This window comes from Haliotis asinina, chromosome 4 (genome assembly GCF_037392515.1).
Source record: "Haliotis asinina isolate JCU_RB_2024 chromosome 4, JCU_Hal_asi_v2, whole genome shotgun sequence".
NCBI lineage: Eukaryota > Metazoa > Mollusca > Gastropoda > Lepetellida > Haliotidae > Haliotis > Haliotis asinina.
Genome location: NC_090283.1, coordinates 39,954,855 through 40,090,956, shown reverse-complemented (window position 1 = coordinate 40,090,956; position 136,102 = coordinate 39,954,855). Strand labels below are relative to the sequence as shown.

At 39.9% G+C, this 136,102-nt stretch overlaps 8 protein-coding genes and 1 pseudogene across 8 annotated transcripts; 5 read left to right on the top strand and 4 right to left on the bottom strand.

The window, feature by feature from the left end:
* The first annotated feature begins 1,881 nt into the window (after positions 1 to 1,881).
* On the top strand, positions 1,882 to 6,552 carry LOC137281565 (uncharacterized). The gene is made up of 5 exons (XM_067812876.1): positions 1,882 to 2,014; positions 3,978 to 4,165; positions 4,726 to 4,857; positions 6,028 to 6,093; positions 6,442 to 6,552. Exons 2-5 carry the CDS (start codon positions 4,021 to 4,023, stop codon positions 6,504 to 6,506), a joined length of 408 nt encoding a protein of 135 aa, XP_067668977.1. The 5' UTR covers positions 1,882 to 2,014; positions 3,978 to 4,020; the 3' UTR covers positions 6,507 to 6,552.
* An 18,770-nt stretch (positions 6,553 to 25,322) lies between these two features.
* Positions 25,323 to 36,440, bottom strand: LOC137282075 (NXPE family member 3-like). The gene is made up of 6 exons (XM_067813818.1): positions 36,391 to 36,440; positions 35,640 to 35,778; positions 29,921 to 30,009; positions 28,142 to 28,843; positions 26,712 to 26,761; positions 25,323 to 26,122 (listed from the first exon to the last, which is right to left on the bottom strand). The coding sequence occupies exons 1-6, from the start codon at positions 36,438 to 36,440 to the stop codon at positions 25,323 to 25,325; spliced, it is 1,830 nt and encodes a 609-aa protein (XP_067669919.1).
* A 1,127-nt stretch (positions 36,441 to 37,567) lies between these two features.
* LOC137282484 (uncharacterized) lies at positions 37,568 to 49,888 on the bottom strand. The gene is made up of 6 exons (XM_067814239.1): positions 49,867 to 49,888; positions 43,369 to 44,408; positions 43,111 to 43,169; positions 42,327 to 42,375; positions 41,566 to 41,625; positions 37,568 to 38,281 (listed from the first exon to the last, which is right to left on the bottom strand). The coding sequence occupies exons 2-6, from the start codon at positions 44,405 to 44,407 to the stop codon at positions 37,599 to 37,601; spliced, it is 1,890 nt and encodes a 629-aa protein (XP_067670340.1). The 5' UTR covers position 44,408; positions 49,867 to 49,888; the 3' UTR covers positions 37,568 to 37,598.
* A 7,156-nt stretch (positions 49,889 to 57,044) lies between these two features.
* Positions 57,045 to 66,430, top strand: LOC137282483 (monocarboxylate transporter 12-like). Its single transcript, XM_067814238.1, has 6 exons — positions 57,045 to 57,096; positions 59,509 to 59,803; positions 60,425 to 60,568; positions 61,020 to 61,166; positions 61,398 to 62,483; positions 63,956 to 66,430. Exons 2-6 carry the CDS (start codon positions 59,530 to 59,532, stop codon positions 64,123 to 64,125), a joined length of 1,821 nt encoding a protein of 606 aa, XP_067670339.1. The 5' UTR covers positions 57,045 to 57,096; positions 59,509 to 59,529; the 3' UTR covers positions 64,126 to 66,430.
* Positions 66,431 to 68,567: 2,137 nt separating this feature from the next.
* Positions 68,568 to 74,239, top strand: LOC137282074 (monocarboxylate transporter 12-like). The gene is made up of 5 exons (XM_067813817.1): positions 68,568 to 68,769; positions 70,639 to 70,782; positions 71,002 to 71,148; positions 72,348 to 73,343; positions 74,067 to 74,239. Exons 1-5 carry the CDS (start codon positions 68,568 to 68,570, stop codon positions 74,237 to 74,239), a joined length of 1,662 nt encoding a protein of 553 aa, XP_067669918.1.
* A 5,693-nt stretch (positions 74,240 to 79,932) lies between these two features.
* On the top strand, positions 79,933 to 86,100 carry LOC137282482 (monocarboxylate transporter 5-like; annotated as a pseudogene).
* A 2,462-nt stretch (positions 86,101 to 88,562) lies between these two features.
* Positions 88,563 to 92,727, top strand: LOC137282481 (monocarboxylate transporter 5-like). The gene is made up of 5 exons (XM_067814237.1): positions 88,563 to 88,851; positions 89,482 to 89,625; positions 90,471 to 90,617; positions 90,976 to 92,109; positions 92,540 to 92,727. The coding sequence occupies exons 1-5, from the start codon at positions 88,563 to 88,565 to the stop codon at positions 92,725 to 92,727; spliced, it is 1,902 nt and encodes a 633-aa protein (XP_067670338.1).
* Positions 92,728 to 103,476: 10,749 nt separating this feature from the next.
* On the bottom strand, positions 103,477 to 128,491 carry LOC137282073 (uncharacterized). The gene is made up of 12 exons (XM_067813816.1): positions 128,283 to 128,491; positions 125,824 to 126,263; positions 125,198 to 125,341; positions 124,077 to 124,223; positions 121,729 to 122,060; positions 120,934 to 121,077; positions 109,915 to 109,972; positions 108,645 to 108,965; positions 106,524 to 106,667; positions 105,760 to 105,906; positions 104,143 to 105,249; positions 103,477 to 103,654 (listed from the first exon to the last, which is right to left on the bottom strand). The coding sequence occupies exons 2-12, from the start codon at positions 126,224 to 126,226 to the stop codon at positions 103,497 to 103,499; spliced, it is 3,105 nt and encodes a 1,034-aa protein (XP_067669917.1). The 5' UTR covers positions 126,227 to 126,263; positions 128,283 to 128,491; the 3' UTR covers positions 103,477 to 103,496.
* Positions 128,231 to 133,521, bottom strand: LOC137282480 (monocarboxylate transporter 5-like). Its single transcript, XM_067814236.1, has 5 exons — positions 133,238 to 133,521; positions 132,437 to 132,580; positions 131,514 to 131,660; positions 129,987 to 131,108; positions 128,231 to 129,447 (listed from the first exon to the last, which is right to left on the bottom strand). Exons 1-5 carry the CDS (start codon positions 133,362 to 133,364, stop codon positions 129,275 to 129,277), a joined length of 1,713 nt encoding a protein of 570 aa, XP_067670337.1. The 5' UTR covers positions 133,365 to 133,521; the 3' UTR covers positions 128,231 to 129,274.
* Between the last annotated feature and the right edge of the window lie 2,581 nt (positions 133,522 to 136,102).

The following is a 136,102-nucleotide window of genomic DNA, read 5'->3' as shown; positions in this document are numbered from 1 at the left end:
GAAATCCACACCGTGCCAACATTTAGCGCTGCACAGACTGCCCAGTTGTAAACTAGGAGTATAAAGTAACACTTTTTTCAATAACAGCTTCGCTTCAATGGTGCCCGGAACCTGAAGTTTCGTGTGAGTGCGTGAGTGAGTGAGTCTGGGTCTGATACAGCTGTCGGTAAACTGTGTGAGTCTTCAGAGAGAAGTAATGCAGGTACTAAAGGCGGCAGCTCCAACGGACGGTAAAATTTCCACGGCTGACCTCTCCTGCGGGTATTACGCATACTGCGTGCATACCTCGGACAAACCCACAACTACCGGATTGTGGCAGGCCAAAGGGATGCAGCTCTATGCAGCAACGAGCGACGTCTGCGACGACTCGGTGGCGAAGTATCTTCAGCATACTGGTTTGTTTGTGTGAATACATCCGCGAAGATCCGGGGTAGAATGGACCTTCAGTGACCCATGCTATTTGTAAAAGGCGATTAGGCTCGCTGACTTGGCAGACTCATGTCATCGGTTCCCAAATTCGTAGACAGATGCTCATGCTGTTGATCACTGGGTTGTCTGGTCCAGACTCGACTATTTACAGACCGTCGCCATATAGCTGCAATATTGATGAGTGTGGCACTAAACTCATTCTCTCACTCACTGTTTGTTTGAATGATATTCCGACAGACAACTTCTTTGCTGCAACACACGTGGCATAGTCTACAACTGACTAGAAAGACTGACTCTATACAACTCCAGGTTTGCTGCAACACACGTGGCATAGTCTACACCTGACTAGTAAGACTGACTCTATACAACTCCAGGTTTGCTGCAACACACGTGGCATTGTCTACACCTGACTAGTAAGACTGACTATATACAACTCCAGGTTTGCTGCAACACACGTGGCATAGTCTACACCTGACTAGTAAGACTGACTCTATACAACTCCAGGTTTGCTGCAACACACGTGGCATAGTCTACATCTCGCTAGTGAAAGTGACCATGTACCAGTCAATAGAAATACACCCGTGCACATGGACTGGAGCCATTTGAGTGAGTGAGTGAGTGAGTGAGTTCAATTTTAGCAACATTTCTGCAATATCAAGGCGGGGGCCCGGAAAATGAGCTTCACACATTGCAATTATGTCGGGATTCTAACCCGGGATTTCCTCGTGACGAGCGAAAGTGTTAACCACCAGAATACCCCAGTGCCCCTGGACCCCGACCCAAATTTCATGATGATGAAGCGGTATTAGAGATGACATACACAAAGTGGTATTATACCATGCTCATTAATACGTACTTTACACAAGAAACCATTGTCCTCAGGTTCGCTAATACCGATGATGCCAGTCACAGGATTACATCTTGACTGGTCTGGATTCGATAACTATCAAACCACCTTCATATGGCTGGATTGTTGTTCAGTTTGGCGTAAAATTAAGGTCACTCAATCACTATTGTTGGACGTTACATAACAAACAATAAGTCACCCATTCACACACCCTCACTCATTCACTGCTAGACCTCAGTTACCAACACCTCTGAGGCTCCTGAGGCTCGGCAGGGTAGCATTGTGGTCAAAGCCTTTGACCGTCACTCCAAAGACCCCCGTTAGATTCCCGATGTATGTGAAGCCCATTTCTGGCGTCCCCCGTCATATTTTGCTAAAAGGCGGGGTATAACTAACTCACTCACTCGTAGTCCCTGAACCACATTATTTCTCCACTGCCTAAGCCTCTCTGCAATGCTATAACCCACAGTGAAGCCAGTCTCAATTTCCATAGCGTCTGAATTTCACATCAGGTTCACGTGTATAATGTAGAATCGATCGCCCTTATCTGTTTGGTACATCAAGAACATATTGACGGGTAGGTACCTGTTTACAACGTATGTTACAAGGATATGTCACCTGTCAGTGATCTCAGTCTGCTCACTCAGCAATAACTGTGTATAAATAGGGCCTACCAGGACAGCTACATCACCGCTGCTGCAATCCACAGGAGACAGAATTTCAGTTACAACTCTACAGGTAAGTCCGTCTTGTTGATACCTCGGTTCCGTTCTTCTTCACAATGTACTGACAATACACATGTGCCAGGTACTGGCTAGACTACTGTTTAGTCTCTGAATATATAGAATCTGGATTGGAACAAACTAAAAAGGAGTCCCAGGCAGATGGGAGATTCTGACCAGAACCTGAGGACGTCTCCACTTGCCCAATGTATGGCTTCAGCATTGCAGGGCGGACTGGGAGGACGGGGTGGGAAATAATTCGGTTGGAGATTTAACAGAATTATATTTTATGGATCCTTTGGGCATCCCAGATAGCCATGTATTCCCGAGTTTGGCTCCCCGATCACCCTCTTTAACTCTCTAACAGTGACAGTGCTCCATGTATGCTCGTTCTTTTTCCTGAAGAGATAAACATCACGAGTCGGCATCGTGCACTGCGATAGAGCTGGAATACTGTGGACTCACTCACTCACTCACTCACTCACTCACTCACTCACATTTGCACATGATCGCAGCAAGGATATCTGTCAATCAGCCAATCATATTACTTTACTTGCGTTTGATCTTTCTCAAACGCGTATATTCATTTGTGGGGTTCTTATGCAGTTTCCAGAATCTCATGTGCGCTTGGTCACTGACATGAGTCCGTTTATGCCATCACAACTGACTGCAATAGTTTGTGAGTAGTAATCTGTGGTTGGGTAAATACAACAAGATTAGATCAATAGAAACGTTGCTGAGAGTCACGTGAAATGCTTGCAGGGTTTAAAATGTGTTGGCTATTTTCTAAACACTTACCGTTTCTGTTTTCAAAGTTTTAAAGATGTTTTCAAAACCAGTGATATGATAAATTTAGTTGAGAGGAATAGGTAGCTCCTCTGTGTATATAGCAGTATTCAGTCTATGTCTTTACCGGGACGTACGTCTCGCCTTGGCTGGTAGTTCATTTATAGATGTTTAAGATACTGTCATTAATGTTTACAAACAGAATCATATGAGTAAATGTAGATTTAAAGTATATTTCACACTTGTAGTGTTATCACAAGGTTATCATCTTGCATATCTACGGAGTTGATTGTCAAGTGCACAGTCACAATGAGTCAGGACACTGAAACTTGTCATGTGTTCAACTTCTTTAGTTAGACGAAGTTCGGGGTGAAATCTTGTACCGCACTAGTCGAGCACTTTCAGTTCCATGTCACAAAGTCTGCTCACCTGTAAACAAAACAAAGCATGTAGGGATCGTCTCAAAAGTTAAACCACGAAGAAAACAGAAGTTCGATAACTTTGACAAGGAAGTCATTCGTCGAAGAGTTTTCAGGCTCAACGACCACAAGGAACCACCAGCGTGTCGTAGAATCAAGACAGAAATAGACAAGTGCATCATTATCATTCTTCTTCTTCTTCAGATGTTGTTAAAACACAAAGTGGGAGGGGGTGGGGAATGGCCCCACACTGGCGTAAAAATATTCTGTTCTCACTATGAGATCGGTTAATGTTCAAATCGGGTGGCTAAGAATGTGAAGGTGACACCTGAACATTGTTTTGCTGGTCAAAGTCCTGTACAAACACATGCAAAGTGAGGACGAGAATTGTCATGCTTCAAAGATCAACCGTTGACTTAGATGAAGGTAACATCGTTACGTTGAACCGGTTCTCTTTCACAAGGTCCCATAGCCAATTTCGCTCTGGGTGGAGATTCGGTGCAATCCAGGATTTGGATTGTTGTTGATGATGCGGCCGTGGTGTTTGTACGAAGATGTCTCAACTGGATGTAGCGACCCTGAGCGGCGGTAGCAACATTAGGTTGACTTGAGTGTAACGTTACACTTTTGTTCAACGTTTCTTTTTTCAAACGTTATGTCGTCGGCAACCACACCCCTACATGTTGGGATTCTGCATGGATTGGTTTGTGTCAAACATTTTCCTAAAGTTCAAAATATTTCTTATGTATAGTTATTTTTTTTTGTTTCTTGAAGAGTATATTACGTCGGTAACGTCAACACCTTTTGCAACATCATCATGCGTCTGCTGCTAGTGTTCCTACTCCTGGGACTGATCCTGCTGCCAGACGCCGAGGGGTGGGGGCGTCGACGGTGGATTAGACGGGCATGGAGAATTGCCAGAAGAGTGTACAGAGTGTACAAAGTATACAAGCACATACGAGGTAAAACTGTAATGCCAGGCAGGGATGGATATCATGGCCTCCTTAGAAGAAGATTGACGTTTGTGTGCGCGCGTGTGTGTGTAGGGGGATGCTGTGGTGTGTGTGTGTGCGTGTGTGTGTAATGTGTGTGCCTGTGTGTGTGCATGTGTGCGCGTGTGTGTGCATGTGTGTGTGTGTCTGTGTGTGGTGTGTGGGGGAGGGGCGTAGTTTGTAGTGTGGTGCAGTATGTATGGTATAGTCAAGCATGAACCCTGCAGCAGCGAGGTTAATGTTTTTGGTGACTCACTACTGTCGTATTCATACCCACTTCCCCACCCCTATACTCATTGCCGCCACCCCTCCTGCTTTCTGAAACGAACTTCTAAGTTATTTTACGAGCATTTTGAAAGATTAACAGTGGTCCGGTTTTGTCTCCGTAAGGTTTGAGTCTTACTTTTGTGTTTTGTTAGCTGTCGCACATCGTTTTTCCAAACGAGTCTACTAGAATTTCCGAATATCCTTCTGGTGTACCAGGTGGGAAATTGCTGTAATACTGCTAAACAGTTCTCTGTTCGTTGAAGGTCACTACTTATACGGACGTGATGCCAACGACCTTGACATCAATAAGGATGGCATAATTGACCAATCGGAGGCCGAGAAAGTTTTTGATGCGCGCGCAGTGAAGGACTTTCTTCCTCTTGTGGATGAAGACGGTAAGTTTTCGGCTTGTTTTTATTGTCAGACACGAATGTTACTTGTCTGATCGACATGCTCATAACACATTTAGCCCGGACTTGACTGGCCATGATGCTAGTAACATATCTACCCGGGATGTGACCCTGGACGTAACTGGGCACCCTGCTAGTATCACATCTACTCTGGACGTCACTGGTCACCCTGCTGGTAACACATATTCTATGGACTTGACTGAGCATGTGCACCTTGCTAGTAACACATCAACTCAGGACGTGACTGCTAGTAACACATCTACCCTGGACGTGACTACTCACCCTGCTGGCAACACATCTACCCTGGAAGTGACTGGTCAGCATGCTAGTAACACATCTACCCTGGACGTGACTGGTCACCCTGCTGGCAACACATCTACTCCGAACGTGACTGGTCACCCTACTAGTAACACATCTACCCTGGACGTGACTGGTCACCGTGCTGGCAACATATCTATCCTGGACGTTACTGGTCACCGTGCTGGCAACACATGTACCCTGGACGTGACTGGTCACCCTGCTGGCAACACATGTACCCTGGACGTTACTGGTCACCCAGCTGGCAACACATCTACCCTGGACGTGACTGGTCACCCTGCTAGTAACCCATCTTCCCTGGACGTTACTGGTCACCTTGTTGGCAACACATCGACTCAGGACGTGACTGGTCACCCTGCTAGTAACACATCTCCCCTGGACGTGACTGGGCATGCGCACCCTCTTGATAACACATCTACCCTGAACGTCACTTAGCACCCTGTTGGTAACACATCTACCCTGGACGTCAATGGGCACCTTGTTAATAACACATCTGCCCTGGGCGTGACTGGAAACGCTTGTTATTGACCACAAATTGTGTAACACGTCTGTTTGCCACGCTTATACGTGTCCTCAGTCTACATCAAATGAACGGTCAGTTACAGAACGGTCCCTCTAGACTGGGACTGCAGGGGTTCTCCTGTGTAATGCAACCTGCAAACTTGTAGTATTTTATTGCATTATTGTTAAGTAATCTATTATTCCATTATTGTATTCTGTTATTCTACTGTATTAATACATTTTGTTCATCGTATTATTATATTTGATTGTAGTATTTCATTGTATTATTGTGTCCTAATCTTATATTGAAATCTTGTAATGTTGTAATATTGGCAGGCAATTCTGAAGTGAGCGTCGATGAGTTCACCAGGACCATGCGAGACCTGATGACTATAGATGCAGGTAGCCCAGCTATAAGCATATCAGAGTTGATATTCCAGTGAATGTTCCTTTAACACCACAGTCAATATTGATCCTAAAAAAAGTCAAGTTTTGGCCAGACAAACCAGTAATTGAAATCACTGAGCAAAGCGGATACACGCTATCAAGGATAATCAAGGATAACATGGTTAAGGATAACAGGCACTGTGACCAACGAAACCTCCCTGCAAACTTACTCACTCGAAATACGTATGAATGTCTCCTTTGTTATGTATTGGGTGTTATGTACCTATCCACTCTCCGCTGTCAGATCAATGTCTCCTTTGTTATGTATTGGGTGTTATGCACCTATCCACTCTCTGCTGTCAGATCCGGATCTGAGACGTGCTGCTGAAGAGGACGAAGACGTTGACGACTTCTACTCCAACGAGTAGTGACGTCACTTCACACTTACCTGAGCAAATAAACGCAGTAACTGTCCGCAATGTCATGTGATTACTTCGTTCGGACACCGGTTTGTGTCCCTTGCCCATTTCAGAATCCTCTGAGGTAAGGATGGCGCAACTACCATACTCTTCCTTCAGGACGTCACATGTACTTGGCATCCTCATCACTTCCGGTCTACATGAAGTTGTAATTAACTCACTCATTCACTCTCTCGCCCATCTACCCACCAGTTCACCCGCTAACTCACCCATCCTCTCACCTTCTGGAAAGAGTTCACACTCTCGTCACAATGTCGCTCTGCTTATTAGAGATTTTAACCGGTTTCAATGGTGACGAGGGCGACTTGTTGAAAACATACTCCAACGTAATAATAGCCAATTGTTCACCTTATATTTTCAGATGTATATTTCTAAATACGAACTGCAAATTGGATAGGTTTTGAAACATGTACATGTCGGAAAGCGCACGTAAAATCATGAAAGCATGCCAACGAACTCGTCGGTGAAAACAGAAAACATGAGAACCGTCATGTACACAAATACGAAATTGTACGAAATTTGTAAAAGTAGCCAACTTCGTCCTTCATGTGTATTGCCGGTGAAAGAAAACAGAAAAGTAGCTGTTCTCGCATGAAGAAGTTCTGGTGTTCATGCGTCAACATGAAATCCTTCCAAAGGGGTGCGGGTAGCGGGATAACAGTTGGTCACGAATGACGTCACACAGAGCCGATCGTGTCGTGTACACTGATTGGGTTGATTGTACAGTCACAACTAGAGGGTCACTTGTCGAATCTGTGTATGATCCATAAACAAGGTTCCCGTCTTGGACCGTATACAACCATTCCAGTCCCCTGGCTACGTAAATTACATAATCTAGTCTAAACGGCGTTGTGTCGGTAGCATTGGATATTTGACAACATTAAAGTTTACATAAATTGTGAAACTGGAGTCTGAGAGTACCGCAACTAGGTCATCTTGACCTGGTCAAACCAACTAGCTTAACTACGTGTGTTTCCTCACCGGAAGTTATAGGTTTAAATTCAGTGATCCCTGGGTTCTCGCGACGTAACGAATGGTTCCGAGATGTAACGAGATCCGACTGTCCTTGGGTTCTTACCTGCAACAGAGGGTTGATTAACGAGCAATTCTGGTGCCGAGAATCTGTGTTGGCCTGTGTTTTTGTCACGGAGCAGCAACATGAATCACATTCTTTGGAAACAGAGGAACACCAGCCCACTGCATCTTATGCAATCTCTTTAATATCTGCTGAAGATGCATCCATGGCGTCGTTCCATGGTGCAGCCTCCGAAACCAATAGTACCAGCACTTTGGCATCATGGAATTGCCAACATTCATGCCATAGTTTGCTGTGCTGTTATCTTGGAAAGATACTATTTAAGTAGCCTCGAAACGATATCCATTACTGCTATTCTTACAAAGCATCCATTGAAGGTCTAAAATTCAGCATATCATTTTGATGTGTCGTACTTATGAATACATTGTTTAACCTCATTTAGTGCTCAACGTATGTTGACTGGCAGCAGTTTGAGCAGCACACAATCGGTGACTGACATCACGAGCACATATCAATGCAGGATAAGTTGACATAGAACATCAAGGTCAAAGAACCTGACCTCCGATCCCGTTAGTCACTTCTGCCAAACATTCAAGACAAGTTTCGAACTCTCACCATATTCCATTTCGCTCTTTTCGAAAGTTAGACCTGAAACCATTTTGGTTCAAAGACCATTTGGTATGTGTACGAAGGACATTTTCACCCACTGTAAATCTCCCACCTACTGCAAGTCGTCATGGATGACGGGGCGAGGTGTGGGAGTTCGGATAGGTTAATTCACTATAAATGTCCAATAATCCTCCCACGTGGTTGAAGGAATCTCTGCCCCAGGCATGCCGTGTCAGGATCTGACAAGGACTAACCAGCTCGTGGTTTCTGGGGCACAGTCCAAGGGCTGACCATTGTTTACTGTTGATTGCATTGTAATCACGGACACAAGTGTACATTCCATACACCTCACTAAGTAGTCAGCAGGATGGGCATAGCGGTTACACGTTGTTTTGTTAGTAGTGCAGTGGTATAACGAGAGTGGACACTGGAACAGCCATCACACGATGTTCCTGGCTAAATGAAACCAGAACTTTGTCATTGTGAGCGGACGTGTACATGATCTGTAATCAGAGAGGAACACCCTCTGTGAAAGTCACCAAGTTTATGTCACTTGTAAAATACCTCACCAAGTGAATATGTCACCTGCAATTACTTTAACAAGTGAATATGTCACCTACAATCAGCTCACCAGGTGAATACATCACCTGTAATTATCATACCAAGTGGGTATATCACCTGTGATTACCTCACTAAGTGAATACGCCACCTGTAAAATACTTCACCAAGTGAATACGGCACCTATAAAATGCATCACCAAGTGAATGCGTCCCTGTAAAATACCTCACCATGTGAATGCGTCACCTGTAATTACCTTACCATGTGAATGCGTCAACTGTAATTACCTCACCAAGTTTCATCCATATATGTCACGTGTATGTACGTGCCAGGAAACCAAATGTACATAAGTCAACTACAAAATTCCGCTGGAATTCTTCAGCATTTAGTTAAACGTCCCAAACATCCAGATTTATTCTCACATTGAGTGGACAAGTGTTTGTATGACAAATCACTATGTTTATATATAAGTCAGTATCTACCTGTTGACACCTGTGAGATGCTGCATGATAGACGTTTTTCTTGCTGTAGTCCTTGTCGCATGTCAGCTTTGAAAGGGCAGGCACGTTGCGCCGAGTTTATGTTTCTATTTCAGACTGTTTATGTCTTCTTCCACATAACGCGTGTCTACTTGTGAGTTCCACAGGGTCTCTTGATACGCACAGCTTGTGAAGCGTCTTTATGCATCATACAGAGAAGTGCACGGTCATGGCAAAAACATGCCGGACCACAAGGCATTGCCCAGTGGATAAACAGAGACGTTCACACCGGCAACCCAGAACATTTGCCAGTATCATTCTTGAACAACAAGCTGTAGACCATCACTGCGCCACCGGCTCCAGGTGCCGTAACCTTATATATAATGACCACTCAAACTGGCTGCTAACGCTCAAACACAAATGCATGACATATTTCGGGATGTGAAAAATTGTATACACGGGTAAAATAGATCCAAGTTTATTTCTGAGTCTGGAGATGCTTGTTGTTGACCCGACAGAAGGCTATTAGGGCATGCTGTCGTGTTAAACACAGGTGCCGAGTGGACAAGTTTTGGAATAACCACAAGGCACAAGGGAGATAGCTGTGCTAAACTGTGTATGACACGGGTATTTAAATAACACACAAACTTAAATAAAACTGTAAGTAGGAAGCCTAGGATATAAACTTGAAAACAAACTAGCGCCAAACTTTCTGGATATATGTTTAGTGGTCTGCATATTAAAGTCCATATAGATTTAAAGAACTGACTCCCAGATTCATGTTATGAATATGATGATTGAATACATATTCATGACTTTGTGACTGGTTAAAGAACAGATCTAGAATAGTGATGCTGAGACACACGTGGGTCCTCGCTTCACCTGGATCAAGCGCATGTGTCAGGTTAGAACTAGTCTTTATTGTGAACTGAATGAAGAACAAAGTCGAGACACAGTTTGTAAACAAGATTATGCTCGATTACGTGCCAGGATTCTCGTCCATATTTAAAAGAAACTACCTAGGTAAGTAAGTTAGTGAGTGAGTATTGTTTCACGCCACTTTTAGCAATAGTCTAACAATATCACGACGGGAAGCACCAGAAATGGACTTCACATATTGTACCCATGTGGGAAATCGAACCCTGGTCTCCGGCGTGAGGAATGAACGTTTTAACCATTAAGATACCCGAAGGTACCCTACCTGAATGACAACTTGATAACACAACGATGTGAATTACACAATGTCATGATAATCAAAGCCACACGGAAGGGCCGAGGGGGTCCAGGTCCTGGTAGTAGACACGCGTTCCGGCTGGACACAGGCACATTGGGCCTCGCTTATGGTCAAATAGGCATACAAAGATCAACATATGTACTTTCTTTTATGGCAGCGGTGCCACTGAATTGAGCAGCCGGTCATTGAATCGTTCTGCATGGTCAAACGCCGAGACAGAACCAACCCAGTCAGTGTTGGCTAGGGACAAAGGGGTGTCACACACCTGTTACTGTAACAACCTAGGATGGATCGGCGTCATAGTCACTGGCGCCAATGGGAATACCTGTAGACTTGTCTTAGCTTAACGCTGAAATACGGGCAATCTATCTTACCTTTTCACATGAAGTGAAAAAGTTGCTGAGTCAAACTGAAACAATCAACCATAGTTTTTCATCACTGGTGCTATTTCTTGTTTTTGTTCCCGATTGGCCTTTTCCAATCACGTACCGCTTGTCGTTTTTTTCTATTACTTGCCGTTGTTTCTGTTAATCCGCTGTTTATCACAACATACCATGTATACAAAGCATCTCACTATTTGGTTGTATTCACTTTTTGCTTGATAATGATAACAATATAAGAATCTACATCGAAACGTCGCTCAATTTAATAATCAAGAAGTTGTAATCCATAAAGCTGTATGTTTCATTTTCAGTCACACTTTACCTCCCTGTTCATTTTGTCACACTTTTATGTTCGATTGGTAATGTCTTATGCTAGCGATTTTATATAAAATTTAATTTACAACGTTTACATTTTTATAGAAAATAAACAGTTTTCGTACAATACACTTGACATGGGTAGTGTTGACATCCTATTTTTGAAAACCAGTACCCTTACCTTTCTTCGACCCAAGCAATACATATCTCAACGTTTCATCAATTTAATCAGAACTAATGGTTTTCTAGTCTTAAGTAATCTTGCACACAGCTGGGCCTAATAAAGCGTACATATGAATTTAGCCGTGTATCTCCTAGTGTCTACAGAGATAGCGTTCATGTTGTAAATACTGACTCAGGTAAGCGTTCGATCAGATTAACATCATGACGTCTGTAGACTTTCTGTACAATATCCCATTTTGTCTTTGTGGATAAAGAAAGTCAAGCAGAGACAATGGTTCTTTTTCTTCCAATGACATTTTAAGAAATAATGAAAGTGATGATTTAGTTGATCCAACCTGAATCTGCAGCAGGTGTCTCTGTATCCGTAGTTGCCAGGGTTGTCATTTCACACATTAAACGTTTTGGCTCCAAGGTAAGGACATCAGACAATGTCGAGTTCCACACATGAAGTACGTTTATATGACCGGACGGCTCCTCTTTTGTGACATGTAAAGAAAAGTCAAAAACAGTACTCATATTTCCAAATAACAAATATCTCAAACCACATGACCCGAAGTAGTTAAAATACGTCTCAGAAAAAAAAAGTTTTAAACTAGTGATGACCATGCTTTTTCATAAACTTTGGTATGTGAAACAAAACTATGGATTCACAATACACACAATTGCATTTCACACACAAATGAGCGTAGAGTGTAATATTACATATGCTACAAAGCTAAGTCTATTTAGTGAAAGTGATTTTCATTATAATTTCAATATTTAAGTTTAGGATGATTAATATCATAAAATGTATGCTCATCCGTCACTTTGCAATTAAATTGTTCATCAACACTTGCCTCATACAGTCTTGTTGCAGCAGTAGCGAGTGGTTTGTTTTATTACCGCCTAAACCATCTTCTCTGCAAAGGATCTTGACATCTCCCCTCATCCGAGTTGAAAACACTGCAGCGGTTCAGACGTTCTTATGCTTAGTGAGTGAGTGAGTGAGTTGAGTTTTCTGTCGCACCCAGCAATATTGTAGCTATATGGCAGTGGTCTGCAAATAATCGAGCCTGGACCAGACAATCCAGTGATCAACAGAAGGAACATAAATCTGCGCAATTGGGAAGCAATGACACGTGTTTATCAAGTCAGCGAGCCTGACCGCCCGAACCCCTTTAGTCGTTTCTTACGACAAGCATAGTCGCCTTTTCGGGCAAGTATGGGGTTCTGAAGGCTTAATCTAGCCCGGACCTTCACGGGACTCTTATGCTTAGCTGATCTGGGAACAGAAATGTGAAGTTCCTTACCGATGTCATTACTGACCACTGGTACGCCAAAACTAAACTCAAAGTCACCATCATCAGTTCAACGTTGTTTTCCACATTTACTACACAAGACTGTGTGACAAATATGTCATTTTCTTCCTCTCTCTTCCTGTTTCTCGCAGTAGTCTGCATTTGACTAACGATTAGTAGCGCGAGCGCACACATTTGGCCGATATTATGGCCACTTCCAGAAGATGTCGTTATGCATAAAAATTGGTATGTGAATAGCCGCGTTTGTGCGATACTTTCTCAGTGTTTAAGTTTCATAGGTATGCCATTGTCCATTTCATAGAAAATAATTTTCATGATTTATGACCGATTTGGATAAATCTGTCGTCATTTCCTTCGATTGATATAATAGATATAACACAAACCCGTCGTTTTGGTTGAAAATGTAAGCAAACAATGTAACCCTTTTCAGACTTACCGGGATGTGTTGGGACAGAACAGGACATATCTACTTGGAGGTTCGGCCTCCTTGTGGCACATGCCACTTCCGTTCATGCGCGAGCGTTCATATCGTAATTGAGTTTGATATGTTGCAGATTGCTTTGAGGTGGATCTCGCACATTTCATGACACTCTTCGTTATATTGAGAAAAACGTTCCAGCATGTTCGTACGGAGAATTAACAATAACGAAACTTCAGGACAGAACACCCCCTATCTGGTTCCGCCTGTGTGTTTTAAATAGCTACGTTTGGGTGCTGGCGATTATGCGCTGAACTTCTAAGGCATGACTTGTCCATACGTATGTTTGCATTTCTTTTTCATTTACTCACAAACTATCATCAGAAACAAAACATATGTTAACAGGGCTACAGCAAGCTTTTGAGACAATGGCTTATGGATAGATACTAGATAGATATATCGATCATCTTTATTTATGAAGATTGTTACGTGCTACAACTCAAACTGAATATACAATGAATCATTAAACAGTCAATTGTTCAAGTATTCTAGACGAACAGACAGTGATAAGGTAAGCCACAAAATACATAACCTTCTTCCCTTTTGTCATATGTAATTAAAGTTAGCTCTATCTAAGATGTGTAAAGAAAAAAAACTAAACATTTACTAAAACGCGACACGCGACACGTGACAATGCGACATATTGAAATGTCACATCGTCGCGTTGTTGCATTGTCCCTTTGTCGCCCTTTTTGATTACCGGTGCGCATGCGTAGAAAGTCAATTGTAATACGCACGCGCAGGAAAAGTTAAACTCTATTTCCCACTTCAATGGTCCTTTTGCTACTTCCAATGGTTTTTAAAATGAAGCAGTGCTCGAAATGGCAGTTGGACTGCTTTTCTTGAACTTAATGCAAATCTTCATTGTTGGTTTGAAAATTATTTTATATATACATGTATTTAGCCAATGAAGTGTGCTTTAGCAGCAAGACAATTATTTGCGCAGCTTTTCATTGTAATCATGGCACACGGTTGACTTGTCATTCAATTTGCTGTGCAGATTAATGTCTCTTAGTGACACCAGAAAACTATTATCATAACTTCGAATCCCAGCACCAAACACAATAATCGCTTTGGACATTTCGCCGATATCAAGATGACAGGTAGTGAGAAACTGAAATAGTGTTAAAATTCAAGCCACATCGGCAGAAACATGAGGTGATGTCCTCTAATAGGTCACTTTGTTCGATAATGTGGCCCCTGACACAGTTTCATGGTACAGTCCTGTCCCACGCTGATGAATTTGCCTGAGATCTGCCTCTGTTCAGCCATCAGTGGATGGATACCAAGTAGAATGAGATATCACTCAACCACCCGACACCTCAAAGACAGTTTAGGTCGGCTTTGAACGTCATAATTGAAAAACGCCATACAGATTGTTTGTTATCATTTTGATATATTACCCAAAGAAATAAACACATAGACGAGAAATATGTTGCGATAATTTTCAAACATGTATAATAGACTTTATTGCATGAAATTGTACATGAGTAATGAGTGCATGAACTTAGAAGAGGGTATATACGTCTAGATAGCGAAGACGTTGAGTGTGATGATGACGACGTAGCACGACCCTGACGTGGGGTTTGGTTTTCTGGCTTTCAAACGAATCTCTTTCAGCCTGTTTCGTACACTTTGACCTGAAATCCTGTGAAGCCCAGGTGTCCTGGCTGTTGTGCTCTCCCCCGTGGGAGTACGATCACGCGACTGTAGTACACGGATGTACCGATCTTGAGCTGCAATGGTAACTCGAGATCTGCCTGCACGGGGCAGGTGATTTCTTACATCTGTTTGGCTGCAACGAGCTGCAAGTCATTATATTTTACTCAGACTAACATTCAGAAACCTGGCAACACAAGATTACGTGTCGAATCAAGACGTGACGTAGTGATTTGACCTTGAAACGCCTTCAAAATGAATGCCACATTTCGGAAAGTTATCTTCATTTTGATTGCCAGTCAGTAAATTGTGTAAAATCATGTTACCAACACTTCTGTTACATATTTTCACGATTGAGTGAACACAACAGGTAATTACTAGTGTTGTAAAAATACAAAGGACCTATGCGTTTCTTTTGGAAGGATGGTTTATAGGAACGATGAAATCGCATGGTAGTGCTGAGTACCCTTGAAGTGCCAGCAACCAACTCTCCCTCCCTCCCCCTACTTTGCGACGCTCTACTCCATTCCACACCACACCTCTCCTCTCCCCTCCTCCTCCTTCACTCCACCGGCGCTCCGTTCTACTCCACTCCACCCTAGCCCGTTCCTCTCCTCTTCGCTCCACACCACTCCTCACTCCTCACTCCTCCGTCGCTCCGTTTGGGAAGCTTCGCAAATTAGCAAGGTGTTTCAATATAACAATGTGTTGTCATGTCTGTTTTTAGTTCTATTTGAATCCTGTCTTATTAACCTTGCACATGGGATGATTCACAATACATCTCATACTTTTCTCATATGGATACTAGCTCCAGCGATACTTATGTACTTGTATCATTTCAAACATGCACCTACTTAATCATAATATTCTTCAGCAAAATAGACAGTTTGAATAGGCCATCAACCACGCACTCATAACCCACACACTACATTCTGACGAAATGTCGCGTTGTCGCATTGTCATGTGTTTCGTTTTATTAGTTACGGCGGTGTAGTGTGTGGGGAAAGTATGAGATGTATTGTGAATCATCCCATGTGCAAGGTTAATAAGACAGGATTCAAATAGAACTAAAAACAGACATGACAACACATTGTACGAAACACATGACAATGCGACAACGCGACATTCTGACGAAATGTCGCTTTGTAGCAATGTTGCGCGTCGCACTTTGTTAAAACATTGACCACAGTATGGATTATTTCGTATTGACTAAAACGCGACACACTAAAATGTCGCGTTGTGGCATTGTGGCGTGTCGCACTTTGGAGGAACAGAGACAATGTTCTTTGTCAAATAATTCTGGTTTCACACACATACCAGCTCGATTTTGGCAAGATAACACTCAACCATTGAGTTACCCCGCAAGGCATAGGCCTCAAAACCTATCTTGGTGAATCATGATTAAAGCCAAACTGACTAGTATTACTGTTGTCTTAGGAACTGCAGACTTCACGTGATAGCGATATCCGAGGTTATTTAACACTTTAGTGTTTAGGATTTTGATTAAACGAAGAATGCTTTAAAGCGGCGCTATTGGCTTAGCCGACTGCTTGAGACAGCCAGTTTTAGAATGCGTTTACCGGAAATATAATATAAAGAGACAGGCATGATGGAAAGTCACTTCCTCAATGTGTTAATCTTTGACACAGGTTTCCATGGATACTGTGAGATCGCATGTTACGACCGTCATTTCGTCTACCCGTGAATATCCGGATATAGATTTGTCTTCAGCAACCCATACTTGATAAATTCGACTGACTGGATCTAGTCATCAGGCACGCTGATATGGCTGATGCATGTCTTCATATCCCCAGTTGCATAAATCGAGGAACATGATGTCAGTCACCAGATTGTCCGGATCGATCATGTACATATGAAGGTCGTATAGCAGCGTCAGCAGTAGCGTTAAACAACTCAGACAGTGGAAAACAAACAAAAGTCCTTGTTTGCTTTGAATTTTTTAAAAACAGTCTCGACATATCCTGTTTTCGTCATCCTTAATTATGGATATCCCAATATGAAAACAACTCTGGAAATATTCAAACCGATGTCATGACGTCGACCCGAACTAGTAAAGAACCCAAGACGCACCAACGGTCCTCGTTCTCACAAAAGACTGGTTGACAGTAGGAGGAACAGACCAGGACAAAACCGCACGATGGTAGTCGTGAAGATCCGGGTTATAATTGGTCCTTAGTAATCTATGCTAATCGTGAGAGGCGACTAACGGGATCGTGTGGCCAGACTCCCTGACCCAATTCCAACTGCGTATGTTGATGCACATGCTGTTGATCACTGGTTACTCTGGGTTATTCACATAGCAACGTCATATATCTGCAATGCTGTTGTATGTGGCGTTAAACAACAGGCAGGCAACCAAACAAACAAACGATGTTTTAGTCCGTTAGCATTACGTACGTGTCAAGATGGCCCACTCTACAAGCACCATGGTTACCTTATCCATCGTGTGTCTGTGTGTAAATACACACACGGTCTTATCGGCCTTGAGAATGTTTCCGCTATCATCTAGTCCATGTAGCATGTTTTCTTAAATCGATGACCTGGTGTGATAAATATAGTCTTACCCTCAAACACTCCCGACAAAAAGGCCATTTTGATGTCTATTCACCAGTAATTAAAAACACAATTGCTTCTCAAGCAGTGTGACTCGTTCTAAACGAAACTATTACCAAGACTTCTAAATTCGAAATGAATTAAGTAAACCAGTTCATGATTAGCATTTATTTTATTTGATTTGATTATGTGTAGCGACCTCCCGCTATCAAAACTGACGAGCAAAAGAAAGTGCACAGGTGTAATTGTTGCTGCAATCCCAAACATAGTACAATTATTGAAGAACACCAACTGCATAAAAACACAACCACCATATGTTTAGGTTTTTCGGTCAAAATGCAACCAAAAACATTTTTGCAGGAAGTTTCGCAAAATTGTGATTATTGTTCCATGCATGAGCAATTTTTGTACAGAGGGTATAAAACATGTTTCTCGTGAAGACTGAACAATCATGTGACAAAAATCTCACGAGAAAATTCCACGGCGCCACGAGAATGAACCACAGGAATGTCACAAATGGGCACTTCCAAAAGCCATATTGCAAGGACATGGGGTTGCACAAGACAAACCATAATTGGGCTGTTTAACCATGTCAGTATGACAGGCCAGACATGTGAACGACCTAGAAGTGGGGGATAGACTCACAACAACCCACGAGGGCCGCTATCCCTGTCTTATTCACCTACGCAATCGGACGCTGACGGTGACGTCATCAGCTGCAACATCAAGAACAACATTCTAAACAACAAAGTCCACGTAAAATGAAATCAGCTGTTGCCGCTTGACCTAAAGGTCAAGGTCGCGTAAGAATACAGTGATACGGCATCATGGACGTACACTCTCTGTATAATGCTACTAAGAAAAGAGCGCTACATATTGACTAGCTACTCTTGCACGAAGACCAAAAATACAAACACAGTTTGAATTGAAATTTAATCTTTGTCAACTTAAGTAAGTGTAAGAAGTGTATAACTTGAAACATTGTTAATGGAAAAGTTATTCGTCGTCAGAAGAGTGAGAGGAGAGCGAGCAACACGGCGACGGTTTGTAACGTCCAATTATATTGGACCCCCAATTATATTGGACCTCTGGAGATAGTGTGAACAATATAGCTAGACAAGGCTTTGCTTGTGTATGTGTACGACATGCATTGGGATGTAAGATTTACTAGTATTTCGGACCAACTGCCGATGACGGACCGATTGAAGATGCTCGACGCGAGCATGGAAACATGGCAGGCTGATTTCCGGTCGAAGACAACAGATTTTCCACTTCCCCGGTATTGTGCAGGAGAAAGGTGTGAGTAATTGTTCACACTCTGTACATTTTTATGTCCAGACACTTGCATGATTTGCGTTGGAGCTACGTTATTGTCTTGGAACTTCTGAAACAAATGTTTGCGGGCACTGTGATTAGTTAGCCGTTTGTCGCCAGTGACGTGTGCTCCACATGTCGTAATCGATCCGAATTCATTTTTACCTTTTCTTGAAATCTCATATCAATAAACACGGTGTGTGAAAAATTGTTTGTTTGTAACGTTTTGTATTTGATAGCATTTCATTGGTTTGTTCTTGTAGTAGCGAGACTGAACATTCGTAGTAAATTTGTAGTAAACAGTTGTGAATGGAAAAAGTAGTTCCACATTCCAATGGGGTCATGGAGGTCATGGTCGGATAACTGACCAATAAAATTCGTTTTAGGGTTTATTACACGTGTGCAACATATGATTTTTATGTACTCGGTTATGTTTCACTGTATGGATAATAAAAGACATTACGATGTGGATTTGCTTTATCTTAGTGTAATATTACACATTTAATATTCTGTACCATAACAAATGTAAAATATGTATGCTATCACACTATCAGGTTCTGTCATATGGCAAATTTATGTATAATGTCTAGAACATTACACAGTTTTGGGTTGTACGATTGTGAAAAATGGGTATAATAAATACTACACATTCTGGATTTTATTATATAGTATGACAATGTATATTATTAAACACATGATACATAGAAGATACTAAACGGCCATCCCTATAATAATATTTTTGTTAAACGAGTCAGTGATTTGCTATCAAACGATCAAAAGTGAACTGGATGCCAAATTCTTTCACGGGTTTAACAAAAGGTATTCCACGGAAGTGAGTTTAGAATTCTGTTTCTTACTCTCCAACATAAATTGATAGAAACTGCCTACAGTGTAGTTTCTCTCAGCTATCCGCCAGTCACCATGGTGACAGAGGTATTAGAATTTTGACGTCATATCTGTAAACCATTATGACGTCACCCATCTTGCTGTAGTAAACTAGTGTAATACTCACGTTTAAATACTCCGCTGCAGTATCTTCAACATGCGAGTAATAATTTGTAATATAACACACATAAAATATGAATGCCGTCATACATTCAGGATTTTGGTTTGTGAAATATGCAAGATGTGAATGTGTGTGTATATATATAGTGCGTCCGAGTGCTTTAACGTTATAATAGTTCTAGGCGAAAGTGTGCTTTATTACACTATAGATGGTGGTAGAGCGAACTGTATTTCGTTTCCAAGATGCCATATTCAATAACTTCTAAGCCTAATTTCGATTAACCTATGGCAGAAAACAAACTACGGTGTCTGTGACCTAAATTAAGAATCCTCGCACAGGGCTAACTGACGCGCTGTTCTTTTGACGTGTCAGTCCCCTACGTTAAGACAAAGTTTGCTAGAAAAAACAAATGATGAACAGTTTGATGATGGTTTATGTTCGGGTTAAATATCTTCTCTAGATCATTTTAATTACATCCGTGATTCTATTGAACCATACAAGGCAATATGGCCGCCTCATTTCTACTACCAACGAAATGTTAGATCAGTACATTCAGAGGAAGCTGACAAGTCAAGCGACCTTCGGCGATTGCATCATGGGAATGTAAACATTGCCAACATTACCGTGTCTCTGTAAGATTTTGAGTCGAACTATGAGACATTTTATCCGTCGGAAAACATAAACGTAATGTTTCCACAGTGATGTTGTCTGTGTGGTGCAGCTGCAAACCAAGAAACGGGATACGACGAAGCAGTTTACTGTGGGATGCTGTACGAGGCAATGGCAACTGACATCCATGACGTCGGTTACATTGTGACGTAATGCAAAAAAGTTAGATTACGAGGGGGTAGACTGGAATGGCGCGGCGACGTCAACACATTGTGACGTAATGCAAAAAGTGCAGATTATCGTCTGAGAAAGTATTGTCGGCGCCTTTGATCTTTCGCCGAAGCATCTTAGAATATATATATATATATATGTGTGTGTGTGTGTGTGTGTGTGTGTGTGTGTGTGTGTGTATTCAATAGTTTGTAATACAACAAATGTTAAATATACATACTATCAAACGTTCAGGTATTTGTCATATCACACATACAAAGAGTTTCAAATATTACTCATTCTGTATTTGTATAATATAAATTAAATTGGTATAATATTATATCTTCTGGATTTGTTATGTGACACGTGTGATACAAAACACTCAATATTTTGCTGCACAACATATGGGCAGAGTTGTTAGCAACAGATAGCTTATAACTGAAAACAGCTTAGCATCTGTGCAATAGCATTCTCTCCTCCCCTGTTTAATGAAATTAACTCGACCAACGGCTTTTGCCATTTGACTTCCCGAGCCATTCACATATAAGAGTAGCTCACTTCAAGCTGAGCAACCTGTACAATAGGTATGATATTGCACATTCATTGCTTTGTTTCATGAAATGCGTAAGACACGCTTTATGAGGTGAGGTGACGTGAGATGAGGTGAGCTGAAATAGATTTTAACCTGTTACTAAAGAATATTTCGTTATATGACACATTTAACACATACGTTACTTTACACATTCTTGGTTTTACTATATGGCATGTGTGTACACAACTATTACACATTCAGCGCACATATAACCAGTGGGGTAAACAACAGATGTGAACTGGATGGCAAAATATAGGCTGGGAGAAATGCAACACTCACCTGCCATTGTCAGAATACTGTAGCGTGCAATTCTTGTCAAGTACTGCTGGACCATGTCTTGTATAGGGTGAACTTTTGTTACTGTACATACAGTGAGGTAGTAGTATTATTTCCAGTCATACAAAGGATACATAACCCAATGTACACTTTGTCTGATAGTTATAACATTTCAGACAACCGCAATGGAAGGAAGAAACGTAATGAGTGAATGACTGACTGAACTTATGCCGCTTTTGGCAATATTCAGCAATGTCACGACAGGGGACATTAGAAATGGGCTGCAAACATTGTGTCCATGTGGGGAATCGAACTCGAAACGGGTTTTCAGTGAGACGAGCAAATGTTTCAACCACAAGGTTTTCCCGCCGCACTGAGAAAAATATAACTTATTAAGGGGAGACAACTGTAATATATGCTACTGCTGTGGACACATTGTTGGGATGGTTGGGATGGTAACCTGTCGATCCTTAGTTTGGTCAGTGATTGTATTTTTCATAGCGACACGGAAACTTGTATCAAATTACTTGATAACAATATTCGTTATTGTTTGGTACAAACCCACGTTTTCTAATTCTGACTGGTGTGTGTTTGTGCAAGATTTAGAGGTTAGGTATGTAGCAATAACACACAATTTACCAACCAGTGATCATGTAACGTACTGTAGAGTGAGTGAGTGAGTTAATATTTAACGTCACATCGGCAATATCTCAGCCTTATCGTGACGAGAACGTTTAATACTGAAGTGAAATATATCGATACTATAAAATCCTGTCAACGAGGGACAGTAAAACAACTAGAATATCACAAGTATGATTAAAACTAGTGTGGAAAGTTAAAAATAATATCACTATTCGGACAATACAACACAAAATCAGGCTATAGATTGCCAACAACCGAAGGTAGATCACCATACGAGGGACCATGGGGACTTACAGTACCTTTGCTACCTGCATGGACCCTAGTTGGATTTACATCATCCCCTCAGCTGTTAGCAATTTAGACACATCTAGCCAAAAATTAAAAATACACATATACTACGATTACAAACAGTGGAAGTCTAAACTTACAGGAAATGTTTTGGGACTTACGTACCCTCTCATGAGGACAATAATTTTACTGTACTTCAACCCCCTTTGAGGGTACAGCCACTAACAATTCAAGTTACTAATCTAAACTACCATGAATTAAAATGCAGCTATCTACAGAACATAATAATCAAAATTCAAAGATGAAATCAATTTCTTTTAAGAATCCAAGAAGTAAATGAGAACTTACGGTGTTAAAAAGACCCTTAATTGTTTTTACATTGAAATGTTTATCCCTTATGATGGAGAATTCAACACAGTCAAGCAGGATATGCTTGACCGTGGTTCTCTCATCACAAGGGATCCTCACCTTTCAATAGGTATGAATGTGTATATCTAGTATGACCAATACGACATCGCCGCATGATTACCTCTTCCAACCCAAGTGGCTATAACCAATATAAGGTTGTAATTTATTTATATCCACTTGGGTGTCCCACTTCTTCTGCATCAGATCACGGATGTAAGTTCTAATGCTAGCTTTATAATCACTGTATGGAATAAGAAGTGGAGTCACGGATTTGTTGAGTGCTGCCTTAGCAGCAAGGTCAGCCAGTGTGTTACCAGAGATCCCTACATGGCTGGGTAACCAACAGAAGACGATGTCGTATTGGCCAGTTGCAAGATCATTATACAATTCAATAATTTCTATTAAAAGTGGATGTTTGCAAGAAATATTTTTGATAGCCTGAAGGCAAGAAAGAGAATCGGAGTAGACTATATATTGTTTACGTTTAGGGTGTCTTTGAATATATTTGAGAGCTGTTAATATGGCGTTAGCTTCTGCTGTAAAAATAGAACTATTATCTGGTAATCTAGAAGATATTGTTCTGGATCCAATGACAGTAGCACAAGCAACTGCGCCACCGTCCTTGGATCCATCTGTGAATAAGGGTTTGTAATTGCTATATTTATGTTTTAATTGATGATATTCTTGTTTATATTGTAATGCACTTGTTTCTGATTTTTTAAATGATGTTAATGTTAGGTCAACTTGTGGCCTAACCAATTGCCAAGGAGGAGAAGAAAGAAGACGGGAAGGAGCTATGTTTTCCAGCTAAATGCTGGCAGCAGAAATAAGTGGTTTTATTCTTAAACCAAGAGGCGGAACAAGAGAAGATTTCTTATTGTATAAATCCTCATACAGGGGATTGAAAACACAGTTATGTGCAGGGTTTGACTCACTTGAATATAGTTTTGTTACATACTGTAAAGCTAATTTTATACGTCGCTGATCAAGAGATGGTTCATCAGCCTCGACATACAGGCTGTCAACAGGTGAAGTTCTAAAGGAGCCAAGACAAAGTCTTAGACCTTGATGATGGACTGAATCTAATAGTTTTAAGTTGCTTTTGCAGGCTCCACCATAGACAATGGAGCCATAGTCAAGTTTTGAACGCACGAGAGATCGATATAGATGGAGAAGGGTAGCTTGATCCCCTCCCCATTTAGAATTTGAAACCACTTTCAACAAGTCAAGTGCTTTCAGGCATTTAGTTTTAAGTGATTTAATATGTGGTAAAAACGCTAAATGTGAATCAAAGATTAGACCCAAGAACTCTGCTACCTTCACAACTTTAATGGGCGTCCCATCTAGAGACAGTTCAGGGTCTTTATGTGGTTTGTATTTTCGACAAAAATGTATGCAGTTAGTTTTCGATTTAGAAAATTTAAAGCCGTTTTCAAGACACCATTTATTAATCTTGTTTAAACACAACTGCAATTGCCGTTCAATGGTATGCATATTTTTACCACGACAAGAAATATTAAAATCATCCACAAATAATGATCCATCAATTGAATCGTTTACAACTTTAGATAAACTGTTGATCTTGATGCTAAAAAGAGTGACAGACAAAATACTGCCTTGTGGAACACCCTGATCCTGATTGTAATGATCAGACAGGGTAGAACCCACACGGACCTGGAATTGTCTGTTATTTAAAAACTTTGCTATAAATTCAGGCAAACGACCTCGCAAACCGAAGTCATGTAAATCTCGTAAAATGCCATATTTCCAAGTTGTGTCATATGCTTTTTCAAGATCAAAAAAGATAGACACAGCGTGTTGTTTGTTTATTAGTGCGTTTTTTACAAATGATTCCAAACGCACTAAGTGATCGACAGTACTTCTGTTTTTTCCGGAAACCACATTGTATATCAGTTATAAGGTTATTTGTTTCCAAGTACCAAACAAGTCGATTATTTATCATGCGTTCCATGGTCTTGCAAACACAGCTAGTTAACGAAATCGGACGATAATTAGATGGATCCGTATGATCACGTCCAGGTTTAGGTATTGGTACTACATGGCGTCATGCCATGAAGAAGGAAATTTACCTGAAGTCCAAATATGATCAAATATTGATAAGAGCGTCTCTAAACAGGATTCTGGTAAGTGCTTCAGGAGTTGATAATGTATGTTATCAGCTCCTGTAGCAGTGTCATGAGCTTGATCAAGAGCAGTATGGAGTTCATGAATAGAAAAGGTTTCATTATAATCTTCCCCATTATCAGAATTGAAATTAATAGTTTTCTTTTCTTGTTGTTTTTGATATTGCTGGAATTTTGGTACATAGTTAGAAGAGGAAGAGTGTTTAGCAAGTGTTTCACCCAGTTTGTTAGCAATATCTGATTTATCAGTAAGCAATTGATCTCCATGTTTAAGATGATGGATAGTGGATTTAGTACCTTTACCTTTAATTTTCTGGACCATGTTCCAACGTACTGTAGAGAACATAGTCACATTAGGTATCTGTCAGAGAAATACTACCATTCAACGATTACTCCTGAAATGAAATCAGATGGTGATTTGGCCGAGGACGACATGGATAACTGGCCATTCTGTCTGTGATATAAGTTCTTTATTCGACACACAGATAACCAAGAAATGTGTGAATCATCATACTCACAACGTGTTCATCTGGATGAACATTAGCATTCTCAACAGCAATTGTCATGTCCCATACATCGAGATAAAACACACGATCATACAAAGCAACAAACTCCTGTTTGATGATGCTTTCGTATATAGGTCCCCACAGCCCCCCTAGAGTATGATTGCTTATGGGATGTATGTAATTGTGGGGTCCTTTGATAGCTAGTTTGATATTAGGAGATCGTGTCAATAGTTTCTGTATTGAAATCCGCGTACGTTTCAGTTGATCCCTAAATATGTGCACAGGGAACAGGTTAAAATGAGCGTATAGATTGATTAAGATGATGTCACTTGACCCCGAAGGTATTTCATCTAAGCGGACAAATACAGGTCTAATTGCTGTCCTATTGGCATTGAAATACGACATAGGAAGTCCATGGGGAATCCAAGCAACTGTATAGTTATGTCTTTCCTCGTAGGCCTCCATGTAGTAATATCGTTTGTGTGAGGTTAATTTCTGTCCAAGAAACCAGGGTCCTGTTCTCATCTTAAGATTCAGTGTTTTGTACAAGACTGTGAAAAACTGTCTGACAGTAGAGTCGCCAAACACCCTCAATGACCTGTTGGTCAAGCATTGATGATAGTCATTTGTTGATAAAATGTTAAAACATTTTCGTTGTCTCCATGTTGAGTTGCAGAAGAAGCCAATGGGCGATGGTGTTACCCAGCTGTCACGAAATCGCTTCTTTCCACATGGAGATATTGAAAACACTGCCGCAGCTTTCACTGAAATATTGAAAGAAAGTATTAATAATCCATTGTATTTTCAAACAAGACAGGAATGTCAATGTTCCGATAACTCCATCTTTATGGAGGATGGTAGGGGTATAGATTAGGAGTTGATTTGCAAAGCCATCTCACATGTCATCAACAAAATATCATGGATATGGCAAAAGAACTGGAGTGATTGGGGTTACATGAGGTTGAATTAAGGTTCGGGTTCGGGTTGAGATTAGTTGAGGTGAAGTGAGGTTTGGGTTGGTGAGTCAAAAGATGTTTGATTTTGTAGTTGGGAGTCCAGTGAAGCTTCGCCTTTGACACTGCTGTTTACGCTTCTTTCGAGAAGCCGACAGCCACACACTTCGAGCTCCCTATGCTACTTTTTCTTTGACTGCGTTGATTTGAATATTCTAGTATTTTACAACACTTTTAATTTAAATCAACTCCAGGTTGCCTTTGCTCCTTGCAGTCGATATATGAATTATTTGTTCTATATCATGTAGCATATTGTGTATGTCAGTTATATGTTTTTTCAGACGTGTTTTGGGTCAGTGTGAGTCTGTGAGTCTGTGTTTCTGTAAAATACAGTTCTTACCAGAAGAAACACGTATATGGATCCAGTCCTGCAATTTCTCAAAGGCACATCTGGAATGATGAACCAATGTATATCATGAATTAATTTGCCAACAAGACATAAAATGGTGGTGGTTTTTAATTCAAACAGAACATGAGATACAGGTCGAAAGATTTAGAGAGTGCATATAGCTCAAATGATCAATCAAAAACCAACTATCCAAAACCCCTTACGATCACAATGTCCATTTAGGAAATCGAAGTCTGGCGTCCTATGAGTGAACGCTTTTAACATCTGGCATCCTATGAGTGAACGCTGTTAACATAAGGCTTTGATACAGTTTCACAAAGTGATCAAAGATTAGTACTAATCCTTGATCTTAGTAACGTAAATGGAAGTGTCGTCACATGTTAAGTTTTTCAAGGGGGGGTGGGGGGGTGGGGTTGTTTATTTTTTCATAGGCACGTCAAGTCAAAGTGGTCATCCTTGGACCAGTTGTGAAAGGCACTCATTTGTGCTACGTAGTGCTGTGGATTTTTGACAAGAATAAATTTGGATTCGAATCGAGGATATAATCCCAAATCTGGCATTCGCCATGGCCAGCTGACGTATATAATCCACTGTCAACAACTCATATCACTAATTCGGACTAACTGGTCAGTGTGATAATGAGATTATATTAATTAATCCTGTGTGAAAATGAAATACATTTAGCTAAGCGTTAATTAATCCATTGCTACATACCTGTTTAACTATCTGTTACGCCTAATGGGATTTGCTCATCTAATGATTAAAAACACAATATGTGTTTGTCTTTGGGAACTTTTGGAAACAGGAAATGGATTGAACACATGTTGATTAGACAACTTGGAGGCAAGGAAATGTTTTGTGTTTTGTATTTTAATCGCATTCCTTTTGTACGTTGGTCACACATAAGTGATACGATGGCAGAGAAACGTTAAATTTTGGGGTTGAACTCTCTGATCAATGAAATACCCATTAATCTGACCCTGAACTCAAGGTGATTCAAGTCGTGTAATATCATGTTTCTTGTTCTAATCACTAATCACATGACTTGCTAGCCATGTTTGTTTTATTTGCTTGTGTCTCTCGTGAAAAGGCATCATTGATCGATTGAGGTAATGCATTTAATAAGCCTACTTGAATCCAAATAGTAATTTATTACCAAAGTGGTCTCTGTCCCCATGCCCCTGCTCGAAGTTACATCTAAGATCCACAAGGAGTCATCATCCTGACAATCCAATCCAAACGACATAAGATTCATAGATAATGAAATGAAACTAAATGTCACAGGTTTTAAGTTTGGGGAATTGCACATCTCCAAAAGACATTGTGCTCTCTGGAAATGGAACACAAAATCTAGTTTCTATTCCCATTGCAAAAATTAACATTTTCAAAGCATGAATAAGCTATCCAACACAATTACTTACGATCTATACCAGCTTGTATCAGCTTCCGTGGGCACTGGCTTAAAATGAACAGTATTAACTCTACTCCAATGGTGACACTCAAATCCGTGTTTTTCAGGTTTGGTACAATAAAACGGAACACCCCAATTTTCAGCAGTCAGATTGCAAAGGGTCTCTTTTTTCAAAAACCGTTCATCCAAGTACCCCTCAGTAGTCTCTGTGATGTTTTGTGCATCAAACAAGCAATAAACATGCTTTCCAAAAAATCCGGTTCTGAATGTCTTGTATATAAAAGTCATTCTTTCTCTGGATGACAATATTGCTACATATATCACAGCTTGCCCAGTCCACATGGTGCGCAGAACACCCGTATATGTCCCATTGTCATGGTCAATAACATATCCGGCGGAAGAAGCTTTTCTCCTTCTGTCTTTCATCCACACAACCAGCATATCTCCCCCTCGGGTTTTTGGTTTGCTTTTACGATCCTTTAACACGATCCTGATATTTACGGTTTCATTAAGTCCGTAGACATGCGATTTCTCAATCAGGAATAACTTTGAGAACTTTCCTGAAGCATGACGATTTGAATCTTGATAGTTGGCATCATTCAGAATTTCCGTTTCTGTCTTCACAGGTTTTAGGGTGAGTTCATGTGCAGCTTTATGTTTCCGGTTCTGGTGACCTTTTCCGTGCTGTACATGTCCTGGAGCAATCTGAAACCTATCGGTACGGAAATTGAAGTCGGTGTTCAATGGTGAATATTTAAATGTTAGTATCATCTGTTCCTTATTTAACAGTCATATTTTAGAATGAAGACCGACGCTCATCCATATAGGGATCAGAGAGGCAGAGTACCAATACGATTGTCTATACTGTGCTTTGACAACTTAGATGACAATACAACTCAGGAACTGCAGGAATTTTTTCTCCCATCGGTTCTTTTCTTCATCTATTTGACTGGCTTTTTCCTAGGTTGATGAATAATAATCACCAAAAGAAAGGTGACAGAAACAGTTCAAATCTGCCTACAAAAGCCTTCAATAAACAGAGATCAAAGATAACTAATTCCATACGCTTACAACGAACTGATTAAGACAACAGAACAGTGCACTCCAGCCATCATCACTAATTAATCTCATCTGCTATGTTTATCTTGTCCGGCCTCCTGAACATTGCCTTCCCCGTACATCCTCCTGTTGTTACTGTATTAATACCTATTCCATTGTTGGGAGTATGGGTGTGTTATCAACAGGTGTAAATAAACTTAACTCCATCATTTTAAACTGAGGAGGTACTTTGGGGTGATGTGTTGTTATTCCAGTTCGTTTAAGTAGATGGTAAATCTGTTTCTGTCGAAAGTGTACCATTCAGAAAATTGCTCTCACAAAACAAGTACCATATTTCCTCCAATAAACAGGTAAGCGCTGACAGTTAAGCAGCGATTTAAGGAAAACGTCCTGGGCTCTGTTAAGCGCCGGTTACGTCTTTTATAAATGTGTTCGTAATTGATCACAAAATAGATTCGTCCAAAAATGGTCCCTTTAGTCACAATTTCTCATCCTCCACATGACACGAGTTGACGGATATTATGTAAGCGTCGAAGCTGCAATCATGGTATTTATTGTCTGTATACATGAATCGGATCCAGAACTAGGCGAAGGTTTACAGACAATCATTTGCTGTGGCAATAAGCGTTTGGTCTTCAATAAGCAGCGGGTTTTCAATGAGCGACAGTTCCAGAAGTTCAACGAACAAAATAAGCGCACGAGATGCTACTAGAGGAAATCAGGTACTTACTTCTCAACGCCATTCCACGATAAATACAGCAACCCTGCAGCTAGTAAGAAAACCGCGAGAATCATCACTTTTTTAAATTTGAAATTCATCTGAAACAAACAGAAAAAATCATTTCAATTTTTTCTGCTACTGTATGAGTAGGCTAAATGCATGAATGAACGTAATCGATCAATGATGCCTTACCACGAGAGACACAAGCAAATAAAATAAACCTGGCTAGCAAGACATATGATTACTGTTTATTTGAGGTTTGTGCATTGGTATCGTAACATTTACCTTTGTAAGGACTTGTTTGTGTTATTCGATTCACCCGCATAGGTTCACGTGAAAGTTTTAAAAGCGGACAAACAACACTTCAGGAAATTGAAAATGCTTGGGTAAATGTTTTTCAAACGAATGTGTAAGAGAAATATCATGGTTTGGGTTGCACGCATGTATCACAACAAACAGTTCTGCAACCAGTTATAATCAGTCATGTTGTACCAATACATGCCACAGGCTCAGTTAGGAATTAAATTGAACGTAGCTAATCACAACTTGCGACAAACCATACTTAACATCCTGTTACCCGATAACGGGATAACGAGTTGTAATCAGTAAAATAGAACAGAGTATTTCTTCAGTCGGTGATCAGTCAAGGAAATGTTGCAATAATTTTTTCAGCTCAGGTATGTTGTACATAAATGCATACCCAGAAAAGATCTCATAACAATAATCTTATACATACACGTTTTGATGGGACATTAGCATGTCAAATAACAGAATTTGTAAGCATAAGATACAATCTTTCTTCTTTTAACCCAACTTCATGTAAGAATCGTTCTCAATAATTTCACCCTAATTATCATATATGTGTGGTATTTAATATATATAATATAGTTGATGTTTGGCATTAAATCGATTATTTATAACGGTTAAAAATCAGCATATTAGTGATGTTAAGTGCGTCTGCTGTGTGTATACATGAGTGCGACATAGGCACAACTAACCACAAGTCCGTTAATGCTTCTTAGTCACTTACATATTCAATTACGACTAACAAACCATGACAATGTTTATGGAAATCATATTGCCACTTTCTGTTCTTAAATAATACATCTCAGTCATGTCATTATGTGACGCAACAGAGTTGCACAAAATAACTTACAGCATAGTAAAATGTAGAATCCCTTAAGTCAATGATCACAACATTTGTTGTGAGGGCATGTGTGTTGATATCACTGACCTCTTTTTATGGTTGAAACATCATTGCCCAATACTGGAATTCTTTTTGCGATTGTCCAAGACATATAATGGGTTCTTAATACAGATTTTGGAAGGTTGACATTGCGATTATCCAGAACATATACATGTACTAGGTTTTAATTAGGCTTTTAGAAGGTTGACATATACATGTACTAGGTTTTAATTAGGCTGTTAGAAGGTTGACATAAACGAGCTATTGTCACTAATACTAACTTACTGGGCAAGTCTAAATTAGATTTTGCAGAATGCACACGTAACCGTGACAGGATGATAATGGGCGTAAATTACATCAGATTTCTTATAGTTTGTTTTTACAGCTACACAGAGGTCATTAAGCAATTTACTGGTGCATTAAGCAATAGTGATAGAAAATCATTGGTGCTGCGTAAAAAGGCAGTTGCTTGCTACTCACAGTTGATGAGGTGACTTCATATTTTAAACTATGCAAAACACGATATTTCCAGCCCATTCTTTGTTCTTAACCCCGTACTCTAATCATCAAACGTCAAATTTGAGAGATTTTTCAGGTATCCGACCACTATGAATCTCAGCGGTAACTAAAATAATCAGGAACATAAATTCTCTAATAAATTGGAAAAAAGGCGGATGAACATTTCCATATATCTAGGAACTGAGAAGAGGGCCAAGAAATGTTAAGCATATTGCAAAGTGGACAATTGTTGAACTAAACATTTTAGGGCACGATTACTAAGATAATCTACTTTAGTGACATCAAGCGACAGTAGAATATCCCTTACTTCAATGTCACGGTTAACCCATGCAAAGGCTGCTTCGTGAATAGAGCCCCTGATCACCGACTTCGGATATGATTACAGCTGTAAAAGAATGTGAAAATCACGAGTGAACCAACCGTTCTGGTCTTCTGGTTTGTACACTGGTCAAGTCTGGTGTGTCCACGTGGCGAGACAAGAAAACTAGCTCCCATCCAGCTCTCCCTGGTGTCCGACAACCTTCAACTGAGTGCATCGGCTACCCTGAGACGATATGCTGTCAAACGCGGGCATTCGAGTGCGACGGGAGAGGTCAGCCCTTTGTTAGCTGCCCTATGTCAGAGGTGCTTACTATGCCGCCGTCACGTTGGTTAGTCAATGAATAGCTAGTAGTCTAAAATGAAGACAGAGTGAATATGTTATTCTGAAGGTTGAGTCTCAACTACCCTCCACCGTAGAGATATGACACAGGATAAAGGATGAGTTGTGTTCACGGATGGGTGAGTATACTGCTGAATGTGAAATATGGCCCTGGTGACAATCATTAGTCTTGTCCATGTGATCGGTGTTCGTGGACTGTGGTCATTGACTTTGTATTTTACAAGATGTAATGATCACTTTTCCCATCATTCTGGGTGGAACGGGACCGTGATGAAACCACTTAACCACCGGGTGTCCCCGAACAGCAAATTGTGCAGAACAGTGGCATAGAAATTTGACGAGTATGACAGAAGTAACCCAAACATTTTCAAGATAATTGTCTAGATAACTTCTCAAAAAAGAGGAATTTGTGGCAGGAAACATGACAGATTCCCATTCCTAGAGACCGCACACTCAAGCAATTGATCAAGAGTTGTCTGCCACGGTTGTTGTAATTTGTCTTGGCCTTGATCTTTTCGTTTACTAGATTTATCTTCATCCTCAGACTATGAATCCGAGCTGAAGTCTACAAAAAGTACTTTATCTACTCACCCAAAATTGCCGAGAAATCGACATCGGATTCGTCCCAATACAAATTATGTGACATTGTGTTAATTTGTTGGTAGCTGCATAATGACCGCTTTAATATCAGCAATGCCACTATAGGTGCGACATGCAAATACACATAACATTTAGTGCCTTGAAAACTTCTGACAGTTCGTTATCGGGACATTTTGGTAAGTAAGGAATGCATTCCGCATGCGCAAGATGGTCAAAGGTTAACCTTGCGAGTGGCGGCTTGGGCATTCAAGCACTAAGAATGAACATAGCCAGCTTATGTGACGCACATCGACTAAGGCTTCCAATACCGTGAATATGTGTCTTTGATACAATAAAACATACATGTATTTATACATGTATACTATGTTTGTCAGTCATTTATCCTAATGATGAAATGGGAACATATATTAATGCTGCTCGGAACAAAAATTATGGACTCTTCCACACCCAGATGATCCAATCCCGAGGACATCATCCAGGGATATACTTCCTGAAAGATGATTTGTTGATACTTTAACGATGAGTTAAGAAATTGTATTCAACAGCCAGCAGTATTTTGCAAACGTCTGGTATCTTGACCCTGTTGTTATGAGGACATCATACTCGTACTCGTAGACGTCGGTGTCTTGGATTCAAATGTTGATACTAGTGACGTTGAGTACTGTTACCACTTTTGTTAAGTTATATCCAGATGTTGTACTGTGCAAACGAGTGCTTAAAATCAAGGGTGTGGTACAGCTTTAGCTGTGTGTATGAAAGCATCATCAAGCAAGAGTTTACCAATCAAATCTCTATTTCCAATACTGTCAGGCCTCGGACCCGTGACTACAAAATCATATTAAACATTTTTCTATCTTCATGTTTGGCACACGGCAGTTGATGTTGAGAAAACAGATGTTCAAACCAAATTGGTCAATATGAAGTATGTACCTATTTGCAGACTTGAATTTCATTAGTACCACGAGATTGTGATAAAGACAAGGCAATCATACTAATACCGCTGTATAACTGTTCCAAATATATTATGATCGAAAAATAAATGGCAAGTTTTGCGAAGTCAAAGGATTTGAATTTATGTTCTAAAACAAGAAAACAAATTGAGTACTTTTATTGCAATGTGTGAAAGATAGAGCTGTTTATTCCTCATCGCACACTTATGTTATCATGACGTATTTACAAGCGCACGTTCAAGCAATTCTGTACTATTATTTCGATGTGTAAGAGATGTGGGTAATTTTGTTTTGAGGCTCGGTTCAAAAATTTTATAACTGTTACTCACGAGCACCTCTTAAAAATATCCAAAGTATTAAATCAGTGTGTTTTTAATAACGATGGGCTGTCTAGTCCAGAACGGCGTTATCGTAAGTATCGTTTTATGCCTCATCCAGGAATTCACTTATATCTCCATGGTATTGGGACCATATAGGTGTGAAACGATTACGACCTCTATTTCTTCATATCACAGTTGGGGTCTTAAATGCATCAGTTTTAGCATACTTTGTCATATAATTCTGGGGTTGACAACATGTGGAAAACTACATGTTCTGCTGCACTAATACACCGTGTTTGCAAATATATTTGTTGACAGAAAATCGACCGATAACCATTTTGAGCTTAACTGGGTGCATTCCTATTTTAGAAAAAAATGTGTGTTAATTTCAGGGTCAAGGGATGAAAATGTTTATGTTCAATGCAAGTACAAATATCGTATTGACGGTGATATCGAAGATACCCTATCAAGCCATCGATTTCCCTAAGAATAATTTTTAATGGATGTATTAATGTGTTTTTAGAAAGACGTAAACACATAATTGTCGTTTGTTTCAATACTGCATGTCCACACGGAGGTTATCTTTACGACTGGGTAATTCAAGTACGTGAAAACAAGTTTATGAGGGAAATATCCGTTCCCGCGTGGCCTCAAGTCCTCAAAGAGTTACCCCACTTACACCACTTCATACAGCTGCTCTCTGCACAATGTATATCCTTCCTAAAAGAAATGTGTTTATATTGTTTTAAGTGACAAACTCAAAACGCTATGATGTTTGATATTTAAACACACATTCACAAAATATGACATTTTATAAGGTTGACTGTATTCTGCACACATTGTATGTTAAGAGCTAGCTTAGAATACTTGTTACGGATTCTTGGAGATGAATGTATATGTCCAAGTAGAAGGTTTTTGCACTCGGTCCTATAGGTAATTGGTCTTCCGTACGTTTTCTTGTGTTATAAGGCAACTAACAGTATCAGGTGGTAGATCCGCTGACTTGGTTAGCACATGCATTCGTATCCTAGTTGTGGAGATCAGTGCTCATGCTGGTTCTGACTGGATTGTCTGGTCCATACTGGATTATTTGCAGACCGTCACCACTTAGCTGGAATATTGTTGCGTGCGGAGTGAAAGAACAAACCCAACAACCAACCTACATGAGAGGAGAAGTATGAAAACAGGTTCCGCCACAGCTTCCAACACAGAGTTGACCCGTGAAGATCTGGGATAGAATAGGCCTTCAACAACCCATGATTGCCATAAAGAGTGACTATGCTTGTCGTATCAAGCGACTAACGGGATCGAGTGGTCAGTCTAGCTGACTTGGTTGATAGATCATCGGTTCTCAATTGCGCATATCGATGCTCATGCTGCTGATCACTGCATTGTCTGGCCAAGATTCAATTATTTGCAGACCCCTGTCATATAGCTGGAATATTGCTGAGTCGGCGTAAAACTAAACTCACTCACTCCAGCACGTACTTACTTCCCTTTGACCACAGAGCTTGTTCCGTTGTGAAATATCCCCTAGAAATATCAGTGCAACATTCCAAAACAACTTCTGCACCAGCTTCTTAGCTAGGATAGGAAAATGTTCCTTAAAGGCGAGCGTAGCATATGTGTACCTGTACAGTAGACACATATTTACATGTTCAGACATGCAACATACACGTTCAGACAGTTCCAGATGATCTGAGCGTTCCTACAATTAGCCATTTGAAAGAAACCTCTATAACTTCCCGTGTAGTGTCAACAGAAGTCCCTGTTTTCACCAAGTTGAAACCACATGAGACTTGCATCACTTTGGTTTCTCTGCCGACGCACAATAAGAAAGCAGTGATGCGATGTTATATCAAACTTTGTCATGATCACATCACTAATAACAGTGATGATATTAATGAATTGCACGTGATTCCATGTTGAGGGTTTCCATAAACTTCACAGGCTACATTCAGAAGCCGACTGTTCCTGGACTTACTGACCATAGGTATTGTTATATGTTTTAGGTTTGTTTTTACAAACAATCATTTTCCAACCCATGAATCGATTGCCGTCTTAATCGAATATATGCTTGATAGATTATTTACAGCTTGTTTCAGATGATTACACAATGCCATTTGGAAAGCCGTCAAATGAAACATGTGTCATATTCTCTACCAAATTCTGGAAGTTTTTGGTTGAAGTGGCTGAGCGGGTTAAGTGGCTGACGTTGTGTTCTGGAGATCAGGGTTTCTGACTCTGATGGTGCAGGTTCGAATCCTGGATGGGACTCAACCACAAAAGTCATTTAATTTGCACTCTACGAAGAAACAGGAATTCCATACAATAGGGGGTTGATGTGCTACATCCCCGTATCAAATATGCAAGATTAGATTCATGGTGACGGAAAACATTATTGATTACAGCAAGTTCGTTTCCTCTCGCCGCCATCTTTGATGATATGTATGCCGTTTCAGGATGCTATGGTTGCCGTTTTCGGATGCTGTGACTGCCGTTTTGTGCACTCGGCGACCGTTCTCGGGCGTTGTTGTAGCTGATACACGAGTTTTGTTTCCATTTCAAACTAGACGTTTTGCGTTACAGGGGGTTTGTTTCGGTTTTAGAGGATATTGTGGCAGTTTCTGGTGATTTTTGTTCTGTTTTGGTGTATATTTCTCCTTTCAGTTTTGGTGTATATGAGTTCAGTGTTGAAGATTTCGTCACCATTTTATGGCAGTCCTGAGGAAAGCGCAATTCCAAATATGACATATGTAAAACTTGCTTCAGTTACATCTCATTGATTCTGAGTGAGTGAGTTTAGTATCACGCCGCACTCAGCAAGGTCTGTAAATAATGGAGTCTGGACAAGATAATCCAGTGATCAACAACATGAGCATCAATCTGTGCAATTGGGAACCGATGACAAGTACTTGATTGTGTTTCTGAATACGCGTCTCACCACGTACACGAGGACATTCTATGTCCGCTTCAATCACTTTCACCACATCTCTTCACTGACATCAAATGTGACGTGTGTGGATTCACAACGACAATAATTTCATTACAACTGTTCATGTGGGGATTTAAATCATTTACATTACAGAGTAGAAGCCAAAAATGGCCATAAATTCATGATTTGAAACAACTTTTGATGAACTTGTGCATTCAGTTATTTGTTGTGACAATTCACAGACATGTAAGAAATGTATGATAAGCTGGTCAACTACTGCAGAATAATAATCATAACAATAGTCATGTGGGGATGCAAAATGTTTGTAACATCCCACGGAATCCAGTCAAGTAGAAAAAGAACAGATTTAGCTGACCTCGTTACATTCTTATATACAACAAACAGCACACAGACAGACAACCTATACGTCCGCCTCAATCACTACAATTACATTTGACGGTTTGAATAAATAAGTCACACTTACATGTTTACACAATGTCATGTTTATTTTATTGTCTAATTCAAGGCGTCATAGATAAGTGACTTCTTGGTGTCAGTAATGGTGATATCTGCCCCACTTATCACCTTCATGTTGACTGTGTAGCGACCTTTAGGGACAACACCAAACACGGGAAGAAGAGACTCCCTCCACTCAACATCCACCTTGGCTAAAACAACCTCTCTGTCCAGGTCGATGAAGGCGAGTCTCCTCCTCCCCACATCCAGCACAACGCCATAGTGGAGAGTGGCCTGTGTGCCGGGTGTGTCAGACATTGTGTTTCTATAACACTTTCCCTCCTTCCCCTGCTGCCACACCCTGGTACAGAGACTCCCCCGGTGTGTGTCACAGCTGTCTACACTGACAAACCAGGAGCGGGACTGTAGACTAACACTCCACTCATTGTCCACCTGACTCTCCTCCACCACACCCACCTCCAGGACAATAGGCCACCACCCTTTACCCACCACACCCACCCTAGTGTGTGTCTCCCAGTACTGTGGGGTGTGTGGGGCAGGGGTGACAGTAGTGGGGGATGGAGGAAGGGGGATGGAGGTGGAGGCACATGTACCCAGATATTTCCGTAACATGCCACTGTGTCTGTGTTGTGTGGCGGGCCGCGAGTTGACCAGCTGACCGTCTGTAGTTACGTGGCACCTGTCTGTGTTGGCTCGAGCAGCGTCCAGTTGTAGTTGAGGACCTGGAAATATACATTTTGTTTACAGTTTAACAAATTTCCCGACTTCAGACAACAAATGAGACATTTTATTGTCAACCTCGTTTCAATGTTTACAAAACAGTGCACTGAATATCGGCTGCCGTTTTCGTCTGTGTGTGAATTGTGTCATAACTGTGATATAAATAGATATTATGACGGTGGGAACATATTTGTGTGGCTATTCTAAATGTTTTTCATGCAATTTTACACTGATTGACAATGAAATAAACACTCCATGAAATATTTTGTAACAAAATTGTTGGTTGAGCTGGTTTGCTGTGTGTAGTCAGAAATAGACACTTGAGGACTGAAAACACATTTGTATAAACTTCACATCATGATAAAACTATCATTGTTTGTATTCTAAACTCTTCTTATACGATTCAGTAAACAATAAGACCGACAAAGTTATTGTTTGACGATATTTTTACATCTGAGTGTTCAACAGACACAGTATCAACAGGTAACTTCTACGTCCGCTTCAATCAATCACTGCCCACAGTCTGACCACACTCGCTGCGCGGGACACAGGTTGTCGCGTTATGTGTATCAACTGTGACATGTACTCTCACATTTTTTTTTTGTTTCTAACAATTTTCAAACTTGACATTTTCAGATATTACTGCCCTTTTATGTCTATGATGAGCAATAAACATTTTCAGATGAGAATTTGTTGAAACTGTTAAAGATAGTTAACCGAATTTTCTGTGCCAGGCCGATGGTTAAGGCAGTATAAAGGTGGAATCGTTTTAGACTAAACAGATAGAGTTTAGTTTGTCAGTTTCAAATTGTGTAGATAACAGACAGCGAATATCTGGTACCTCAAAGGTGCACCTCTCGTCACTGGTGAGCAAATTGACGGTGTGTGTTCCCGTGTATGTCGTTCTCGTTTACTACCAGATGATGCGATGCCTCCTTTCATTTGTTTTGATAAAGCCCAATAAGAGGAAGCTGAGCTATAACTGACTATAATAATGGTTGGCTGCTTGACTGTTGTTAAGCACTGCAATCAGCTGTACTCCAGGTAAATGATTGAGCCTGGACAAGACAATGCAGTGTTTAAACTCGTAAGCATCGATCCACGCAACTGGGATTCGATGACAAATGTCAAACAAGTCAGGAGCATGGCCATCCGCTCCTATTAGTCAGTCGCCTTGTGAGACAAGCTAAACATAATTCACGGGTACACTGAATATTTGCAATCGTAGCCCATAAATGCTGAGTGAGTGAGTGAGTGAGTTTAGTTTTACGCCGCACTCAGCAATATTCCAGCTATATGGCGGCGGTCTGTAAATAATCGAGTCTGGACCAGACAATCCAGTGATCAACAACATGAGCATCGATCTGCGCAATTGGGAACCGATGACATGCGTCAACCAAGTCAGCGAACCTGACCACCCGATCCCGTTAGTCGCCTCTTACGACAAGCTGAGTCGCCTTTTATGGCAAGCATGGGTTGCTGAAGGCCTATTCTACCCCGGGACCTTCACGGGTCCATAAATGCTGAAAAATCCTCAACCATTCTGGGACGTGCAGTGACAGGGACGCCCCCTGTAGACGGGGACGTCATCACATTTTGGCATCAGTCACAACGTTAACGTTTACGTCCAACTCGTAACATTCAAAGAAAGTGCCGGAAACTCTCTGCAGGATTGTCCATGTCATTTGACCACATTCATCGTTAAATATTGCTTTACATGTTTTCGTAGATTTTCTCAAAAAGACTGAAAACAAAAATGACATATTTGATCAAATGGCTGTTCGTATGTCTTATAAAATATGGTGCACGTGGAAAAAGTTCCAAATGTCTGTATTTTTTTCCCATGGTTTTCTATCCCGAGACACAAATCAACAAAAAACTGTCATACACGTGTGTGATATACCATGAATCTATGTCAAATCTGCATTCAAAAAAGGAACAGTTTCAGTTCATTCTAATGAATACGTTATGTGAATAATGATGATATAACAACTCTTTGATTTTTATGCCAGTGATAGATGTCATGAGCAAATGTTGGAGACTGTTTACAGATTTGCTTTAAATGTTCTTTGGCCACAATCATCATTAGATATTGTGTTCATATTATTTATGGTAATTGTTTAAACGACGTATGTGATAAGCATCATGAAAAACGGTGCACCTTTCATATTAGGTAGAACAAGTCACACTTTTGAAAATATTTCCTTTTCTCCCTCATCTGAAATACACCGTAATTCACACAACATAAACAACATTCCATTCCAATTGCAAATGCCTGTACGTCTCTTGAATCACAAATGATGATTCACTGAAGACTGCAAGGGCAAGATCATTTGATCTCAGTGTTACACATAGAGACTACACTACCACATAAACCATCAAATGAAGTCATGTGCTGAAAGAAATAGAGGTATATCTACAAACCTGGTACTCTGCCCTATGTTTAATCTTTTACAAAGGAAAAACAATCACAAGAAGAAGAAGAAAATAGAACAAAAACAAAGAAAACAAAAAAACCCAATAAACATACCCAAACAAAACAAATAATAATAAAAAAAAAAAATAAAAAAAAAACCCCACAAAAACAGGAACATGTCCAGTGTTTATAACGTAAAGAAAACCACTACACCGAAGTCTCTATACCTTGTGTGGAAAGGGGCAGAACGTTACACCCAGTAGGGTGGTGGGGGATGCTTTGAGTTTCAGCTTTGAGTTAAATAACGACATCAGTTACTATATTATGCTCCTTATACTCAACTGTAAAGACAGTGAGGAATGGATTCAGCAGCAGCGGTTACATATTCGCCTGTACAGCAGGTTAGGTATACCATTCCGTTGACATCACGTCCAGTATATCGTCCCGTGTACAGCATGCCCAGTACTTCATCCTGTGCACGACATCGGAGTCCTCTTTTACAAAACTCTCCTAAGCCTAAGGTCTCGTAACTTTTACCGTAGCATTCCTACCTCCAATGTTACAGTGTAGGAGGTACGAAAGCTACGAGAAAAGTTACAAGATGTTTGTGAAATAGGGCTCAGATGTACAACATCCAGCTTTTATACCGGTCACGCTCACCTATCAGTAACCAGTAATGTTTAGACAGTGCTTCATCAAGTGTTGACCTCGTGATTAGGGTTCCATTTCTCACATGGATACAATATGTGAAGCAAATTTCTTGTGTTCCCCGTTGTGACATGAGTGGAATATTACTTCTAGCAGCGCAAAACCAGATTCACTCACTCACTCATCATGTGTTGAAGACAGTTAGCATCAGATTGTACTCACACTGCAGAGTCATCGGCGTCATCGTCCCTGTTTCACGTCTGTAGATTTCACACCCAGCATCTGCAAGATACATCCTAGCTACATGTGGAACAATCACAAAACGAATAAGGCCTTTTTTCCATGTTTAACTGTTAAAAACTAGATTTGGTTTTAAAGGCACCATGTCCTACATTTTCGACAATTTTTTGGCATATATTGACTGTACATATTGGGACCTATGCACTAATTTTTGACCCGGTTGATGCAATAAAAGACTTATTATCCCTTGCGATTTTCCTGTAATCAATGATCGAAACTTCAAGGCGAACAGCTTCCCAACAGAGAGCACTTACCATAAATTACATAGAATGTTTAATTGCTGTGTACAATGTAACATTGTAATATAAACACGTAATTTTTGAGCGAATGAACTATTTGGTAGCTTTCTTGGGGGCAGATAGTAAGTTTTATTGAGAGAAATGTATAAGTTTTTTCCAGAGAGATGTGGTGTGACAGTGTGCCTTTACAAACCATAGTTTAAAGATCGGGGTACAGATTGTACTGAACATAACACAGCATCTACCAACACACATGTTCAGACCAGTTTTACTTCTGAAGTGGTTTGCTGGACAACTGATGTCCAGGTCTTGTTCATTTGTAACATTTCCATAAGATTATAATGTAGCCTTATCAAATGTCGTGTGAAAGTAAAAGTTTTACTCTTACACTTAAACAGCTTATAATTTAATTCTCAACCATTATGCTTATAATGGTATTCTTACCAAACCGTGGCAATTGTGTCGGATCGTTAGGAACTTCCAAGTTCTCCAGCTTGTAAGAAAATGAAACACATTAATGCCACAATTCATGTTTTAAACAACAGGTTTATACAAAATGTGACTCACATGCATCAGTTTAACGTTCAGACAATAACATTCACATGTCCACAGTTGATCATAAAATGTTATAAATAAGTTCATTGGGAACAATAATACGAGCGTCGGAAATAGTCGGCTTCACCTACATTATGATACAAATGCAGCAGTTTTTTACGTTTATTTCTCTACGTATTATTTGTCAACCCCGAACAAATTGTAGCTACACGATCCTCATTTTGTATTATTTTGTTATCTTGGTACGTCCCCTAAAACCCGCACAATCTACGAAAACTGCAAATCAAACGTTAGGAAACAAAACATGCAAGAAATATATTAAAGTGTTTGAGATGACTAATATCTCGTTAACCACATTACCCGCAGTTTTTACGTTTATTTCTCTTTCTTATTTTAGTTATTATTTGTCAACCCCGAGCAAACTGGTTTTACTTCCAGCTTCACGATCCCCATTTTGTACGATCTTTCCACGCAGTGCAAACCGCACAAAATCATGAAAAAGTGCAATACAAACGTTAGCAAGCAAAATTTTGTATATGGTTTCGCTAATGATTTCGTGAAAATTGAATAGAAGCTTTCCAAACATTGGAAATCAAGAATATAGCTAGGCCGACTACGTCTTTGACCGACGTTTATACATATACGCATTTTTCACTGATTAAGAAGTACTTACATGCAGGTGTATGCTCTCAGCCTCAGCTAGATACCTGTCATCTGTCTGTGTTCCTTTTTCTGTAAAATGACCCACATCCATTACAAATCAAATAGTTAATGGTTCACTGTGATGTTGTAGGAAAACTATAGATCGAACATTATCATATAATCTTAAGGTGACATTAAAGTAATTATTCACAAAAAGGATACCGACCATTTACTCCTGATATACTCTTGAGAAAGCTTCAGTAAGAAAGATATATATATAAGCAAGTACCTGTTAGTACTGAGCCATATGCATTGACATACCCAAATGCAGATATGTCAGATTTCAATTTATCAAGGCCCTTTGTGTTGAAACCGGTTGCAGGTGCTTTCTCCACCTCCAGTGGAACTGATCGGAGGTGCATCATTGTTGTGTCTTGTATTGACCCCTCCAGTGTCAGAAAATCCGAGTTTGAAGCATATCTGAGTACTGTCTTAATGTAGTCTAAGGTCCACTTGCATCGCTCACTCTCGCCTTCAGAGGTAACTTGCTTGGTGTGTACATCTGACAGTTCCTGTCTCGTCTGATTCTCCAGATCAATGATCAGCTCCTTCTCTCTTTGATCGAGTTGTGTCCTCAGAGAATGGAAAGTGTGGTGGATAGCCTCCTTCAGAGTAGTGCTTGTCTTCTTTGTGTCATTCATGGCTTTGTTGATGCTCTTCAGATATGTTTGATGACGAGTATGATGTGCAGACAAGTTCTTTTCATGTTGTTGTATCCGTCCTTTAGAAGCATCAGCAACCGCATCTACCTCTCCAACGTCGTGTTCAGCATGGTCGCCAAGTCTGCATTTGTAACAGATTAAAATATTGCAGGTGTTGTCAAAATATTCTAGAGGATAAGGACTATGCAGCTTGCAAACTGGTTTAGTTTGTATGCTTCCCGGTGTTGTGTCAGTAAAAGTTTCAACAATATGTATTCTGGTAGCTTTGAAACGATTGTGCAAGTTCTGGCAGTATTCGCAGAGGAACTCTTCACACTCCGGACACCAACACACAGCCTGGTTGCCGTCATCATTTGCACACAGAAATTCTGTGGGGCGATGTTTGACTGTCAGAAAATATATTTCCTTTTGTCTAACTACATCAGTCAGGAGTGTTGTATCTGCGAGGTTGACCTCCCTCTGACATGTAGAGCATGATATGACACCACCAGCAGCAGATGACACACATGTCTCACACACGGCGTGAAGACAGGGCAGTAAGAAGGGGGTGGGGCCTCTCACGGTAAACTGCTGCTGGCAGAGACTACACTTGGGGAAGGGGTCCATTCTGAAATAGATCATATTGATGTCTCTATTCCATCGATTGCACGTCACAAGGATCTCACAAGAAAACGCGTGTATTGCACCGAAGCACTTGATCAAAACTATTTCTGAGTTTACCGCAACGTTTACATGCAGCTAAAGAATCATTTCAGAAAGCAATCAATTGTTCCCTTATCACAGCCAGCAAAATACAGTCTTCCGTATAATTGTCCTAAAATCTTAGATTTGAATACTTTTAAATGTTGTCAAACGATTTCTTTGATTGCCCTCATTTGTGAGGGCGGATATACTCTACCCGTACCTCAAACACTTTATGCTCTCTACAATATAAAGCATTTACACCATCCCTATATCCCATCCTTGTATTATATATCAGCAGACATTAATTGCGCAAACCAAATACCACAAATACATGTTTTATCTACTAGCTGACTTCATTTACTTTGTATATCACACATTTGTCAGTCCATCCGTAAATTTTACACCGTGTGTTGTTTACCAGCAGACATTATTAATTTCATCCGTAACTCACACACATGCAATCAAGCAGCATACACTATTCACTTCCGCCCCATCCTCTACACCTGATGCCTAGCAGCAGACACTATTGACTTCCCCAGTGTGCCCAACACCTGCTATCGACCAGCAGACACCTTTCCTGTCTACAAGCAGACAAGACAAATCAATATATCTAAACAAATAGATGAAATACTAAAACCACCAAAATATGCTCGCCCCAGGTAGAAAGGTAGAGTGCAAAAGTAGCAAAACCGGTAAGATATGCCAAGATTCAAACTCTAAACCATAAAATCGTATTTTACTCGATAAATCAGAATGGTCTCAATGTCCTAATGTGGCAGCTTCTCCCCAGTCGGTTGGTTTGTGAGAGTGAGGGTACTCCCAACGAGGCTCACTCCCATTAGTGAACCGGGTGTCCTCCCATTTTACGTAATTTTTTATCGATAGGTACAGAAAATTAATTAGGCGATGTGGGTATGTCATGCCTGGTTGATTTCTCAGGATTAGGTGAAATGGGTATGGGAGAGTCCATATACTATGATCAGAAGGGATTTAGCGACCGTATTGGAGTGAAAGAATGACAAAACTCAGTGATAGATTAATGAGTGTCTTTTTTATGCATTATGAAAATGGTAATGGTAAATTATCACAAAATGCCCAATACCCGTCCAGCATGTCATACATATATGCATCTTAAAATGATAATTTATGAACTGAATAATACCTTAAAATTACTTTTATGATATGTATAACATCACATTTTAGTTAAAAGTTGCATGCGTTGAGCTTGTTAGATGTTTTAAAGATTAATGGAAAAGGTAGAGAAGGACACCCTCACTTGGGAACTTAGCTTGTTCCAGTGAGACGCCACGGTTTAGTGGTTACAGATATTCGGCCTTCTGTGCTCTCTGCTTATGGTGATGTAGATGAAGATTACGCAGGAAAATTAGGTGAGGTGGGTATACTACGTCAACAGGCAGCTGTGCAGTCAAGCAGATAGTTTGTTGTTTAAACCTGTCTGAAACTTGTTATGTCTGACAAGGGAGACTATAATTAACTGATGTCAACACATGTGATCTAACGATAGTTTTGCATTATTTAGCATGTTTAGGAAGGGATGGCCGTGGTGTATCTTTTATTCTTTCATTCATTCACATATGTACTTCTTTTTTTTATTATTTCTTTCATTCATTCGCACATACATCTTGCTCTTAATTCTTATTATCATTCATTCATTCATTCATTGTAAGATTTCGAATGATACAGTAAACTGGCTGAAGTACTGTTAAACGCAGTCAAAGTTGCGCTGGAAACGAACCAAGTCACTGTGTGCGCTGGAGCATGACGAGGAACATATTAATTGGTACAAATGGTAAAGAAAGCAAGCGAGTGACCTATCACTGTTGTAGATTATTCCTGGTCTGACAGATAGGAGAATACCCCATAAAACCTCGGTCGAAGAAAACCTGGGACGGGCAAACGAGAATTACTAAAAGTGGATCCCACAATATTAAAACGAAACATGCTAAATTGGGTAGGTACACTTAAAACTACTGGGTAGGTACACTTTCCAAGCGTAAGGTTTTGCCCACTATAGAATGTATTCCACAACGAAAATTTTGACAACATACCGTGTGTCACCTAGAAAGAAATACAGTTTTGGTGCTTTGTGTTTCCTTTGTGAGGGGTTTTACAAGGTCATTAGCTCACGACTGGTGACGCGTGATGTCCTGGGCAGAAAGTGACAGTATTTTGAGTTGTTTACTTAATTACCCAGTTGGGGATCCTTAATTACTTATTTGTTCTGAAGGAGCACGGACTATGTATTCTATATTTAAGTGGTTATTGGCGAATGTCAGTGGGGTTAACAAGACATATTTCAAAACAACTCAAAAATCTCACAACGCTGTTTATTAATGTGTCCCAGCATAGTCTTTGTGTCACTGGAGTAAGGACTTTCACAAATAACTTCAATTTCATAGCTCTGCGTTCAGTACCTATGAAGATCTGGAGTAGAACAGGGCTTCAGCAAGCAATGCTTGCCATAAAAGGTGACCATGCTTGTCGTAAGAGGCGACCAACGGGATCGGGTGGTCAGACTCGCTAACTTGATTGCCACATGTCATCGGTTCCCGACTGTTGATGGTCATGCTGTTGATCACTGGACTGTCTGGTCGAAAATTGATTATCTACAAACCGCCGCCATATTGCTGGAATATTGCTAAGTGCGACATAGAACTAAACTCACTAAATTAAACTGACACTATTTTTCATTATAATTTCATCTGAATTTTAACCATATGCTTGCAAAATAAAGAAAACAAGCAAATGAAAATATTTTCGTCCACGAGCGAGGTTAGTCGAATTAAGACAGGAGTGATACTTATAAACACACTTTCATTCATCTACAACCTCTAAAACAATAAAAATAACTATGTATTTGGAGTGGAAGTGCAGATTTTTGTAGTTAGCGGAATTAAGTCAAAATGAGTTGAATTTTGTGCCATGATACTTATCAATATATCCGCATTCACTTACAACCTCCAAACCACAGGAAAAGGTGTATTTTGAGTAAAAGTAATTATTCTCGTATATTTTTTAAAATCCCCCTGAATTCGCAAAATTAAATCAGATCAGTTGAATTTTGTGTCATGATACTCGTAAAGCCACTTTCATTCATTTACATCCTTCAAAACATTGGAAAAGATGTATTTGGAGTAAAATGAAATATTCTCACCCATGGGCGAGATTGTTTTTAAATCGCTCTAAATTAGCAGAATGAAGTCGAAATGAGTTGGATGTCGTGTCATGATACTTATAAATATTCATTTAAAAACTGCAAAACATGTAAAAAGATCTATTTTGAGTGAAAAAAAATTTTCTCGCCCATGGGCCAAAATGTTTTTTGCCCATAGGCGAGAGTTTTTAAAATCGCTCTCAATTAGCGGAATTAAGTCAAATGAGTTGAAATTTCTGTCATGATGCTCATAAATCATGATGCTCATTCATTTACATCCTCCAAAACACGTGAAAAGATTTATTTGGGGTAAAAGGCAATGTTCTCGCCCATGGGTCAAAATGTTTTTTACCCATGGGCGAGATTCTTAAAAATCGCTCTAAATTAACGGAATTAAGTCAAAATAAGTTGAAATTTGTATTATGATACTTATGAACATACTTTCACTCGTTTACAACCCCCCAAAACATGCAAAAAGATGTAATTTGAGTAAAAGTGAATATTCTCACCCATGGGCCAAATGATATTTTTAAATCGCTCTAAGTTATCAGAATTAAGTCACAATAAGCTGATTTTCGTGTCACGACACTAATAAATATAGTTTCATTTATTTACAAACTGCAAAACATGGAAAAAACATGTATGTTCAGTGAAAGTAAATATTCTCGTCCATGGGCCAATATGTTTTTCACCCATGGGCGAGATTTTTTAAAATCGCTGTCAGTTAGCGGAGTCAAGTCAAATCGAGCTGAAATTTGAGTCATGATACTTATTAACAGTTTTTCATTCATTTACAACCTCCAAAACATTTATTCTGGACGAAATTAAACACTCTCGTCCATGGGCCTGCCCAGGGACCGCTGTTCGCCCATGGGCGTGCCCATGGGCGAGCGAGTTTAAATTTTCAGTTTTCGAAAAAAAAATTTTTCAATTTTTCATCCTTAGCACATACTCATAAAAGCTGCATGTTTATTTTTGCCAAATCTCTTGTAAGAGAGTGGCCACAGTGCGGAGAGTTTCTGGACTATTGTGAGTCCAGAATTAAATTGTGACGTGTTCTACACTTCAGCCCCTATCTCCGACACTGTGTGATATCTACCAGTATATACTATCCACTAAACACACCCGTGTATGTAGAAACAATTTACTACACCTCAACCCCATATCTTCAACACTGTGTGATGTCTACCAGTATACACTATCGAATCCACCCACCCCTGTATATACACACAATTTACTACACCTCAACCCCTATCTCCGACACTTTGTGATATCTACCAGTACATACTATCCACTAAACACACCCGTGTATGTAGAAACAATTTACTACACCTCAACACCATATCTTCAACACTGTGTGATATCTACCAGTATACACTATCGAATCCACCCACCCATGTACATACACACAATTTTGCTGCACCTCAACCCGTATCTCTGACACTGTGTGATATCTACCAATATACACTTTCCACTCTCGCCTACAAATCCATCACTATTCACCATACAAATTATTTTTTGTTTACACCCTTTTAAGCACCCTAACCTTTTTCAATATAAACTTCTGCTATAAATGATTTAAAATAATTAAGTCCACCCGTACTTTCCATGCGTGCCGTCTGTCCCTAAACACTTATCATATCAAACGAATATTTCAAAATACGCAAATACTCCACCCGTATACCCGAAACACACTGTACTGTAATCAAAGCCGAAATCTGACCTACATACCCTACTGCACAATCGCCGGGTGTTTAGGTCATCGAGACATGTTTCAAGCTTTGTTAATCCTAAAATACTCTGTCCTACATGTCATGTTGTTTCATTCAGGTCGCCTTGGAAACATTCATAGTGTACACTTCAGCGTCATATCACAACTACAGGTATCGGATTTTCTTTTCCCTTGTATACTACGCTCCAATCAACAAAATGTTTAACTTCCACAAAGTGAAAAAGATCTGGTTTTAATTTTAAAGTGAATAATTGCACTGATGCAGCAAAGCGCACTGCGCGTAATGGCGTCTGAAATAGAACTGGCAATGATAGGATTATACGTTTGATTTGACGCTTGACTGTATACGCTTAAAATTACGACATAAGCAGATAATCGTCTACAGTGTACGCAATTTTTATTTAATTTATGGAATTATATTTATATCAAGACAGTTTTACTGGGATGTATTGAGACAGGGCAGTACACACCTACCTGGAGGTTCGGCGTCCTTGTTGTACATGTCACTTGAGGGTCAGATCTTTACGCTCGCGTGTTATCGGAATTGAAGAGCAACATGTTGCCTCATGCATTGACAGGGGCGTCTTACAAACTGGATTATATGCACTGCACGTTATATTGAGATAAAAATTTATACGTTTCACTGAGTATACATGACATGTGGTAAGACTGTCTTGTACAATATCCATTCTAATAAAAAAAAATCTTCACCGAGGTATGCATTCTGCAATTATGACGCAATACAATGTAGTATTTTGATAACTAAATAAATTCAAAATTGCGAAGTGATACGTTGTATTTTTCTGCAAACGATGCTGGCACCTATAGCTTCAAAAGCTTTGAACAGTTGCAGTAACTTTTCACTTGAATAGTTTCACCTTTTATCTGCTCACGGTGAACATGCTTGTTGTTTCAAGAGACATGGTATGACACAAGAGTATATAATAATCCCTGTGTTGATATTGCTTCTCCAGTTGTTAGTGCGTCAGCTCGTCAGGAATACTGCTCTGATTCGTTTTAACAAAAGTTACAAGACGTGAAGTATATGTCATCTCTCCCTTGCCGTGATGAGGTTGGAATATATGTAAAACAGAACACACAGCCATCTCTCTCTCTCTCTCTCTCTCATACACACACACATACACACACATACACATACACATGTAAACACACACAAACTTTCATGTAAACACTAGAACATTTGTGTAATTTGATTGTATTATATTTGAACAAAACGTGCATATTTTTCTTAGAGAGTGTGCCTGCGTACATTTATCTCAGACAGACTGAACTGCAAGAGTCGCGATAACCCTAACCGAGTTACCTCCCTTCGACCGAAAATCTTTCTTGACAACTATAGTGGACTACAATCAATAACGGCACCACTCGGGACGAAATAAAAATGACGGTTTTGACAAAGTGCCGGTAGAGGCAGTTTGCCTCATGACGCCGACGAACAACGGAAGTCGTACTGTCTCGTTAGCATTAACAACATGTCTGAATAAGTAACAAGGCAGTGTCAGAATGGAGTCATTTATTACACATTCAGATAATAACAAGGTTGTTCACGCTGTCACTTATCTTGCGTTGTATTTTCTGTGCCGATGCCTCGAGAGCAATGTCCTCCGCTGCACTTTCCAAGTTCTGCACATGATGTAGAAGTCGTACTTCCTGGCTAGATGAGAAGTGTGTGATCTAAGTGCACATGCTTTCTGCGTGGGTCGAGGCGTTTTATCAAAATCTTCTATTAGCTGCGCTTTTTGTTGAAGTGTCAACTCACATCTTGCACGTTTTGCAGGTCGAGACATTTTGGCAATACTGACTGTTACACTACTGATATTATACGATTTTACCTTAAATACCCTCTCATTTCTCTATGTATGTGACACGTACCACTCACTACTGATTAACACTTCCTATTTCTGAATAATCTCGGGTAGTAACCGCGAATTGTGTTGTTACAGCATTTGGACCTACCTGCATCAAACGGTTGCGCCGTCTTTCATGTGCCGGTTTTCACGGATTTGTTCTCATAACCATTTTTTCGTTGGGACTGAAAAACAATGCCGATATCCGGAGTAGACAGAGGACGATGTTTACCGATGTTTCTATATGATAATTAAGTGCATTTCTGCCGGGACTGACACTTTGTGCCGTTGTAGATAGAATGCCGATGTTTACTGAGGCCGATAACTGTGGTGTGAATTCAGAGTAAATTGCCGACAGAGCATAATTTAATGTGACTGCTAGAGCATGAGTATAAAACAAGCTGACAGGAGACATCCGACTTGGGTGACATCAGCGATATTTCATCGGTCATTAACGACTAAATTGCTGCCTACTGTGTGCTGGCGTTTCAGTTTTCAACGTGAAGCTTGACGCATCCTGTTCTCAGCATGTTTCAGAATTTCTATTTTGCTGAGAAAGTATATTCCAAAATTTTAATCAAATCTTAATTTTCATCATAATCCTTACCAATTCCCTACAAAACTGACGTCGCTATCTTCATATACTATGAACACGGAGTCTTTAGCAAGTCTTACTTGTCCTAAGAAGCGATCAAGCCGCTGATTCTGTTCACCGGATTGTCTGGTCCAGGCACGAGTATATACAGACTGTCGTCATGAAGCTGGAGGATTAGTGAAAGCGGCCTTAAACAACACACGAACGCGTGCGCTCTCACACACACACACACACACACACACACACACACACACACACACACACACACACACAATGAACCCCTGCTTCTCATTGTCATGCAGTTGAAAAATGCCGACTTACTTGCATCGATATTCTAAATTAAATTTAAACACCAAGCTACACGAGTGAATATTTTTCACAGAAATATCAAACACGTTATTTTCTCATTTTTGTTTCATATGCGCGTGTGCGACTAGAAACCAGACCGTGTGCTATATAATGAAAAACAAACCCAAGTTATTTTGGAAAACACTTCCATGTCTTCTGTGTTACAAAAACGTGATTCGCAACGTACAAAATTTCACTATTGTAGTTCTAATCCACCTTGTATAACCGTGAATACATAAGTCTTACATGTATGTCATTTCAAGTCAAGAGTACTCAAAAGTAATGACAGTAGCTGCCATGTCTCAGTGATTTCATCCGCGAGAATTATGCATCCAGCTCCAACAAGCCATGATTATCACTGGAGTACTGAAGACAGGCTTCATCAATGATATATTTGTTCTCAGTGATGACATCCCTCAGTACTTTCGGCTTGCTTCAGTGAAGTGAACCGTATACCATCTTACATTCCATTCCATTATAAAACCTGACGTCCTTATACACGTCCTGTATTTCAGTGGCTGGTACCATGAAGCTCGTATTCTTTCACTTATTCGTTTGTATAAAAGTTGACATACCAATGTCTCTAAGCGTTCCTGACAAAGTGACAGACATTTACAATTACATTATTTTCTCCTCAAAGGAATATCGCGCCTTTACTTCCCTCTCTCTATTCCTAATTTTCTCTCCTTGACCCATTCACCCATAATACATGTACGCACACACACACACACACACACAGAGACAGACAGACACAGAGACACACACACGCACGCACACACACGCACGCACACGCACACGCACACGCACACGCACACGCACACGCACACGCACGCACACGCACACGCACACGCACACACGGAAAAATGGCTCTGCTCATGTGTTTTAAATAGCTAACTTTGAGTGCTGGCGATTATGCATCGACTTCCTAGGCATGACTGGTTCGTTCTATGTTTGCAATTTTTTTCATTTGCTGAGAAAGCATCTTCAGAAACAAAATATGCGTCAACAGAGCTACAGGCACCCTTTGAGAAAATGAGTTATGGATAGATACTAGATACATATATAGATTATCTTTATTTTCTCCAAAGATATGAAGATTGTTACATGCTACAAGTCAAACTGAATATACAATGAATCATTCAACAGTTAATTTTTCAAATATTCTAGAGGAACAGACAGTCAAAAAATAAGCCACAAAAAAACACCACTTTCTTCCTTTTGTCATATTTAAATTACCAAGTGTTGCGCAAGATCAATGATGCAAATCAGTCATCATTTCCCCTAAATCCAACAAAATCAGATTTTGGTATATTAATTAGGAGATAAACATACTGTGCTGGAAAATCAGAGGTGTATAACGAAATTATAGTAGCTCTAAATCTTGTATTTAAAACCTCAAGCGTTATATACCTCTTATTTTCTAACACAATACATTTATCTCCATTCTACCATAACTGCATTATTCAGATTTTAAACAAATACATAATATGTTGGAAAATCAGAGGTATATAACGTGATTATATACCTCTGAATGACTTTGGTTAACCAATCACACACCAGTATTTACTGAAGTCATGGTAGAATATCAGATATCCTCTCACAACATTTCATTTTTCAAATCATTAAGATCTCTACAGGACATAGTAGCATGTTTAACAACATCAGAGTCTTGGTGAATCATGATTAAAGCCAACCTGAACAGAATTACTGTTGTCTTAGGAAATACAGACTTCACATGATAGAGATATCTGAGGCGCAGTAAGGTTTTTATTCGTTTAAGATTCCCGTTAAACACCGAATCTTTGAATACGCCCAAGGGACGCTTAGCCTACTGCCAGAAACAGCCAGTTTTAGAATGCGTTTATCTGGAATATGATCTTTACAGGCATGATGGAAAATCACTTGCTCAGTATCATAGTCTTTCAGTATAAGAATGTTGAGACTCCAACTACCACGCCTACCGACACTGTTTTCCATGAATGCTGGGAGATCTCATGAAATGACCATCGCTTTGTCTGCCCGTGAATATCCGGATTAAGATCTGTCTTCAGCCACCCATACCTGTTGATGGAGTCGACTGACTGGATCTGATCACGAGGCAAGCACACATGGAACATGATGTCTGTCACTGAATCGTCCGGATCGATCATGTACAGATCACCGTCGTATAGCAGACAAGCAGCAGTGTTAAACAACTCAAACAGAAAAAGACCCACACATTTCCATGTTTACTTAGAACTGTTTTAAAGAATCTCGACATATCCTGTTTTCGCCATCCTCAATTATGGATATCCCAATATGGAAACAACTCTGGAAATATTCAAACCGATGTCATTAACCGTGTGGGTAAAGAACCCAAGACACATCAGCGTCCGTCGTTCTCACAAAAGACTGGTTGACAGTAGGAGGAACAGACCAGGACAACACCGTACGATGGTAGTCGTGAAGATCCGGGTTATAATTGGTCCTTAGTAATCTATGCTAATCGTGAGAAGTGACTAACGGGATCGTGTGGCCAGGCTCCCTGACCCAATTCAAACTGCATGTATCGATGCGCATGCTGTTGATCACTGGTTTGACTGGGTTATTCATATGCCGACTTCATGTCCTAGTATCTGCAATATGTATGAGGCGTTAAACAAGAGGCAAACAAACAAACAAACAAACAAACGATGTTGTAATCCGCTGGGATGACGTACGTGTCAAGATGACCCTCTCCACAAGAACAGTGTTTACCATGGTGCAGCTATCGTTGTCTGTTTGTCTGTGTTTAAATGTGACATACAAAGTCTTATCGGTCTTGAGAATGTTTCAGCTAACATTTAGTCCTTGTAGCACATTTTGCAAGTAAAAGAGGTTCATCAAGTATAATCATAGGATATTATAGAAACGACACCTATACTTACTTCATTTACGGGAACTGTGTCAGACTTACCTAGATTGACATATACTCTTCAGAATATTTGTTTCAGGGTCCGTATATCAGACTAACTTGCGCTTTGATTTGCATCTTTCTGTCCATAGTTCAAAACATGTAAAACATAATTACTATTGTGACGTAAACTGAAAACACAAAATTATCTTTTCAAGCATTAAAGAAGGCCTGAAGTCAGGGTATATTTGATCGTTAGATCCAACAATGCTCAATCCTCAAAAGTAGCAGTTTAACAAATACTAGTATTTCAAACAATTAAATATGTTGTTCTATTTTAAAGTTTGCTAGGACAGACCCTTAAATATATGCTAAAATATGCCAAATAAAACCATTCTTTTTCTAAAGTCTGCGTGTATTCATTTCTGTGTTTCCAACCAATCCTGAAACTCATTTAAAGTAGCATAATAAACGGCTTTCTTACTATGGTTTGCCTCGCCGCTTTTTGTTTAAATCGATGACGTGGTGTGATAAAACACTCCCGACAAAAAGGACATGTTGATCTCTATTCACGCGTAATAAAAACACAATTGTTTCTGAAGCAGTGCGACTTGTTCTAAACAAAAAGAAACTGTTAGCAAGTGTTCTGAATTTGAAAAATAGGGCACAAAGTTAGTGATCAGCATTTATTTTGTTTAATTTTACTATGTGTACTGACCTACCGTTATCGTGCTGGGTGATGTAAGTGTTGATTAATAAACGATTACAAATTACGGAACGCCAAATAAGGGTCTTGTAGAATGACATGCTCGGCATTCTCATCATGCGTGTGCGTGCGTGCGTGCATGCGCGTGTGTGTATTATAATTGTGATGCATTTTCACAGTAGCGCGCATACGACATGTCATCTCCACATACAAACCAATGATAATGCAGGTAGATTGATATTAATATACTGACAGTGAAAAAGTATGTTTCTCACAGCTTCAAATTGTAACCATATGTCAGCATTACCAGGCAAAGTAAAGGCCTCAATAACATGGACTTTTAACCTTTAAGCTTTAAACACTAAGCTACCCCTACGGGATGGACGTGAATAATAGTCTGATCAATGTCGTTCTTTGCAAACGGCAACTGCTATTTATAACAAAAACTGCTGAGTCAAAGGGTACAGTAAGAACGTCTCACATTGACTTACATATTTTCCGCACCCAATACGCCCATGTCTTCATTGATTATAAACTCGTAATGTTTGCTCAATAGCTGGGACAGGGAGATAACGGTGGACGCTAAATATCTGGGTCATTAACTGGGCTCACTCGCAGGTAGTTCAATTCAAAATGTACGCGTAGTGGGCAACGTATGTTGTGGAAAATATATTTTGTTTCCGTTAGCAAGCATTTTTTCTTTGTGAGTAACTGTGTCCAGGTAATATGACCAAATAGTGAGAAATAAGTAGGATGTGATAAGAAATAGGAAATAAATAGGATCGTATTCAAATAAAATTATCCGCGAAAATCCGGGTTACAATTCAGGCCACAACCAACAACCACCTAGTATCGGGTGGTCAGGATTCGCTGACTTGGCTGACACATGTCATCGTACACCAAAGTCATAGTTCACTGATTATGGTGTCAATCACTCTATTGTCAAGTCCAGACTCGATACATTTACACACAGTCCCCATCCATTTGAGTGTGCAGTTAAAGAACAAACAGGCAAACAAGTCAAATAAAATGATCAGAAATGTGTTATACATGCAGCTTTACAATTGATGGCATCGTCATCCAGTCCAAGGGAGTTTCCAATTGGTGTTTATGTAATGACACATCATTAACGTACATATCTTGTTTAAAACAACAACTGAAAATGATGCCTGCTTAATATCGCAACGTAACGGAGCAAAAACCACTGAGTCATGCAGGTGCACACGTGCCTTCGTCATGCGGGGTGGTCTACCGTAAGGGTTTATTCATTAGCAGCTTTTATCTTGGCCTCGTCGCTGTGGACTAAACGTTAAAGGTAAGTGCCTAGGTTTATATTCTGTTTTCTTGTCCGTAAATGTTTCGTTCCAATTCGTTCCTTTGGGATGTGTTTGTTTGTTTGGTTTGGTCCCATACTCTGGAATATCTCAATATTGTGTAGACCTAAACAATCACATTTTGATCAGACAATGGTTGATATGTAGACGGACATTTTATCATTTCTTGTAAACATGGTGCAAATACATGTGATGCATTTCGCATAGGCACTAAACTATGAAGAAACGGGACAGACGTGGTCTTCGGTAGTCTTTGGAGGCGACTAACGGGATCGGGTGGTCAGATTCACTGACTTGGTTGATACATTTCATCCCTTGTCTAATTGAGTAAAACGATGCTCGTGCTGTTTCGTTTCCAGACTCGACTGTTTACACACCACCACCACAGCGGTGGGATAGCTGATCGCGGCTTTAAAAAGTTAACAACGACCACCAAGAACAATATTTACATTATCATGTGAAAGCCGGTAGTGTGTTTTAGTGTTTCAGAGAAGATCGCAGTTCGCATATTTGACTCGAGGCAACACGGATATCCGAAATATTACCACGGAATCACATGAAATTTTGATGTATTTTAAGAAATCTCTTCCGAAATCAGATACATGATTCAATGTATACTACCAGCTGGTGTTTATGAAGCAATAGTAAACTGTTACCATACCAAATGTTTGAGAGAATCCATTCGCCACAAACACATTCATGAACATATCGAGAATTTACTTTAGTAGGCACTGTGATACAAGGTAGAAACCAAAACGGAATTGCATTGGACATGGCAACGTTTCTGACAGTGAACTAGTCATTTCAACTGCATGACCTTGTGATTATCAATGACTGTATTATGTAAGAGTCATGTCGACTTGTTGTCACCTGCATAAGGTCATGTCAGCATACAGGTGCTCCGCCCGGGCCTCTTGAAGCAATGCAGTATACACCCTAATTTGAAAGGCGTGGTGCATTGTTGAACATTTATGTAGAAGCTGGCTGTTATTGTGATGATATTATCTCTGGTCTTGAACACGACTTCGTTGGAAGATATCGCCTTACAGCTTGACTACTTCAACGATATTAGTTGGTATACTGTTATCTGTTTTTCTTTCTGAGCAAAACGCTTATGTTACTTGTGTCAGTTGTGAAGACATAAATGCTGCTTAGTAGCACGACTGTGAAGACATTATTGCTGCTTAGTAACATGACTGTGAAGACATTATTGCTGCTTAGTAACATGACTGTGAAGACATTATTGCTGCTTAGTAACACGACTGTGAAGACAATAATCCTGCTTAGTAACATGACTGTGAATACATTATTGCTGCTTAGAAACATGACTGTGAAGACATTATTGCTGCTTAGAAACATGACTGTGAAGACATTATTGCTGCTTAGTAACATGACTGTGAAGACATTATTGCTGCTTAGTAACATGACTGTGAAGACATTATTGCTGCTTAATAACGCTACTGTCGTCGTTCAGGAATATAGCTTTATATAATTAGTGCATTGTAATACCCAACATGACTGTGAAGACATTATTGCTGCTTAGTAACATGACTGTGAAGACATTATTGCCTCTTAGTAACATGACTGTGAATACATTATTGCTGCTTAGAAACATGACTGTGAAGACATTATTGCTGCTTAGTAACATGACTGTGAAGACATTATTGCTGCTTAATAACGCTACTGTCGTCGTTCAGGAATATAGCTTTATATAATTAGTGCATTGTAATACCCATCAAAAGTTTAGACTCACTGAAATCACTCACTATATCTGATATGTAACATGTATGGTTACATCAAAGATTAATTTGTCCACTCACCTGCCGCAACCAGCTGCAAACGTTATGCAGATGAACTGCACGGTGATCATGCATCAAATTGTTGAAAAGCATGTGCAAGTTTCATGCACTTTGGTGTAAAGTTGTGTTAAGAATTCGCCAGTTTTCACGGATTTTCATATTTCTTTTAACATACGACAGTACTTTTTTCAACTTTACTAATTTGTTTTACATGCCTTAGTTCATGTGTAAATAATACCGTTAAACAGTGTGGAGTATATCTAGTTTGGTGCACGTGCCTGAAGTAAATGGCTGCATTTACACACGTCAGTGTACACTTCTGATGTGTAGTATATATCATAGTTACGTCATCGTTGCTACCTCATGCACTGTTCTGTTTGTCTTTTTATGCAAAGAAACTCAGTGTACCTGACAATATATGTTTTAGGGTGACAATGTAAATAGTGTTTAAATATCGTGGTTTTAGTATGGTCATTGTGCCAATGTGATGATGTGATTCTTTGCAACTGTTTTACAGTCTACGGAAACTACTCAATTGTTGTTTTTATTCATTGTTAAGTTAATGTTATCTCAATTTTCTTATTGTTCAAGAAGCATCATATCACCATCATCATCATGTCTGATTCCAAAGATAAGCAAAATCGGGATGACGGAATGGAACTGATTCCTGATGACGAAAATGCCAGGACAAAGTCAGGAGAGAACCTGTGGGATGAAGACCAAAATCCATTGTCCCCTGCGACAAGAGCAACAAAAGACGACCCAGGAGATGTTGACAACAGACTTCTGAAGGAGGAAGAAGATGTTGGCAAAAAAGAAGACAAAACACAATCTGAAGAAGACAACGGTCTTCCAATCGACCGTGGTTGGGCGTGGGTGGTATTAGTAGGTAACGTTAAGCATGATGATCTCTGTTCTTGGAGGATGGTAAGAGGATAAGTCTCCCGTGAATTTAATGTCCACAGTATGATAAGCATTTACAATATTTGTCGAGGAATGCAATAGTCACTGGTATGTCAACATGGTATCATAATGACATGTACCTGAATGAATTATAAGGTCTGTTTGCTTTTGTTCTTCAGAAAGTCTTTAGCGGTACAACATTGAAGGCCTCACTACAGCTCCAAGGCCCTAGCAAAACTTCCAATAAGTTTTATGGTAGAGCTGTGGAGACAATTTCGAAATTTGATGCATCAGTGACAAAAATGATGTCGGATGGAATTCCCTATTTTGACTTATACCATACGTTCCGAATTATTTCAGGTCAACATATATAGCATAGAATATTTCATGGCAGGTGCCACCGGCAGGGCAGGATGCGCTCACATTTTCGCAAACATGCTCTGTCATCATATGGTGACAATCACTGGATTATTACAAACAATATCATACAGCTCTAATTCTGCTGAAACAATATCTCTTCATTATTTAGTCACAATTGTACCCGTGGAATGGGTTTTGTCGCTTCTGTTGAAATGCTTGTTTCATTCGGGCTGACTTTCTGTTTCAGGTAGTGTCCTGAATGTGTTCATCATGGTTGGATATGCCAGAGGTATCGCCATATTCTTTGTGGCGTATCTGAAGGAATTTCAGGCATCTGCAGCAACAACAACTTTATTCATGGGAGTTATGGCTGGCACTTCTAGCATTGCGTGTATGTATTCACCACGCTTACATACCGTTCATTTCAAAAGAAAGTTGTGTTCACTGACATGTTAATTTTACACGCGTATTAGTAATATATGCTTACTTGACGGGTACCGTTTTGTGCTGAAGACATAAACTTTGTTCCTTGTTGTGAGTACAGAACAATACGCTGAGTATAGGAACCTTGTAATAAGCACTTGTTCAGTAAATATGTTTTGATTCCATCAGTTAATTAAAAACATTTAAGTATGTTTCAGGTTGAACATAAAACTGAATTGTTTTTTGTTTGTTTGTTTGTTTGTTTGGGTTTTTCATTAGTATTACTATCTCAGTTTTCAAATACATTGAACATCGACATACATCGTGTTTCTGATTACTATGAGGAAACATGAATAGGTGGCACACATAATGAAACTATTGAATTCTAATTGTCACCAAACAATTTTGTGCTTTCCCAGCACTGTTTTCCATGACTGTGATTCTACGACTGCTTGGAGAGAGGAAAACTGTCATCATTGGTGGAACAGTAGCAGCGTTAGGAATGCTGACAGCGGTATTCGCTACCAGTATCACGTATCTCATCTGCACACACAGCATTCTCATGGGTTGGTATATAAAATAAATGACAGAAAATGGGGAAGTCACATGTTCGTAACACTACCAGTGTGAAATTGCAGTAAAAACTGTAATACAAAAAACAAAAGTTTTGGATGATGATGATGATGATGATGATGATGATGATGATGATGGTGATGGTGACGACGATGATGATGATTTTTGATGAATTAGGAAATTCGGCATACTAAATATTCACGGTATTTTGCGTTTAATTCCAGGAATAGGGCTTTCAATGATACATGGCCCAGCCTTGGTACTAATTGGGAAGTACTTTAAGAAACGAAGAGGAATTGCCACTGCAATAGCCATGTCTGGAATCAGTTTGGGAGGAAGCGTTTTCCCACCTCTCGTTCGGTTCCTACTGGATGAGTATGGTGTCAGAGGAAGTATGTTGATCCTGACGGGTCTGACCATGAATGTGTGGGTCGGAGGGTCCCTGTTCAGACCATTAAGTTATTTCCAAAAGAAGACACCAAAAACAGTATCACTGAGGAATCAAGGTGACAGAAATGGCCATGGTTTAGAAGCGCCCCACGAAAACAGTGGAAACGAAGATGCAAAGGACTTTTCTACAAATATGAACGTGGATGATCTTGGCAAGGCTAGCATCCCAATGGTCACAGATAAAGAAAAAGCTGTTCGTAAAAGAAGTAGACCCGATTCGACGATTAGCTATGAATCGCAAGTGTGTGATCGTTCGGAATATCATCTCAGAATGTATACAAGCAACCCTGATTTGACATCATTGTCGCTGGTGGATTTACGAGAGGTCAATCCTCTACAAGATGTTGACGATGAACATGAAACTGTATGGATGCATGTTAAAGAAGCCTTTGCAGCATTTGACTTTTCATTGTTCAAACAGCCCATGTTTCAGCTGCTTGCAGCGTTTACTCATTTCGGTATGGTTTTCACATTAACAGGAGCATACCTCCCTGTGCTCGCAAAGGAAAAGGGCGTTGGTCCCACAGAGGCGGCCTTTCTACTGACTATTCAAGGCGTGATGGATTTCTGCGGTAGAATTGCTGTTGGGTTCGTGGCAGACCTCAAGTACATCAAAATCAATCATTTGATGGCTATAGGAATAGTAATATCTGGAACTGTAGCTCAGTTTGCTTCGTTCTATAACTCGTACACTCTATTGATCGTATTTTCCGTTCTTGCTGGGCTATTTGGCAGTTTTTATAATTGTCTGATCCCTCTTGCCATCGTTGAGTTTATGGGACTTAAAAACATGGCGAATGTTCTTGGATTTGTAGCCGTGTTTCATGGACTTGCCATGGCTTTGACACATCCTATCATGGGTAAGTTTACATCTGGTGTTTTTTATTTTGCATAGCACGTTTGTCATCTATAGTGCGTAATTAAAATTGTAAGATAATTCACTTCCGTGTGAATGACGGTTTCATTTATACATTCACCCTTTAACTGTTAAAAATGTTCAGCCATCCCACAGTTATCAATACACAGGAAAACTCTGAATAATGTATGTGTGGAAATATTTCAAATCATTTTCAGTCGATCAAATTATCAAAATGCATTCATCAAGTGTTATTTACCTTATAAAAAACGAATTATTGTTTTACGCCACCTGAAGGCCATTCCAGCCGTGTAAGAGTTCATTAATTACTGCTTGACAAGTATTAGATGTGCTAGCGCAGTGAACGCGTTGGTGACAAGCAGGCGGGCCAAGTAATCTGGACCAATACACTTGGTTGCTACACGTACATTGGTGACTAAGCACGTGCACTACATGCTGACCATGGTGTGAAATCAATACCTCTAATATTCAACAAGTGTCTCATAGAGTGACTCACACGAGGAAATTGAACTAAATTTAGTGGGAAACCTGTTTCCCTCTTGTTTCAAATAGAATATTCTGGAGGGCGTTCCCATATATGCAAACTAGGGTTATTTGTCAGGTCGTGGCTCATCTAATGCTTTCCAAGCAGTAGGTTTCCCATACCGTGCACTTGTGGGAAACGAACCTTGACCACCAGAATGAGGAAACGCTTTCACGACTCTACTATCCCATTACCCTAATGAATGAGATTGATCGAGCGGTCCATTACCTTCACTGGTATTGTTCATGCATACTATTGTGATACAAAATGACCCATAAACCATTAAGTAATAAATTTTGAAGACTGAATGCTCAAATTTGTACCAAAAACGAGGTAAGATATCAATTTGAAATATTTAAGCCTCTTGACAAGATTTTCACTTACGTTTACTGAATTACGTTTACAAATGTTCATTCAAAGTGAAAACATGATAAGATATCAATTAAAATATTTAAGCTTTTTACCAGAATGTTAAGTTAAGTTACTTAAGTTAAAACTTATACCCGGTCCCAAAATGAAAATAAATTTTGAAGACTGAATGCTCAAATTTGTACCAAAAACGAGGTAAGATATCAATTTGGAATATTTAAGCCTCTTGACAAGATTTTCGCTTACGTTTACTGAATTACGTTTACAAATTTCATTCAAAGTGAAAACATGATAAGATATTAATTGAAATATTTAAGCTTTTTACCAGAATGTTAAGTTAAGTTACTTAAGTTAAAACATATACCCGGTCCCAAAATGAAAACATAAAATAAGATATCAATGCGAGACATTTCAGTTTTTTTGGCTAAAAAAATACGTTTACTGAATGCTCAAATTTTCATTCAAAATGAAAACATAAAATAAAATATTTATTGAAATATTTAAACTTTTATTTATTTATTTTTTACTCAAGTTGTCTTATGGTAAAACATTTTGTTTTACAGGGGCTATACGTGATCTGACTGGTTCGTACAATCTCTGCTTTAACTACATTGGAATATGCAATTACATATGTGCCATTCTGCTCCTCTGCATACCACTAGTCACAAAGAAGACGTCAGCACCTTCAGATGGGAAGGACCTTGAAGAAGGCCAACCGCTAAAAAATGACTAAGAGCGTGTACTTAATTCCAGTACGAATGACATGAATAGATGGTTAGATTGAATACACAATGTTATTTAGAAAGTGATCATATGGTGTGTTTAGGATTACACTTTCTCATAAAAGTACAGATTCTGTTGAGTTGAGTCCCACCCGGGACCCGAACATCTTCCGTTGTTTCTCAGACTGATCATGTTATTTTCTCGTGTGCTAGCTCATATCAATTAGACATTTACACTTAGTGTTTAATGGAACGTACTGAATATGACGGGGATCATTGTAAATAATAGTGAGAATAGTCCGCTTATATGGCACTCATATCTAGACACAATGCTTGGTCACTGCGCTAATAGGCAGAAGCCTTACCACTGCACAATTGCACTCCGCATACTGTGCGTATATAGTGCATATCGAGGCTGTTTTTTTTAGATATCAGATCATTGAAAACACGACTGTGATCCTGCAACCATATGGAAAGTGTTTGAACTTGCATGCGTATTGATAGAGGCGACTAACAAGGTCAGGTGGTCAGGTCAGACGACTTGGTAATCAAGGCAACATGCCAACTGAAAAGCTGCGCATTATAGTTTTCAAATACACCTGAGATGTCTATCTGGAATTGTGCTTATTTTTTATTTTTTATCGTTTTTTTTTTACAAAAATATTAAATAACTAATGCAGTGTAACAAACCTTTAATTTCATCGATACAGTGGCATCCGTGTGTAGATCTTAGTGGCTGAATAAGTTTCTGTATAAATCATACGTACAAGTATACGTTTAAGTATCGACTAAGTGGAATACCATGAACTGTATTCCTATGACGTGATACAACATACGGAAACCCAGTGATAATACTGCATATCGCAAGAGGTCAGAACACCAAACCAATCTTTAAGACATCTTACCAATCACTGAAATAATTTAAAATTGAGATATTCTTAGTGAATGGCCGATTTAGTATACATATTTTTATTATGAATATTGCTTTATGGTTTGCAGTATTGCGATGATTTGCTGACATCTGGAAAACCTGCTTTGAGTTGAGTGTACAACATTTGAATTATTTAGGTAATATGCTTGTACTGGTGGGAACAGTCGATTTGATACATTGGCCAACGGATATTGGAACAGACAAGGACATCTACTCCGCAAAGAGAATTGTATACCACCGATCTGTCCATGTCCTTGGTGATATCAGACACGTTGGGGAGAAAGCAAAGGAAGTACAAACATTCTCGCGATCAAATAGCAAGGCAGATAACAGATCGCGTGATGTAGGTCAGGTGTACGAGCAGGCCCAGATTTTCCACTTCAGTCTGCACGGGTAGGTGAAATGTTAGAAGCAGGGAATGAATGTCGAGGTCAACAGAGTGACCTTGTCAGTGTATCTAGGTTGTGTCATCCCGTCTTTAGGTGAAAGCATACACGGAGGATTTATTTAGTGCCGCAATCTAACCCACCGATTGAGTAATGTATCAACTTACATGACATTTAATAAAACCATTGTTTATAGATGTGTATCGCTGAAGTTTTGAGGCAACACGTATGAAAGTTAATTGTTCGTTCCTAGTCATTACAAACCCATGCTTGCCATAAAAGGCGACTCAGCTTGTCGTAAGAGGCGACTAACGGGATCGGGTGGTCAGGCTCGCTGACTTGGTTGACACATGTCATCGGTTCCCTATTGCGCAGATCGATGCTTATGTTGTTGATCACTGGATTGTCTGGTCCAGACTCGATTATTTACAGACCGCCGCCATATAGCTGGAATATTGCTGAGTGCAGCGTAAAACTAAACTCACTCACTCACTCCTAGTCATTACAAACATAAAAAGGAAGTCAGGATCAATAATTGATACCCTGGCATGCCGAATACAGCTCCAACTACTCTTCTGAATTAGAAGTCAAACTTTGTCTGTGAACCTCTTTTGCTTACCAGACGTACCATACTTTTCGTTTGTACACCGACACCTGGGACCGCCGGTATGGCGATTCGAATACTGCTCGGAAAAACACCTGAGGGACGGAATATTTTTTTCAGTCGGTTGAATATATGATTATATTTATCAATTTTGCGAAAGGTTGTATAGCGACGAAACAATCACGTAACAGAAACGATATATTTCGTTCTTTCATTGCTACAATTTTTACTAAAGTTTGTTTAACCCGCAATGACCATAATCCTTTCAACAGTTTGTGTAGAGCATGCTGAATTAGTTTCGTTTAATAATCTGTACTGAGAAATCGACGCTAGAAGTGTATTTATTGTGTAGTCATTGTTTTCGTAGCTAGAGGGAATAAACCACTGCCCTTTTTCGCATTGTCTTCTCTTCGTCTGTACATGGATGTAGAACAAATGCGTGCATAGTTTTATATCCATCATACATCTCAACTCAAATCCCTGGGCTTAGTATCACGAAGCTGAAACGTTGCTACATACAGAGAACATTATCATCAAATCTGATAAAAGAACGTATATACAGAATCTCGGTTTTCATTTGTAACATTCGGGTCATCTGTGATAGCTTTGTCACTCTACATTCAACAGAGAAGGAGCACTGCGTAAGCCACTGGCCTGATACAGGTCAGTTTAAGGTATTTTTATTTCAACAATTGTTAGGAAAAGAGTCAAACTTATTTTACATTTTGTTCGCTTCTTTGAACTGATGTTAAGTATTTTATTTAATAATACGTACGATTTATGTATAGGTATGGCCCTCAATCATTTGATTTCATTCCCAGAGGGCCATTTCTTATCTAGCCCATTTCTTAGTGATCTTTATGAAAAAGGTGCGACATTTTAAAGGCTAGATTACATCTATTCACTCGATATATATTTGTGAGGATGTTGACACGTTATACAGAGTCTTGTATGTGACTGATTACGTACGTATCCTTATCATTTATTATTTATATATTTCTCTTCCTGAGACTCAAACTGAGTTCGGGGTAGCAGGAGTTACTTTAGGATGAAATATTTAATAAACGAGGTTGGAGTTTGCGAGCACCCGTCTCTGAATTCGACACAATCGAATCAACGTTTGTGAGGGTGAAGATTACAACAGCAAGATAATGTAGCATTATTTCTCATACTACTTGCTGACAACGACAAGACTATCTTTGTTGGTCACGCGCATGTACTGTCTCCTGTGGATAAGAAAGATAATCTGTGAAATGGCAAGATTACCTGACACACTAAACATGCATGACATCCACGTGATATGGCAACATCATAAATTGTTTTATCACTTTGATTAGAACACAAATATTTATTTATGTGTGTCAGCCACATACTCTACAATTTATTTGATGACTTTTTAAATTATGTTTGAATGCCTTAAAAGGGAGTCAGATGTTATGCTTGTTTCACTGAAAAAGAAAATTAAGAAGGAATATGTTTCTCGTCGTCACCGAGGCGGAAAGCAGTGCATTTCAAGGATATTACAAGTCAATCATAACATTTTCAGATCAATCCAAGGTCTCTATGATAGACCTGTGCCTACATTAAGCTTGATAATAACATGTTCAGATCAATCAAAGTTCTCTAAGCGTACATCAAGCTTAATAATAATATTGTAATATACTGAATCTCCAATAGGCGGCCGTCAAAGGTGTGTCCCAAGCCCCCTTCTATTCCCTTTTTTTCCAAATAATGTCAATGTTAGTCCTGTTTTTTGCATACGGTGGAACATTAGAATGATATGAATTTGTATACTTGTGAAATATTATTTTACATTCATTTACCTTCTACGTTCATGTAGACGATATTCTTTGTGTATTTATATCTTCAAAAAATTTCAAGTATTATTCTGTAATATTGGAACAAATAAATTATTATTGTGATCAAAATGATACAACATATTTAGGCACATGGAAAGTAATGATTCCATAATTTTATTTAGCTATCAAGTAAAATACCATAAATTACACATCTATGGATTGTGATTAGCCAGATGTCAAAGACGTTCCCCTGCTGACTTTAGATTAGGTAGGATGCTTAAAATAATGTAATGATATACACAAGTAGTCCTATGGGAGAAACTGAAAATGAGAGTTTGGTATATTTGTCACATTGTAAACATCAATACCCATTGGTAAAAAAAAGTGTGAAACATTGTTATGTTTGTTCGTCAGATTAACGTTTATGACTGGCTTTATATGAAGATGCTATGATAAAAGTAATCATCAGAGAGACATATTTAATTATATACCACATAGTAGTGAGCTAGTTTTCATTGCACATCCTCACTCTGTACTCTCCGATATGTCACCATGACCCTCGCTACACGACCTAGAACATTCCCATACTGTACCAAGCAGACGCACTAAGACGTAACTATAACACTGTTCAAATATGATTGTGACCTACTTTACGACCACTCAACAGAGCTCATGGGCGTGATAACCATCGAGAATATTTCTACTTACATCATCCGAAGTAGCCAACATCAGAATGGGTACAACTAAGCCTGGAGAAGAGGTCAGTGATGAATCGGAGTTGTGTGGTGTTACTGTAATCAACGCGAACGGAGATAGAGATGTTGCGAAGAAGCTTCTGAAGGACCACGAGGATGCAGAAGAGTTGGACAAACAACCACATGAACAGGATGATGGACTGCCCATAGACCGTGGATGGGCTTGGGTTGTTTTGGCAGGTGACCACCTTCACTCCTATTTTGCAGAATAGCCTACATTTTCATTGTAGGATGCTTTTCTTAAAGATGTTAATGTCAGTTAAGCTGATGCTCAGATGACACAGCTGTCAACCAGAAATCATATTTTCTACAAGTAGGCCACAGTGATTTATTTGGTGGTTGTTTAACGCCAAGACGGGTAATTTTCTGGCAATATTACGGGTAGTCTATATTCCTTCCCAGATCGCCACTAAGCACAGGGAACAGAGATGTAGCCTGGTAGTCAAGGCGTTTGGTTGTCGCCCTGAACACCCGGATTCGATTCCCCATATGAAAGTGTAGAAGTGCGTAATATATACCATTATATATATATATATATATATATATATATATATATATATATATATATATATATATATATATATATATATATATATATATATATATATCCCAAGTAGAGGATATCCCGTTTTGCTAAACAATGACAGTGCACATGAAAAATGGTTATGTAATAAATTATCATATTTTCGCTTATTTTTTATTTAATTATTTATGTTTTTGGGTCATCTGTGTCCTCGTTGTCTTCAACATTTTCATTTTGGCAATCTTGTAAGTCCAATATCCCCCGACATTTCCTATTGGTATGTATAGCCACGTAGTAACAAACATGACGCTTGTTAAACTGAATTCCATGTCGAATGTACTACTTTCTGAAAACAGACACGCATCACACAGCCTCCATCAAGGTAACAATGTAGACGATAAAATGAAGACTGCGTAACTTGGAATAAAATGACACCCACCGACTCATCCCACCTGATAATGACCTATGAAGATACGAGTTAGAATTGATCTTTAGTAATCCATGAAATATAGCCTGGATATTGCCAAGTGCGGTGTAAAAGTAAACTCACTTATCTGAGACTGTATTGCAGCCTGATTCTCCTTGGCGACAAAAGATTAAAATCGACCGCTGTCACAAAATGCTCTTCATGCTCTTCAGGTCATTTGACTGTCCTTTCAAAATCGTTCACCAAAACCGTTTTGTGCAATCAACCAAGAGAAACGCGAAAGTTAAATATGGCATACATGCGGATATGTCATAAACGTTGTCCAAGAACACATTGCATCAGGATAGGTCCTGTTTATGGTTGTGTGGCTCCAATACCTGCTGTCCGCAGTCGGGTCCGGGATGGACCATACGTACACTCTCGTGTCCCATATCTGTTGCTTTGAAGATAAACGTCTTCTCGGTGTGAGAACGAAAGTGCTCGTCTGTTCCTCAGACTGTGTATTGTCTGGCAATTACAGCGGGATACTGTTGCTAAGGACAGTCAGGCTTAAACCAATCCATGTCATGCGCAGGCCACAATTTGGGTGTTATGATACGTATGATTTTCCATTACACTTGCAAGGATATCGTAATCCCAAAGATGGTAATCTGCCTTCAGTTCCTTGCCATCTATAATAGCTCTATCTTATATTGTGTTTTTCTTTTTTTTCTTAAATTATCAAGCATTTTACACTGAGCTCAAACTGGTTTTAATTAATTTGTGATAATCTGGTTGGTATACTGTCCTTTGCTGACATCTTTCTAAACGTACAGATATATTTATTGTGATAAGATAACTTTTCGTAGTCACAATATGGCTGAAAAAATGCTGATGTGACGTAAACTGTTGACTCACTATTTTGAAACTTGTGTAACAAAAAGAAACTTGGGAACATAATCTGTTGAATATATATGTATGCTGTAGAGTTATGACATTTCTTGCACGAAGTGTGTGCTATTATTTTCATGATTATTAATAATTAACACGTCATCCATGATATCTCCATCGATTTCATTATGTCGTCAAAGTCGTACAAGAAGAATGCCTCCATTTCCAGGTAGTTTTCTGAATGTCATTTTGATGGTCGGGTATTCACAAGCTAAAGGACTGTTCTTCGTAGAATACGTGAATGAATTCCAGGCATCTGCTCTGAAAACAACCTTATTCATGGGCGTGATGGCTGCATCATTCAGTCTGGGGTGTGAGTAATCAAGTAATAAAATATGGTAAATTATCCTTTGACAAACTAGAAATATCCCATAATATTTCAACGAACATTTAAAGACAGGATGTTATCATGCGTTCTTGTGTATCAATATCTTCTCTCTTTGATGCCATTGACGTACGTGAACACTGTTTAACAGAACACATCTTACATTTGTGAGAATTCTGTGGCCTTGTGGTCACATTATGTTTGCAGCGCTCATTACCATGAATGTGATTCTACAACTGCTTGGGGAGAGAAAAACCGTACTTCTTGGTGGAACAATATATTCTTTGGGGATGCTGGCAGCTGTGTTCCCTACCAGTATGACGTATCTCATCTGTACACACAGTATTCTTGTTGGTGGGTATGTTTAGCTACAAAATAACAAGTGATATAATTGTCAATGAGTAATGATAATATTTGGATTTTCGGTGTCCCAGGGTCGGCATTTCATACACATTACGGTTTCTTTAGGGAGTTTGTTAGACATGAATCCTGTTCACTAACAGTGCATATATTTACCATTTCATTCATTGTTTTGAAATAAGTAATCTTCTATAGGTAGGTATGCTTATCCATGAATGTTTCAGCAATTTTAATTTTCGCGCAGTAGATTATAAAGACTCTTGAACGAATACAGAGCTACCAAAAATGTTAAAGATATCTACTGGCCAGTGAGTGAGTGAGTTTAGTTTTAGGCCGCACTCAGCAATATTCAAGCTATATGGTGGCGGTCTGTAAATAATGGACAATCCAGTGACAACAACATGAGCATCGATCTGCGCAATGGAGAGCCGATGACATGTGTCAACCAAGTCAGCGAGCCTGTCCACCCGATCCCGTTAGTCGCCTCTTACGACAAGCATAATCGCCTTTTATGGTAAGCATGGGTTGCTGAAGGCCTATTCTACCCCGGGAACTTTACGGGTCTGACCAAGTAAGACAACAATGAGATGAGGTAGAGCACTGCTTAGACTTGTTAGGCGCCTTTTGTGTGATACGAGCACATCGTTAAGGCAACAATGATTCCCTGTTAGAGCCATTTCCTTAATGAACAGTCAGGGATCGGCCGAAAGCTGTAGGGTGAAGAACAAAAAGATCAAAGCTCGCAAAGCAGAACGACTTGACTGGAATAAACACCATTTTTGCTGGGACATTGGATCATGGTGGAGGGTTCACTTTACCGACAGTCGTCTCTCACCGCATATTGCAGATGCCATTAGAATACACAACAATAAGGAAACGTTTACTTCTATGGGATGATCAGTCTTGTTATGGGGATACACTTCCTTGGGTTGCTCGATGGGCTTCATTGCTTTTCGAGGCAACCACTGCAGCAGTCCTTGTTGTGCAGATCGATGCTCATGCTGTTGATCACTGGATTGTTTGGCCCGGACTCCAATATTTACTTAAGTCGCCATATAGCGGGAACATTGCTTAGTGCGGCGTAACTTTGACAAAGTTGGGATTCTAGCAAACATATACTAACTCTCTGAACGATTCAGCCAGTATTTGGAGAGTAAAGATAATGTATGATGAGTTAATACTTTCTTTGACAGGTCTAGGCAATTCAATGATGAGTGGACCAGCACTAGTACTGATTGGAAAGTACTTCAAGAAGAGAAGAGGTATTGCTACAGCAGTTGCCCTATCTGGGAACAGTCTTGGGAACAGCATATTCCCACCTATGGTAAACTTCCTACTGGATGAGTATGGTGTCCGAGGAAGCATGTTGATCCTTACTGGGCTGACAATGAACACGTTGGTCGGAGGGGCATTGTTTAGGCCATTAAGTTCATTTGGTAAGGTTACAGAAGGACTGACAACCACCAGGAATGACAGAAAAAAGAAAGATCAAGAAAACACTGGTGAAGAGTGTGAGGATAATGAGGATACTGTCACAGTGAGAGACGACAGCTTGACATTCCGTCCCATCAGTGAAGAGAAGGCAAAAAATAATCAAAATGTCCATAAGAGTATACGAGCCAACTCACCAAGCAGCAATGAATTACAACAGGACTCCGCCTGGAACAACAAAGAATCAAAACAACGCAAAGGTGCAGGCATGTGTATAAAGCATGCCTTTTCTGGATTTGATTTTTCGTTGTTCAAGCAACCAAAGTTTCTGATGTTTGTTACCGTAGCATATTTTGGTATTGTTTTAAAATTAGTGCTAGCATACCTCCCTGCCTTCGTAGTTGAGAAGGGGTTTCCACAAGCAGAGGCAGCTTTTCTTCTAACTGTTTCAGGCGTGCTTGACTTCTTCAGCAGACTTGCAGCAGGGTTTATTGCAGACCTGAAATACTTAAAAGTAAACCATTTAATGGCCATTGGTTTACTTATATCTGGTACAACCACTATGTTTACCTCTTACTACAACGCATATATACTATTAGTTGTGTATTCTGTGATTGTTGGACTTTTTGGTGGTGTCTTCCACTGTCTCATGCCCGTTGCCATAATAGACTTTATGGGACTTGACAACATGCCAAGAGTTTTCGGGTTTGTTTCCGTCTTCTATGGACTTGCTGTTTCAGTCACACATCCCATCATAGGTAAGGTCGCTGTATTTGTAAACTTTTTAAGTGTTGGGTTTTTTTCGTTGTTGTTGTTGATTGCTTGTTTGTTTGGGTTGAAAACTTCAGCGCCGTTAACTGACTTCCTTGAGAGGCATTTAGTAAATAGTTTGAGCAGTAAGGAAGAATAACCCTAAAATGTGTATGGATGAACAACATTTTATATTTTTGATAAAGATTTGATAAAGAAATTCACCCATCTATTGTTATCCTTCCTTAACTGTTCTCCTGTTAACTTTAACTTAACTGCTCTCCTGTTAACTTTAAAGAGTATTTTGGCAGAATATCTATTTTTGCAGGGGTTTTCACCTCCTTACTGAAACACATTAACAATGACATGGTCCTGATGACTCAAAAATCGTGACCCACATCTCTAACAACATGGTCTTCCGTGATAGTAACAGATATGCTGTTGCTATGCCTCCTGATATGTATGATATGCTACGTGCATACGATATATGTACAATCACCGTCATATGTAAAGTCACCATCACCGATCGCTAGAAATATATATTGTATTTAATTATAAAAAAGACAGTGATAAAACGTATAAATCAGACAGAATGAAAGTTCAATTTAGATGTGTATTTAGCACATCAGTCGCAGATAATCATTAAGTATGCATTCCAAGTTTCAGTAAACAGAGATACTTCATTTCAATCAATCGTGGATTGGATCCTAACATGTGGCATCTTCCTGCAGGTGCAATCCGGGATTTGACTGGTTCATACAACATGAGTTACATCTATATTGGAATCTGTACCTACATAACGGCTGTAGTTCTTCTCTGTGAACCATTATTCCGAGGAAGAGGAACTGTGACGACATCCAAGAGTGATGAGAACGAGCGTGAAGAGAACAAACCACTTAAATGAAATGAGTTTGATTCACAAGTTGTACTGTCGATGGAATTGTTCAGATTATAACATCCGACGATCTTCAGTTTATATTAATTACTTACTAGTTTAACATTTTCAGCTGTGATAATTTAGTTTTTATACTGTCTTTCGTTTTACAGCTTTTAAAATGCCATTGATGTTTTGTTACAAGTATAGACACGTCATAGAACAACATAGATGACGTCACCAGATATTTGGTCAATAATGAACCCAAGTTTAAACGAGCCGTACGTGATCAACAGCTGAGCTACTAATGGCGTTACCTAACATCGGGCTTGATAGTGGCCCGTCGTCAAGCATTTTGCGGGCATTATCAAGTTACAGTGGCCCGCTCATTTGTGATAACGTGCGGTCGTTTTAATGATAATTCTATCCATTTTAGATATAATTTGTTTTAGTCACGATGTGGCTGAAATTTTGCCTATGTGACTTTAATTATTAACTCTCTCAGGTTACACGTTGGTTTTTGATATTCTCTACAGCACATGTATACCCTTAATGAAAGCGGGTTTGTGATAGTATATATCTTTATGTATCTTTTGCTGTCAGCGTCATATGACAGTTTTGGAAGTAGCCTAGTGGTAAAAGCGTTTGCTCGTCAAGCCGAAGACCCGAGTTCGATTCCCACCTGGGCACAACTGTGACGCCCATTTCTGGTCTCCCCGCCGTGGAATGCTAAATTTGCGTGAAACCACACTCACTCACTCACTCACTGACTCGCGCGTATGACGTCACGTCACATTCGGAATACGTTTGCCACTTGACCTCCACCACAGACTGAATATTATTGCATTCTGTTTAATATAGGTTATGAATTGGATTGAATTTGTTATATAAGTATTATTTCTAAAATAATCCCTCGTTTTGGTCATACGAGACATTCAACTTAATCGATATCATACAGTGTCAGTTAAGTGATGAGGTTAACGCATATCTAGCCGAAAAAGAATGCTATTGCTATTCCTTTCATTGGACACGAGTATTTCTGTGGACAGTCATCATCATTTTAATGTGTTATACGACTTGATGAAAGTGTTTTAATATTTACAGGTTTTGTTAAGATTGGATAATAATGCATGATAATCAGGTTTAAGTGAAACCCGATTGTTTGTTCACTTATGTCATCGCTATTGTATTTCTTGTGTCGTCATGTGTAATAAATCTTTTATACAGTGAAGACATTTTGATTCGCATTACCTCCTTTGAGCATGACGTAAGTACATTCTTAGTGGACACAACAGAATCGCTTCATCTCTAAATTGTGATCATGAACCAGTACGTTCCTTAGTGAATTGCACAAGCGACACTCACTCACTCACTCACTCACAACTCACTCACTCACTCACTCACTCACTCTTGTACGATTTAAGCCCAAATGTTACATAAAGTCTGTTTGGGGTCCATCTGGACCCCCAAACCGCTAAGGATCTTCAAAATTGTAGTTCATGGGTTTTTTAGCGCTGCTGCTTCGAATTATGGAAGCTTCACTGCGATCAGCGTTTACGTCTCAGAGGTAAATATAACAATTTCACTATGTAATAAATTCACTGTGCAATATAAACTCGTGACGTACTTTATAGTAAATATATGGTTGACAGATCAATGTCTATTTCTTTCTTTCATAGCCTCATTTGCCCTGTTGGACTGGAAGACATTTTGTTCCCCGCAGATAAAAAGCGGAAGGATGTGTATCGAGCATTGTATAAGTATGTTAAACCATAAATAATTTCAGTTTCACCATTGCCGTTTTCATGTAGCACTTTTCATTCACTGATTTGTAAGACAAGACGCTGCAAAAAGTTATTCAGACACTGTATACAGTTGGGTTTTCTATGTGTGCAGTATGGAGAGAAGTTGGCACCCCCGGAAACCACCTTGGTCTATCCGGCTGCTGTGTGGGAGGCAGTGAGGGGTCGTTTCCCGCAGGAAACTCCACTAACATACGATGACCAATACCTTACCAAGGTAAGTATGTGCACATTTGCGTCTGCGCATGTAATCCATTTCATAATGTTTTTCAAAGTTACGTCATAGGATTGGTGTTTGATCTCTTCATTCGTACATGTATGTATAACCTGATATTAAATGAAGGAAAAAAGACCATATTCGTGCATGATTTAAAGAGTATAGACTTAACAAGTCGGTTCGATGTTATATGTACAAAAGTACACCATCAAATTTCACTAGCCAGTCATGCCTGTGACTGTGCAGATATACTTGCCCGACTTGATTTTTACCAGCTTCCAAGCCTGTGGTTATTTCGCGCACAACCTGTATGAACGCGCGTAGTAACATAGCGTGGCGTAGTACAGTGGGATGGGATGTCGTGGCTATCACTTAAGTGGAAGATTTATATCATCCTGCCTCTGCTTTTCGAGATTAGAGGAGACGAGCTGGTCAGGAACTGTTCCGTAAGCCTTCACCTGTTAGTTGACAATATTGGACAGCCAGCAAGACGATTAATAGTGAAGGTTTCTCGTAAATATGTGTAGGTCTGTGACGAAAATACCTCTGCTCAATAATTAGTCCTGACTTAATAGGTAATGCCATGGTTTTGAGACGTTTTCAGCAATTAAGCAATATCAAGGCGAGCGCACTCGAAGGCGATTTATACACTGCACTCAAGTCGAAATAGAAAGGGAGAGCTTCACCGTGACGAGTGTTTTAACCACTAGCCTACTCTGCAGCCCAGTTATTTGTGATGATAGCACCGTAAAGTGTTTTACACGGTGGAACAGAGTCTGCCTGCAAGCAGCGAGTTTGATCCCATTGCTGCGTCATAGAAAATGTGTTACAAAAACAGTATTTGTCATCCACCTGGTTCCGTTTAATAAGATAAAACAAGTGAACTTAAAACTTAGTAAACGACTTAATGACCACGGAAGCGAGAAATAGTAACTAGGGCTGGAGAATTGGTACTAAACGAATAGTTGCCGGAAGATCATCTTTGTGATAAGGCACAAATGTTGCATGAAACTGAGAACAGAACGAAACCACTTTGCCAACGGAATAAATCTGTGAAACTTAAGTTGAAGACTGAACTGCCGCAAGAGACAGCATGAATCCTGGAATTGTATAGACAGCAACGAAAACGGACGAGATCGATGACACTACAGTTCGAAATTGAACCTGATCGATGATAGATAGTATCAGTGTATATGTATGTTGATTCTCAGTATTTTAATAAATGCTTTCTTTTTAATTCCACTACACTTGGGTGTTGAAGTAACTTCTTGGTTAAAGCGGTCCCTCGTCAAGCCGAAGACGGTTCGATTCCCCACAGCGCGAAGCTCCGTTCTAGTGTCCACCACAGTGACATTCCTAGAATACTGCCAGGAGCACCGTCTCTCACATGCTCACTCACCTCAACTACTCACTTCAACTACTCACCTCAACTACTCACCTCAACTACTCACCTCAACTACTCCTCAACGCAATGCATTAATATAACTCATAATAACACCCCCTCTTTTCTTGCCTGACTCACAGAAACTGTTATGAGATCCCACTCTTATAAGCAGTCCCGAACACACTTGCATGGGCGTTGCTATATTGGTGAATGTTGCTTACAAATAGTTCTGTTTATTAGATACAAGAACATGATCACATTCGATGGGCACTACTTACTTTTTGGTCATTTCAGTCCGGTGTTTGAAATTGCGTGTCCTCTCGCAACTGGGATACTTTCTGACGAAATACCAAAACATTTTGAGAAACTAGGGCAAACGGTTTAGCGATAAATAGCAGTTGGACATCTTGCTCTACTTTGTAAGAGCTCTATCTTCAGCGGTGGCGTTGAGGGACAAGTGAACAAGTGTACATATACAGGTGTGATTCATGCTACTCCAGGTAGGTTCGTATCACGTATGGTTGTAAATAGGAACATAACTGCTTATTTTGTATGTCGGGATAAATGCCTGTTCGGATTTTGGGAGTAAATTAATTTAACAGAAAAATAATAATGTGGTAATTAATTTGACAGTAAAAACATAGCATTACCCTTTGTTTGACGACCACACTTGTAGGATATGCACAATCTGAATAGTAATTGTGCACATGGTATAAATACGTTTTTATTCATGTACCTTGTCACATATATAATTGAAGATAACGGTGCATGTCATTATTGTCGGGCACAAATCCTGCTAGTTGTTATCAAGGAGTAATGGTGTATGGCTTTCAGGTGTGCTCTCAGTCATTACGAAAAACGTTATTAACACACAAAGATTCACCACCTTCGCCTAACATTTGCTTTGTTCAGTGATACGGTCACGTTACTACCACGGATATGTCCGATCTAGCAACCCCGATGTCCTTTCATTCACTGACCCTTATACTGGGTCATCCGTGTATACCACATGTGTGTTATAAGCACTGAGATAAGAAATGTAACGACGGCGTGACCGTCCTTCAAGGATGATAGTTGTCTAGGTCAGTACAATAATTTAGTGTGTTGTGAGCACTTTCAGGTTGTAACAAAGGTGAATGCACGCTTAGAGAAGTGGAAAAGCAATACGTAATTCAATATGTAATACGTTTCTACTATAATATGTCGAGGATTCGGGTGTGCGTTGTATGTGATGTTTGTGTTGCTGGGGATCGGTGGGTCAGTCTAGCGTTACTTACATGGCTTGTGGTGGCGTGTGATAATGTGCTCTGAGTACGGGGCCCCGTGTGCAGGCTACAGATCACACAAAGGTAAGCAATGCTGTACGTAGCAGGGACTCGCTGGACGGCTTGACGTCTCCGAGTTTCTAGGACTTCGGTCCTTTACGACTTAGGCGCAAATGATCGACTCGGGCTTGGTTGATAATGGAGCAGAATGTTATACAATGTTCGTTTGGTGAATGGGCTTGGCGCATTATATTATATACGATTACAAGTTATTAAATTAAATTTGTGACGTCATTCCATTGTCTTTTGGCCCTCATTACTTTTCAGGGATAGATCGATGTGTACCAGTTTGAATTTAAAGACTTCATTTTGGCATTTTGGCATTTACTTTTAATAAAGTAAATACTCCCAATAATTTGAATGTAACTCTCCATTCCTTAAAAATGGTGTGCCTCGACCCATCCGGAGTACCGGTTCCATTATTGCTATGGACTGGAGAGTTACGCGGACATTACCCTATGCTGATTTCTGTTAACTCTGGTTATGATTGTTCTAAGTACCTCGGGTATTATTGTAAAATGACTTCTGTGACTTTGTTAATAGCCTGTCATAATGCCCTGTTCAAGTTGGCCGTTATTCTCACAGTCCTTGTTAAGTAAACATCAATGTTAGTCCATGTTCAGAAGCCCATACTTGTCGTAAGAGGCGACTAACGGCATCAGATGATCAGACTCGCTGCTTTTGCTCACACGTCATCGTATCCTAATTACGTAAATTGGCACCATGCTGTTGATCACTCGGTTGTCTGTTCCGGTATCGATTACTTACAGACCACCGCAATAGCAATATGCGGTGTTAAATGACCAACCGATCGATCAGCTATGGTTTTTCAATTGGAATGTTGTTCGGGCCTTTCTGTTACATTAAACAACATTCAGACAGCAGTTGGTTAAAGTAGCTGCATTTTACTGTATAGGGCAAAAGTCATATTGGCATTGTACAAATAAAATTTATTTTAATAATGTAGGTTTGATGCTCTGCCACTAACACTTCAGATGACACAAGATTCAAGCACGTGTCAAGAGGACGAGTGTGAAAAAGGCGAAAATGTATTTATGACAAACATAGACAACGGCAAACCTTCCAAGACAGGACAGGATATTGGCGCGGAACAGAGCTTGTCAGGAATGGAGACTGGCGCTAGGGAAGATGGGGAGAATGATGGGAAGAATGATGGTGATGATGGGCAGTCACCGGATGACAATCAGCCAGAGCAAGATGATGATGGCTTACCTATTGATCGAGGTTGGGCTTGGGTGGTGTTAGCAGGTGAGCTATTCTGAATATTTCTACATTCCACTTGTGAATCCATGGGGGAGAGGGGGGAATAAAGATGTTTGTGGGTGTGTACGATAATGTAGTGACTGAACCATTGAAACTTCGTTGTTTTTTTAATCTGTTTGGTTTTCGTATTCATACACGAGATGCAAATTGTCTGTGCGAAGATGCGATAAAGTACTAGTAATTATTCATTCGTTGAAATCTCGTGGCTTTTTAATCAATGGTAAGCGTTCCGCCCGTAACCCCTGCATGAAATGTATTCTATTTATTATTGTTATTTTATAGAGGTTAGGGTTTAGGCGCATGGTTTAGATTTAACATGACGTTGGGTTTAGGGTTAGGATTAGGTCAGGCTTTCTATAAAATCATCTATTTCTAGACATAGAATGATTTTAAAAAACTGGGGTGACAGGCGGAAGTCTTTCCTAATCAATTTGGTGACTTTTTTTGTCTCATTCCAGGGAGTTTTCTGAATGTTATAATAATGGTTGGATATGGCCGATCTATTGCGATATTCTTTGTGGCCTATCTGGAAGAATTCGAGGCAAGTGCTGCAAAGACAACCCTGTTCATGGGTGTGATGGCGGGAACATTCAGTCTATCATGTGAGGATTAAACATTATTTGGTATTGTATAAGACCCGTGAAGGTCCGGGGTAGAATAGGCTTGTCGTAAAAGGCGACTATGCTTGTCGCATGAGGCCACATATCTGGAATATTGCTGAGAGCGGCATAAAACTAAACTCACTCGCTCACTGGGGTTGTATACAGACCGCCTACGTGGCATAGTAGTTAGGACGTCCACACGTGGAAAGTCGCCGGTTCGATCTCCGGTCGCGTCAAACGAAAGACGTTTGGGATGGTAATTGTTGGTCTCTGGCTGCCGCTCAGCGTTAATGGGTACAAGAAGGACTTGTCAGCTCGGTCTAAGTATAATGTGTCCGAGTGGGGTATTATTCATGCTTAACAGTGGCACGTTATATCACTGAGCTGCCATTATAACCCAGCTTATATCTGGGTTAGTACAAGCAGCCACACTTACACATTCATGCACGTCGAAATATTCTCAAGTACGACCCCCTTCACCTCACCGCACCATTTGCATATAATATGGAGCAGGTGTTCAGCACCTCAATACAAAGAGTACAAAATACACACTCGTGTCAATCTAGTGTGTTTAAGCGTAAGTGACATATGTTGACATTAAATTTTAAGTGATGGTTTAACCAGTTATATCTGCACAGTAATTTGTTTTAGACAAACCATTCTTCTTTATGTTTACAGCTCTCTTTTCGATGAACGTAATTCTACAACTACTAGGGGAGAGGAAGACCGTACTTGTTGGTGCAACGATATCAGTTGTGGGGATGTTGACGGGAGTTTTCGCCACTAGTATTACGTATCTCATTTGCACACACAGTATAATCATTGGTGAGTATATGCAGTATAATCATTGGTGAGTATATACAGTATAATCATTGGTGAGTATATAACCTCTACACGTCAACACGTACGAGCAGGGCAACATGTCGCGACATTTATACCAAGAAAATAAAACAGAGAATCAGAAAAACAACCGATTCCTATATAAAATTATTGCATAGAGCATTAGGCTAAGTGTATTCATTTGTTTGTTACCATACAATTGACACAAAATATAACACAAAAAGGTTATAAGTACGTGAAAGGAAGAAATGCCTTCCTACAGAACATTGTAGCTTTGGATATTATTCTTACAGTATTCCGGGTGTTTTTACAGAACCCCCCCTGGCTTTTCCGTGAAGCACGTTATTGAAACAAATAATAATAAATATTTCATATATAGCACCTTATTTATCATAGAAAATTAAAATTATCCATGTTGGTCCTGTTCTGCCCCTTCAGTATAGACAGCCTTTGCATACGCGAATTAGTGTATGTTTTATGAATGAACTGCTTGTAAATGCATCAACTTTGGGCCTGTTTCCGATTTCCTACAGAAGCAGTTTCACCAGTAATACATTTACGTATATGCAACAGTCAGCACATTTTGAATTTTTTTGGTATTTCATATCAAACGTCTTTCGTATTTTTCTTTACATTTGACGGGTTGAAACTAACCTCTTTACAATACGCAAAATGGTACACAATGATTCATGGTCATTTACTTTCAGGAATCGGTCACTCTATGATTCATGGTCCAGCACTGGTACTAATTGGAAAGTACTTCAAGAAGAGGAGAGGCATTGCTACATCAATTGCCATGTCTGGAATCAGTATTGGGGGAAGCGTATTTCCACCTCTCGTTCGGTTTCTGTTGGATGAATACGGTGTCAGAGGAAGTATGTTGATCCTTACGGGAGTAACCATGAACGTATGGGTCGGGGCTTCGTTGTTTAGACCATTAAGCTTCTATCAAAAGAGGATGACAGGATCTATCAAGATGGCAGGCCGAAACGAGGACCAAAGAAACGCCAGCGAGGTGAATAGAGATAATCACATTGTTTCTCAGTCCCATTCTGGAAAGGAACCAACTAGAGTTAATAGCAGTAACTCAGTGGTTGCATCTGAGACTCAATGCAGTAATGCCAAGGGAGAAATGAGTGACGCTGTCCGCAAAAGAACTCGGCCACAATCATTTGGTAGCGTTGAATCGCAAGCAGATTCCGTTTCGGAGCGCCAGATGAGATTATAAACAAGTAACCCAGATCTGACAATGTCAATGGTGGATATACGAGAAGTAAATTCTGAGTCGATTCACAATAACCAGGGAACAAAGGAGGCCAAATGTACAGCCAGATATCTGAAAAAAGCTCTGTCAGCGCTTGACTTTTCCTTGTTCCGACAACCAATGTTTCAGATGATTGTTGTTTTCGCTCATTTCGGTGTACTTTTTGGATTGGTAGGAATATACCTTCCTGCCCTTGGAAAGGAGAAGGGCATCTCACAAACAGATGCCGCATATTTGTTGACTTTGGCATGTGTTCTGGACTTCTTTAGTAGACTGGCCGTCGGCTTCGTTGCTGATCTCAAAATCATCAAAGTTAATCATCTAATGGTCATTGGAATACTTGTCTCAGGAACGGCAACACATTTTGTCTATTTCTACAACTCGTATGCTCTTTTGGTCGTGTTCTCCGTCATTGTCGGACTTTTTGGCAGTTTTTACCATTGCCTTATTCCTGTGGCCATTGTGGACTTCATGGGACTTGACAAGATGGCGAAGGTTCTTGGATTCATAGCGGTATTCCACGGCCTGTCTATATCAGTTACACATCCGATCATGGGTAAGGCTCATTCAATGTTACATTAACTGGAGTCATTCTACGATGATATGTCTGTGAAAACTTACATATTGTCATATGTGCAATATATGTATTTTGATGCTGATCAAGTTCAATAGACTAAGACTTGCACAGTCTCGGGACTTTTACAAACACGCTCACATTGTCTTTTAGAAGTCCCCATGACATCTCTTGGAAACATCGTTACGCATTCTTTAGTAGTACTGTAGAGACATACGATGATCAATGATAACTTAGTATGACCAGTCTCACCTATTTCATTTATAATATGTCTTGATTAAATTTGAATCAACCGGTGAAGTTACGAAAACTTACACTGTGAGCATTGAGTCTGGGTTTCATTTCTCCAGTGGACTTTGGGAGTAATGTATGTCTTTAAATGTGGGATATTATGTTCCAGGACATGCGTAGAACACAAACGATAACGTGAAATCATCATATGTCAGTCACGATAAAAGCAGTTGTCTACATATTTATCATCGTTTTCCATAAGTATCACTGTTTGGAATCAAGGTTAAGATAAATAAGAGTCTCGAGCGAAGGCAACATACTGGAACATACAGTGAAGCTCATCGTTTGCTGTCTGTACTTCGTCCCATGCAGATTGCAAATGTATCTGTCACACGATCCCTGGTGTGATTATCTACCTGTGATTGTTATCTGTGATTATCAGTGGCACGTCATCTATGTGTTGTTTTTATATTGTATTGTCCTGAAACTTGATACAAATGTAATATAGCGTACGTCTGCTATAAATTTCGCTTTGACTTTATAGTTTAATTATGTTCCTTTCTCGACCGAGGTTATAATATAACGATATATAACTATATTTCGTATCAGTTTATGGTCTCTCAAGAACATAATCTATGGCCTGTTTAGTCACAGTATTGTTGACGTGACACATCAAATCGTTTCTCACCGTTTGTTGTAACATTTGGATCCCTTGATTTACAATCATAAAATGTTTGTCCTCCTTAGAGGGTACGAAAATTCCCAAACACTCAAAGTAAATATAGAACTTGCCATTTCGTAATCGTATGATAATTGTGTGTCCTTTTAATGTACGGCAAGATCTCTCTAGATTGCTAACAGTTGACTGGATGGGGTAAATCCGGCACTTGGCAAAAGTACTGTCAGGTCCCATGGTTCTTAGTATGGTGACCTATTTCCAGTTGTTGGCAATCAGCAACCTGTTTTTAATACTGTCTTGCACTGACTTGTCATCTATTGTTAAAATTACTTTATTACAAGTTTACAATTTATGTACTAGTCGTTTTGCTGTCCTTGATAGCCAGATATTCTTAACTCACTCACCCACTCAGCCATGATGACAACTTGATGCAGGTCCACAGCTTTTTTTTAAATTAAGTGCTGAAGGGACTACTGAGCTTAGTTTTACGCTGCACGCTGTGTTACAGCTATTTTGCGGGGGTCTGTAAATAATCGTGTCTGGAGCAGACACTCCATTGAGCAACATCATGGGTATCGATCTACGCAGTTGGGACACGGTGACAAGTCAGCCACCCTGACCACCCGATTTAGATCGGCTACTGTAGATCAATTTTAACCAGAATCTTCACCTGACGCATTATGTCATGGGGTATAAAATGTTGTTAAATTAAACTTTATATATCTTTCGCTGCAACTGTTAACTGTGTTATATCAAAAACATGTGTTCTGTTGTAGGGACGATCCGAGACATTACCAAATCATACAACTTTTGCTTCACCTACATCGGGATCTCAAATTACATAACTGCAGTGATTCTACTTTGTGTACCTCTCGTTCAACGCCGAGAGAGCAAAATGAAGCCAGAGAGTTCTCCAGAGGACGTTGAAGAAAACCGACCTCTTACAAGTAGCTAATACACCTGGAACTGTTTATATGTCATCAAAGGGTTTGAGTGAAAGACATATCTCAGAATAGGCATTTTAACACCTCTATGTATAAAACTCGTATCTCCATGTCGGGGAGTCACGCACATATTGTGCCTCTGTCAAATTGTACGAAAGCATACTGCAAATATATATCTATTGTGCTTCTGTGCTCACAGACCCGTGAAGGTCCGGGGTAGAAGAGGTCTTCATCAACCCGTTTTTGCCATAAAAGGTGACTATGCTAGTCGCAAGAGGCGACTAACGGGATCGGGAGGTCAGGCTCGCTGGCACGGTTGACACATGTCATCGATTCCCATTTCGAGCAGATCGATGCTCATGCTGTTGACCACGGGCCAAGACCGCCATTTTATTTACAGACCGCCAGGAATATGGCTGAGTTCGGCGTAAAACTATACTCACTCACTCTTTACTCACATGCTATTGGAAGACAGTTGTATCTACTATTTTATGTATATTATGTCTGGGTACTGTTCAAGAACTTACTACGTATGTCTCTCACGTGAAGAAAGAACATGAAAACAAAACGTATGAAAGACTCAAATAATACATCACTAACAAAGACGTAACTGTATCATACTCTGACGTCATTAACAATGGGTGAATGCTGAGTAAGGTTTTTCACAATGGATAATTGTTACGTCAATTTCTTCAAATGCAATACTTGACATTCATTCTATTGGTATCTATTCTATTAAATATTAAATTGCATGTGTGATGTTCATATTTCTTTGTTTATGTTCACAAAAACATGAGCTAACAGAAATTTCCAAAATGTATAGTATCTTGACTTACTTTGTATTTTCTTGCACATAAACTCACACATAACATGAACAATTCATCAGGGATAAAATACGAATACATACATATATGTCTCTGTTCATATACGTGAGATTTGATGCAGTCCCGATCTAGACTTCATACCCCAAATTTTAATTTGGAACCAAGCCTTTCATCGCAGTACCTTTACCCCCAGCATGACGGCAGCTGTGCGTTGAAAACGACGCTGTCGCGAAAGTTGTACGTGTTTGCAGTGGTGGCGGTTGAGTTGCTCCAACGGTCGATCGTCACGCTGAAGACAAGGGTTCGATTCCCCATATGGATACATAGTAGGAATTTCTATTTCAGGTTTCCCCTGCCGTGATATTGCTTGAATATTGGCGGCATGCAACCACACTCACGTGTTCACAAACGTTCGATAACCTAGAACAGACCCCAAAGTTATATGAACATAGTTGTATAAATATTTGTTATAAATATCCACATTCTTGAGTAGGTTACGAATAAGGGTTTAAACACATACGTTTGAAGCTGCAAAATAACTCTACAAAGATAGTACAAACAGATTTTACCGCGACCTCTTTCAAAAGTGACCAGGAAGTGAATTTTTAAATATCGTGATATTAACTCTCCCGATGTGAGGCTTACAGCTTCTATAAATAGTTACAAATTGCTGAATGAAATCACTTATCAACCATATTTCATTCATTAAAATTCTGGTATCCAGACTGAATTCATAAGTATTGTTAGTTAGTTCGTAAATGTCTCAAACAGACAATATAAATTGAAATTCGTACCTGCCCACCCCCAATTGGCATGAGTCTGAACTTACTATACATCTGAGCTATATATCAGATGCCATACACCGTCATTGCTGTCATCAGCTTCTATTGTTGTTGACAATTCCGTGTTGTGGACAAGTCACGTAATGCTGGATGAGATAACCTAATCACGTGATGGTTCAACATTTACCTGTAGATGGATCAGGAATGGACATGATGAAGCCTTGCAGCCGACGTGTCGGTATTGGATACAGTGTTTGACCTGTCCCTGAATATCCGCAGGCCACAAGGCCCAAAACCTTGTGGGTCACTATCAGAATGTGTTGGCGCTATATACACAGCAAACAAAAGTGTGACAATGTGACAACCATTTGAAGAGTTTAATTTAACTCTAATGACTCACTAGTCTTCATTGCAACAAATAAAAAATCAACATCCATGTCAAGATCCAAGTTGTCTGCAAAGTTCAAACAGGGATATGTCAGTTATTGGCACAAACAAAGCTGTCGGCCATAAGGACACCTGCATTAAACAAACGCTTTGGGTCCGAAAGATTTTCAGTCTGCTTCGGGTCTACGGACCAACGTTGTTGTATGTTTAGCTGCAAAGTGTGTATCATCGTCGTTTAAATCGTGTTTTGATTGTTATATCATACTACTAGACACGTGTTAAACAGAAGCAGCATTTAGTTCACGCCAGGGTCAGCGTGTATTGCCCGTGATAAATCCTCGATCTAGCTCATGTACCTGTAGTAACCAAGTGTATTCGTCTACATTCTCTGCCCCGCCTACTTGTCACACACGTGTTTACTGCACGGGCCTGTCTAATATGTATAAAGCAGTAAGTGAGCGATTTTTTCGTAGACACTAGAGGGATTAATCGTGTGATGGTCTTTCGACTCACACCCTGCCCGTGTCATTCAGGATCCATCAATTTTCAAGCATTATGTCATTAGTTAGTAAAGGAATCAGATGGATATCGATGCCATCTTCTTATGACCAACACAATGAACCCGTGTAAAAGTCCAATATATTGCGCATCTGTCAAATTGATGTACTTAAACATACAGCAAATATATATCTATTGTGCTTCTGTGCTCACAGACTAATGAAGATCCGGGGTAGAATAAGCCTTCAGCAGCCCAAGCTTGAAATAAAAGCCCACTATGCTAGTCGAAAGAGGCGACTAACTGGATCGGGAGGTCATGCTCGCAAACTTGATTGACACATGTCATCGGTTCCCAGTTGCGCAGATCGATGCTCAAGCTGTTGATCACTGGATTTTCTGGTCCACACTCGATTATTTACAGACGTCATATAGCTGTGACGATCGAAGCCGTGACACTGTCTTCATCATATGATTAACATCATAAAATTCATCTTTAATCCTTGAATGTCGAGGACATTGATACATGAGGAGTACTCTCCATGACGCTCACTGAAAACGAAGTTAAAAGATGCAAACCCTGCATTATGTAGCCTTATCAGTAACCACAGGCTGTTCTGATAACAGCCTAGAGGACATGCATATCAACCTCATTGATAGTGAAGGTGCAAAGGTACGCAGTAAATCAGTAAAGTACGTGCGGCCCACACAACGTCCGGATGGATTCTGATGAGGAGTGGGTGCCTCCGAGCCGGAACAGGACTGCAGGCGCCCGCGAACGCCTTGAAGCCGAGGCGGATTTTAACATCAATGTCATAGGGGCAAGCAGCGATGAGGAAGAGGAAGTGTTTGTCCGGAACCGACTGTCGACGGTACAGCAGAACAATGTACCGCGGAGCGGTTCCGGAGATGCAGCGTCTGTTGTAAAACCTGCGGATGTCCAGGCAGAGAGTGTTGGTGATAGTCATCTCCCAATAGATCGAGGCTGGGCATGGATAATACTTGCAGGTATTGAGCTGCTTCTTGTGTCCTGTTTGTAGTAATACTTAATGATGGTACAACGAGCTGTTTTACTTCACAATGCCTTACACTTGAAATAATAAAGGGACCTCTATGGCACTCCCTAATTTTCTCAGTAGTGAGTATCATGTTAAACGAAGTCACTCACTTGGACTGCTGTTATATGTAACAGTACCAAGGCCTGATGTTTGCATGTGAATGATTCTTTTTCTGACCCGACATCTTTCTACATGGAAGACAATGCTAATTGGCATGGACGTATGTCCGCAGTTATGTCTTTTTAAAAGTCGTATTGAAGGTACTGTAAGGTATCGTATTTGCCGAACTGCAGTGGTGCAGGTTTTGTTTTTCTCCTATTTTTCTTTTGAATGGTCTTTGGTACGATTCCTGGAGTCGGATTGATTATGGTTTGCTTTCGCTAATGCGTGCATGTTTTTTTGGGTTTTTTTCACAAAATCATAAATGCATTTCTGGACCAGTGTTCATTTGCTTTACATTAAAACCGTAAGTTGGCAAATGGTGGCCGCTGAGCCCACTCATCCACTCTGAGCTATGGTTCTTTTGTGTAACGATCATTTGTCAGCGGCATCAATTTGAGCTAAACATGCCATTTTTCAGGATGCTTCCTCAACGTCGTTATAATGATCGGCTATGGTCGGGGATTGGCTATCCTCTTCGTAGAATACTTGGCATTATTCGAAGCATCAACCACTAAAACTACATTACTGATGGGCGTCATGGCTGGTGTATACAGCTTATCGTGTGAGTATACCCAAACAGGTTGTGTAGAATGCAAATATAAATTTAGTTAGATTCCAACTCATCGGTCCGCTTTTGAGTCAAAGGGACTATTGGTAGCGATTCCTATGTGAAGTTCCATTTTCTGTCTGGGGTGCGTATACAGGTGGCAAGAGTCGTGAGCGGATGGCGAGCCTTACCAGCCTGCCTGTGCAAGGATCACCCCAACCCTCTGATGCATTTTAACCTGTACGTCTCACGTCAAAAAATGCCATGTACGGTGTGGCAGCACATGTGAACGTCGAATGTGCAATGTGCTGCGTGGATGCGATTTCTTGTCGTCTGATCAGATCTCCAACATTTATTTGTGGTTCAGTTCGTTCAGACTTCAACCTAATCGCTCCTCCATTCATCTATCTATCTATCTATCTATCATCTATCTATCTATCTATCTATCTATCTATCTAACTAACTCTCTCTCTCTCTTTGTATGTATATACATACATATATCGTGTATTATATCCCTGCTGTTATTTATACCAACGTACACGTAATCTTCTGTATGCTTATATTCAACTTATTGACAATATTGAAAATTAATGTAAGACGGGTATGCAGGAAATGTATCTGACTGTGACTGTAGATTTATCATTATGTATGTTCATGTTTATGTGTCTGTGTTTGAAACTATGGCAGTGTGTGTATGGAAACCTATCTGCACGCGTATGTACTTAAGTTGAATTTCCAAACTTAACATCAGCATAAACTTCATTCTCTCTCACGCTGTATGTAAGGAAATCACGTGAGTACATCTGAGTGGATATCTGACTGTGTACTGTAACCATTAACACAACCCGTTTCCTCTCCAGCACTGATATCTATGCATGTCCTGGTGGATCTTCTTGGAGTCAGAAAGACGGTGATGCTTGGAGCAACCCTGACTGTTGCTGCCATGGTAATGGCTATCTTCCCTACAAGTATCACGTACATGATTTGTACACACAGTGTGTTTATCGGTAAGGGTATATACGATTCTTTTGTCACATTGAGGTTTACTCAAATGCATGATATGTGCAGTGAAGCACAGACATGGACTTATGTTTAGTCTCGGTAAAGAATTTGGGACTGAGTAGGCCCAAATATACGGCTGCTGACAGAAACGATGTAATTAGTCTCTTCTTGTTGGTTGCATATAATCATACTCCAAATTTCAAAGTACTGTAATGTATAAACCTAACTTGAGTTAATGTTTCGGGTGCAAGGTGTGAAATCCATTCTGATGCTTGAACGTTGCCAGATGAAAATCAAGCAATCTCCCACCATACTGTATTTACCAATTTCATTCACTGATGCGCTTTGCATTTTTATTCTCAGGTGTGGGACACTCTATGATCTACGGCCCTGCACTTGTTCTCATTGGACACTACTTCAACAAACGACGAGGACTTGCTACAGCAATAGCTATGTCCGGAATAAGCTTTGGCAGCAGCGTGTTCCCACCTTTGATACGACACCTTCTAGACGAGTATGGATTACGGGGCAGTATGATAATACTAACCGGAATAACCATGAACATGTGGGTGGGTGGAATTGTTAACCGACCGCTAGAGTCGTACAAAAGAAAAGACAAAAACGAAATAATAAAACCAAACGCAAAGCGAAAAACACATCTGTCAGAAACAAAACTAAATCGGCGTTCATTTGGAGTTGACTTCAAACAAATCGGACAACTGAATCCGGAAAAATTTCTCAGTGCAAGTTCAATTACGTCGGAATTGATGGGCAGGTCTCCACTTCAGGGGTATTCGCTCTTCCGTACAGATTTACCAGATTCTCCTTCGCTCACAAGAAGGATCAGTAGACCGCTGTCAGCGACGAGTCAGACAAGCTACAGTATGTATGCAAGCAATGTAGAGCTTGGTTCGGTGCCATTGTTGAATGTTGAACTGGACGAAGAAGCACCATCAGCAGTTGACGGCAACAGTAAGCAAACTGCCGCCTCACCAAGAAATGCTGGGTTTTACATTAAGAAAGTACTTTCAACGTTGAAGTTCTCGTTGTTCAAGAATCCAATTTTTTTGTTAGTTGTTTTTTATTCATATTTTGGAATAACCATCGGTCTTGTACCTGTATATTTGCCTGCGTTGGCGAAAGAAAAGGGCATTAGTCAGAGCAACGCTGCAATATTCCTGCTCATTTCGGGAGCAATAGACTTCTTTAGCAGGTTGTTTTATGGTTTTTTGGCTGACACTAAAATCATGCGAGTTACAACGATTATGGCGATTGGCCTTATAATTACTGGGACTGTTACTCATCTGACAGTCTTTTTTAATTCTTATGTGGCATTACTTATATACTCTGTAGTGTATGGTATGTTCGCCAGCTCCTACTTTTGCCTGATACCTGTAGCAATTGTAGACCTCCTCGGATTGCCAAACATGGCGAAGACACTTGGCTTTGTTTCGCTTTTCCATGGTGTTTCAATGGCTGTAACACACCCAATCGTAGGTAAGCATAACACGCCCTGTACTTTCTACGGGTACTTAATGTATATACCCAACACAAAGAGTTAACGGTCACCCCAATATGAGCATTAAAGTTTTTAATTGTGATCCATATAATACTTTGATTTTGAATATGGGGATTATCCGTAACTTTTTTCTTGGGTATATTCAGAGCAGTTATAATCTCAAAACATTAATTCTTAGAATAAATGAAAAAGATAGGTTTCAATCCTTACGTAGGTTCCGATACGCTTGAACCGGAAAGTTCAAAAACATATCGAGATAATCATGTATTTATTCATTTGCGAAAATCAGCATTTAACTATTGTGCTTGAGGTATGGACTTACAGTAATTAGTTTCAGATGACACATGTACATAAAGGAGTATGATTTTGTTGTTCTGAGCAGTTATATTTCCCATGATATTTTAACAGGTAGCCTAACAGATTCCACGGGTTCCTACACTGCGGGATTCAACTATCTTGGTGCATGTGCTTATACTTCAGCAATTATTCTATTGTTCGTACCCGTTCTAACAAGACGTGCAGCAAGCCACCTACAGGAAGAAACTTTGAAAGACGAAGTGGAAACCAAAACCTTGCAGGAAACAACAGAATTGTAAAAGTGGAAATTATACTTTAATACTCTCTTTCTTATTTGACATCAAATTGCTGAAAAAAACATATGCATATATCGGAGATTTGAACGTTTGCGTTTAGGTATAACGTTTTGTTAAGATATCACCAACTTTCATAATTTATTGAACTCACAACAGTAATATTTTCAGCGTTACGAATTTCTTTTACAATGCATCAGTTAATGTGTAAAGAGTACCTCTAAACAGTATGGACTATTTTGCAAAATGTAGTTTTCAACTGTTGACTGATGTATGTTGCTACATTTACAATAGTGACTCTAAACACTGATGTGTATTATTCATGAGGGTTGCCACTGAGTGTTGGACCATGCAATGCGACTGGGTGGTAGATTCCAAGAAAACTCATTACAAGAATTCAGATTACTCTACTGGAAGCACTGTAGAGCTTCGCTTGGTGCCATTGTTGAATGTTGAACCGGAAGAAGAAGCACCACCAGCAGTTGACGGCAACAGTAAGCATAAGTGCTGCCTCCCCAAGAAATGCTGGGTTTTACATTAAGAAAGTACTGTCAACGTTGAAGTTCTCGTTGCGTTTAGGTGTAAAGTTTTGTTAAGATATCACAAACTTTCATAATTTATTGAAATCATGACAATAATCTTTTCAGAGTTACGAATTTCTTTTACAATGCATCAGATAATTTGTCGAGAGTACCTTTAAACGGTAGGGACTATTTTGCAAAATATATTTTTCAACTGTTGACTGATGTAAGTGGCAACATTTACAATAATGAGTCTAAATGTTGATGTGTATTATTCATGAGGGTTGCTACTGAGTGTTGGACCTTGCAATGCGACTGGGTGGCGGATTCCAAGAAAACTCAATACAAGAATTCAGATGTTCTACTGGAAGCACCGTAGAACTTTGTTCGGTGCTATTGTCCTACTATTTTTTCAGTTGCTGGTGATAAAGAGAAATTGTACTTCTTTTGATGGTATTGCTTGTGAAGGTAGTGACAACGGTATGGATTGCGGTAATGGTGGCCTAGTCCATTGTAAGAATGTTAGTGATATTTGTGTGAGAATCCAATCTGTTGAGTTAACTTGGTGTGTACATCCACTGAGTCTAAGCATCACATCTCTACGAGTAAAAACGTAATTAGACTCCAGATACCACACTTTCCCCTCCATGTTGCAACTCGCGATGTAACTTTATATTGGCGAGACTTAATTGTGAGTCTTAGATTCCAATGAACTGCAGAGTATCTACTTGCGTTTATCATTACAAAACCGTGCAAGATACACTTGTTCAACGCAGTTCCACATCTTCTGAAAAGAAGCATCCGCATACAACTAGATGAGGACTAGGCCAGAAGAGAAAGAGCACTGTAAAATCAGTGCCTAAGAGAAGAGAGAAGACAGTGACTGTGGCCTCAAACTCGTATCTCAAAGGGAAACGCTTACCAAAAAGCTAAGCCCAGCTGATCAGGACTATAAGAAGAATCTTCCCAAGATAAAGCGCTACCTCAACCAGCACCAGCACAAACATACTAACCATCATGGGCAGACACAGAAAGTGATTTGGATTTACCCACGTACTGAAAACACATCGGAAACCACTAAAACTGTTCAGTTCAACTCAACCTGATTAGGGGGCTAGGATAAGCCCCGAAACGTCGTGAAAATAAACTCAAGAAGTTGCTATCCATAAAAATTTGTCCTGTATTACTACACCAACTTCTAAATGCCTTTGAAGAATCAGAAACTACCAAAGTCGAAATGGCATAACCCCAGTCACATTTACAACCCAACATTAACGGCACAGTAACACCCGTCTAAAATACATAATGCACTTCCCTCCATAACACAGACTATCAGGAAGCTGCCGCATCATTTATTCCAAAAGATATGCCAATGTTAAATTAAAAGGTTCGAATGAATTAATGTGACGTTGCCTTAAGTCAATGTTCGTGCCCTCTGCGGCTGAACACTATTTCAAGCGAGTCTCATAGAGATATGTCAGTTAGTGCTAATTACGAATTCCCTATAAAACAGCATGTAATTGAGACCCGTTTTGCAAACTCCAACAACACCACATGTGACATTTTCGATGCAATGAGCAATCGTTTACATTCCATCTATGGCTAGTGTAACCAGTTTGGATGCTCCCTCGCCAAGAAGTGTCCATTATCAATTTCAGGCAAGTCGTAAGGGATAGCAAGTCTTTATTGCATCAGTTGGAAGCCAAATTGAGTGCATATGCCCTAAATATATAATTCATGACCAAATATTATCGAAAATGTATGAGAGTTTTCTTTTAAAGAAACATGCCAGTCTCTAATTACGAAGACCAGCTACGTTTGGACCCCTGGGACAGAAATATACTTCTTGATAAACACATGAATACGAGTATTTCTTTCAGTTTGTACAATAAAACAATTTGAATTAAAGATATTGTGGTCAATATTATTGTGGTCTCTTCTGAAACAAGGAATCTTTCGTCCCCATTTATGCTTAAACAAAAAAACACTCACAAAAGAAGTTAGAATGCAGATTTGGGCGGGCGGTACTTTAGTAGTTGTAGCGTTGACCCGTCACGCCGGAGACCCGGGTTCTTACCCACATGGGCATTTAGTGTGAAGCCCATTTCTGGTGTCCCCCTTCGTGATATTGCTGGAACACTGCTTAAACCATACTCACTCACCCATAGTGTCGATTACGCATTCAGTCGGTCACTCGGTCAAGTCACACCGAGCCCACCTTTGTGACCTGGCAGCAGTAGTTTCTATTGACCTTTCCATCAAAAGGGTTAAGTGTACTAGATCGGGAACGTGTTTTTCGTAAAGAGCCGACTTTTGATATACTGTTCATTGTCCCCTGGTCAAGTGTCTATTTGCCTGACCCATTCAACTGTGCCTCACAGGGAACACCAAACGTGGTTCAATGACATTCCTTCCCGAGTGAGTCCGGGCAGGCGAAGGGGAACCATAAATTTCGGGATGTACTGAGCTCTCGTAACGTGCAATAATCAGTAATGTAAAGTCGTTTGAACGAGTTAATGACCTAGTATAATACAACATATATGGTATGGATGCCACCGTGTTCTCGACTGCATACACGACGTTTCCGGTTTTCCCCTTCGTCAAGTTTATGAACAGGGATTTCATTTAATCTTATATGTGAGACTGACAATATTAATGAATGATAAAATTTGTGAAAGTTATGTACAAACATATTTATCTTTTTCATTTGATTTGTGGGTTTGTGGACAGAACATCAAAGTGTAATGATTCGCCAGATGTTTGTCATAATTCACGATTCACCCTCTTTGCTTTCCATTATATAATGAACATTTATTTGAAAAACGTCATTGTGATCAAAGGTTGTCAAACCGTAAAAATCGTAAAAAGAAACTATGTACCATGATATCTCCTCCTTTGGCCAAGTCATAAATCATTATTCGAATAGTTTCATACAATGTTCACGATTCACAATCTTTGCTTTCCATTATATAATGAACATTTATTTGAAAAACTTCATTGTGATCAAAGGTTGTCAAACTGTATTTCTACGGGAATCGTAAAAAGAAACTATGTACCATGATATCTCCTCCTTTGGCCAAGTCATAAATCATTTTTCGGATAGTTTCATACAAATCAGTTCAATATGAAGAAAAGTCGTCAGAATAAACGAAGGGAATTCTTATGAAATAATATATTCGGGATTGATTGATATTAAACTGATGCCCTAACTTGATTGATATTAACCTGGCACGTTCATTGAACAGTCAATTTGTCGTAATGTTTATAGTCATAATCATACTATTAGTCCGCTCATATGGCACTTATATCCAGATATATTGCTTGCTGAAGTCGCTATATACATCAAAATCCCCGATCATATGACACAGCCTTGTTGCATGTTAAGCAAAATGAACTAAACACTCACATTGCTAACACATCCTCACGGATGCCCATATAACATCTGGTTGAACTGAGACAATGTGGATCCGAATATCTTGCCCAAGTATACTACGCAAATGCATCAGCCCTGGAACCCGAACCTGTGTCTCCACAAATTTGAGATGACAACCTACTCACATTCTTCACAGTACAATACATTATACGGACACTTAGTGTACATCTACCCCTCGCTTTGCCCATCTGTACACTACCATAGCAGGCAATCAGTTAAAAGATAATGTAAACATAACCATGGCTGACTGGTCACTCATACTGAGCACCACACATGACACCTACCAATTCTTTATTGTTATTTTTGAAAGTCGATTGTAACCCGATTTTGAAACTCAACTAAACAATCTCGTCACAAATGCATGAAGATGTATCCGCACCAAATGGGGCGTGGTCGAAGTAACTCTATTGATTGGTCAACGCCCGTAAATCTGCACATTCGTCTAAATTAGCGTGACATTTTACTTTCAACTTGTAACTTGTAAGTGTAAGATTCTAATTTTTATCCAGCAATGCCTTCTGAAAAGAAAGCATCAGATGTGAATATCTTCGTAACAAACATCATTCATCCACAAGACTTGTTTTGGCCACATCACCGTTTTGTGCGGATATATCGTTTTGTGCGGATATATGTGTGGCACATGTAATCGCCAGCACACAAAATCTTGATTGTATATTATGTGATGAGACAATACCATTTAGAAAGTGGTCAAGTGTAAGGTATGGTGTATTTGAGATTACACTTTCTTAGTGGAGGTAGAAGGAAATTAATGTCCAACGGGATATATATTGCAGACAACAGGATATATATTGCAGACAACAGGATATATATTCCAAGGAATATATCCCATTATTTCTTCCATAGTTTGCACTTTTAGATAGTCAGAAATGAGTGGCACAGCCAGAATCATTGATTGCAGGAACCAAACACTTGCAATTAGCCAGTGCATTCCTGTATAAGCATCACAGAATTACTTATCTTGTTATGCAAAAATTCAGTTTACTCAGTGGTCATTTGTCAAAAATGCAATCCACAGATTGATATGGGATGTTACCACAGTGCCGTCAGAAAGAGGATGATTTCAAGTTGGGGGTCCTTCTTGCCCTTGTCATGTGATAACATACTTTTTGGAGAAAGCTGTTGCTACGGAACCCATGATATCACTACCCTGAGCCCCAAACTGGGATATTGGGTCACCTGTGCAAGGGGCAGCACATCAGCATCTAGGTGATATGTTGTTATGAATGGATTGACAAATGTTTCATTGTTCGAACGACCATCAACCAGGTGAAATTCAATAAAAACATTATTCATGAGCGCTCAGAGATATTCGCATGGTTCTATTATGCGTGTAACTGTAACTGAAGCATACATTTTCTAATTGTAATGATTCTCATTCAAAGGAATTTGAAAATCATAATGATTTTTAAAGTTTGTCCTCTTTTCATTAATGATTAATTAGTTATCCTGTGAACCAAACAATACCCTATGTAACAGGCTACAGCCAGTGTATGAAACTCCTACAAAAAGACAGGAAGTCCACAGAGCTGCAAACTAAATGATCTGAATCCGTTCATGGTTCTATGTGCGTGCGTGTTAATATCAGAATACTAATATATGTTCTCTTGACTGATGCAAATGTTTCAGGTCTAATATTATCCACGGCCATTTACATTTATGGATATACTTTGTATAGTAGGTCTATAATAACTATAATAATAACAATAATAGATAATATAATAAAAAGCATGATAAATATGCGGACCTCGCCTTTGAAATGTCTCGCTTGCATCCCAAGTACACTGTCGTCAGGCTCCCCATTGTTCTCGGTGCCCTTGGTTTGGTACCTCCTGATCTCTTGGCGCAGATCAGGAGAGTGCCCGGGTTCTCCACCGGGAGCACAGCCCTTCTGACAATCTGGGTAATGCAGAAGGCTGCAGTGTTGGGGAGCCTCCATATTCTCCGGAAAGTTCTTGGTGGGTTCGACTAGGCAGTGTTTCCTGGGAGAAGTCCCATTCGCTGTCTGGGCTGCGTGTAGAGGGGGCGAGGGCCCTGAGCTGATGATGAGCTTGACCAGCCTGACTGTGCCAGGATCACCCGAACCCTCTCTGCTGCATTTTCATTCTAATCTGTAAAAAATATAATAATATATAATCTTCCAGAGACGATAAGATATTATATCCAGTACTACTAAAATATGCAAAGACTAAACGCCGTATGTATCACCAACACGTGTATAACTGCTGACGGGGTTCAGTGAGATGTTTCCTGGGAACAACTATCAGAGACAACGAATGGCAATGCTCTATATGCGTCACCGATAACTCCCTTCAACAGGAGATATCGCTCGGGAAATATTCAATGTTTTGATATCATTATTGTGTCGGCGGTATCGATGCCCCGTCATGTGAAAATGTCAAATCAAACGTGACTCTTCACTATGGTCTGTGATAAAAGTGAACACATATTTTGCTGTACTCGAATTATTTGCAAAGAATTTGTAATTAATGTGACCGAATTAGCACATAGAGCTGAATTCTACGGAGAGTCTAATTATCTGTTTTGTTCTGCCACAAAATAAAATCTTTTAGCTTCATTGCTTTTGTGATAAATGTTTTACTTCAAATTCCCAAAGAGTTGTCTGTATTAAGAACATTGGACAAGATATCAATTGTATCTATTTGATGCCTGTGTCTCTTTTTTAGTTGTTAACATCAGGTACAAATACGTTATCTCGAATAATGCAAATGTTCCAGGATTAATATTTCCCACGTTTAAGTATAATACACACCTGGATATATTTTGTAGCTCTTAAGTATTAAGCAATGAGTAGTTTGACTAAATTACAAAACAAAGTTTGCACATCGTCTTGAGATGCGTGGCAAACAAGATCAGCATATTAGAAATGCAACGTCGTAATGTCGGATGCAACCTCAAAATATGTTTATAATTGCTCATTAGATAAATAAATGGTAAATTAGATAAATAGATTTTGCCGGGTAATCAAAGAAACGATTAGTAATGCTGTAGACGTGTCTCCGTTATAAACTATATTAGTAGATATTGGGTAAGTAATACTCTATATTTTGACATCAATACGGTGTATGCAGTATGGATATCCCAGTGAGTAAAATTGTCAGGTTATATATGACCCTGCTCTGTGGTTTGATGAAATTGTATCTGATAAACCGGTCATATAGACGTTTTGTCATGCTTTCGCATCACTGCCAACATAGCACTAAACACGACTGAAAAGTGAACTGATTGCTAGAACACTACTGATACGGACACATCTGTTAACTTAAAATTATCAAAATTATGTGTCATAGTACGTATGGACGTATGGCAGGCAGAAATTTAGAGCTGGACCAGATAATCTAGTGACTGACATCATGATTGATCTACATAATTTCGACACAAAAGATGTGTCAACAAGTCTGCGAGTCTGGTCACTCGATCCAATTAGTCTTACGACAAACAAGGGTTATGGAAAATTTTCCTTCGTGAAAGATTTTCCTTTAGAACATCAGGCAAGTTAGGAAGTTCGTGCCAACGAAGAGCCAAATCAAGCGACAATTCTTAATCATACGAATATATAACAATTTTCGACAGATCCATTTCATTTTCTTTCTCTAGGAACACTGGCCTGGCCGTTGCGTAATATGCATCTTGCTTTCAAACTGATCATTTTAAATGCCTACTCACGTCCAGATGAGGCAAATGGCAAGTACGAATAAGTTCGGGTGATACGATTGGCCAATACATCATTCAATCGCTACCTTTATGTGCCACGACGAATTTCCTGATGCTGCGGTTTGTAAATATTCATAGCTGAGTGTACTAATACGAGGTCCTCTTTTTGAATTACACACACGTCCATGCAGATCATCGTGTCACTATTTACATTTACACTATTCACTATTCACGATACATTTATGTTCTTGTCACGCATGTCGTGTATGCCGCCATAATGGAGATTGGCAATCAAAAGTTCAAGCATATTCAAGCAATTAATTGGGGTTTTTGCTTCTTTGTGGGGACTACTCACTTTAATAACAACCGCTGTCGTCACTGGTTTTCAATGATCCATTCGCATTTCTTTCGTAGCTACTTTTCCTTTTGCCACACAGAGCGGTGGGTTAACCTACTGGGTACAGCGCCCGCTGGTCACACCGAAGAAATGGGTTCAAATCCGCACACGGGTTCAGAATATGAAGTCAATTTCTGGTATCCCCGGCGGCCGTGATATTTCCAGAATATTGCTAACAGCGGCGTAAAACCCACTCACTCACTCACTTTTGCAGCAAATGGAATTTGTTTCCGAGGATAGTAAAGATTGAATATTTTTGTATTGACATTCTACATTCATGCATTAATGCTCTTCAGCGCAAATACATGTTAACTTCGACATTTAATATTTTCAATGTTGGTGCAGTCCTGACTCCTTCGCAGCAGATCCAATCACAATATTAAGTAACCTCTGATTGACCTATTCCTTTGTTATTTTCCACATGTGAAATATACTTGAAAGGTACAAAGATACAAAGATGTGGTTTCTTTCTCAACTCCCACACTTTATGTATATACCACCCATCAAAAGTTTACACTCACAAATGAAGTCACTGGAGTCAGTTAACCGTTCTGAACTAGATTTTGTAAAATATTCCATAATTTGTAAAGGTACCGTTTAATCATAAATTGATGCATTGCTGACGAAATTTTAGAGTTGAAAAGATTATTGTCATGTGTTCCGTAAATGGTGGAACAAACTTTTACATTGAAACGCACCCATTTACATAAAGTTTTTGTTTGTTTTGCGTGTGTTTTCATAAATTTGGTGCATGACTTTGTTGTAGTTCATAGGCAGTTTGTTCCCCCAAGTTAGAGGGCAAATTCACACACACACGGGCACACACGCATATGTTTGTGTGTCTGTGCGTGACACATAGTGAGTACATTAAGCGAGTCTAATCTTTTGATGGATACTCTTGTAGCACTCACTGAAAATGCTGCTTTAATACCCCCCAAATCTGACAAGTATCCATGATGATATACTGTAGGTACAACGTAGAAACATACGTTGCCAGACACGTGTCATTAACAGCTGTTGCAGTTTAGTATAACAGAAAATTAGTATATTCTTTACCATCTATGTTATATCCCATTGTTACATGTCGCATACAGTTGGATAGTGCTGAGACATGAAACTAGCACCCAAAAAGTAACGTTGCTTCATTTGTTGGGGTGGGAATGGTAAACGGAATTCTGGAACATATTTCTCTCTCTAAAGCAACAATGTTGTGTTGTGTACTAGTTTCATTGAACAGTTACTTTTTAAGTCAATCCTTTTAATTTAGTAAAACAGTATTTCACATTGCCTGTGGTCGAAAGGCCGTGAGTGAGTAGCAATATTCCAGCAATATTATGACAGGGAACATCCAAAATGGACCTCATGCTGGAATATGTTTTTCCCCCTAATTTCCCTTCATCACTTATTATCACGCCGTGATATTGTTGGGGAATATTGCCAAACGGCGTAATAATACAGTCACTCTAAGTATGTCGTATTGGCCATACAAGATATACCCAACTACCTGTTAAAGGTGAGGATCCTCCGTTTTGTATCCCTTGTGATGAGAGAGTCACGATCAAGCACATCCTGCTTGACTGTGTTGAATTCTCCATCACAAGGAATAAATATTTCAATGTCACAACTATGAAGGATCTTTTTACTACTGTTACGTTTCATTTAATCATTGGGTTTTTTTAATGGAGATTGATTTCATTGTTGAATTTAGAGCAATATGTTTCTGTAGATGTATCTTAATTATTGGTAGTTTAGATTGGTAACTAGAATTGTTAGTGGCTGTACCCTCAAAGGGGGTTGAAGTATTGTAAAATTATTGTCCTCCTGAGAGGGTACGTAAGTCCCAAGACATCTGATGTAAATTTAAATCTACCAGGTTTTTAGTCGTAGTGTTCATGTTATTTTAATTTTGGCTAGCATTTCATTCACTCTCCAGCAGCTGAAGGGATGGTGTAAATCCAACTAGGGCCCTTGCAGGTAGCAAAGGTACTGTAAGTCCCCATGGTCCCTAGTATAGTGATCTACATTCGGTTGTTGGCGATCTATAGCCTGTTTTCATATTGTTTTGTTCAGATACTGATATTAATTTTAACTTTCCACGCTAGTGTTAATGATAACTGTGACATTCTAGGTCTCTTACTGTCCTTCGTCGACATGTTTTTATAGTAGACATATATTTCTTTTCAGTGTTAAATATTCTCATCACAATATGGCTGAAATATTGGCTGATGTGACGTTAAATATTAACTCACCCACTCACTCACTCAAAATATGTGCAGTGTTTTGAGGCTTGTAAAAGGCGACAAAAGGGACCGAGCTGACACATGCCATCCTATTCGAATTGTGTAGACTGATGCCTCCTTCCTTGTTCCTCCAACTCCATTTTATTCTAGTAAAGATAATGTGAACTAAGGATGCCCTATTCTTACCCTGGATATTACAAAACGTTTATAAATTACATTCCACACATTTATTTATATATACTCAGGTATACCACCATCGATTCGACGACACTTTTACACAGGTGGGCAGCTTCATTTCAGTGAAAGGCTTCTGGCTGCTGTTACCTTTCTGCTGCCATATTATTTGTTTGGTATATGATTCCTAAAGGTCCCCTCTGGGGGAAAACAGCGAACATGCACTTCTTTGTAAATCGATTGTACTCTGAGACTTCTTTAAATTTCCTGGAAGATGCGATCATGAATGGGGTTGTGATGAGATGGGTTCATAGGTGTTACTCTGCTGTGTTATTGCATCTGTCTTCATTGGATTCCTTCTGAAAACATTTCTTGTACAGGGGTGTACTAAGCAGCAAGGCGGCACCGACGTAGGCACAAGCTCCCATGAAGCTGAACCCCCAGAAGTAAGACCCTGTAGCGTCACGAATACCCCCTGAAACATAAACCCAAACAGATGTTGATGACATCACTGCAAAAGACGAAGACAGAGTGGTGTATTCCATTCTTCTTTCAGGACGCATTTACAGTTGAATGTTTCAATCAGACAGCTTAATCTGTAACATATGTCATATTTGGGATTTCACTCTCTTAGTAAAGTACAAATGTTAGTACCTTTTTGGTTGAGTCCCACCTGGGATTCAAACCCGCACCCTCAGAGTCATCAGGCACCTAATCGCCAGCACACAAAGTCAGCCGCCTAGCCCGCTCAGCCACAGCGACTTCCACAAAAAATGGAAGTCGGACAACTGGTGCGGGTTCGAATCCCCGATGGGACTCAACCAAATATGTTCAAGAATTTGTACTATACTAAGAGAGTGAAATCCCAAATATGACACATGTTGCACTTGGCCACTTTCTAAATGGCATCGTGTAATCATAACTTAATCTCTTATGTTTTGCGTACTACAATAGTCGTCTTACCTACAATTGGGTGACATATAGCTATGGACATTCCATGAAACAATGACACAAATCCCAACGTCTTTCCAAGGTAATCCAGACCCATGAAATCAATTATTGCCACGTTAATCAGGGCAAAATATGTACAGGAAAACACCGTCATTGTCACAGTAAACGCCATCATTAAAGCGTAAGAGTTGTAGAAGGAAGTGAACTGCGTCAGCGTTCCGGCAATTGCTAACCCTATAGCCATAACAGTGTGGGCACTAACATGTCCCAGATCAATTAGGAACCCAGCCAGGAGTCGGCAAAAGAAGTCCACTGCCCCAGCAATTGTTAAGAACAGCGCTGCATCCGTCTGTTCCAAACCTTTCTCTTTCGCCAGCGCAGGAATATATACTGGAGTGACGCCAATGAGAACACTGAAGAACGCCACGAGGATAATAAGTCGAAACATAGGCATCTTGAACAGAGAGAAGTCGAGGGATGACAAAGCCTTTTTGATATAAAAGCCACATTTTCTTGACTTGCTCGAAGAATCAACACTTTCAACACCATCAATGTCTTGAACGCTTATGTTCATCATTGCAAGGGACCCGAAATCGGACTGACTGGTGAATAGAAGTATGTTTCGCTTTGATTTTGACACTGCACTCGATTCGGAATCTGTTCTTAGTCTCCTCACAAGAAATGGTGAATCTGATGCAGAGTTCTGAACATTGATGTCCTTTTCTCTGGAATGTAGAATCTTTTCAACACTAGAACTGATGTCACGACGCATTTCGTTCTTCTTTAACTCACTGATAACCAAAGGTTTGGGGTGTTCCTTAAGATGTGGAGTTTTATCCATTTTCTCTGTGGGTTTATTGGCAGATGACTTCTTCCTGAATGACTCCAGTGGCCGTTGGACAGCAGCCCCGACGAACATGTTCAAGACAATACCTGTCAGAATAGTCATGGTGCCAAAGAGACCAAATTCATCCAAGAGGTATCTAACTAATGGCGGAAATACACTTCCGCCGAAGCTGACTGATGACATAGCGGCTGCTGATGCTAGGCCTCGACGTTTTTTGAAATAGTGGCCAATATTTACCATAGATGGTCCGTAAATCATCGAGTTCCCAAATCCTGGAAAAAGATATGACGGAAAAAATGAAATTCTGAAGCATAGAATATTCATATTTTTTACTTAGACACAGATATAAAAAATGTGTACATATTAGACTCCTTATGAACAAGATGGAACGTGTTTCTCAATGCAAAGTTGTGGCAAATGGACTGCTCTTTTGCACTGGAATACACTCATTAGATAGCAATACAATATGGCTTCATGATATCGATCTTGAAGTCTATTTCTTTGATTTGCTGTTGGACTCTAAGAGTGACTGTCTATCAACAATATATCAACATGAATTAACATGGGGATCGCCGGTTTCACAGACGAATGATTCATGTCATGATCAAGGTGAGATAACGCGTGAGATTTTATGACATCTGGACATTCGATCTTGTTCTGCAATCAAAGCACCATGTACATCATTTCTAGCCAACGTGTCTGTATTCTTTGGTAGATAGACATTAAACATGCATATGCATAAGATTGTGTAGAATACATCCAGTTGTGCCTGGTATACATACCGATTAATATGCTGTGTGTTCCAATAAGAAAGTCAATACTTGTGGCGAAGATTGCTGTCGTCATCCCAATACAAGTTATTGCCGCTCCCAGAAGTAAGGTCTTTCTGATTCCGATTAAACTGACGATGATATGCATAGAAATAAGAGCTGAAAGAAGAAATTGCAATGATGCATTTGTTAAGTACATTCTGAAAATGTGTTTTCAAAACCTGAATTATACTGAATGAGTTTACTTTTACCCAATTTGAGTAGTAAGTATTGCATTTTGCGTGATTAATCGCTTTGGGAGGTGGGGGGTGGGGGTGGTATCTTGGGCTTTTGGACTTTCAAGATTGATAAACTGCAAATGTTGAAGCGAAGGGGAAAACAGGTAATGAAGGTAAATTAAGTGTACACGTGACAATTTATGTGAAGTGTTTCATATGTTATTGACATATATATATGGCAATAATTGTCATTGGCTTGTCGTTGCTTGTTAAATGGAATATGCCCTACCTAGAATGGTATATATAGCGAAACTAATGCGAGAGGACATGTTGAAATAACACTGATCACAACGATTATGTTTATTTTCTTGAGAAGATGACATATGACGATGTCATGTAAATTCATTGCTCATATCATGACCACTAACAGTGGAGCTTTAAAGCGTCGAACCGTTCAAAAGGACAACAAACCCATAAGGGAATATTTCACTACACTGGGTGCATATGTGCAGCACGCAGCATTAAGAGCGGGTAGGAGAAGAATGGCAATATACCTACCACCCAAACTGTAAAACCCAGCATTGACTCCCATTAAAAGTGTTGTCTTAGCCGTCGATGCGCCGAACACTTTCAGATACTCAACAAACAGCATGGCAAGTCCGCGGCTATAGCCGATCATCAATCCAATGTTGAGGAAACAACCTTGAAAAAAAATGAAAACTAAAACAAAACTATGATCAAGTTTTGTGGGATACACCAAAACAGTCTTCATAATTAACATCACGATAATGTATTTAGACAGACGACACAAGTCGGTTGTATCATCTCTGTGTTTTGCACTATAAGAAGGTGACACCTGATATCTGAGTGAACGAGTGTTTTTTGTTCAACGTCATTTTCAACCGCAGTTCAGGGCAATTACGTATAGTTTGTTTCATATGTGTCTTTTTTCAACATTGAGAAAACCCCGAAATTATGACAGTCTGAGACATTTATGTTATTAATGAACCATGGGTATGGTGCACACAAACCTTAGAAACATACTCTGGACGAAGCGGGATTTGAATTCACAAACATAGGTTTCTGGTGTGCCCATGGGACGCCACTCTGTATGGCAAAATGCGACGACTGGCCACCGATGACCCCTAATAGAGGTTTAAGAGGTTAACCAGTTTTGTGAAGTCTACGAGCAAGGGTAAATGGTGACTAACAAAGAAACATCATGGCCGACTTGGATTCGAACCCAGGTTCTATACCTGTTCACACACGTGTCATGTGGGCCACCTGTGCCTCACTAAAATTTGAGAACGAACCTTTCACAAAGGAAGTCTTGACAACCATTTAAGAAGTTGGACAAACTTGAAAACATGGCGTATTTATGGATAACAACTTCGTTATAGACGTTGTTATCAATAGAAAAACGCGACATGTTTTCATAACATGCTACCCACTTGGAGAACAGTACGCATTCACACGCTTTTCAACAGAACTCGAGACAAGCCCGAGGTCGACTAAACGAATGATTGTTTATATGAACGTGAGCAAAGGTGTCCAAGCAGAACAAGCTGTTTTCTCCATAGTCGTGCCATGACCCTCCGTAAGTTTTAGGTCGTAATCGTTATCTTTACAAATTGTGTGGGAACTGACACATTGATATAAGGCTGTTAAGTGAGTCTCCCTATTACACAATAGAATACGTGCGTAACCAATGTTTCCAGTAGAGTGAGTGAGTTTAGTTTTACGCCGCTTTTAGCAATGTTCCAAGAAGAACACATAGAAAATGGGTTTCATACATGTGTGGGGAACCGAAGCCGAATTTTCGGCCTTGACGAGCGAACGCTTTAACCTCTAGGCTGCGCCCCCACCCCCACCCCCGTTTCAACTGGATAAGTGCCAAACATGTCCACTTTGAAACTGATTACTACCTGCGTTAAAAATACTGACTGTTGTATCCTAGCCTGGATACAACAAATGACACAACTAGTGGACAGATCTTCTGCCGTAAGAAGAGATTTATACCAAAATACAATATAATCTCTTTCTTGTTATTACCCTGACTGGCGTATGTTGTTTACCCAGCGAAGTGTGAGTGTTTTGTTGTTGTTTATTTTGTTGTCTAACGCCGCACCAAGGGGAAGTATTTAGATAATCGAGTCTGGACCAGGCAATTCTGTGATCAACATCATGAGCATCGATCTATGAGATACGATGTTCGGCTTCAGTTTACTGTGTCTACGTGAAAGACGGAATATTCAAATTTCATTTTGCTTTTGTATCTCAACAGGGTAGCACCACAAAACTATTATTAGTCTGGGTTGTAGCACACTCCCACTCAAGCACTTGGTGTGACAGCAGGGTTCTTCCAGGCTCATAAACCCTTTTTGGATTTCCAAGATTGATAAAATCATCTCACTCTATATATTTTAGCAGATGTTCTGGAGGGTGAATTAGGTTTTACGCCGCTTTTAGAAATAATTAGTGCTGGGCGAGGACACCAGGAATGCGCTTCACGCATTGTACCCATGTGGGGATCCAGCCCTGGCCTTCTTGACGTGCAGACACTTTATACACCGTCTGTCCTTGATATCATATTCGAGGTTTACAGCATGTGTCTGTTCATAAAACTTCAGTCATTCAAAATAGCGGCACAAAATATTTATGACGCAATAAACCTCATACCTGCCAGAATAATCCACGCCCAGCCTCTGTCGACAGGAAGACCTTCATCCTCATCATCATCCTCTTCATCACCATCACTACCCTCAGCATCAGGTTCAGAACACGGCTTCAGTCCGTCCACATCCTTGCGATCCACGTTATCACTCTCATGTTCATGAGCCTTGACGTAATCACCGGGTACAGGAATATAAACGCACTTATCAACATTTACTGTCATATTGTCCCGACTGTTATGCTCCTTGGCTTCATGAGTACCGCCCCCTCCTACCCCAGCACTGTCGTTCTCACAGGCAGTCATGGCCGAGCACAAAGAAGCGTCAGCTGATTACAACCGTCACTTCACAATGACTCCTATGAATCCCTCAAGGTATAAGCCCGATACTGCACGTAAGGTGACCTTGTGTGCGCCGACTAAATCCTTATCGCTTTCGTTTACCTAACGGCAACCACGTGCTTGTGGGTCGTGTCGGTCACTTTCATAGAAATAGGATCATATACATGGATTATGATTGCTGTGACATGTGCTTAACTTGCACTGTCTTCGAGGAGACATTAAACTATTACTATTTGTAAACTACGTTTTAGTGACAGCTAACATCAGATAGCAATTATATAATTGATTAGTTTCGAATAAAGGATTGATGAAAAAAACGATTTTTTTCTAGGAACACATCCGTAATGTATGTCACCGATTTATTCTAGATATTCAATATTCTTTGTTGTGATAACTGGGTCATTTGTAATGTCACATGATTTATTCATTGGCGGAATTCATGTGGTCAGGGCCTGTGCTTTGTTGAAAAAGCAGATGGGATACAATGGACACAAAGGCACCTACGTGTGGGCAGGTACACGGGGCACGTCATGTCAAAGGTCAGTCAGCTGATAATTATGAATCATGAGGTATGTCATTAAAACAGAGATTAGTTGGGTTTTTTGTTCAGGTACTTCTGCAAAGCCAGGTAATTTTATTAAATTCATAACTACATAGTTATTTGAAGTAGTATGTGGCCCGTGGGGAATAGAAACTGGGCCTTTTGGCATGAAGACAAGCACTGACATGGCCTAGTGGTTAAAGCGTTCGCTCGTCACGACGAAGGCCGTGGCTCGATTCAGCGCAGGGGTACAATGTGAGGGGATCATATTTAGTGTCCCCCGCTGAGATATTACTGGAGTATTATTACTCATATTACCATATTTACTCATCCCCCCACCTCTCTCCCCCCACCGCCGGCATGACGAACGAACGCTTGAACGCTACCCCACCGACCCCGGTTGTTTTCAACATTTCGGAGGATGATCTCATTTTGGTACGTTTCCCCAAGCAGCTGCGGAATATTAAAATATAGTTGTTCCTAACGTACAGAAGGGGTGGGATGGGGTTCGGGTGGGGAGGGGAGGGGGGTGGTGGACGGGGAGTATAAATGGGAGAGGGTATGAGGACTTGGTAGGCTTGGGTTTACGGAGATAGTGTTGTCAGTGTGAAATTTCCATTATCTGGTACTTAGCATTCACATTTGTTTGGCAATATATCCTCACTACACAATGCACAGGGAAGCTCTGGGGACAGCTGACATAAATACAAATGTAATATTGTTTGCATGTCAGTGACCTATCACGCATATCCTGTTGTAGGTGATCTCTTGCTCCTAAGTAGCTCTCTAGTAGCTTTCTAAGCACGGTATGTCCCCATGTACAGACCTTTGCGCTGTTGAAGTTCCCTGAGATAGCTTTCTCGCCTGAGCCGGAAAGTATTGTCATACGTGAAGTGTGTTTGATGACGTAGGGGGCATTCAAAGATATCGTGATTTAATGACACTGTCTGCTGTTAATCAAAGTCAAGTGAGTGAGTTTAGTTTTACGCAGGAATCAGCAACATTCCAGCTGTATGTCGGCGGTTTGTAAACAAGTGGGTCTGAACAAGACAATCCAGTGATCAACAGCATGAGCATCAATCTAGGCAATAGGGATAAGATGACGTGTCAGCTCAGTCAGCGAGCATGAACACCCGATCCAATTAGTTGCTTTTTATGACAACCACGGGTTACTAAAGATCAATTCTAACCCGGATCTTCACGTGTCAAAGTACAGTAGGATTCACGATAATCGCATCTTGAGTTATTGAATGAGCAGTGCATAAGTTAAAATGTGCCCTGTGGGTTTAAGTCTTGCGTAACTTAACGGGTGGCCAAATCTCATAAATCAAACACCTCTTACTGCAGAGCTTGGCTCAACGAGGCACCGATCCGGTTGATACACCTTACACTATGTGCGTTCTGCGTTACATGGACCTCAAAGGGATTGAAAACCGCGAACAACAATGAATTTGAAGACGGGGGTAACGTGTCCAAGCTGTTTGTAGGGGGACCATTATAGCGTGTGTGAACTATTTTCTGAGGGTTAAACTAAAAGCTAGCTAACTTTATAAGCTATTTCGTATCATATATTCACGCCGACGTCGACGACACGCGTGTTGCACATTTGAATTGTATTGATGCCATGTCATCATGTCAGGGTTGTACCTTTCACAGTTTCCAGTCATTAAGAATTTTAGACAAATCAGATGTCGGTCCGTGTGACATGTGTATTAAACTTATATTTTATCTTGAAAACTGTAATAAATAGAAAAAGGTGTAATGTCATGATATTTTTTGTGTGTGATTTTTTGTTTGTTTGTTTCTTTCTTTCTTTCTTTTGTTTGTTTGTTTTGTTTTGTTTTTATGTTTTGTTTTTGTTTGTTTTTGTTTTTTTATTTGTTTGTTTTTGTTTGGTTTTTTTTTGGTTTTTGGGGGTTTTTTTTGGGGGGTAGGGGGTTGTTTTATCAGACCCTAATCTTACATGATTTGAAAGTGTGTTATTAGTCGGACAGCGTCATATGTGATATTCCCAAACCAGTCGGGTCTGTGATTGTAGAGATTTACTGGTCCGGTGGGATATTTATTAGCCACGGGCTGTCGGGCCAGTGGTTATTTTGCACACTGTATTCGAACCGGTAAGGAACTGGGAGTCAGACACAACCGTAAGTCAAAACATGATACTTACGCAGATAGATAGATACTTAGATATATAGATTACATAGATATACATAGATATTTATTAGGCATTGCATTACGTCGACACGAACCAACATCAGGCACTTGAGCAAGACTCCACGCCGCATTTACATCTGATGTAAACTTACGTCATATTCACATGTTGAATAAATTCCCCATGATGACATGACCGTGCTAGTTTGCTGTTATAACACTATTATCGCAACAAAAGCTGATTTGATTCTGGCATAGCTGCCAAGACGGCGGGGTACTGACCCAGATTGTGGAGAGGGGTATCGGGAAGGACGGGAAACAAGTAGGTGAAAGGTGACCGGGTGATAAAGTACGACCGCGTTGATCCTTGACCTGTAGACATCGGTATTTTGTTTGACCAGCTGCATTGATAGATTGTGATACATGATCCACTTAGAGCTTTGATATCACAATGATGTTTCAAGATATGATCATAAACTAGCGTCTTCTGTATTGATGATTATATTGATGTATTTCGTTGCTCCGGACCAAATCGTACACGCTAACTGGAAACAGAAGGGTTAGCATCTCACTTATGTTGCAATAGTGCACACTATGTCCGTGTTATATGCAATCTTGGTATATCATATGAGTAAATGGGTTAAAGATTATTTTTTACCCATGTGTTAGCCTGTTTTGTCAATTGGGGCAGATGGGTAGCATCGTGGTTAAAGCGTTCGCACGTCAGGTCGGGTTCCATTCCCTACACGGATCCAATGCTTGAAGCCCATTACACGTGTCCCCAGCTGTGATATTGCTGGGACATTTCTAAAACCGGCGGATGTGAAATACAATCAGAGTGAGTGAGTGAGTTTAGTTTTACGCCGCACTTAGCAATCATCTATTGTTCATAACGTCTGTGAACCTGCACGTGAAGTGCCTGTACGTGACAGAGAGTCGCGAGACAGGTCGGTGACGTGTGCACATCGGGTCTTTGCGCGCGCGAACAGCCAACAGTAACACAACATGACGTTGATCGCATCGACGAACTTCATTCTTCCAGCTGTATACATGTAGATAATATTACCTTTCCCAATGTAACTAATACCGAGATTGTTTCCCTTTATTCTACAGTTTGTACTCCGAATACAGAATGTGATGCTGACGACATAAGTAATGTTACTAACAATATTCAGGTAGACGCAACTGATACAGTACACAGTAAATCAGCAACTATTAAATTCCTAAGCGTAAATGTGTGTGGCTTGAGACATAGGCTACAATATCCAGAATTCAGTAACTTGATAATTTTGTACGACGTTGCAGGTTTCCAAGACACAAAAACCGACATATTTGATGAGTTGGAAATGCCTGGTTACTCTTTATATATTCAGTATACATAGAAGTCCAATAGAAACTCAGGTGGTATTGGAGTAACTATTAAAAACGAATTCAATGACCTGGTAACAGTTCATAAAGATCTCAGTAACGAATATATCCTCTGGATAGAACTATCCAGTCTTCTTATTCATAGTGAAGATGCCATGTATGTTGGTTTTGTGTATCTACCCCCCAAAAGGATCAAAATACTTTAATGACGATGCATTTTATGAAACTGAACAATCCGTATTATACTTCCAAACTCTCTCTTAAAGTGTCTGTTTCATAGATTTCAATGTGAAATCGTATGACTATTGCTGTATAGATAAACATATCACTGATGCCCTAGACATTGACTTGTAATGCTCGAATACAATCGGATAATGTTCAGGGTACGCTCACGAGTAAAGATAAAACAGTCATTGACTACCTGATTGCTTCTCCACCAGTACTAAGAATAATATCGAATTTTAATATTGGCGAGTTTTTGCCGTTTTATTCGGAAGTACAATGTCCTGTGACCTTTTCCAATCAAGAATTGAGTTGTCCAGTAGCCGAACAGTCTTTTAGTAATAACAGCGGCACACACATTCAGGCAAATCAACCTTATCGTTTTGATGATAAGCTTGCTATCCAGTTTCTCATCAATGACAACATTGATGTGAAGAAGCTTGACATCATACTCGATCGGCTCCAAAATATGTCCAGTGAAATCGTCGACATACAGTTTGTGAGTAACATCGTTACTGATATCTCTTATGTACTCCTTGATGCTGTTCGGTCTACTTTTGTTGTCAAACGTAATAATGCTTATTTCTCAAGTAAAGTTACATATAATAAGACACATAAACCGTGGTTTAACAGGGAATGTAAAATGCAAAACGTAGTTTAAAGGAAAATAGGTCCTTGTTAAATAAAACCAAATATAAACTTGTATGCAGCTCGTACAAAAAATGTCTGGATAAACGTATCAAACAATATAAATCTAAGACATGGACTATGTTACGTCACAATAAATGATGAAATCATCTCATCAGTTAAAAATCTAAAACTAAAAATAGCTCCAGGAATTGATTTTACAGAAAACGAGTTCTTTAAATATGCTCTCGAGGTGTTACTTCCCATACTAACTAGACTCTTTAACTTAATACTGTCATCTGGATCTATACCAGAGGATTGGCAAATAGGAATGATTAAACCTTTGTACAAGAAAAAAGGTGATAACTTAGACCCTAACTCATACCGGCCCATTACTATTCCCCGTTGCTTCTGCAAGCTGCTCACGAGTATTTTAAATGCTAGGCTAACAAAATTTGTGGAATCTGAAAATATCATAATACCCGCTCAAGCCGGTTTCCGGAAAGATTTTTCAACCACGGATAATACTTTCGTAATGTCATTATTACTCAGCCTTCTAAAGAATGCCAAGCAAAAACTATATTGTGTGTTCATTGACTTTTCTAAAGCATTTCATTCTGTTTGGAGAGCTGGTTTATGGCATAAAATGCCCAGTAACGGAGTCTCGCTCAGGTTCCTTGTACTTATTAAAAACATGTACAAAGATATTAACTCAACTAAACTTCTCAACAACAAGATCTCATATTTTTTACCACGTAACTCTGGCGTGAGACAAGGATAGAATCTCTCCTCTTTGTTGTTCGCCTTTTTTATAAATGATCTTGAATCATATTTAGTAAATAGTGGGTGTCAGGGTGTAAAATTTCAGTACGTTTCAGATGTAAGTGTAACTCTTTGGCTTCGACTTGTGATACTATTGTACGCTGATGATACCGTCCTGTTCAGCGATGATCCTTATGATCTTCAAAAATCTCTCAATGCATTTTCTTGTTACTGTAATGAATGGAAGCTATCTGTCAATTTAACCAAAACTAAAGTCGTTGTTTTTGGTAGTGGTCCTGCAAAGTCATTTAAGTTAAAACTTTATTATGGTGAGGTGCCTCTTGAGGTAGTAGACTCCTATTGTTACCTTGGTACCGTCATCGTAATAGAAGATTTATTCACGCAGTTAAGGCACTTGTATCTACGGGTAGGAAGGCTATGTTTTCTGTTTTGAAAAAATCACGTAATATAAATTTACCATTTGACTGCACCCTTTCAGCTTTTGATGTAAGGATTGAACCAATTTTGGATGTGAAGTTTGGGGATTCGTAATCATCAACATAATTGAAACAATACATATAAAATTTGTGAAGTTTGCCGCAGGTCTTCGAAATTCAACTCCAGATTATATGATATACGCAGAATTTGGTCGATACTCGATGCATATTAAATTAAGCAAAAGCTTTTTAGGTCTTTGGCACAAAATGGTAACAAATACCCGCCGTGCTAAACTATCATATAATATATATTCATTTATGCTACAAGTTCGTTCTGAAATCAGTTTATTTCCCTGGATTGAGTTTGTAAGAAAGACACTTAATGACTGTGGTTTATCTGAAATATTTGATAATCCATTTCTCTGTACAACTAATTTTCTCTCCTTTAAGATTGAGCAGATCCTCAAAGACCAATTTTTTCAAAAATGGCATACCTCCATGAAAAATCGTCTTTTTATCGTATTTCAAAAAAATAATATAGAATTTGAGAGCTATCTCTTTCTGCCAAGACATATCTATTTCCCCGATTTTACGATTCAGAACGAGTAATCATCACCTCCCGGGCCCTATAGAAATTGGCCTTTGGGCAAATGGGAGATCAATTTCATTATCTGTTCAAGTGTCATGCTTTATTAAAGTATAGACAAAACTATTTACCTTCGTACCTGAATTCTGTATCCCTGTGGAAAGTTGTCAAACTGATCTCCTCTAAAAAACCGCGCAATCTTAAAAATCATGCTGTGTTCATCAATGTAATATTTAAATCTACAAAGATACCTTAACATATGGCTTTTGTTCGCTGTTTATCTGTACTCTCATGTACCGCCGTTGTTGGTGTTGAGTAATAAATTGAATTGAATTGAACTGTTGACATGAGGCTTGGTTCTTATAAGAGATGACGAAGCCAGTGGGCAAGGGTGGGTTATTCTTGACTAGGTTTGATTAGTTCATCGTAAGCCGTAGGGCTGAGTCGTTTGATGTTGATTGCCTCAAAGAGCGTCCTTGCCTTAGTTTTCTCGGATGCTTATGTTGTTCCTAAGTATGACATGGTTTGGATGGGCTAGGATGCGGTCGGAAATGGCTGATTTAGAGCCTTTTTTCTTGACAGATGTCCGATGTTCCTTGATTCGCTGGTTGAGTGGGACATTAAATTTCTACTATGTACGAGTCACCATATACGCATTGAATGTATTAGACAACGCCTGGAGGCTCTTCTTTGGTACTTGTAGCTGGTTTACAGTTGGCTTGTAGGATATGCTGAATTGATGTGCCTCTCTGGAACACAACATTTATGTTGCTTTCCTTCTTAAGTAGTCGGTGGATGTGGTGGCTGATAGTATTGACATATCGTATGCTGATGATGAACGGGATTGATTGCTGACCTTTGGGTTAAGGGTGCTCTTGATTGCTCTGATGACAGGGTTAGCTGGGGGCTAATTTTATTTATGAACACATGACGAAGGTGTTGTCGACTTCAAGGGCTTGCGTTGTGGTACTGATGTTCTTTGCTTTTCTGGTTAGGGTGGCGATTATACCTGTCTTCACTTGTAGTGGGTGATAAGATAAGAAGTGTAGATGTTGATCTGTGTGGGACGGTTTTCTACAAACGCTTGTGTGGAGTTTGATGTTGTTGTCTTTTTCTGCTTGGGCGTCTAGAAATGGTAACTTGTTGTCAGTTTCCTGTTCCATTGTGAATTTCATACGTTGATGTTGGGCATTGAAATGATTGAGAACGCAGCTAACATCAACAGTGGGTTGGATTATGACAAGGTACGCTGAGAATGCCGTACACATCCTCTGGGGTTTTAGGTTTTGTGGCGTTGTAGGTTGAGGTAGTCCAGCTTGGGGATCCTGGTCTCCAGGTCTAGGATGATGATTCAACTCATCATGTCATCAACTTTTCGCAGCTAAAGGAAAGCCTGTCTCCACCCATCTACGACAAGGTCCAAAAGGTAGCTGGCCCTCACCCGACGAGCTATGTCCATCTCCACTTCAGACAGCCTGATCCAGGAAATTCATCACCCCAAGCACACCTTCATGGCCCTCAAAGGATACCCTAAAAAGATACCACAGGCTCTACTCTGGCTTCCCATCAGAAAGATCCTGATCCTAAGTCCAACCAACCCCACCACCAGTCCCCATACCTATAACCCATAAGCCACCAGAACAGCCAAAATAGATGAATCTTTCACGTCAGACAAAACATTAAAGAATGATTTATGCTAATGGGAACGTCCACCTCAAAACCTAGAGGATGTGTGTACGAGATAACATGCAACTGCGGAGACAAATACCTAGAATAGACATCAAGCCCTATAGCCACAGGATAAAAAAACACAAAACTGTGTACTGACGCAGCATTCATGTAATGAAGGAGCAAGAGTGAGTGAGTGAGTTTAGTTTTACGCCGTGTTTAGCAATATTCCAGCAATATCACGGCGGGGGACACCAGAAAATGGGCTTCACACATTGTACCCATGTGGGGAATTGAAGGAGCAAGAATTAACCCACGTATCATGTTCTTTCAGATCCAAATATCTTTTCAAAAACTTGATGATCGCTTGACTCTTGCAAATGTAAGAGACCTATGTACAGACACACAGGCTTGTCCTTGCATTTGGGGTCTGCAATGGAGTCTGATGTTGATGGTGAAGTGTTTGTGTTGTATCAGTTAGTTTTTTGCCGCACTCCAGCCAAATGCATGACAAGCAAGCGAGCATGACTACCCAATTTTGTCAGTCGCCTCTTTGGTGAAGACCAGCTTCAAGGCCCCGTTTCACTAAGCTATCGTAGAGCCACGACTGTTGCAAATCAATGTTACAGTATCTTACCTCAAACGTAAATGTCGCTTTCTGATTGGCTGAGCGCTTCTCTGTTATTTTCAGTGTTCATTGATGGCAACGTCTTCGGTACTTCGTGGTAGTTGCTTTTTTATCTAGAATAACATTTAATGATGCATAGCACGCGGAAATTACCGATGCTTGACGAACTAAAATCGATGGAACTCTAAATCTGTTTTTTCCTGTCTCTTTCGCAAAAATCTAGTGATGGCTACAAAAAAACATTCGACTCTCTCTCTAATACAAATTTTGACGAAAAGCTCAAATGTATCCACTGTCAATATTAGGAAAGGGGAGTTACATCGCGATGACTTTGCTAAGACAATTCCTACGGGAAAAAGAAAAACAGCAAGATGCAAGATTCGAATCGTTTGACACAGGTTTCACACAGGTTGGCTGAAGTGAACGATTCGACACCCCTGCTTCAAACAGTTCAGAATTAACATTGAGGCGTTCGGTAAGATAAATACGTTGTTCAGGGAACAAACAAACATCGAGGGTACCTCAGCCTACGGTCCAATCGTGGCCAGTGAAGAACTCATAGTATAGGAGATACGACAGTAGTAGCGTTACGATAACTTCGTGAGACGGAGCCCAGATCTTCACGGTTCACCAGTATAGTCGCCAACATCTGGATGTCACTCGATTGTGCGCACGCGGAACTGTGCCCGCTGTGACATACGTTGTGTTGATATTAAAGGTATACAATATTTTAATGAAACATTGTCATCAACTGGTCATCTCTGCGTATGGCTAACAAGACCTATTTGTAACTTTGGAATGTGAAAGTACAACAACATGTTTTTGCATACATACCCATGTGAACATTCTGATTGTAATTCAGGTCCTGGATTAGAGTAGTCCTTCAACAGCCCATGCTTGTCATAAAAGGCCGCTGTGCTTCTCGTAAGAGGCGACTAACGGGATCGGGTGGTCAAGCTCACTGACTTATTTGACACATGTCTTCGATTTCCATTTGAGCAGATCGATGCCCATTTTGTTGATCACTGGATTGTCTGATACAGACTCGATTATTTACAGACCGCCGCCATGTAGCTGGAATATTGCTAAGTGGGGTGTAAAACTCACTCACTCACTCACTGATGTGATATTTCATATATACTGTGATATAAACCAGACAATATAAAGTTGTAACAGCGATGTGTATTCTCTTTGTTACGCATGCCACCTGTGCTTCTATCACAACATTATTATTTATAGATAATACAGATTATCCGTAAATCCTTAATGCTATTTTGTTAGGTTTATAACTACTGATTACTCATCTGCAATACTACTTTGTCAAACACTGGACAAGAATTAAACTTCTGATGCCAGTTGATTCTTTAGCCTTTTTCTCTTCTCATCAAGCTGGACAACTAGAGGAGAGAGCAGGAGAAAGGTAGCACCTACGTATACACATGATCCAATGTAGTTGAAGGACGCATCGAACGAACCAGTCGCATCTCGTAAAACACCTGCAGCAAAATAGATATCTCTTATGTTGCCCGTGAAGATCCAGATTAGAATAGGCCTTCAGCAACCCATGCTTGCCATAAAAGGCGACTATTCTTGTCGTATGAGGCGACTAACGGGATCGGGTGGTCAGTGTCCCTGACTTGGTTGACACAGTCATGTCATCGATTCCAAATTGCACAGATCGATGCTCGTGTTGTTCATCACTGGATTGTCTGGTCCAGACTCGATTATTTACATACCTCCGCCATATAGCTAGGATATTGCTGAGTCTGGACCAGAGAATCCAGTGATCAACAACATGGGCATCGGTCTGCGGAGTTGGAACCGATGACGTGACAACCAAGTCAGCAAGCATGACCACCCGATACCATTAGTCGCCTCTTACGACAAGCGTAGAGGCGTTTTATGGCAAGCCTGGGCTGCTGAGGACCTATTCTACCCCCGACCTTCACCGGTCGACAAACATGTACTATATCTTAACGTCTTTTGCTATGAGGCGCACGGGTATCCTACCCGGGACTGTCTGCTCTTCTGGCGGGCGCTCAAAAGCGGGATAGGAGAGAACAATAGTTATTACTCGCCCGTTGAAGATACTGCAGTGTAATATTTTCACTTCAGTATTACACTAGTGTAATACCGCTTGACGTATGACGTCAAAATGGTTCAAAGTTGTGACGTCACAATGCTACTGTTGATGTCGCGATTTTACTAGACCTTGCTGGACTTGAAAGCTGAGAGTCCTCACACTGCAGGCAATTTCGCCGCAGTTTCTGTCAATTTATGTTGGCGAGTAATAAACAGAATACTAAGCTCGCTTCCGTGATATACCATTTTCATTAAACTCGTTAAAGATTTAGTATCAAACTCGCTTTCGCCTGTTTGATGCCAAATCATTAACTAGTTCGATAAAAATGATATTGCACGGAAGGTCGTTTAGTATGCTCTGTATATACAGACTGCTGGATCTTAAGAAATAGCAATGGACGACGGTCACTCGACGAAGGGAGGACATAAAGGGACTGAAATTAAATGAACCTCTAAAACATTTTAACTATGTGTAAAAATACAATATATACACATGCTATAGATTGCCAGCAGCGGACGCTAGATCACCATACTAGGGACCATAGTAACTTCCAGTATATTTGCTTCCTGCATGGACCCTAGCTGGATTTACACCATCCTCTCAGCTGTCGGCAAGGTTCGACAATTTGGCCAAATTATAGTAAGGTTTATTCCGCGGTTAAAAGTACTGGTATGCTGAAATTTACTTTGGATGTTTTGTGACTTACGTACCCCCACAGGAAGACGATCATTTTACAATACTTTAATCCCCTGGATACGACCCACAGTTTAAGCTGCTCGATTAAACTACCAATTATAAAATATTTCTCTATTTCCAAATCATTTACCAGAATTATGTAATAATTCAATTGTTTTTAAAGACGTAATTATCAAACTATCAAACCTCCTTGAGGTTAAAGAGAGCTTGTTGGTCACTGAAATAAGTTATCATTTGTGATGAAATGAACTGTTCGTGTTCCATCTTGTCCTTCTTGTCACAACCAACTCTAAACCCAACGGTCCCCATCATGATTACTATACTGATGCTCTGTGGCAACAAGAGTTGTACAGTCCCCAGGGAGTTGAGACTGATAATACGGTGTGTCGCTGAGACGGACATCCAATGATCGAGGGAAGCAAATACCAGCGCCCTGAGCAAGCAATAGTTACATGGATATGTGCGCTATATAAACATAAATAATAATCACAATGGCAATGCTATCATCTTACCTAAAATCGGGTGTGTGATGAAACCAGATATACCATGGAACAGTGACATAAATCCAAGTGTCTTCCCCATGTCTTCCAAACCCATGAACTCCACGACAACGACCGGTATCAAGCAAAGGTAAAAGCTTCCAAACAGTCCCGCGATAACTGTGAATACCAACATATGTAGGAACGTCTTATAAAACCAAGTGAAGTGATTTACTGTACCAGTGATGAGCAAACCAATCGCCATCAGGTTGTAAACCTTCACATATTTCCGATCGACCACAGCACCCAAACACAATCTGCTCACGAAATCTACAGAGTTAAAAATCGTAAGCAATGTTGCAGTATCTGTCTTCGATATCCCCTTTTCCGATGTCAGAGAAGGTAAATACTCCCCAATGAATATAACAATTATCGCGCATGGTGCAAAACACATTGTAAGTAGAAACAATGGTTTCGTAAACAGCCTGAAGTCAATATTAACTCGCTTAGGTAAAGGGAGGCAGCTAAATTTATTTACAGCTTGCTCCTTTTCTGTCTCATCTGTAAGGGGCGTAGTCTTCTTGGTTCTTTGAAAGGATTCCAGGGGTCTCAGGAGCAGGGCTCCAACCCACATGTTCATGCTGAGGCCAGTAAGGATTAACATGGCTCCTCTGAGGGCGTATTCATCCACGAGGAATCGAATAAGACGAGGAAAGATAATCCCTCCAAGACTGACTCCAGACACTGACATTGTTGTTGCCAAGCCACGTCTCTTCTTGAAGTAATGTCCCAAGATCACAAAACATGGGGGCTGCACCATTGCACTACTCGCACCTTCAACAAAACAGATATATATATATATATGGAATTATTTTACATCCCTCAGAAAACATTAAGGTAAGAAGGAGCCCTGTTTCTCGGCATGCTTGAAGTCTTAACTTTGATCGTAGCCAGCGTTTCAAAAATAGGTTTAAGACGTTCGTAGGTCTACGAAGATTTCGCGAAGAGCTAACAAAGATGATATTTCTATATTAAGCAAAGTCAGATTCAATTTTAACATGTGCCATATGAAGTCGTGATGGGTGCGGCACATATTTAACAAGATAATGAATGTGTCTCTGGGTAACACCATGTGTGGGGCGTGATATCATCCTATGCATATAAAGCACCTCGTAAGACTGCACTATGTTTTCATTGTTTCCATGAATAGTCGTTGAACGATGAACGATATCGTGCAGATAAAGATTATATCTCGATATATATAAATTTAACAGACATTACTGAGAAGACCTTTTGTTCCTAATAGTTGGAACAGAAAATATATTACATTAAGTAGTAAGGTGCTCAGTATGGGAGGCAACTCTTGTTGGCTTAAGAATGAACCTTACTGCATCAAGAGTTATCTCCCCTTTGTAGCCGGCGGCTTCCTTTGTGACAGCAGAAGAAAGAAAACTGGTTCTAGATGATTTTGAATGGGGTGCGCCTAATGCAACATTCCTGAGTCTACAGCATTCAGAACTTTGAAGGATAATCAGTCAGGAGCTGGGATTAAGCACAAAGCAGGTGGAAGGAAGCCAAGGAAGGCCAGTACTTGGTCAGATTTAGAGTAAGGAAAAATTTAAAAGCGTTGAAAATATCAGAAATCAGATGATTGATAGAGGAAGTCCTCTTGAATACAATGAAGCCATCCAGACAACAAATTCAAAGATGTAACTTGGTCAAAACGCGCGGAATGCCCACACCATTGATGAAAGATGCGCCATAAAGAAAGACGTTTATACTAGCGTAGGGTTCACGACAATCAAGACGGAGACAATTTTTTCTTTTCTCATTTTCTAAAATGTTTGAACAAAAAAAAATGACAAAAGATATCCTTAAAGTTTTTCTACTAACGCCCAAAATATAGCCCGAATGTTCACATGCGGGACAAGATGTCATCACGGGGCGCCGTTGTGTATTTTCATAGGAACGAATTGTTGACATCTTAAATGGCCACCGCCTTCCACTGACCCGAAAACTATATGAAGATACGTGGATTTTCCAACACCCCAAAACACACTGCGAACAACATTGAACTGTGGTTGTCGGACGGAAATGTTCAATTCTCAATAACACCTGGAAATTGGCCAACACATGTTTAATCCGTTATTGAGGCCCATAATACATATATTTGGCAAAGGTAAGTGCATACTGAGTATAATTGAGTATAGTTTAGTATAAATTATGATATATGTATTTATTTCTCATAAGGCGAACTTGTGAAATATCTGTCCTCACTGAATTTAAAATGAGAATATAAATGAAAATATCTTTTATCTTTTTCGACGGAGATGTCACAGACTCACAATTAAACAGCAACACAGGAACGTTCGCAGTGTTTACATTCCCACAATGCATATATGTTGTAGAGTGAATGAATACACGTGTTTGTTATGAATGTAAATGAAGTTCCGTCACAACGTGATGTAATTGACAGGTCATCTGTTATTCGATGAAATCGTTAGAATCTCATACGTTGACCGCGTGGGTAAAAAATCCCCAAATAAACCTGTCCTGTGAGAGTACGTACCTATCAGGGACCCTTGAAGGCCCTGGGGTAGGATAGGCCTTCAGCAACCCATGCTTGCCATAAAAGGCGACTATGCTTGTCGTAAGAGGTGACTAACGGGATCGGGTGGTCAGGCTCACTGACTTGATTGACACATGTCATCAGTTCCCAACTGTACAGATCGATGATCATGCTGTTGATCACTGGATTGTCTGATACAGACTCGATTATTTCCAGACCGGCGCCATATTGCTGGAGTATTGCTGAGTTAAGGGTAAAAGTAAACTCACTCACTCGCGTACCTAACAGGATGCTGTGGGTGCAGATAAGATAGGTGATGCTTCTTGCAAATATGGCTGTGACCATTGCAATGACATTCAGCATCACCCCCAACACGACGGTCTTCCTGATGCCTATTGCTCCAACAAGGATGTGCATTGTGAACACAGCTGAAACAAGCATAATTATGTTACACACATGTAAATACGATGACACTTTTTGGTAAATGCGTCAGTACAAATATGTTTATCTGTAGCTGGAACCTGGACGAGATTAGAACTAACAAGATGTGAGTATGTCGTGAAATCACATATGCATAAACATGAACAATACGTTAACGAATAAAGCCAGGCCAATTTTATTTCATGTTTTGCGCCTCCGCTGGGCGTATGTTTTCAAGAATATATCAAAAGAATTTTCCCAGCTAAATTTCTTTTGCCCCATATACACGCTGACAAAAGCAAGATGTTTTAGTACATATAAGGAAAATATTGATTTTCCAGATGAGGACGAAAATCCGTAAAACAAGAAATAAAACTGGCTTGGCCTTACGATGAAATCAATAAATGTATCGTTTCGTTATTCCCGCCGACAGTGTTTTTTCGTTGTTTTTTTTTTTTTTTTTTTTTTTTTTTTTTTTAAGCAGTTCAAGTGGAAGATCATTACAACAGTAAAACAATGCCAGAAGTCAACCAAATGGTTGTTAAGTTACACCGCTGGTGTAAGCGATCGACGGTTTTCTGGACGTCCTGTCAGATGAGTTGCTACCCTCTCCTCCTTACATGCTGAATCGGAATGCCATCTCTGCCTCTCATGACTTTACAAACTTTGTTTCTATAACCACCCATGAAGTCTCGGGTTAGAATTCGTAAGATTTCCAAACCAAGGCCCTAAGTCTTAACCCTTGGGCACCTTTCACAAAGTAACCTGTACTAAGGTTAACCTTAACCTCCCATTCTTTAACAGTGCCCTAAGGTTACCTAAAGTCTAAAGTCTAAGATAACCTTAGTGCAGTGTTAAAGAATGGGAGTTAAGGTTAACCTTAGTAAAGGTTGCTTTGTGAAAGGACCCCCTTATCGCTTAACAACCATGCTTACCTTTGTTTTATTATAACACACTCGTATAAAAACGATTTCATACTTACACGAAATGCTGTATGTGCCTGTTATAACCCCAAATAAGAGAGTGGTTTTCGACGGAGGTGCGTCAAATACTTCAATGTATTCCACGAACACAATTGCCATGCCTTTGCTGTAGCCGGCAAACAACAACACGATCAGGAAGCAACCTAGTGGATGGATATGGGATTTAGAGTATTGAACTTCTTGTCATCGTCAAACAGTACATAACCTCTAGAACCACTAAATCAAATTCAGAAGGTCCATAAACACAAGTACGTATATATATGTATAGTTGTGTGCCTCGGTCTCACTTTCCTTGTTGCCAAAACGTTCGGTCGTCACGTCGAAGACACGGGTTCAATTCCCCTCATGGACAAAATGCGTGGAGCCCATTTCTGATGTCCCCGCCGTGATATTGTTGGGATAATGCAAAAAGTCGAAATGTGTGACTGATGTGTGTGTCTCTCTCTCGCTTTCTCTCTCTCTCTCTCTCTCTCTCTCTCTGACATGTGTGTGTGTTTGTGTGTGTGTGTGTGTGTGTGTGTGTGTGTGTTTCAATACGTATAACCAACAGTTTAATTATGGAGTAAACGTGCCCCATATTTCAGCAATCATCCTTCAAAGAAAAAAGAAAAAAGTTTAAATTTACCGCAAAGTACCACCCATGCCCATCCACGATCAATCGGCAAATGATTGTCTTCTTCGTCTTCTTCTCCCTGTCTGATTTCATCTTGCTGTTCATTTAATTCTGCAGTCAGTTTCTTAGTTTCAGTCATATCGCCATCCTCCTCCTCATCATCATCCTCATCTTTCTCCTCATCACCACAAGCGTTCTCCATCACCTCTGTTTCCTTGTGTTTTCTTCCACCCTCCAGTTGTGTGGCACCGCACGCGATGACAGACTTGGTGCTATCAAACGTTTTACCCCTTGCCTGCATTTCCAAGCCATCCAATTTGGCGTCATTGTCCTCGACTTCTGGAAGACCCACCTGATGACCTCTGCATTGTCTGTTAGTGAACCCATGGGCATTGTGTGTGCTGGTAGACTCCATTATTCGAAACCAGCTTTCTTGGGAGATCTGGACACAGCTGAAGCAAAACACGCATACTATTGTTACGAATGATGTGGTATGATGCCCACTGGAAAAGATTCAAAATTACAGTTAATAAATACTTGCCATCAAAAGTTTAGACTCCCTTAAAACACTCACTGTATATTTGGTATACACATATGGTTTCATCGACAATTTCTCCACAACCTGGGGGACCAGCAGCAAACCGTATGAGATAAGTTGTACGAGAATCGAGCATCAGATTGATGAAATTCATGCGCAAATACGCCGCACTCAGCAATATCCCAGCTACATGGCGGAGGTATGAAAATAATCGAGTCTGGACTAGACAATCCAGTGATCAACAAAATGAGCATCGATCTGCGCGATTGGGAACTGATGACATGTGTCAACCAAGTCATCGAGTCTGACCACCCGATCCCGTTAGTCACCTCTTACGACATGCATGGGTTGTTGAAGGCCTATTCTACCCCGGGACCTTCACGGGTTATATCGTGAACGTTTTGGTATAACATTTTATTAAGGTTTCGCCAATTTCAACGGATTGTTGTCATTTATTGAACTCATTACTAAACGCGTGACAATATCTTTTCAAAGTTACGAATTTCTGTTACAACTAATCTGTTCATGAATAAACAAGGACGAGGCTATATGTACACTAGTGAAACCAAACTTGAAGTATGTTTTACTTCCTCCATTGTCACAAAGGGTAGTTCACAAAATGAACAACACGACATGCAAAACACATAGTCAGTCATAAAGTAGGGAAATATTTATGTAGGGCATAGATAGTAGCAGCATATCACACACACATACACACACACACACACACAGTCATAAAGTAGGGAAATATTTATGTAGGGCATAGATAGTAGCAGCATATCACACACACATACACACACACACACACACACACACACACACACACACACATGAAACCATCCGAAGCACACAATTCCAAAAGATTGTATTCATTATGTTCCCGATTTTAAAGTTCCTGACATCTTCACCACAAAGAGTGGTAGGGGTTTTTTTTTTAAAAAAAAGAACAAAAAAAAACATATTATTTCTTGAGAGCGCATATGTGGCGTGTCTAACAAGTAATCAATTGTTGGACAGAGAAGAGTGCATATTCCTGGTGAACTGGCACTCATGTTGTTGGCATAATTTCTGCATGCCTGGGATAGATCGTCGAAGTCCAACAGACTCACGTGCAATGTATGAGGGCTTAAACCTAACAGACGCATACTGTAACTTCATGATATTGTAACATAGATGATAATAAGTTTTCAGTTTACAGATATATAAAGGCTTACTGATGATTAACGGACGGTGGGGTGGCCCAGTGGTTACCGCGTTCGTTCGTCACATCGAAGGCCTATGTTCGAATTCCCAAGCGGTTAAAATTGCGGGAAGCCCATTTCATTTGTAGACCGCTGTGATATTGTTGGCATATTGCTAAAGGAGGCGTAAAACCCAACTCTCTCACTTAACTGCTAGTCGTATAACTGCATGGACATCACGTGACAGGGAAACTTATTGGGCTGCTATTTATCTGGAAGCATATTTTAACTGATCTGATGAACCTATGATCTTTATAAATGTGAAATGGGTTTTTTTCACCTTAGACTTGTATTTATCAATGAATAACCTATAAGCAAAGCAACCATGTAATCACATCTCCGGCGTGTGCGTATGCATTATCTAGGCTGGAATGTCTGACAAAAATCGATAACAATTTACTGATAACCAGTTGGATTTGTATTTTTTTAACTTCACGACCATACCATAAATTGCTTGTGAAGGAGATGATTTGTGCATTGCAGAGTAGTTGAATTAGGACATCTTGATTAACGATGAAACTGACATTACTCACAGAAGATTACAAGAAAATACATGATGCTATCTTCTAATTAAGGTAAAATATAGGTCGGGCATGGCACTTGACCGAGGAGCTAAAAACAGACAAACGAGAAAGGAATATTTAAGCTTTACGACATCTTTATTTATTGTATCCCTTCAAATTGAAACTTACCGGATTTTAGCCCACACATCAACGACCTATTTGTATCGTAGCTTCATTACATATCCATGTCGAGGGTCAGTGCCCCAACGTCTCGTGCGAACATCAGTCCCCGCTGAAATGCTGCTAATAAACTTTTCCCTGCATTTATACCCTATTTTTCACCAAATCATGTCCTGAGCAACACAGCCCACTACAAGCAGTAAATGTGCTTCAGTGTTGTCTCAAGATGGACAGTCACGTTCCCCTTATAGGTACATGTGGCATGTGTCATCATAAACGTGCGATAAGGCGGCCAGTCGTTCTATCAGTTTATATACGACTTTGACATACTTAGCTATCAACGGTTCTTTTAGACATGAAAGCCCTTTAAGAAACAGGTTAGTATTTATGCTGAAAAGCATGCGCAAATATCGTGAATGAGTGAGTGAATGAGTTTAGTTTTACGCCGCACTTAGCAATATTCCAGCTATATGGCGAAGGTCTGTAAGTAATCGAGTCTGGACCAAACAGCCCAGTGATCAACAGCATGAGCATCGATCTGCTCAATTCGGAACTGATGACAAGTGTCAACCAAGTCAGCCAGTCTGACCACCCGACCCCGTTAGTCGCCTCTTACGACAAGAATAGTCGCCTTTTATGGCAAGCATAGGTTGCTGATGGCCTATTCTACCCCGTGACCTTCACGGGTCTGATATGAAACAAAACTGCAGCGACGTTTTTACCATTGGTGCTTAGCTGTTTTACCCTGGTGTTGCATTTAGAGTGAATGTCTAAATAGTCCTTTCCTTTCAAAAGGTTGACTTGGAGCAAGGCCCTTATACGTATATTGATTCCAAAATACCGCCAAGCTGCTGCAAATATTAGGAATTAACCCTTCGAGCGAAGGTTCCGAACTGCGTATTTGCATGTTTAACCAGTGATAGCACATACACCTCGGTTTATAGCATATACACCTCTGTGAAATATATTGCCTTCACTACACCCCAACACATGTCCTTTGACTATTTCAACGGTTCCAGACATTCTTCATCCTTTGACGGTGATCCTGGTTGGTGTTTTGCTTTATATCGACGTACAAGAGGCTCGGATAGCAATAGTGCTGCGGCACAGAAGGATGACACACCAAGGTACTGGAAACAGGGTAGATAGGATCCGCTCAAATCACGTAATGCCCCTGAAACACACACATGTTCACCAAAAATGAAAACATGATCTAACACGGTCTGATGATGATGTGACGTGATGTTCTGAGGATACTTCAAATATCTTAGTTCGTCTTCAAATATCTAAAGTTTCATGTAGACTGCAACCTCAGGTAGACTATATTCTGCAAAACCCGATTTGGGGTTAATGCTGCATCTCACATCCGTTCAGTTATGTCAAGGTGTGTCAACTCAGTGTAAGAAAAGCACAAGTATGAGGTGTTTTCTGCATTTCTGAAGTCATCAAGCTATCAGAGTCAGAGCCATAATCATTCAGAATCTATGCTACAAACCCACAGTTATATATATCCTACCCTCTAATGTGGGAAGTGAGTCAGTTAATACTTCACACCGGCAATCAAGAGGAGAACAATAATGTGTCGAACAGATTGGCAAGTAACTTTTCTGTGTGACTTTTTGATTGCTACATGCGTATTGCTCATGAACAATCAATGGAGGTTAAACTGAGTCAAAATGAACTGATATGATTGTAATATGCAGGGTACATTACCTAAAATTGGATGTGTCAATGCAACTGCCAATCCTTGGAATAACGTTGTAAATCCTATGGTCTTTGCCATACAGTCGATTCCCATGAAATCGACTATAACCAGTGGAAGAAGGCACGGGAAGGCACATCCGAAGATACCAACCACTACACAATAAGCTACAAGAAGAGGATATGTGGTATAAAACATTATAAACTGTGATGCCACTCCTACTATCACAAGACCAAGAGCCATAATTTGACAGACACGGAGATATCCAAGATCGGCTACAAAGCCATAAAACAGTCGACAAAAAAAGTCTAGAATTCCAGAGATGAGCAACAGAAACGCTGCATCTGACTGACTGTATCCCATTTCATTCATCAGTGCAGGGAGGTAGGTTGGGACGTGTCTCACAACAATTCCAAACTGAGAGAATACCATAATCAGAAGAAACATTGGATTCTTGAATAAAGAAAAGTCAAATGCTCTGAACACTTTCACAATGTTTCTAACGACGGCAGATTTTATGTGCTTTCGATCATCGACGCGTGTGTCCTTTTTAGCTGTATCCATCTGTTTGGGCGCGATTTTTGGAAGACTCACAAGGTCTGGATGACTTGAGTATGCCGCTGTTTCATATTCGGAAACAGACGGTCTTTTAGAACCTTCAGAGTATGCTCTTTTTCTGAAGGAATCATCGTCGCTTTTTGAATCAGTCAATTTATTGCAGGTGTCGTTTACAACAACATCACAACTCCTTGTACTTCCAGTGTGAATATTCTCTGCATGTGTTCCTACATGGTGTGGCCCAGTGGCATTTTCATCTCTGATGATCTCTCTCACTTCAACATCAACGCCGTCAACTGGTTCTTCACGAGTGCCACTGGGCTTCACTTTTCTTTCATAGAAATGAAGAGGTCGATATAGGGATGCCCCTACCCACATATTCATTGTTAGACCTGCGTATATAAGCATTGTTCCTCGTATCCCGTATTCGTCAAGCAAATATTGAGCAAGTACTGGGAATACACTTGCTACACTCAATGCTGTACTTGCAGCTGTTGTAGCCCGACCTCGTCGTTTCTTGAAGTATTTTCCAATCAACACTAAACCCGGCGCGTGTACCATTGAACCGCCCATGCCTATAACAAAAGGATGGATACTGTGGGCATGTGTATTTATGAAGGTGGTATGGGTGATATTGTTGATATTGCCTGGGGAACGATATCAATATTGGTACATACAGTGCCACTTTAGGCAATCTTTAGGATGTGTTTGTCTCAGTGTGGTTCGCAAGGGCAAACTTTAAGTGCGACATCGAGATCAGAGCGTGATCCCGATGGAGTTCAAAGAATGGTTGTACCTACAATATACAATATCATCTTAGAGTTGGCCGAACACTATAGCCATCCACCACCCTCTTCCTAGAAGCTTTTCGAAAATGCATCTCGTAGCATTAGACATGAGTTATCAGAGGACCTATTTCAAAGGAGCTGTTTTTACTTTTCCTGCTATGTAGTGTATACAAGACTGAGACAGGGACATACCTGAAAGAACACTGTGAACACATATGATGACCAATATGTTCGGGGCAAAGGCGGCTGAGAGAATTGCTAACACACTGAAGAGTCCGCCCAACATGACTGTCTTCCTAGTCCCCACAAACTCCAGGACAACGTTCATAGCAACCGGTGCTAAACGAAAAAAATCCATGACAGTACAAGAACATATTCATATAATACGACCACTGTACTCTAGTCACAATCCATCAATAAGACATAAGTTCGATACATAAAGCATTTTATATGTTCTAACAGGTTGCAGGTGACCTTGTATCCTAAAGATGAAGGGAGTGAGTTTAGTTTTACACCGCAGTCAGCAAAATTCCAGCTATATGGCGGCGGTCTGTAAAAATGGAGTCTCGACGAGACAAGCCAGTGATGAGGAGCATGAGTGTCAAGCTGCGTAACTGGGAACACGATGACATGTGTCCACCAAGTCAGCGAGTCTGACCACCCGATCCCGTTACTCGCCTCTTACAAGTATAGTCACCTTTTCTGGCACGTAAAGATCAAGATAAAACAACTCACTGAGGAATGTGAAATGTATTTTATGACTATTAAGAGAGGATTTATCTTATCCCTTTCCAGATATGTTGTATGCCTGTGTTATATCACAATATATACGTTAACAAGACAAGAAATTCGTAATTGTTCCGGTTGCAAAGTGATACTACCCAGCTTTATTTCTGGATTGCCATTAAGGACACTTAATGCATATACGGTGTTATAATACTAAATATAATATGTGTTACAAGATAATCTGATTTATGTATATCGTACACAAACAGTATTATCCACAATAACTAAACACAGAAAATTAACATTACTTTACAAGTTAAGGCCTACAATACAACAGCTTTTTTGTATCTTTGTTATAGATGGGCATTAGCTGCTATCGGTCTGCTTACACATAAGGCTGACGGTCATAGCTCTTACTCCAAGGATAAGGGTTGTCTCCGTTGTAGATGCACCAAACATCTCAAGGTATTCCACAAAGAACAGCGCCAAAGATCGGTTGTATGCACCCATTAGCATGGCATTCAGAAAACATCCTGGAATTAATATATTTATTACCATTCTTATTATTTCTGTAGGACAGTGGGGATTCTCATGTTGGCATAAGCTGGGCTGCCTAAAACCGTACATTGTGTGCTAAACAAAACACAAGGGCACAATTATTATTCATAAAAACTAAAGAAGGATATATATATATTTTTATTCAGACCTCCTCCCATGTTACGATAACAAAGTATACGAATAAACCTGGGAAGGGTTAAGGAAGAATCAGGTGTTTCTTTGTTTCCTCCTGACAGTATATACATGTTTAAATCATATCCACCATTTTCTTACTTTCATGCAAAATACGTTTATTTCATTTGTCAATGACGTTTTAAGACGTTTCAGTGTCACCCCTACCAGGAGGATGTCAGCTGGAAAAAAATATTACCCGCTGGGATGGGAACCGCCAAACTCTCCCGAGAAGGCGTCATAATATGACATATATAGTCAATAGCGACCTTATCGATCCTCAAAATAAAACAAAATGATAGATTTGAGACGTTCAACATGGCGGTAAGATAAATACGTTGAGAACATCTATGAATAATACAGTTGGATGTACGCCGGGTAACACTGTCAAAACAAAGGCATATCACCCTTGAGAGAAGCATACAACAGCATACAGTATGGAATCGTCATTGTATACGTACCTCCGAGTATCGCCCAAGCCCATCCTCTGTCTATAGGTAGTGTTGTCTTGTCATCTTCAGGAGGTTTTACTTCAGTTTCCACACTCGCCCCTCCATCGTCATCTGCATGATTATTTCTCACTGCCATAACTTCAAAAAGACTACGGGTAACAATACACTCTTTCCCTCTGTTGTCTCACCCTTGACTAAGAAGACCTGTATGGCAAGTCTGTCACTAACTTATTAAGGCCTAATGCAGCCTATGTACATGTGATCTAGAGCTCTTATCAGAGTGTAGATGGTCTGTCCTATGACGTGAGATGTACTTGTGATAATGTTGTCGTTTTTGCGTGTCATCTGTATAAGAAAACTGATATCATTCATTCACGTCGGTTTTCATTGGTGGATAAAGCGGTAGGTGAAGAGGTTGGAAGGTAGGACGATAACTTTGCACGTACATAAAGGATAAATCGGAATAGGATCATACATACTCTACAGATGATAGATAATGTAAAACACGAATGAACTGTACTCCAGTATTTAGACAGGCCTGAATATTCAGACTCGATTCAATGACATAGCTATTGCCTGCATGTGCCAAAGGGTGTCCTCGAAAACACTACGTGATTTCGAAAGCCAGGTTATGGGTATAGACCGGTATATGGTTTGAATATTGCTGAGTGCGGCGTAAAACTAAACTCAGTCACACACTTGGATTATAGACATTTGCATCTGCCAACAATTTGTAACTATACAGTGCGTATATTGCATATTTATAACACAAATGCTATAACGGTACATGTGACCTCTCTAAAACAGCGTTGGTAGAATTCCGCAGACAAAACATGAAAGGTCTCCATTGGAGTTTTCTAATCTACTTCAATATCTAATCAGAGGGAACTTTCCTGGAGGAAGAATGGGTGTTACATATAGTTGTTCATGATTATGGAAGAGTGTAAGTGTCAAATCATAGTAACAATTTACGATACGTTCTTGATGACTGTGTTCAAATTGCTTTGTCAGTTGTTAACCAACGCTGGTGTGATTATTTGGGTGATCGTTCTTACGTACGTGTGACTTGGGTTCTTTCATAAATGTCTAGACTTCGTTTTGACCTCCATACCCCTATGTTTATGTTCAATCCGACGTACATAAGGAATGTTTTTAAATATATATCGCCAAAGCAGTGAGTAAACAGGTATGAGGTGCCTCATCGTTACCTCTCTTGCTGTAAGCCGTTACAGTCGTCGCCTAAATAAGAGAATTGAGCCAGGTCTTCCTGTTATAGAATGTCCTATTCAGTTATGTGAATTGACGTATGTATCACAATATCTCAGTTATTATGAAATTGTGGACCAGTGCGATAATTTAAAATCGGGTCCAGCGTCGCGTTCCTGATTATTTGAAATATATATCGACATGTGTGGATATGCCGAGTGCTGTAGTATATACATCAAACAAGGGGTAAGTACATACTTGAGTCTCCAGGGCCACCTCATTGATATATCTGACCGCAGTTCAACCTTGACATTGATACTCCCCTCATATATGTTTTGTCGTCTTCCACAGGGTGCAGTGTGTAAATAACGACATCTCTGCTTAGGTGAACTGGTGTGATCAGTTTGATCAGTCTTTTGATATGAAACGTGACTTGGGCAGTAATGTTTATACACAAACACACACACACACACACACACACACACAAATAGTATTGTGGACAGATTTGTCGCCTCTAACATGTATATATATATAAACTTGATTATCATTTGAATATCATGTTACCTGTCCAAACACCCTGAGTACATATGGTGGACAGCATGTTAGAGGCGACAAAACTATGTCCACATTAAAAATGATCTCTGCTGAAAGAAGAGATGGGAACTGCACCAAAAAGGCTCATTAAACAGAATATATTTAAATATTCAAAGTAACATCTTTCTTAAACGGTTTGTCATAAGTATACGTGGGGGTATTGCTCGTAAAAGGCACTGCACGTGAATGACACGTGATTTTTTCCCAGAATTCTTAAGAGAAGATCTTTGAATATTGTCATTTCAATCTGATGCAGGTCGTGGATATTAAAATGTGGTGTGGCCCAACAGCATCGTCATCCCTGACGACATCGTTCACTTCAACATCAACACACTCAGCTGTATCTTCCCGCATGCCATCGGGTTTCACTTTTCTTTTATAGAAGTGACGAGGTTGAAATAAGGATTCCCCTAACCATATATTCATAGTCAGATCAGTGTAGATGAGTTTCGTTCCCCAAATGTCATATTCACCAAGCAAATATTGAGAGAATATCGGGAATACACTTTCTAAACTCACTGCTGATATTGCAGCTGTTATGCAGCTGTTATGTGTGCATCTTACACATGATGGCCATGTTAGGTCACCTCTTGTTTCCCCAGAATAAACGCATTTGAGGTTTTGTTTCTTTTTGTTTTGTATAGACAGGTTCTACTTTTCGTTATTAACATCCCTTCCCAGGTCTTACCTTCTGCAACCATCTTTCCCATTTTTTTATGATCTTCAACATTCAAATGACACATGAACGTTTGAAGTCAATTGATAAATGCCGTTCAAGATTAAGCTCAAGGTGCTAATATTTTCCCTAACAAGACTATACCTGCAACTTACAAATTTGTAAGCAGACACTCTGCCACATGGCCAACGGACTGGCGAAGGAAGTGGGGTTGAATTATCTAATTATAGTTACTGTCATTGAATTGATTTTACGTGTGATTCTAATATTGTTGATGTAGCTTCAATAACTGATCATCTAGATTGTAATTATCCATCACTGGCGGTATATGTGGTAGAAAACAACACTTCTCCTTGGTGTTGGTAGACAATCTAAAACCATCGGAGTCGGGAAATCCA

Bases quoted from the DNA above. Each gene is read 5' to 3' on its own strand.
- LOC137281565 (XM_067812876.1), top strand. From the start codon at position 4,021: ATGCGTCTGCTGCTAGTGTTCCTACTCCTGGGACTGATCCTGCTGCCA. The intron at 4,166-4,725 runs GTAAAACTGTAA...TGTTCGTTGAAG, and splicing joins AGTATACAAGCACATACGAG to GTCACTACTTATACGGACGT. The intron at 4,858-6,027 runs GTAAGTTTTCGG...TAATATTGGCAG, and splicing joins TCCTCTTGTGGATGAAGACG to GCAATTCTGAAGTGAGCGTC.
- LOC137282075 (XM_067813818.1), bottom strand. From the start codon at position 36,440: ATGACTTTTGTGGTTGAGTCCCATCCAGGATTCGAACCTGCACCATCA. The intron at 28,844-29,920 runs GTAAGTACCTGA...CCGTACCGATAG, and splicing joins TCGTGGAATGGCGTTGAGAA to GTTTCAGATTGCTCCAGGAC. The intron at 26,123-26,711 runs GTAAGAACTGTA...TCAATATTTCAG, and splicing joins CCATATACGTGTTTCTTCTG to TGAAAGCTGCGGCAGTGTTT.
- LOC137282484 (XM_067814239.1), bottom strand. From the start codon at position 44,407: ATGGACCCCTTCCCCAAGTGTAGTCTCTGCCAGCAGCAGTTTACCGTG. The intron at 42,376-43,110 runs GTAAGTACTTCT...TTTTCTTACAAG, and splicing joins CTGAGAGCATACACCTGCAT to CTGGAGAACTTGGAAGTTCC. The intron at 41,626-42,326 runs GTAAGAATACCA...TGTATCTTGCAG, and splicing joins GACACAATTGCCACGGTTTG to ATGCTGGGTGTGAAATCTAC.
- LOC137282483 (XM_067814238.1), top strand. From the start codon at position 59,530: ATGTCTGATTCCAAAGATAAGCAAAATCGGGATGACGGAATGGAACTG. The intron at 60,569-61,019 runs GTATGTATTCAC...GTGCTTTCCCAG, and splicing joins TGGCACTTCTAGCATTGCGT to CACTGTTTTCCATGACTGTG. The intron at 62,484-63,955 runs GTAAGTTTACAT...TTTGTTTTACAG, and splicing joins TTTGACACATCCTATCATGG to GGGCTATACGTGATCTGACT.
- LOC137282074 (XM_067813817.1), top strand. From the start codon at position 68,568: ATGGGTACAACTAAGCCTGGAGAAGAGGTCAGTGATGAATCGGAGTTG. The intron at 70,783-71,001 runs GTGAGTAATCAA...TTATGTTTGCAG, and splicing joins TGCATCATTCAGTCTGGGGT to CGCTCATTACCATGAATGTG. The intron at 73,344-74,066 runs GTAAGGTCGCTG...ATCTTCCTGCAG, and splicing joins AGTCACACATCCCATCATAG to GTGCAATCCGGGATTTGACT.
- LOC137282481 (XM_067814237.1), top strand. From the start codon at position 88,563: ATGGATTCTGATGAGGAGTGGGTGCCTCCGAGCCGGAACAGGACTGCA. The intron at 90,618-90,975 runs GTAAGGGTATAT...TTTTATTCTCAG, and splicing joins TACACACAGTGTGTTTATCG to GTGTGGGACACTCTATGATC. The intron at 92,110-92,539 runs GTAAGCATAACA...ATATTTTAACAG, and splicing joins TGTAACACACCCAATCGTAG to GTAGCCTAACAGATTCCACG.
- LOC137282073 (XM_067813816.1), bottom strand. From the start codon at position 126,226: ATGGAGTCTACCAGCACACACAATGCCCATGGGTTCACTAACAGACAA. The intron at 121,078-121,728 runs GTTAATATTGAC...TTGTTGCCACAG, and splicing joins GCCTCCCTTTACCTAAGCGA to AGCATCAGTATAGTAATCAT. The intron at 109,973-120,933 runs GTTTGATAGTTT...AATATTCCGCAG, and splicing joins CTCTCTTTAACCTCAAGGAG to CTGCTTGGGGAAACGTACCA.
- LOC137282480 (XM_067814236.1), bottom strand. From the start codon at position 133,364: ATGGCAGTGAGAAATAATCATGCAGATGACGATGGAGGGGCGAGTGTG. The intron at 132,581-133,237 runs GTACGTATACAA...TATTAATTCCAG, and splicing joins GGCTTGGGCGATACTCGGAG to GATGTTTTCTGAATGCCATG. The intron at 131,661-132,436 runs GTAAGCAGACCG...TTTTTCGTTTAG, and splicing joins TATGACCGTCAGCCTTATGT to CACCGGTTGCTATGAACGTT.